The sequence below is a fragment of the Polypterus senegalus genome, chromosome 8 (genome assembly GCF_016835505.1).
Source record: "Polypterus senegalus isolate Bchr_013 chromosome 8, ASM1683550v1, whole genome shotgun sequence".
In the NCBI taxonomy this organism is placed as follows: Eukaryota; Metazoa; Chordata; class Cladistia; order Polypteriformes; family Polypteridae; genus Polypterus; species Polypterus senegalus.
In genome coordinates, this window is record NC_053161.1 from 97,671,727 (window position 1) to 97,815,905 (window position 144,179).

Sequence of the window (144,179 nt, forward strand, 5' to 3'; positions counted from 1 at the left end):
TATTTAAGCAGAGCCGCTCCCTGTTCATTGTTCTCAGTCAGACGTGCATGCTTTACCTGCACTTTCTTTTTGCTCTACAGTATTTCGTGTGCTTTTGCAGTTAACCATGGCTTCTAAGCAAGTGAAGAGTGGTAAGAAGAAAGTTTTGAAGAAAATTGAAATCGAAGTAAAGAAAGAAATTATTGAAAAGTTTGAGCATGGCGTTCGTGTTACTGATCTTGCCGCCGAGTACAAGAAGTCAAAATCAGCAGAAAGAATCTATTAAAGCACCTGATGTTGCAAAAGGAGTTACAGCGTTAACCAGTCAGAGGCTTCAAGTGCTGGAAGAGGTGGAAAAACTGTTGACCAGTTTACTCATTTACCAATTTGAGAACCCTCATGCTTTCAAGCAGCACAATGTAAACAAAGCCAGACTGCCAGTAATGTGGAGGGCAAACACGAAGGGTTGGGTCACAAGAACTTTGTTTTTGGAATGGCTGCATGAGGCTTTCGCTCCCACCAGCTAAACAGCTAAAAACACCAGAAGCCCAAGAAATCACAAGAGAGAAAACACCTGATGGAAAACATCCTTCCATCGCGGAGCCAGACTCTCCCTCAAAACTGTAACCTCCTCTCCACCCAGTTCCTCCTCACTTCATGCCAGAACTCGACTCATGCAAGGTTAGTTTTCTTAGTGGTTTATGGTTTTTGTATTACGGATTTTTCAAAAGTTAATTTTTCAGTTCGTAGCGTGAATTGTTGCAATGTTACTTTTCTCTTTTTTCAAATGTTCATTTTTTCCCCGTGCTTAAAACTCATTAAAAAAAAGTGTTTACATGGAGTGGTTCGTAGCGTGATTTGTTGCAATGTTACTTTTCTTGGTGGTTTATTAAATTACAGATTTTTCAAATGTTCCTTTTTTTCCCTGTGCTTAAAAGTCATTTTTAAAAAAATTGTTTACTGTACTGTACAGTACAGCGATCGGGCTGTAAGGCTAATACGTGATCTCCTGCAATGTTACTTTTTTGGTTGGTTGTAGTTGGTTTTTAAATAAATTTCGGATTTGTTCTAATGTTCCTTTTTTTCCTCTGTGCTTAAAACTCATTTTAAAAAAAGTGTTTACAGCGATGGAGCTGTAAGGCTATTAGCATGAACTCCTGCAATGTTACTTTTTGGTTGCTTGTGGTTGGTTTTTAAATTAATGTTCGGATTTGTTCAAATGTTCCTCTCTGTTCTGAGAGAGAGAGCAAGCTCATGCTGCTGAGAGAGAGGGGGAGGGTGCGTGCTGCTGAGAGAGAGAGAGAGATAGAGAGCGAGCGTGCTCGTGTAGCTGAGCAGGGAGCCTGGGTGTTTTGTGTCAGTGTTATTCAATGTTTTTACATTAGTTTACTATTACACTGTGCATACTATGGTGTAATCTATACTAATAAAAGGCAAAGCCCTCACTGACTCACTCACTCACTCACTCAATGACTGACTCACTGACTCATCACTAATTCTCCAACTTCCCGTGTAGGTAGAAGGCTGAAATTTGGCAGGTTTATTCCTTACAGCCTCCTTATAAAAGTTGGGCAAGTTTCATTTTGAAATTCTATGCGTAATGGTCATAACTGGAAGCTATTTTTCTCTATTTACTGTAATAGAGTTGAGCTCGAAAGCCATGGGGGGCGGAGTTTCGTGTGACATCATCACACCTCGCATGTAATCACGCAGTACGTAGAAAACCAGGAAGAGCTCCAAAAAGCGCTGAAGAAAACATGCATTATATAATTGAGAAGGCAGGGAAACAATAAGAAGCGAGAGAGTGACATATACAACCATATTCAAGAGTGCTGCTACTTCGGAAACAAAGCACCTAAAGTTTAAATTAAGTTCATAGACAGGCTGCCGCTGGCATTTGTAATTAGTGCCTGCCCATATAAGGCCGTCCATCAGCGGCAATCCAATAGAAACACTGCTGCTAAATATTCACGGTTGAAGGACTGTGCTTATGCAGAGGAAGATGAGATGGTCAGGGTGGTGTTTGGCACAAACTCAGCAAAACTGCGAGAGAAAGTTTTAAGTGCCGGGTCTTAGCAAACATTAAATACAGCCGTGGACATAGCACGACATGGCACCAGCACAGCTGGGAAACTTCGATGCATGTACACCGAGTGGCTCACGTGAACTGAGGCAGTGCTGAACAAAAAACGAATTACACAATTGAGAAGGCAGAAAAAAAAAATGAAGCATCTGTTACATACAAGCATATTCATAAGTGCAGCTACTGCGGAAACAAAGCACATTGTGGAAAAAGTCAATGTCCCGCTAAAGGAAGACAGTGTAAAAAAAAAACCCGTGCATGCAGTGTGTCACGTCTCAGATAAAGAAGAAGACGAGCTGTTTATTGATGCAGTAAGAAACGAATCGATGAATGAAACCTGTTATCTTTACAACAATTGCCAAACACGGAATGTAACTTGAACACAACACATCCTACAAATACGAACCTAATTGAAAGAAATAATGATAATCAAATCCTTGATGACAGCAACACTCAATAACACTCACAAAACAATTACTGTATATTGACAATCATGTTAAGTAATTTTTAAAATGTTCCCTTTTCTTTTTCATAACTTCTTTAACACACTACTTCTCAGCTGCGATACACGGGTATATATATATATATATATATATACAGTATATATATATATATATATATCTATACTAATAAAAGGCAAAGCTCACTCACTCACTCACTCACTCACTCACTCACTCACTCACTGACTCACTCACTCACTGACTCATCACTAATTCTCCAACTTCCGTGTGGGTGGAAGGCTGAAATTTGGCAGGTTCATTCCTTACAGCTTCCTTACAAAAGTTGGGCAGGTTTTATATCGAAATTCTACGCGTAATGGTCATAACTGGAAGCAGTTTTCTCCATTTACTGTAATGGAGATGAGCTTCAACGCCGGGCGGAGTTTCGTGTGACATCATCACGCCTCCCACGTAATCACGCAGTACATAGAAAACCAGGAAGACCTGAAAAAAGCGCTGAAGAAAACATGCATTATATAATTGAGAAGGCAGCGAAACAATAAGAAGCGGCGAGTGACATATACAACCATATTCATGAGTTCTGCTACTTGAAACAAAGCACGATGTAAACCTACACTTTAAATTAAGTTCATAGACAGGCTGCCGCTGGCGTTTGTAATTTAGTGCCTGCCCATATAAGGTCGTCCGTCCGTGGCAATCCAATAGCAAACTCCCACTAAATATTCACGGGTTAAGGACTGTGCTTATGCAGAGGAAGATGAGATGGTCAGGGTGGTGTTTGGTACAAACTCAGCGAAACTGCGAGAGAAAGTTTTAAGTGCCAGGACTAAGGTAACATTAAATACAGCCATGGACATAGCACGAGATGGCACCAGCACAGCTGGGAACTTCGATGCATGTACACCGAGCGGCTCACGTGAACTGGCGCAGTGCACAGATAAAAGCAACAGTTCCAAAGAGCTGAACAAAACCGAATTACACAATTGAAAAGGCAGCAAAAAATATGAAGCGTCTCATACATACAAGCATATTCATAAATCCAAAACAAAGCACACGTTGGAAAAAGTCAATGTCCCGCTAAAGGAAGACAGTGTAAAAAAAACCGTGCATGCAGTGTGTCAGGTCTCAGATAAAGAAGAAGACGAGCTGTTTATTGATGCAGTAAGAAACGAATCGATGAATGAAACCTGTCATCTTTACAGCGATTGACAAACACGGAATGTAACTTGAACACAACACATCCTACAAATACGAACCTGATTGAAAGAAATAATGATAATCAAATCCTTGATGACAGCAACACTCAGTAACACTCACAAAACAAATACTGTATATTGACAGTCATGTTACGTTATTTTTAAAATGTTCCCTTTTCTTTTTCTAGCTTTTTTAACACACTACTTCTCCGCTGCGATACGCGGGTATATATATATATATATATGTATATATATATAACCCGATCTACATACTCGAATAATGGATACTTTATTCGCCATCAATGATTGTTTTGGTAAAGCCATACTCAGTGTATTCATTAGATGAGCGGTAAAAAGTAAGAGCGAGGGAGGATGACTTATTGAGGCATGCAGGCTGTAGTCGCGTCAACTCTATCTGAATTGCGCGATCACATTTGAAAAAATATATCTTTTCAAGTTCTATTTAGTCCATATGTGTCAAACTCAAGGGCGCGGGCCACATCCGCCCGGTGTAATTATATCCGCCCGAGATCATTTTATATACTGTATTATTGTTATTAAAGCCGGGTATATGAAGCGCTGGTAACACAATAAACTACAGATCCCATAATGCAGCGCTTCAGCTGCCTTGCCGAACACTTACCGAGTTAATCAAGTTATTGCGAAGCTAGCTCACACGATGCTGAAGAGAAAAGTTGATTCTGAAAATAGAGCCTTTAAAAACCGATGGGAGGCTGAGTATATGTTTACTGAACCCGTGTGTCTCATTTGTGGAGCTAATGTGGCTGTAATTACAGAATTTAATCTAAGACGGCACTATGAGACAAAACATCAGGTTAACCTGAATGCAATGCAGAAGATACAGAAAGCAGCATAATTAAATAAGAATCTGACACTTCAGCGGACGTTTTAACCCGTGCACAATCACAAAGTGATTTCAAGTGAAGCTGCTTTTATGGGAGACACAAATGCACCAGTGCACTTGCCTCACTTTCCCTGTTGCCAAGTAATGTTAAACCAAGTCGTCACTACGGTGTTCCCAAATCGCACTTTGCTGATAAACTGAGCGCACTGAGTTTGCACGGCGCTTTGGTGACTTTGAAGAACAAAAAGTCCGTCTACATGCGGCTCGAACCTTGTGCATGTTTGGTAGCACATATCTGTGTGAGAAGCTCTTCTCAGTGATAAAGACTAACAAAACAGCACACAGGAGTCGCCTCACTGATGAGCACCTGCAATCCATCCTGAGAATCTCCACAACACAGAACCTCACACCAAACATAAACGAACCTGTGGCCAAAAAAAGATGCCAGGCGTCCAGCTCTAAAATGACATATGAGCAAAGACAACTGAATGATTTGATTTGTTATTGCTGAAAAGAACACATTTTATTTATATTTCTAGGTTTTGTTATGCAGCATGTTCATATTTGAATTTGTATCATTTTGACAGGATATATTTTTATGGAGAGCAAAATCTTTTGGGATATTTAAAATCTAAGTTTATTTTTATATAAAATTACATAAGAGTAAAGAAATGTGAATGTTTGTTCTTTTAACGTTTACTTTATTTCTAACTTGTATAATTTAGACAGGATAAATTTTTATGGAGAGCAAAATATTATAAGTTGTTTAAGGTTTGAGTTGATTTATTCACGAATAATATTCCTGTCTGTTTTTACCATTCCTACCAAAGATATTTCTGTCGACTAAATAAAAATTCCTTCTATTTAAAATTTAAATAGAACTTGAACAAATACGATAGTTCATAATATCCACGCAGACTTGCACGTAAGAGCGGGAGTTATCCGTTTTAACAAGCAGCGTATTGCACTGATATGAAATAGCTGTGTGTGTATATATGTAGATATGTATGTATATGTATATATATGTTTATATATGTGTGTGTGTATGTATGTATATATATATGTATTTGTGTGTGTATGTATGTATGTGTGTATGTATTTATGTGTGTGTGTATATGTATGTGTATATATGTAGATATATATATATATGTATGTGTATATGTATAGATATGTATATATATATATGTTTATGTATGTGTGTGTAAATATATATATATATATATATATATATATATGACAACAACACTCATCACTCACAACAGTGACAAAACAATTACATTGACAATCATGTTACGTTATTTTCAAAATGTTTCCTTAACACACTACTTCTCGCTGAAGCCTTGGTATTTTAGTATATATATATATATATATATACTGTATATATATATATATATATATACTGTATATCTATATATATATATACCCCGATCTACATACTCTCAAATAGACAAGCCACATGCTGTGGCGTAATTGTAGAGGCTTCGCCTCTAGTGCCGACATCCACGGTTTGATTCGAGGGGAGTATGTATGTGTGCTTCCCAATTCATTTTACCCTCGCATCCCCTTGGTTTGAGACGTATGAAAAAATATGCGGTTAATGCAGAATCATGTTACGTTATATTTAAAATGTTTCCTTTTCTTAGCACAAGCACAGCTGAGAAGCTTCGATGCATGTATAGTAATCCCTCACTATATCGCTTCGGCTTTCGCGGCTTCACTCTATTGCAGATTTTAAATGTAAGCACATCTAAATATATATCACGGATTTTTCGCTGGTTCGCCGCTTTCTGCAGACAATGGGTCTTTTAATTTAGGTTACATGCTTCCTCAGTTTGATTGCCCAGTTGATTTCATACAAGGGATGTTATTGCCAGTTGGCTTAGAAGCTAGCCAATCAGAGCATGTATTACATACAGTATTAACTAAAACTCCTCAATGCTATAAGATATGTTTCCCGCGCGGTGCTTGTTTGCTTCTCTCTATCTTTCTCACTCTCTCTGCCTGACGGAGGGGGTGTGAGCAGAGGGGCTGTTTGCACAGAGGACACGGACGCTCCTCTACAAAATGCCGCTTTATCGCCGTGCTTCTGTATACTTAAAAGCACGTATTGATTTTTTGATTGTTTGCTTTTCTTTGCGAGCGCTCTCTCTGACATTTTCTGCTCTGGCGCTCCTATATGACGGCACTCCTTTGAAGATGATATGTTTGCTTTCTTTTAATTGTGAGAAAGAACTGTCATCTCTGTCTTGTAATGGAGCACAGTTTAAACGTTTGACTAAAGGGTGTTATTTCATGTCTAGAGGGCTCTAATAATGTTAACAGTGTGGGAGAGTTTATAAGGGCTTAAAATATATAAAAATAACCATACAAACATATGGTTTCTACTTGTGATTTTCACCTATGCGGGGGTCTGGAACACAACCCCCGCGATCGAGGAGGGATTACTGTACTCCATAACGCATTAAAAAAAATAACTCATTTAATCACACTTTCAATTCCAAGCAAAGGGGAACTTTTGTCAATGCATGATTTCCTGGTACATCGATTACATTGATGCACACATCAGAGCTACAAAAATGTTAGAGTCGGAATAAAACGCGTTCCTACGACTGATCGGAGGAAAATTTCATTTCAAAACACCACCCGACGGAACCTTGATAAAAGCATGGTTTTGTGCACACTGAAAAGCAAGCAAAATTAGATGCTGTGACAGATTAAGGGTTTCCTCGCACCCTTGTACCCTCAGACCACACGTCAGACACCAGATAAAAGTCCAAATAATTATTTATTATAATAATTATGTGCACAAAGCACGCTCCTCTCCACAATTCTCCAATAATAATCACAAATAACCAATAAACCAATCCTCCACTCCCAGATGCTTAGCCACCCTGCCTCCCAACTCAGCTCGCCGTCTGGGAGCTCCCACAGTCCTTTTATATCCCCCGACCCGGAAGAATTCCCTATCCCCAGTCCATGTGATTCTCAATCACTTCCGGGTCAGGTAAAGTTCTTTTCTTCAACCGAAGTCCGTCGCTCTTCCTATGACGAACCTCCGGGTCACAGGGCACGAAGAAGCCCTCGGTCCTCCCTGCAGCTCCCTCCTGTGGCCCCCATGGCATCCAGCAGGGTTGTGCATAAAAACCACATTGTCCATGATACCCTGCTGGTCTTCTGGGGACCTCCATGCTGCAAGGAGGGCTCCACCTGGCGGCTTGGGGGTATTGGCTGGGATGAATGGCTGGGCATATCTTACAATGCATTACAGAAAGCGGACTTTGTGGCTCTTACTGGGGATCAATGGACTTCCGTGACCGTTAGCAATTCTAATTACATTTAATTACAAAATGTTCAATGATCACACTGTTTTAGCCTAATGTACAAAATAATTTTGGCTAAGGTTACTCAGAGTTTAAAGATTAAGATGGTCAAATTACCTTTTATGTTTCTGACTTATTTTTTTAAGAAGAAAAACTGCACTTTATGTTGAAATTTTGGTTATTATTATTTAAAGACAATACCATTCTGAAAATGTACTTAAAGTAATTAAAATACTGCTTTATTTTTAAGTCTGCCCAATTTTAGCCAGGGATGATATTTTTGTTTCTGTTTTGAATTGAAATGCAGTTTAAAATCTTTTTTTTTTCAGAAATTAAAAGAGCTTGAGTTTACAATATTCATGTCCATGTCTATAATTTGATTCTGTTGCCCACTAAAACCCTTTTAAATTAAAAAAAAAATTTGTGATTTGGGGCAAATTTTCATGTGTGATTACATACGATTAATCAGGATTAATTATTACACAGCCTCTGATTAATTAAGATACATTTTTTTAATCGAGTCCCACCCCTAATATATATGTAGATATATATATATGTAGATTTGTATATATATGTGTATATACAGTATATATGTAGATATGTATATATATGTGTGTGTGTATATATAAGTATGTGTGTGTGTATATATGTGTATATATGTTTATTTGTATATGTGTATATATATATGTATATGATGTGTATATATATATATGTTTATATATGTGTGTGTGTGTGTGTGTATATATATATATATATATATATATATATATATATATAAATATAAATATATATATATATATGCCAGCAACACTCATGACAATGACAAAACAATTACATTAACAATCATGTTACATTATTTTTAAAATTTTTCCTTTTCTTTTTCATAACTTCTTTAACACACTACTGCGATGCGAAGCACGGGTATTCTGCTAGTTAACTATATTTGTGCTTAATCTTTGCATATATTTACATATTTACATATATATTTGCATACAGTTCGTATGGTCTGGAACGGATTAATTGTATTTACATACAATCCTATGGGGGAAATTGCTTTGGTTCACGACCAGAGTTTTGGAACGAATTATGGTTGTGAACTGAGCTTCTACTGGACAGGATGCACAGGATTATACTGTAAATTACACAGGTAGTATGACAATTAAATGGTTAGCGCTGAAACATCACTGCTCTAGCGAGAGATGGTGCCCACCTTGTGCTTGAAGTTAACAAGTAAGATGTAGCTCTATGCAATCTTAAATTTAAATAAACAGGCAAAGAGAACCAGGCTATGTTTCTCAAACGCATCAAACTGCTAATAATATCATAAAATCCATCTGAAAATCAATTGTTAAAAGTCTAAAAAGTCTTTCTCAAACTAAGTAGCACTATATACTTACTCATGGGGGTTCGAGAAATGCATAAGAGGGGTTTTGAGAAACGCATGAAAAACAACTAGTATATAATGTATGTGAATGTTAAAGTTGCTTATTAATTACTAACATTCATTGTTTTTAGTAATTGCCACTCTGAATTATGATGGATGGACGATTAAGTTTAACTTAACAAGGTTTGTTTCTTTTTCTATTCCCAGATGCATACTGTTGCAGCCCTGCTTGAAGGCATCTTAAATTTAATAATGCTATTAGTTATTATTTCACCGACTAACTAATAATGCTACCAACTACCACAATAAAAAATGAAATGCAAATAAACATCATCATGGTTATTTAATGGGGTGTGAATCTCCACATATTGAGAATATCAAGCTAGATGAACTAAAGAACAACTCCATTTGTTTAACACTAGAATTACCAGAGCCTACGAAAAAACTCTTAGATCTGGTCCACCTTAAATCGCTTCTTAAATCCATTCGCACCTCTCCAGCATCTTTTGTCTTCTAAATTTGCTGATAAAGACAATTTGCAAGCAGCTGGCTATTCCATCCCCCCACCAACTCAGAACGTGCATGAACTTCTCCCAGCTCATGCCTTGATTGATTATCTGGGAGTGAAGTGGAGTTTTAGATTGGAAATGATAGATTGTTATTTGGAACACATGCATTTCATGTGTGTTCCGTTTCTACAGTAATCTGTGTAAACACATTTTTAAAATAGAAATGTTTTTCATATTCTAGTAGTAAATGACAAAATGTAGGTATAAACTATATAATGTGTGAATTCCAAATATCAAAGAAACACTTATACAAAAGGTTAATAATAAAGCAGAACAAATGCACTTTTATTCAAAAATATAACTGCAGAAAAACAACCCACGTTTACCTGCGACATTGACATGAATTTGTTATCACAGCTTCAGTGGTGCAATGGTATCAGCCCTTGACTGGCAATCAAAGCTTCACGGGTTTGATCCCAGGTGAGTCCGTTTTGAGAACTGAGCTGCTTGTATTCTTACTATTTTAGAATAAAAACTTATATTTGATTCCTGTCTGTTACAGCCGGTGTAATTTATGATACTTGTAAAAGTTAGCTTTGTTTTTTTTATTCTGTTATTTTCTCAGCCGCGTTCACGATCCCAACTCCCCCATAACCCCGCATTTGACACTGCTGTTTTCACATAGACTATAACAGAGGTAAGCTCAAATCATGACGACGGTTCTACATCGGATCAAAAATGCACTTTTGCCATCACTGTACTTTGTATATGTACATGGGAAGCTCTGCACTCGTGACTTTATGCTGTAGATCTGGCTCTTACATACAAAGGATCGTGCATGTGCCCAAAACATTAACATTTATATGTTACGTACATAAAAGCCAGATCTAATGTTATTTACCTATTTACCGCGTAAAGTCACGAGTGCAGAACTTCCCATGTACATATACAAAATACAACAATGGTAAAAGTACATTCTTGATCCGATGAAGAATCCTCGTCATGTAAGTAAACTCAAGGTATTAGAACACTTTGAAATGTACATTCAAGCACAGACCTATTCTCACCAAGGCCAGTTAGCCTAATGTGACAATCTTTTTTGCTATAAGAAGATAACTGTAGTACCCAGAAACAAGCCCTTGCAATGACAGAAAAATGCAGTCTTTGGGAATTCTAGACCTGTGAGCTCTAGAACTTTGAACCAGCACTGGTAAAGTGCCACGTGTCCAACAAACATACAAAAAGCAGATTCTACTAATTTGTTAATAATGGTGTTTTATCAGTTTTTCTCTGTAAGAGATGAGATTTGCACCTCTTTCAACAAGTACCCACTTTTCTAAGTCTCTGCAGTTATAGTCTATCAAACTGACCTATTCTTAAAGAGTAGAAACACTAAAGCAGTAGCAAACAGCTCTATTTAATAGGTAAAAAATGTAAAAAGTAAGAATCATATTATCTAACAAGGGCAAAAAGTATGATCAAATCATCTGATTTAAATGTTCTGTTAAGTTCCGAGTCCTTTCCAATATTTCAAACTGCCCATCCATTATCAAGCCCATTAACACTAGAATTACCAGAGCCTACGAAAAAACTCGTAATTCCGTCCCACCTTAAACTGCTTCTTAAATCCCTTCACACCTCTCCGCCAGCGCCCTTTGTCTTCTAAATGTGCTGATAAAGAGAAGTCGGCTATTCCATCCCCCCACCAATTTAGAACGTGCACGAACTTCTCTCAGCTCATGCCTTGATTGAGTATCTGGGAGTGAAGTGGAGTTTTAGAGTGGAAATAATAGATCGTTGTTTGGAACACACGCATTTCATGTCTGTTCCGTTTCTACAGTAATCTGTGTCAACACATTGTTAAAACAGAAACTTTTTTATATTCTAGTAGTAGATGACAAAATGTAGGCATAAACTATATAATGTATGAAGCCTGAAGTCCAAAGAGCAAAGAAACATTTTCACAAGAATAACACAATTGCACTTTTATTCAAACATATAACTGCAGAAACAAAAAGCCACCTTAACATGCGACATTGACACCAGTTTACCATAGCTGACACCGTGGCTCAATAGACTCAGCCCCTGCTTGGGAATCAAGGGGTCACGGGTTCGATCCTGTGCCCCTCAGTTTTGAGAAGTAAACTGCTCTTGTCTTACTGTTTTAGAATAAAAGCATACATTTGATTTCAGTCTGTAACAGCCGGTGCAGTTTATGATCCTTGTAAAGGTTAGCTTTTTTTATTCACTTTTCACTCTCTCAGTCGCGTTCAGAATCAATCCATACAACCCCATCTGACACGGCTGTTTTCACTAAAGGCGCTATACCTCTGCAGTGTACCACGATGCATACTAACGCCCCCCAAGCCCCCCACCCCGGGTTCTGACACACAAACGCTGGCGAAGCTGCCTTCTTCGTATCTCACCGTCACTTGCTTTTCTTTTATTCAGTTTTATTGAGTGTTCCTGCCAGTCCCGCATGTTGCTGTATGCTTTTTCTTTTGTACTACAGGACATGCAGAGGAAAGAATGGTAAAGACCAGTAACTTCGCGCTATATGCAATCATCAGACACTCCCCATCTGCCCGTGTCGTTCAAACACAGGAACATATGTTGGTGTAAAAGTATAACAAAAGTGCACTTTTATTCAAGTGCACTTTTTCCATCGCCTTTTCCTGTAAGAAGCAGTGTACACACTTCTCTCTATGCTGTGGTTTCTATTACACACCTGAAAGAAAGAGACAATATATGTGAAAATATAATCGCACTAATGCAATATTATTTGAAAATGAACAGCGTCAGATCGGGTGTGAATTTATGCAGGAACTGGAAATTCTCTGATGCGGGACCTTCCCCCAGGGAAGAAAGTACAGTGTCAGGTGCTCATTCAGTGTAATAGAAACCATAGCACAGAGAGGTGTGTACACTGCAACAAGTACACGTGTCGTAAATATAGGAAGTACGGTCCTTGGGTGTGTGGGAACTGTTAATATTTGAATGTGATGATTTTATATAGCACGGAATGAAAATCTGCACTTCTTAGCATTGCACCATGCAAGCTGTCGTGTCAATCACTTACTGTAACTTGCTTTCTTTTTCTTCGGTTATACAGGTAGTTTTGAATAAAAGTGCACTTGTTTTGTTTGCGAAATGAAGTGTCTGCGTGCACTTTTCGTGGCATTACACGTGTATTTTTTGAGCATGCCAGTTTGAGCAGTATAAAAAGTATTGAAAAGTATAACAAAACAACGGGCAGATGGGGAGTGTCTGATGATTGCATATAGCGCCAAACTTACTGCCCTTTACTATTCTCTCCTCTGCGTGCCCTGGAGTACAAAAGAAACAGAATACAGGCGCTATAGCTCTGCGTTGTACCACGATGCATACTAACGCCCCCACCGGTTCTGACACACAGGCGCTGGCGAAGCTGCCTTCTTCGTATCTCACCGTCACTTGATTTTCTTTTATTCAGTTTTATTGAGTGTTCCTGCCAGTCCCCGAATGTTGCTGTATGCTGGATAGAGAGAAGTGTGTACACTGCTTCTTACAGGAAAAGGCGATGGAAAAAGTGCACTTTTGTTATACTTTTACACCAATATATGTTCCTGTGTTTGAACGACACGGGCAGATGGGGAGTGTCTGATGATTGCATATAGCGCCGAAGTTACTGCTCTTTACCATTCTTTCCTTTGCATGTCCTGTAGTACAAAAGAAAAAGCATACAGCAACATGCGGGGACTGGCAGGAACACTCAATAAAACTGAATAAAAGAAAAGCAAGTGACGGTGAGATACGAAGAAGGCAGCTTCGCCAGCTTGTGTGTCAGAACCGGGGTCTTGGGGCGTTAGTATGCATCGTGGTACACTGCAGAGCTATAGCGAATCTTTAGTGAAAACAGCCGTGTCAGATGGGGTTGTATGGATTGATTCTGAACGCGACTGAGAGAGTGAAAAGTGAATTAAAAAAAAAAGCTAACCTTTACAAGGATCATAAACTGCACCGGCTGTTACAGACTGAAATCAAATGTATGCTTTTATTCTAAAACAGTAAGACAAGAGCAGTTTACTTCTCAAAACAGAGGGCGCAGGATCGAACCCGCAACCCCTTGATTCCCAAGTGGGGGCTGAGTCTATTGAGCCACGGTGTCAGTTATGGTAAACTGGTGTCAATGTCGCATGTTAAGGCGGCTTTTTGTTTCTGCAGTTATATGTTTGAATAAAAGTGCAATTGTGTTATTCTTGTGAAAATGTTTCTTTGCTCTTTGGACTTCAGGCTTCATACATTATATAGTTTATGCCTACATTTTGTCATCTACTACTAGAATATAAAAAAGTTTCTGTTTTAACAATGTGTTGACACAGATTACTGTAGAAACGGAACAGACATGAAATGCGTGTGTTCCAAACAACGATCTATTATTTCCACTCTAAAACTCCACTTCACTCCCAGATACTCAATCAAGGCATGAGCTGAGAGAAGTTCGTGCACGTTCTAAATTGGTGGGGGGATGGAATAGCCGACTTCTCTTTATTAGCACATTTAGAAGACAAAGGGCGCTGGCGGAGAGGTGTGAAGGGATTTAAGAAGCAGTTTAAGGTGGGACGGAATTACGAGTTTTTTCGTAGGCTCTGGTAATTCTAGTGTTAATTCTACTTCTGGGACACAAAACTATTGACCCCATCCATTTACAAAAGTGAGAACTCCAATTTCAGGGACTTGGGAAACCATGCAACCTGCAAGGCAGGAACCATCTTTGAATGGAATGCCAGTCCACTTCCACACACTCCTACACTGGGACCAGTTTGGATTCACACAACTGCATATCTTTCTGTCCTGTAAGGACATCAGTTAATTTATTCCTTATTTATTGGATTATGGATATGGCATATATTTGTCTGCTTTGTAGTGGTTTTACACATTAAGTGACTGCATTTGCAATTAATTTAAACTATATTATTATGGCTTGTAGTAATACTTTCATAATACATGAACACTCCTTTTAAAAAAACAAATTGTATAAACAAATGTAAAAATTTTGTAAAAATAGTATTTTCATAAAACAGTATAATACATTGATTTTCACAGTTTAACTAACATTCTTTATTGTCTTTAAGTTAGCTATAAAAGAATATGAACTGGTTATCAAAATCAGATTTGGGTCACAACCCAGGACTGCTAATGAAATCCTGAAAAACGTCAAACAGGGAGACATATGGTTCAAATTAATAACTGTGAAAAATTCTATTCAGGCTTTAGAAAGAGTTTTAAAATGCTGAAAAGACAATAACGTATATTCAGGCCGAAAAGACATCTATTCATTAGTGTTCATTTCAAAGATAATAAACTTTTTCTCTTTGCTGTCAGAATCAAATAGACTCAGTTTTGACTACATAGGGATAACTATGAAACGTTGAAGGGCTGGGAAGAGGTGTGATGATAATTAGTTGATTGTTATACAAGTGTGTGAAGTTTGACTTTATTTTATGTTACTTCACTCGTATGGATAAGGCTAACTCACTTGTATTGTATGGAAGGTTTAAATAATTGTAGTTTGACTGAATAAGAGATTTGTATAATGCCATCTAATATTTCTATTAGTGAGTCTTTGTATATTGCAGCAGGTTTTTTGAAGAGACGGTTTGGCGTAACTTTATGATTCAGCCCTTGAGACTTATTTCATTGTTTTGCTTGTAATTGAAACGTGGGGGAAACTTGATTCCTATTATTGCGATATAATAAGCTCTGATGGGGTATTTGCAGGATGTGGACATCTGGGGAGGTTTTCATGGTAGTTTCTTTTGACCTAATTTAATTAGACGATGTATATTACTTTAGTTGGTCTTAGGCTGTAAATTTACCAATATAACAAAAAAAAACAAAAAACCTTTAGGCTGGCTGAGACATTTATGTGCTGTAACAAACCCCTTTACCTCGTTAATGATGATCTTTGGACTGTGCTTTGTCTACTATGTAAGTACCCTGGATACGCATTCTGTATAATGGATTTGACAAAGCATTAGTTTAGTTTAAGCTATATTTTATTTTATAAGGTGATTTGACCATCAGACGTTCAGGCTCTAAAGAAGGAAATAGGTTTCCACAATGCGTTACCTCAAAAGATGGTATGTGAATATTTTTAAGATTGATATTTTTAACTTTGTTCTCTGGTTACATCCTGGTTCTTATGCTTTGAAATCTCCACAGTTGTTTGTGTCTTCAACAGGTATAGAAGTCTATGGGCTCAGGTTCAAAGCTAATTTAGCTCAAATGTATGGTACAGAAGGTTTAAATAACTTTGATTGATAAAGAGATCTGTATAAAGCACTCTGCTGTTTCTTTTAGTTTTAGTATGTTGCATCAGGTCTTTGCATGAGATGGTTTGGTGAAACTTTATAGATAAAGCTAGACCTTTCAGAGACGATAGAAAAATTGGTACATAATAATGTGTAGGTGAAGATTGTACTACAGGAAAAAGATGTTACCTCAGTAATATTCTGGATCTTAGAGAAACTGTCTGTCGCATCTTATACATTTAACAGCTATTCAGAAAACATGTAGACACAGCGGGTGCAACAACTGTAATAGTGTAACCTACTTACCATGTCAGAGCCAGCAGTACATATCTGTGAGACCTTTACAGGTCATGAATGTGTCCTAGGAATGTTTGAGTCTGGGATTTTTTTCATCTCTCCGTTCTGGAAAAGCTTCCTCTGGTACTTCAAAGAATTTCAACAGACCTTCTTGGACTTATTTGTGGAGGTATCTGTTAGGAGCTAGGACCACACATTAATAATAAAAATTAGTTGCATTTATATAGTGCTTTTGTCACTATTCAAAGATTTTAGACAGAGGGGAACCACTTCAATCACCATCAATGTGTAGCATCCAATGTGTAGCATCACCTGAATGATGCAACGGCAGCAATTATTGTACGCTCACCACACATTAGCTATTAGGTTGTGAAGGGGTGATTCAGATAGTTAGCCAATAAGGAACAGGGAATGGTTAATTCAGATAGTTAGCCAATAAGGAACAGGGAATGGTTAGGGACTAAAATGGACAAGGCTATAATGGTAAATTTAGCCTGGACATCGGGATAAACCCTACTCTTTGCATAAGATGCCCAAGGATCTTTAATGACAACAGAGAGTCAGGTTTACATATCATCTGAAGGATGGCACCGTATTTACAGCACAGTGTCCACATCACCGCAATGGGGCAATTGAGATCCACACCCAGACCACAGGGTAAGCAACCCCTACTGGTCTCACCAACACTTTTTCCAGCAACAAACCACATTTTTCCTAGATGGTCTTTATCCAAGTAATAGCCAGGCCCAAACATGCTTAGCTTCAGGTGGATGACCTGTTCTGAGGTGCATGTGGTATGGCTGCATACCAACAGGGAAGAAAGCCACCAAGGTAAAGAGGAAGTAATTCCATGCAATATAAGTTGTAAAATGTCTGAATTTAACTAAGAGGCAGACCAAGAATGTAGCAGCTGCAGTACTGTCTGAAACAGTGGCTCAGGGGCATAGAAGCTTTGTTAGGTCATAGAGAATGATTTTTGGATAGTGGCAAAAAGGTTCAGGCAAACTTTTTGACAGCTTTAGAATTATAGGTGGAATGTGACCCCAGTTTTTTTTCAAGCGTTAGCTAAATACTGATACACCTGGAGACAGTGTTGGGAAGTTCAAGGAGTGCTTTTAGGAATTTATTACCTCACTTGTTATGTTCCCCATTATGGAGTGAAAGAAACATTTGGTGGGTCTGGATTCATTTTTATTACTGATGTCACTGTATTGTTTGTGAAGTTTCAATATGACAGTACTACCTAAGACAACAAGTAGTGGACCTAAGTAAAAGAAATTAAAAATTTAGCATGACATGTATAAATAGGATTACACTGTGGTGTCACAACAGCAATTTATTCTTCATAGCTGTAATTAATGGCACTAGTTAAAATCTCAGTGATTCATGGTTAGCCCATACTCCATTTTAATGTCTATGGGTTTTCATCCTTCTTTAGATTTGAATCAGCTGTTATGTGTTACAACAGAGAAACTGAGAGAAACCATGATCAAGCTAGATAATAGTAAGATAATTAGATAAAGAAGCTGAACTGTCAGAGTAATTTTCAGTGAGAGATGAGGGAATGTTCTGTTTTCTGTTTGACTGAGACCACTTTGTGGAAAACACCAGCAAATACATAGGAGGTGGCATGTGTTTTCTCATCAACAGCTCCTTGTACTGTGACAGTTTTGTTTCAGAGTATCTTAAGAATAAACACAATATATTAAATACTACAATTTTATTTTCCAATCAAAAGTATCACATCATACCCCAATCAAAAGCAAAGATCTTTCAATGACATTAAAACCAAGCTGAAAGAGATCACAATCACTATTTACAAAGGACCTAAATAAAACAGCCGATGATTCACTGCCTGATCAGTTAAATAATTTTTATGTAAGGTTTGATGCTCACTCTATGATGGGCAAGGTTAATAATGCTGTAGCTTTCTGAACAGGAGTTGTGGAGAGCTTTAAAGAAGGTGAAGCTACATAAAGCTGCTATCCCTAATAGCATCCTTTCTTCTGCTTTATAATTATGTGGAACCCAACTGTCCCCTTATCTTTGTGCTTTTGCACATGACCTTTAAGCACCTGGTAAGATAATAATACCTATGCCAAGATGTCAGTTTTTGAATTCAACACAGCCTTTAACACAATTTTGTCATTTAGGCTGTTGCTTAAACTTATGCCTGTGTAACTGGGCCCTGAACCTCTGGCTGGCAGACCTTAGGCTGTCAACACTAAAAATAAATTATACAGTAACTGGGATTCTCAGCATAGGTGGCCCCTAAAGATGCTAACTGAACTGAAAGCTGTATTCTGCATTTACATATGATTGTGCAGCTAGATTATGTTTGTGGATGATACCACATTAATTTGTCTTACCAGCATCAATGAAGTAATCGCATTGCTGAAGTGAAGTAACAGAGCCACACCAACAACCTCATAGTTAATATTAGCAAAGGAGATTAGTGCAAACATTAGGTGACTCGGAGCACTCGGGTCACATACCCATCACTATTCTTGTGGCTCCAGGCAAATCTGTGGGCACCTTCAGCTTCTTGGTCTACCAAGAACACTGTTTCCACCCTCATTAAAGCTCAAAAAGATTGTTAACTTCCTGAGACAGTTAAGAATGTGGGGTATGAATAAGACAACACTAACAAACCTTTTCAAATAATAGCGTTGATAATGTCTGGTATTAAAGTTTAGTGTGGACGTTACAGGACAAGAAAGATATACATTGTTGTTTGTAAGTTCTTCATAGAAAATCGTTGGAACTGAGCTGGCTTCCAACAATTGGACATTTCCCAGCCACTACTGCAGCTGAGCTCAACCTATACTTTGGTAACCAAATTATCCTGGACATGACTCTATATGGAGAATGGAGATATCACAAAAGTTACCACCAGAATCAAAAACAGTTTCTTCCCCTATGCAGTCTACATCATGAACAGCTAAGCAGACTAATGCACAAATTAGCACCAGCGCTTAACTTCTGACATCTAACTGTATTGTGATATCCACTGTGTTTGACATTTGTGTCTGTTTTTATCTTTCTATTTTTCTACTATTACTGGATACAGATGAGCAAGTAAAAATTCAAATAATCTTGTTGCATATGACAAATAAAAATTTGAACTTGAAAAAATAGCAAGATGCACTTGCTCAATGGTTTTGTAGTTTTAACTCCAGCTCTGTAATTTCTTTATTTCTAGATCAAGCTAGGCAGAACGCAAAGTCTGTTGTTAAATCCATAGTAGGGAATCCATTCCCAGACATTTTCATTCCCGCATTCCCGGGATAATGTATAATGGCCAAGCTCGCATATATAGCATGTAAAAGTGTAAAAATCGATCAAGAAATAACAGAGTTATAGTTGAAAGTAATTAAGTGGCATGGTTTATTGGACCACGGTGTAGTTGTTGCAGATTAATTCAGTCAACCAGCAGCAGTCGTCAGTCGTACAGTGGACTGGGAAGAGTCTGCACTCTGCAGCTCACGAATGCTGGGACAGGGCAGACTTCAGTGACATCTGTCAGACAACAGCTTTGAACAGCAACTTGAAATTGCAATGCGTCAGTCTGTTCCAGCCGCATTATCTGTGCCAAGAAACTTGCCATCACAGAATGATGACAAGAAACTGGATGCATCAGTAAAAGCTGAAATGGCGGTATTTCAGAGCAATTGCAAGCGCGGGCGATGTTTAGAACAAGTGTATCAGTATCTGATCAGGTAGATTGCGTTGCATTCAAAAAAAAATTTTTAAACGTTAGTCTATCATATATCCTCCCTATGGCACTTGCCACTTGATTGACATACAGGACGGCCAGTCTGAGATCTCTTTTCTTCTGACACACTGGTCATCCCACATGCACCCATACAATCAGATTGGGATTCAGACTACGAATGCCATGAATGTAATTACCCTGATCTATATGCTGTCAAATAAACGAACCACACGCCGTGGCACAACGTAAAAGTGAAAACATGTATCGTGTACTCTTTGCATTATTTAACAGTAAAACTATGCAATATATTATTTATATAGCATTTTTAATGTAGGTAGATCATTTCGACCTGGTCATTTTAAAAGTAGTTCGCAAGCCGAAAAAGTGTGGGCACTCCTGAACTAGATACATGTACTTATATGACAGCATGAACTGCTTGTAGATAAGGTTAGTCATTTATTGGTGACAACATATTGCAGTAGTTTTATTAAAAATAAGTGTTGGTCATTCTAAAACCATTCAGTGCCCGGGCACTGTGTCGATAATCCCATCCGGAAATCGATTCCCTGATCCATAGTGATCTAAGGATTGAATATGAATGCAGGATCATCCATAAATTGCATGATGCTCACAGTAATGTGCATTATCCAGCATAGTAGTATTTATGCACCTGCCGCAGGGGCTCAACTTTAATAGGTAGTATTTATTATATAAAGTTAATGACAAAATAGAGCCTGTATATTTCATATATACAGAAAAGGCCATGTACAACTGACTGTGGCTGAAGACTGGTTGTTAGAATTATTGTGAAGAGTAAACAGCATGTGGGATGTCAGGTCTGTGCTCCGGTCTTTGGTCATCCGACAGTGCATGTAGAATTTCCGGCCAGGCAGGATTACATGTGAAAGTGATAAATAAATGAGGCTCTCTGAATTTACATACTATGGCCATGGCATCCTGCTAGTTTTGTTGCATGTATCTTGGACTTCCTGGAAAAGTGGACGGTAACATGATCATTTTGCCTACACGTACGTTTTTATTTTCAGCGTTTGCTTGCAGTGCGTCTGATAGTCCTTTGTATTGTTCCATGCGCAAATCTTGTTGATCTAATCTAAGATAGTTGAGATGCGCGCCCTCTGTTTTAACATACGCATCTACGACGTACTGTTGGAATAGTTCGCCGCTGAAGTGCAAAATACTAAATATATTCCTCATTGCTAATCTGTACGCATTGTGGTGGGTGGCTGGGGGTGGTAATAGATACATGTACTTATATGACAGCATGAACTGCTTGTAGATAAGGTTAGTCTTTTATTGGTGTCAACATATTGCAGTAGTTTTATTAAAAATAAGTGTTGGTCATTCTAAAATCATTCAGTGCCCGGGCACTGTGTCGATAATCCCATCCGGAAATGGATTCCCTAATCCATAGTGATCTGAGGATTGAATATGAATTTAGGATCATCCATAAATTGCATGATGCTCACAGTAATGTGCATTATCCAGCATAGTATTATTTATGCACCTGCTGCAGGGGCTCAACTTTAATAGGTAGTATTTATTATATAAAGTTGATGACAAAATAGAGCCTGTATATTTCATATAGGGGTTAAGTACATAAAACAAGAATATCATTGTATCGTAAATCGACACCTTCCATCAAATTTAAGTCGGTAAATATTTGCAAATTAGAAGGGCATGGGAAAGTAATTTAGGGAGATGTGGTTAACTAAATCCATAGCAGTGATTTTGTTTTCTACAACCCCAGGTTAAAATGCCACATGGCTGGGTACTCGAGTGAAATGAAACAATTTTATTATTGTCAATTTCTCATAACAAAATGCAGAATGAATTGAAGATTTTTCACATAAATCAAGGATTTTACTAATATCACAGTGTTATGTTTTTTCGATGCAGCTGAAATAAACCAACATAACATGATAAAAACTTGCATTGCACAATATCTGCAACTTTCAGGTGAGTTACTTGCAGTTTTTATGCCGGCTGTCATGTTATACCGTGGTTTGTAAATATTTTGGTGATCTCTGCTTAATTTTCCCTGTTTAAATTTTTTAGAAATTAAGTTCCTAATGTCGCAATTTATGGTTTATGATATTTTCTGCTGCATTAGCAGCTACATCATTCCTGTTAGCATTGTGTTTATTTCTGTTGACACTGTCCTGTTGTAGCCTTGCATGCTAATATTTTGTGAAGATCTCCATCTAAATTAAGGGTAATAAGTTTCAGATTATCCTCATCTAAAGTTTATGGCAAATGAAAAGACATCTCTTCAATTTCTAGAGTAAATTATACACATTTAAGAATTGAATCTTTTGATTTTGCTAGTGCCCAGCATTAAGTATTGTTTCACCTCTTGCAAGAAAGTTTGTCTAATCATTCATTCTATTTTTATTTAGTATTTCTGATTTCCATCTTAGCAAATATAAATCTCTGTCACACATATTTCAAGACAAGGAAACATTACTTTTGACTTTAAGATTTGCACGTTGATCAAAATATATCAAAAAAGAGTGACATGGAGGTCAGAAATTTTGCTGGACATTTGCTATATTATTAGCAAATATAAAAGTCTAAAACACAATTAAAAGAGTTAAGAACAATTGTGCAACATCCACTTATTAAACTAAGGGAAACACAGAAATCACAGGGACAGCTACTACAGCAAGTTCAAGAAGGCAATTTTTTTTAATCACTGAATCTTGTTTTTTTTTCACTTGCAACCTGGCTATTATGCTAAAGAAAAAATAAAAACATGTAGTATTGTTGTGCTCATAATGGACACATTTTTTGTTAAATAAAAAATATGTATGTTATAATAATGTATAAATGTTCTTAAGTTAATATATTACCGCTTTTAAAAACAGAGTCAGAATGGAGTAGCACAGCATTAATATCTATTTTATAAAATGGTTCTATTAATGGAGGAAATGGCAAGTTTTGTTGATGACTTATTAAGTACTAGCCGAAGCCTGCCGTAGCATACGGCGGTATAAGAATAGGAACGGAAAACGGTGAGCAGGGAATTCAGAAATCAAGAAAAAATAAATACTTCTTGAAAGACGCAGGTAATGAGTCGAAAGATCTAACCCTAGAAAAAGCCACATACAACTGACCGTGGCTGAAGACTGGTTGTTAGAATTATTGTGAAGAGTAAACAGCATGTGGGATCTCAGGTCTGTGCTCCGGTCTTTGGTTATCCGACAGTGCATGTAGAATTTCCGGCCAAGCAGGATTACATGTGAAAGTGATAAATAAATGAGGCTCTCTGAATTTATGTACTATGGCCATGGCATCCTGCTAGTTTTGTTGCATGTATCTTGGACTTCCTGGAAAAGTGGACGGTAACTTGATCATTTTGCCTACACGTACGTTTTTATTTTCGGCGTTTGCAGTGCGTCTGACAGTCCTTTGTATTGTCCATGCCCTCTGTTTTAACATACGCATCTACAACGTACTGTTGGAATAGTTCGCCGCTGGAGTGCAAAATACTAAATATATTCCTTATTGCTAATCTGTATGCTTTGTGGTGGGCGGCTTGGGGTGGTACCCAGCTGGGATGCCCAGGAGGACCGGAGGAGGGCTTGTGCCTCCTTCAGACCACGTGGGGGCAACCGCCCTGGTTGTGTTGGGGACCACGGGTAGAGGGCTTAGAAGCCCAACCCTGTAGGGGCCCGTGGCCACCGCCAGGGGGCGCCCTGGTGCCTGAAGAACCCTGGACCTCAGCACTTCCGCCACACCAGGAAGTGCTGGGGGTAAGAAGACTGGGGACACCCAGAGGGCTTCCGGGTACGCAGCCGGCACTTCCGCTACATGGGGGTGTGTCCGCGGATGGCTGCCGGGAAGCAGCTTGAGCCCACTTTCCAACGTCACTACTTTTCCAAATTCCCGTGTAGGTAGAAGGCTGACCCCATCTTCACGAAATTTGGTAGGTGGCTTCCCTGCGCTAACCAAAACCAATGTACGTACTTATTTCAGTGGTATGACGCCACTGTCAGCCATATTGAACTTTCCAACGTCACTAATTCTCCAACTTCCCGTGTAGGTAGAAGGCTGAAATTTGGCAGGCCCATTCCTTACAGCTTACATACAAAAGTTAAGCAGGTTTCATTTCAAAATTCTACGCATAACGGTCATAACGGTCAACAATGTCTGAAATGTTGAACTTTCTTATTCATGGCCACATCTTCACGAAATTTGGTAGGCGGCTTCCCTGTTTTAACCAACACCAATGTACGTACTTATTTCAGTGGTATGACGCCACTGTCAGCCATATTGAACTTTCCAACGTCACTAATTCTCCAACTTCCCGTGTAGGTAGAAGGCTGAAATTTGGCAGGCTCATTCCTTACAGCTTACATACAAAAGTTAAGCAGGTTTCATTTCAAAATTCTACGCGTAACGGTCATAACGGCTGACAATGTTTACCATGTTGAACTTTCTTATTTATGGCCTCATCTTCACGAAATTTGGTAGGTGGCTTCCTTGCGCTAACCAAAACCGATGTACATACTTATTTCAGTGGTATGATGGCACTGTCGGCCGCCATATTGAAGTTTCCAATGTCACTAATTCTCCAACTTCCCGTGTAGGTAGAAGGCTGAAATTTGGCAGGCTCATTGCTTACAGCTTACTTACAAAAGTTAAGCAGGTTTCATTTTGAAATTCTACGCGTAACGGTCATAACGGTCAACAATGTCCGCCATGTTGAACTTTCTTATTCTTGGCCCTATCTTCACGAAATTTGGTAGGCGGCTTCCCTGCGCTAACTGAAACCAATGTACATACTTATTGCGGTGGTATGACGCCACTGTCAGCCGCCATATTGAACTTTACAACATCACTAATTCTCCAACTTTCTGTGTAGGTAAAAGGCTGAAATTTGGTACTTATTTCGGTGGTATGATGCCACTGTCGGCCGCCATATTGAACTTTTCAACGGTCTTTGTTACTTATGGGCCCATCTTCAAGAAATTTGGTACGCGGGTTCCCAACGTTAACTGAATTCTACTTATGTACATATATACGTCCATAGCTTGCAGCTCGGTCACCGTGTGAGACGGCGTTGGGTCGCCCATCCCAATGCCTCCCACGTTATTGGCTGCCTGCCTATATAAGGCTGTCCGTCACTCCAGTCTCTACATTCCCTTCCTTGCTACGCCACGGGATTCACGTCTCCCTGCTGATAACTACAGCCTTTTAATTTAATCCACGGCTTCTCCGCTGTTTTATTGTTCATTTATTACGATTATAGTTATTGTGTAAGTATTTTAGACTTACTTTACATTGTTCAGATACCCATTTCCTTTATCATTCCAACCGTACCCCCATTAACATGTCTATCGAGGTGATCACCATCGATCAAAGAACTGTCACTTACCGAATGGCTTCCATGCCCGGAGATGGCACCTGCCTTTTCCATTCTCTTTATTACATATTACATGGCCGTATCAGGCTTACTCTTTAACTCTTACGCTTACTCTTTAGGAACATTGTGTCTTATGTATTGAATGACTGGGACAGGTTCAAGGTGTGGACTGATGATGGTACAGGAGATAATTATACTACACAGGAGCACTATAAGAGTGAAATGCTTAAGCACTTCACGTATGGATCTGCATGTGAGTTGATGGCTGCCGCTGAATTGTTCGGTTGTCGCTTTCAAGTGTACCGAAATGGCCAAATATTTTACACCTTTCGACAACCGCCAATGCCTCTTAAACATCTTAGATTCACAGGTGACGATTTCAGTAGTGGACACTTTGATGTTTATGAATGTTTAAACTCTCAAAAGCTGCATGTGAAGTTATCGATGAAACCGGTTGTATACTCACAACGCTTGACAGATGCCGAATGTCTCTTCAACACAAGTCCTACAAATACTGATTGAAACAAACCATGAAACTCAAACCGATTATGACAGCAGCAATCCAAGCTGTGAGATTTGAAACAAGATTACTTTTCACATGGCCAACTGTACATTGCATACTCAAGGGTAAGCTCAGCGCACAGCTTGGTCATGTTACAATCGGAGGGCCGAACTCACAATGTGGTATACAAAGAGATCCATAACAAATAATAATTTGTATATTTTCCCTCAGTTTAAAAAGGTTTAATTTTCTTCTTAATAAAAATTTTAAGGCAGTACTTCGCCACTGCGAAGCGTGGGTATTTTGCTAGTTTGTAAATAATCTGTTAAAAAATATGAGTGTGTTGGGTGCAAAACCGTTGTCCGTCTGTCTGTGTCCGGGTCACATTCCACAGTGTAAAATTGGCATTGAGTAAGCCTTCTTTGCTTGGCGGTTCTTTTATCTGGAACACGTTGTAAATCTTTATGCCAGCCAATATCTCCATAAAGGAATAAAAGTGGGTAAACCATAGGATTGCAATTCATATTGAGCGTGGAAATCTGTCTAAAGGAGTTTCCTATGGGACAGATGCAAATGTCTCTTTCAGGAGGCGGTTCGCCATCTTCTCCGACGAAAATCGCTGCAACATTGGTGTGACATGTCGGGGCACTGTAGTGTCGTAAATTCTGCTTAAGCTTTCATACAGCTGCTGTTGGATTGGACTGAGAGATTTAAGCGTACGGCAGATGCTTGGCAAGAAATGCCGTGTCGGCTGCGTGGGCGGGACTGGACAGGGTGGACGCGGTAGGAGAGTTAGAGTTGGTGGGCGGGGTTCTGTCGTGCGTATCCCATGACGTGGTAGGAGGGTTAGAGTTGCCGGGCGGGGTGGGTGTGGCTCTGTCTTACTTGCGCTCATGTGCGTGCCCTTAGTGAATTACATATATAGATTGCACCCAAGTTCGAAACCCTATTAGTTCAAAAGAAACTGACATGTCTCCAAAGAAATGGGAACATTTGCTGTAAACTTAAATGTAGGAGTAAAATGAGTTTAAAATAATTTATTTTTTTATTGAAGCAATTCTGGTCAAATGATGTAAATTTTCATGCTCTGTATTTGATGGGAAACTAAACAAGTCTCTAATTTGAGAATTTCAATTGATTACTATTTGGTGGTGCGGTGGACTGTAACTACTTCACTATTTTGTTCATAAATTGGAAGAGGAAACGTGATCTAATGCTACTAATCCAGTAAGAATGTCTATAGAAATACTTTATGTTTGGTACAGAAAACAGAGTATTAAATTTGTAGTGAAAGAAACCTCCAATTTTTTGTTTTAGTGATATGCAGTTGGTGCTGTAAAGTTTGCCACATAATAAGAACAGTACATTTGACAAATGAGAAGAGACCATTTAGTCCATCAAGCTTGTTTGTGTAGGTAATAGCTAAGATGTTAAAACATCTTCTCGAAAATTGTGAAGGCTTCTGCTTCAACAATATATCTCTGCAGTTTGTTAGACTTGAAAAATTACATTTTTTAAAATATTCAATTTAGTTTCACTGCTATGCTAGCACTAGTAAACTAGTTAGGGATAGAGTGTGAACCAAGTTATGTTTAAGACCATTTAAGGCTGACAAATCTGGACAAATATGAATCATCCAGTTTGTGGATTATGACAGAATTTTGTTTTTGAATGTGAGTACTACTGTTACTCCCAAAACCTTTCAAAAAAATAATAAAAGATATCCAATGCTCAATTTATTTGAAGTTCAAAAACAGAAGAAACATTTGACCAATTAAAAACTCTTTTCACTAGGAGTCCACAATTTTGCAATATACAGTTTATTGCAATTTACATTACAGGTAGACACATCAAATATCAGTTTACCTGTAGTTTTGTTTTACAGATATATGCATACACTAGGAAAGTTTAATTCTTGTGTGTACTATTCAAGAAAATTTCTTTTAATTGAACAAAATTGTGATGTTGGAAATCAAAAAATTATAGGAGTTAATAACAGTGCCGAAATGTAGAAACTGACTATATAGAATGTAAATACAGGAGATACTTTAATCTGTTCAGATTAGAGGTCTTTTGCTTCTTGTCTGTATTCTTGTCAAGCTGGACACAAGTGCACAGTGCATATTGGGGAAGCTGTAACAAAAAGCTGTAAACTTTTTTATACTTTTGCATACCATATATACTCGTGGATAAGTCGGGGCTTGTTTTTACTGCGTAATTTCTGGTATTTTATGTCGGCCGTATAAGTCGAATGTGGAAAACTCACCCTATTGGTCCAAGAGATTATGATATGCTAACGACTACCTGAGAGAGAGTAACCACAGAGAACACTGCCTTTTATCTTTACTATTCCGAAGCAACGTTTGTACGCTTTTGTGTTTTTTGTATCTCACACCCTCATACATCTTTATTGTAAGAGCATCTCTTATCTGCGATGGTGTGTTCGATCAGAAGAAAATATGAAGCTGGTTTTAAATTAAAAGTCATTGAAGTGGCAAAAGAAATTGGTAACTGTGCTGCTGCAACAAAATTTGATGTATCTGAGAAACTGATGCGAGATTGGAGGAGGCAAGCAGATATAAAAAAAATGTGTCACATTTTTGAACGCGTATAAGTCAGGGTCTGATTTTATGATCGATTTTTCGGGGTTCAAGACCTGACTTGTACGCAAGTATATACGGTATTTAGTTCTGATTCTAAGATAACTAATCCTGAGAATTCTGATAACAATGTCTGAATCACCTTATTCTGCTGTGAGAAACCGCAAGAATTAATGTCAACATGATTTAGCATGGGTATGTGTTTGTACATTTTTGAAATGGATAGCTAATGCTAGAGGAGATCACTCTTCACCCCTCTCCCAGCTGTTTTTGCAACTGCCAAATATTTAGCTATTTCTCTCTTTCTATATCTTCATTTTGTGTTGAAAACACATAACCTACAAAAAAGATTGGATATGAGGAAGTTGAATGATCATCAGCATTACTTAGGCTAAACACGGAGTTAAGACAGCCAGGTTGTATGACAGTTTGCATCACTATTTTTGGTGTCAATGATATTAATGCAAATACATATGATTTTCAGTTTAAAGCTTAAAAGTCAATGTCTTTACCGAATGTTACTAGCTAGTCAAGAGCTAGATTGGCCATTCCTTGCCATGGTCCCTTAAGGGCACAAACGAATGCTTTTGTGAAGTCCTGTATTGGTAGTAAAAGTGGGTTGAAGTCAAGGCTTGTAAATAAAAGACAGTTCCAGTCAGCAAGCAGCCGGCCATTGGAGGTCTCTACAGTTAAATGCAATAGGTACAAGATGGACAGTGAGGCAGGTAAGAGAAGAAAGGTAATGGTAGTATACCTGATTTTGACATTTGTTCCTATTCCCCCTGCCCCAAGAAAAGAACTTAAGATATTAGTTGGAAGCTTTTCATGCAGATAACATAATAAAACACCATCATTATTCATATGAACCCAAAAATGTAACATATTTAAGTTCTTTATAACAAAGGTGTTAATTTCTTCAATGTTTGAAATTCAAATTAAATATAAGGAATTTCAAATACCTCCTGAACCAGTTTGGCCAAGACAGAAAGTGTTAAATTATTAAAATAAATTTAGAAATAGAAAACAGTTATTAATTATTAATACTATTATTATTAGTAGTGGGCTCCGCCCCCTGCTCACTTTGCTCGCCCAACCCCGGGTTTAGTTTACCATATAAACAATTTAAAGAGATTGTTATTTTCATGGGAATTGTTACGTATGCATTATTTTCATTTTTACTTTAAAACTTTTGTAAAAACAATATTTGGCCTTTATTTCCTGCCCCAGGCGTGGTTAAATCTCTTTCTCACGGCACTTATAACGCTGCTCACGTTGTGAAGGGGGGTCTGAACGCACGCTAAAGAGATGCTATCGGTTCAGCTGGTGTCTTGCTGCTGCTGCTGGCCAGCTGTGTGTTGTGCTTTGCATAAAAGCCTGTACAGCAGCTGTCCTTTTGCCAGTTGGCGTCTCTGCTGCTCGCTTTGTGAAGGGGGGAGCTGAATGCACGCTAAGCAGAAGTGGACGGATCAGCTTGTGCTGCTTCTGCCAAGATGCATGTTCTGCTAGAAGAAGCGGGGGTTGGGGATTGGGGGTGAGCGCTGAACGCATGCTAAGGATAAGTGCTCGGATCATATGCTGGCTTTCCGCAGCTGCTGCTGGCAAGCTGCATGTTCTGCTTGCCGTTGTTTTAAGAGCTGGGAGCACCCGAAATTTGTCTGCCAAAAGCATTCCAACAACTGCTATGTTAGATGTCAGTGAAGTTGTTTTAAATTGTTTGTAAGTAGGGCGTGTCATCAAAGTGTCTGCACTCAAACACTAGAGGCGCACTACGCTCCTGCCACTTCGCATTGTGAAGGGGGGGAGCTGAATGCACGCTAAAGAGAAGTGGATTTTGTGCTGCTTCTGCCAAGATGCTGGTTCTGCTTGTCGCTGTGCGCGTCAATCATTTAAAAGCCTGTACAGCAGCTGTTCTTCTGTCTAACTGCCTTGTCTTGCGTGATGTGAAAATTTTTCTAATAGACAGATGTTACTCATATCCTTAGCCCGACATACACATATCATATGTGTTTACAAACTGTTTTAATAAGTTTACATGTGTTTAAAGTGTGTGGGATGGGTATTTTATGGCTTAAACTGTAAAAAAATGTTTATTTATATGGTCTTTCTATATTGCGGATTTTCACCTGTTGCTGATGTGTCTGGAACGTAACTTTCACGATATGCGGGAGATCACTGTATAGAGGATTATTTAAAAAAGAGCTAGTCCTTAACAAGCCAAAGTACCAATAAATGTATTGTTTGTGCCCAACAAAATGTGATCAAATGATGCTTTTCTTTGAATGCAGAGTTAGAATGAAACAAGCTTACAGCTATACCACAAAATTACATGATGCATATAGCACACAGTATAACCTGTCTGACATCATCAAGTTGAAGGGGGGATACAGCCTTAGAAAGGACCCTAATTCATTACATTGAAACCCTTTATTTTATAATAGTTATGTACATTATACTTTAAGATTTATGCACTGTACAGTACTTCATGCAAAGAAAAACACTTGATATGAAAAAAATTATATGGGAAGTTTATAGGAGCCACCAGTTCTTCCTTCAAACTACATGTAACTTCACTTTGAAACAACATGAAAGCAATTTAAAAATATGATACATTATTTTCATTTTGATATGATCACAAACTACAGGAAACCAAAAATTTGAAACCATCTGAACTTTATATTATGTTTTCTGTGTTTTGTTTCTTTTCCATATAGTTAATTCTTCAATAACAAAATACATTAGTTCCTCAATTAAAGGTTCACCTATTTAGCACTTTCCATCATTTAATGTTTTATCATGCTGGTCAGGGAATTATATTGTATATTTTCAGAAGTAACAGCTAGAGGGTAGTGCTGTACAGTTTACATATCAGCCTACTGTGTAGCCATCTCAAGTAATGCCAGTTGTCTCCCTCATTAGCTTAATGGCGAATATGGTATACATGTATTCTTAGGAGAAATCTGTGACAATCACAAATGAAAGTAGTGAGGAAAATGAAGAAGAACAAGAAAAAGAAAAAGTAAAACAGTGTTCTTCCCCTGGTTAAATTGAAGCCATGAGTGCATTAAAAAGTCAAAAAACAAATTATTTTTTTAAACAATGAAATGTTTGTGTGTTGTAGTTAAATTTTATTTCATAATTATTTTAACGTCAGTAATTTATTAAAAAAGCATGTACACCATTAGAAATATTAAGTTCTCCATATTTCACATATGAAAGAAGTATTCTTTTCATTAAAAAAACTTAGTATCTAACAGAGAAATATGATTTGATATTACTAGAACATGTTTTGTAAATGTATGTTCCATGTGTCTTTGGTAAAAATTTTTCGACATAACTCGAGCACAGATGGAACGATTCTTATACAATTGTGTGGATAATTTGTTAATCTTAAGAACCTATTCATTTCATAAAGTCCCAAATTAGGCAAATTACCAGAATTATGAATTACAGCACTACGACCCTGTGGCACGATTCCCAGAGAGTGATCTGGCTCGCAGGATTCTCATTGTTGAGGACCTGAGTGGCTTGACCAGGCCAAGGGGATCCCCACGTTACACCTGGCTGTGGCAGATAGATTCTTATTTCCAGAAGGTGGGACTGTACCACATGCCTGCCTGGGGGGTTGCCGACTGGGATCCTGAGGTGTTTTGTCGTGTGGTGGGTGCGGCAACACACTGTACCAGTGCATGCTCCCCAACCTCACCTGACCAGACCTAGATAAAACTAAATGAGGTTTTCAATGTATTACTCTGTAATCCCATTTTATAGTTTCACTAGCTGATTACCCAGTGGCTTCACTCACTGAGTGCAAGGGATGAAAATAAAATGTAGTATATAAATTATTAAACAGTAAAATATTAACATGTAAGAAGTAAAGATACATTGAGCAGTACTGGAGTGCTTTCGGATAAAGTACATTTTAAAGGCGCTATAACACAAAAGGTAAGTAGTACTAATAGCAGCTTAAATGTATTTGGATCATCTCCCCGTAGCAGATCCCTTGTGAAAGGCACTACACGACCGCTGGGGTATAGAAATTACATTTTCTATGCGATCCTGCAAATTTCTACCAGACAACCTTGCACTAAGTGCCTGTGATTTCAGAGAAAAATTATTCTGAGAAATGTGGACGCTTCCCTTCTGTGCTTAATGGGCAGAAGATCCAAACAATTCCCAAGTCCAAAATTTAACATGAAGAGGTCGGTACATCTTCTTAGATGTAAACCTGTGGTGTAGTGGGTCCACAGCGCACGACAAAAGGTCCACTTTGAAATAAATAATCACCGCGCTAGTGGCTTAGCGAGGGGGCGTGGTAGTGTGGCTGAAGTGGTTCTCGGGGCAATTCGCGGTGTGGGCATTTCTCACCTAAGTGCACAGGTGAGAAACTGTCAACATCCATGATTGTTCCTGGGGCCGCTGATTTGGTACAGCTGCCATGCCCTCTTAATAAATAGAAGCGTGAGTCGGATAAAGAAAGAAAGAACGGATGGGAGGTTGCAGGAGGAAAAAGCAGGAAGCAGTGGGGAGAGAGTGAAAGCTGGTGCGGGAGAGCAAGCGAGTGAAGGCTCGCATGTAGCTGTGCAGGCAGCCTGGGTGTTTGGCCTACACCCAGGGCATAGTAGTTGTGGTCGCTCCTGCAGAGTTTGTTTTTATGAAGGACGGGAGTGACCGGAAGGCAGATGACTCTCCGCGGAAGGCAATGGGAGTCGGGACTTGGGATGTGGTGTCTCCAGTGTGAGAGCCTTGGGGAATCCCAAGTTGCTGGTCGCAGAGCCTACTGGAGCCAGGGATTGGTAAGGCGACCAACCAGCAGGAGAGTGGACAGAGGGCCAGCAGCAGGTAGGCGACTCCCCTGTTGAGAAGTCCAGATGGGAGGAGTAGGGGAGTTGCCGCAGGAAAGAAGACACCGGACTTTGTTGTTTTAAAGGATTGCTTCCTGCATTATTTTAACCTTGTTGTTTTTAGAAGATTTGTTCTATTCAATTTTACACAATAACACTCGTTTTAATGGATTATTTAATGATTTTTGAATGCACTGCACTTATTTTGAACACATTGTTTTTGTTGTTTTTAAATAAAAGCACTTGACACTTTTTCACCATCCCCTTGCTTTGTTGTGCCTCACTGCTAAGCTCATTGGTAACATTACTGAAGGTTCAAAGGGAGTTCAAAGGCTCCCATGAAGATGGTTGGGAGAATGGAACCAACCCGCATAGTCACAAAACCCTCTGTCTTCTTAAAAGAATTCATCACAAAAGCAACCTTGAATGTTGCAGGGTTTTAGTGACCTGAACTCACCTTAAGAGAAAGTAAGTAGTGGTGCAGCGCAATTTACAAAGAGAGTCTTGCTTCGATGGCGCCAATCACACTCATTCAGAATGATTTCCATTCTCCCAGGAGCCGACGGGGCACTCCAAGTGTCACAAGCAGTGCGAGAAGAGAGGATGCTGCACGAAACTGCGAAGCTCTCGACCCAGCGGAGCAGCCCGACATTCCGAACGTCTGAGCGTCCACTTTGTTCTCACGACCCCTCGCCGCTGAAGGCGGTGTCGTCTTCACATTGTTTACAGCTCAGCTCAGTTAAAAAGTAGAAAGACGCAAATCTGTTTTCCTCACCTCTTCTACTATCAAGTACTGGCAATTAAAAAATAGTTATAATGTGTCAGTTTCCGCGACAGTCACGTGGACGAATAAATAAATCTTCTCTGTCAGAACGCGCATGGCTCAGCGGGGACGGCTCAGTGCTGGAGTCCAGACAGTAGGGTTGGGAGAGGGCAACGTGGGGTGCACTTCTATGGGATAGATCAGCGTCTTTGTGTTTACTTCTTTTCAATATCAGTAAAGTAACTCTCACACAAATAATAACAATGCATAAAGACAATATAAAAATGTTGTCCACAAACAAAGTGATTAGTTCCTGTATTATAATATCTTCTCTGGTCATACATAATTTCTGTTTTGCATGGTCATACGTAATTTCCGTTTCAAACGCAAAAAGAATTTTATATATATAGATTATAAGGTAACATGGTGTAATCACTGTATGGACCCTACTTTGATTCATGGATGTCATACTTTTGATGTGAAATATTTACAGTCTACCCAAAGACAGGCACATTATTTTGCTTTGAAAACCTAATTTGGCACTATATGTATTTCAGTGATGCAGTTTTCTGTGATTCAGTTAAGGATTTACTGTTGTACTGTACTGTATACTATACAAGTAAAAAATGTATGGATAATAAGTTACATAAGTACAACTAATAAATTCAATCATTTTAACAAATATTAATAAACAAGTGTTCTGTAAAGAATCTAAGAAATAAATAGTCAAAATGTTTTTAGATTGAATAAAAAAAATAATTTGCTGTAGTTGCTGCATGAAGTCATATAAGTTAATAAGTGAAAAAAAAGACCTACAGTATGCCATAGTCCACTTTAGAATACGTGCTGCCGATATAAAGACATTTTTGTGGGGGAACCCTTAAACCTCATGATCAAGTGTCCTATAGCAAAATCTATTCAGGGACATGACGTCTGTCAATTTCACACACTGAAAGTATGTCCGGTTTTAATGCAATAATCATTTCTAAGCATTGTCCATGAGGAAATGCTGAGCTTACAATGAGCTGAAGTGTTGCTGATTTCAGCACTCCTGAAATGCACTATTGTCTCTATCAGGTCTTTTAAACTGTGTAACAAATGCTGCTTACTGCTCTCAGTTGCACTGAATAAAAATTAAACCATCACCCATGGAAACCACAACACAGTGTTTGCATATCTATGTATGATAGCTTGTTTCATGTTATTCAACAATTGGGTTAAAGCCTACACAGTTTGTTTATATTATATATACAGTATATTTTTTCTTCCTATAATTTTTTAATATAGTTAGCTAGAGTAATTCTATTCAGAAAACCATATATCTCACTGTCAGTAAGGACTGCAAATATGTCTGTTGAGGGAGTACTGTATATTGCATATATACAGAGCCTGCCATCTAAAATGATTTGTAAATTACAAAGAATGTGTCAGACTGATGTGTATGTCAGCCATACTGTACTATTGCTGATTATATACACACTCAGTGGTGCGGCTAAATGATGACTGTGATATATTTATTTAATTAAACAATAAACAATTATAGTTTATGCTGTTTTTATTAGCTTGTAAAATAACAATTATAGCAGTGATATAAGGGTGATTACTTTTGAAAACTGGGGATCTTCAGCTGTTTCTGGAGAAAAGCAATGAAAGCTATGTCTAGAATTAATGGTGGCTAGAGTCACTGGGAATGCTTTGATACTATGAGAATTTGTCATGCCTTTAACTGCCAAACTGTTGAAATGTTTTCAGATACTTGACAGGTTTTCATTTTACATAGACACCTCTTTTTTCATTTTTTCTTTTTTCTAATATGTGGCATGATCTTTACATATACACATGGGTTTTCTCTGAGTACTCTGGTCTTTACCCCAAACCAGCCACAGGAGATGCACAAACCAGTGTGTTTCTTTGTGCTGGTCCCAAGCCTAGATAAATGGGGAGGGTTATGTCAGGAAGGGCATCAGGTGTAAAATTTTGCCAAATTAATATGCGGACAACAATTCAAATTTCCATACCGGATCGGTTAAGCCTCAGGTTAACAACAAACGCCACCAGTACTGTTAGTCAACAGGGTGCTGGTGGAAATCAGGCTACTGTTGACCGAAAAGAAGAAGGAGAAGAAGAGGGGGAGACGTGTCTGGAGGCAGGAGGAAAGGAGGAAGGAAAAGAGCGTTGAACTGAATGTTGGCAATATGACTGGTAAGGGGAGAGAGTTATCCGATATGATGGACAGAAGGAAGGTTTATATATTGTGTGTGCAAGAGACTAAATAGAAGGGGAGTAAGGCCAGGTGAATCGGAGGTGGATTCAAATTGTTCTATCATGGTGTGGATGGGAGGAGAAATGGAGTAGGGGTTATTCTAAAGGAACAGTATGTCAAGAGTGTTTTGGAGGTGAAAAGAGTTTCACACAGAGTAATGAGTATGAAGCTGGAAATTGGAGGTGTGATGGTGAATGTTGTTAGTGATTATGCCCTGCAAGTTAAGTGTGCAATGGGTGAGAAAGAAGATTTTTGGAGTGAATTGGATGAAGTGATGAACAGTGTACCCAAGGGACAGAAAGTGGTGATTGAAGCGGATTTAAATGGACATGTTGGTGAAGGGAACCGAGGAGACGAGGAGGTGATGGGTAGGTATGGTGTCAAGGAGAGGAATGAAAAAGGTCAAAGGATAATGGATTTTGCCAAAAGGATGGACATGGCTGTGGTGAATACGTATTTTAAGAAGAGGGAGGAACATAGGGTGACATACAAGAGTGGAGGAAAATGCACACAGGTAGATTACATTCTATGCAGAACAGTCTATCTGAAGGAGATTGAAGACTGCAAAGTGGTGGCAGGGGAAAGTGTAGTTAAGCAGCATAGGATGGTGGTCTGTAGGATGATGTTGGAGATCAAGAAGAGGAAGAGAGTGAGGGCAGAGCCAAGGATCAAATGGTGGAATTCGAAAAAGGAAGACTGCAAAGTTGAGTTTAGGGAGAAGGTGAGACAAGATTGAAGAATTACCAGACAGTTGGGAAACTACAGCAGATGTAGTAAGGGTGACAGCAATAAGGGTGCTTGGCGTGACATCTGGACAGAGGAAAGAGGAAAAGGAAACCTGGTGGTGGAATGGGGAAGTACAGGAGAGTATACAGAGGAAGAGGATGGCAAAGAAGAAGTGGGATAGTCAGAGAGATGCAGAAAGTAGACAAGAGTACAAGGAGATAAGGCAAAAGGTGAAGAGAGAGGTGGCGAAGGATAAAGAAAAGGCGTATGATGAGTTGTATGAGAGGTTGGACACTAAGGATAGAGAAAAGGACCTGTACCGATTGACTAGACAAAGGGACAAAGCTGGGAAAGATGTGCAGCAGGTTAGGATGATAAAGGATAAAGATGGAAATGTACTCACAAGCGAGGAGAATATGTTGAGCAGATGGAAAGAGTACTTTGAGAGGCTTATGAATGAAGAGAACGAGAGAGAGAAGAGGTTGGATGATGTGGAGATAGTGAATCAGGAAGTGCAACGGATTACCAAGGAGGAAGTAAGGACAGCTATGAAGAGGATGAAGAATGTAAAAGCTGTTGGTCCAGATGACATACCTGTGGAAGCATGGAAGTGTTTAGGAGAGATGGCAGTGGAGTTTTAACCAGATTGTTTAATGGAATCTTGCAAAGTGAAAGGATGCCTGAGGAGTGGAGAAGAAGTGTACTGGTGCTGATATTTAAGAATAAGGGGGGCGTGCAGCACTGTAGTAACTACAGGGGGATAAAATTGATGAGCCACAGCATGAAGTTATGGGGAAGAGTAGTAGAAGCTAGGTTAAGAAGTGAGGTAATGATTAGTAAGCAGCAGTATAGTTTCATGCCAAGAAACAGCACCACAGATGCAATGTTTGCTCTGAGGATGTTGAAGGAGAAGTTTAGAGAAGGCCAGAAGGAGTTGCATTGTGTCTGTCTGGACCTGGAGATAGCATATGACAGGGTGTCTCGAGAGGAGTTGTGGTATTGTATGAGGAATTCGGGTGTGGAAGAGAAGTATGTAAGAGTTGTACAGGATATGTACAAAGGAAGTGTGACTGTGGCGAGGTCTGTGGTAGGAGTGATGGATGCATTTAAGGTGGAGGTGGGATTACATCAGGGATCAGCTCTGAGCCCTTTTTTATTTGCAATGGTGATGGACAGGTTGACAGACGAGATTAGACAGGAGTCCCTGTGGACTGTGATGTTTGCTGATGACACTGTGATCTGTAGTGATAGTAGGGAGCAGGAGACCCTGGAGAGGTGAAGATATGCTCTAGAGAGGAGAGGAATGAAGGTCAGTAGGAACAAAAGAGAATACGTGTGTAAATGAGAGGTCAGTGGAAAGGTGAGGATGCAGGGAGTAGATTTGGGGAAGGTGAATGAGTTTAAACACTTGGGATCAACAGTACAGAGTAATCGGGATTGTGGAAGAGAGGTGAAAAAGAGAGTGCAGACAGGGTGGAATGGGTGGAGAAGAGTGTCAGGAGTGATTTGTGACAGACAGATATCAGCAAGAGTGAAAGGGAAGGTCTACAGGACGGTAGTGAGACCAACTATGTTGTATGGGTTGGAGATGGTGGTACTAATCAGAAAGCAGGAGACAGAGCTGGAGATAGCAGAGTTAAAGATGGTAAGATATGCATTAGGTGTGACAAGGATGGACATGATTAGAAATGAGTACATTAGAGGGTCAGCTCAAGTTGGATGGTTGGGAGACAAAGTCAGAGAGGCGAGATTGCGTTGGTTTGGACATGTGCAGAGGAGAGATGCTGAGTATATTGGGAGAAGGATGCTAAGGATAGAACTGCCAGGGAAGAGAAAAAGAGGAAGGCCTAAAAGAAGGTTTATGGATGTGGTGAGAGAGGACATGCAGGTGATGGATGTAACAGAATAAGATGCGGCGGACAGAAAGATATGGAAGAAGATGATCCACTGTGGTGACCCCTAATGGGAACAGCCGAAAGAAGAAGAAGACCCTGGTCTTTCCCCAAGTCTACAACCAGTACATGTTAATTTAATTAGTGACTTTCAAATGGCCCAGTGTAAATGAGTAATTGTGTGTGTGTATACGTGAGCATTCATAATTATGACTTTGCATTCCATTCAAGGTTGTTTCCTGCATTGTGCTATACGTTACTAGAAAGGCTGCTTGTGAATGTATAATGAGGGCTGCTTTGAGAATGACATAGTTAATAAAGAGTATGTACAGTGACAGCTAGAGTCCCACAAGTCACTTTTGTTCAGCTGGTACTGGTCCTGTTGAACAAAGTATTTTTGACTAAAATATCAAAACTCATAAACCATAAATGTTTTGGTGCAGTTTAACTTCCTAAATCACAAAAGCATTCATCCATCTGATTCAATGAAATGTTCTGAATTTTGATACTTTCTTGTTTATCATAGGACTGGACAGTGATAATGTGTTGTATATGCACGTAACAATTTGCTGTATTCTGTATACTGTATATATAATAATACTGCTACTATTAGCTACTCAGAATTGGCCTTGTATGAATGTGTGCTTGTGTGTGTGCATATGACTGTGACTTGGGTCACTTGGTAACGCATGGTTCTCAGTAGTATGGTTGTAAGATGTCACTATATAGAACGTAAAAAACATGGCAATTCTGTCTTCTTCATGTCCCAGTTTCTGAGATATTTAAAAATAAACTTTTATGTGTAAACTTTGAACTTCTTAGGTAGCCAGGACTCTTACAGTGGCTTTCAACTTTTTCTGTTTGTGCTTTTCTGGTTTTGACAGCCCATTTGACTACAATTTTTACAGCACTCTTACTGTATATTCTGGACATTATTTGCAAATACTTTTTCTTTTTCATTTATTTCAAAATGGTGCCCAAACATGAATTATGTAATGTCCTCCAAATGTGAAATACATAACCCTTATGGGTGCCTTTGTAAATGACTGTTCAGTACAGTATTTTGGTCTAAGCAATGTTGCATGTTTGCCTTTGCCTGTATACAAACATTTTTTTAACTTACCTAGACAAAAGCACTGTATCAACAGCTAGCAGCCTTTGTAGATATGTGTTCTTCCACAAGCAAACACAAAAACATTTTAATACAAAGTCCAGGAGAGGAGGGACATATAACTCAGACAGTAAAAAACACAAATACCCTGAAACCATTTTCCAATAGCTAAGGGCAGTGCGAACATTTTTTTGATATCCTGAAACTTAGACACCAGCAATAATGCAATGCTAAATACTGTTAGTGTGATGTAATCACACATTACATTTTTGGGAAACAAAGATGAGAAACTGGATTGCCACTGCTAACAATAACATGGACACAGCCATTAGGAAATACACAAAATGGCACTGCCCAAAGTCCAAATAAATAAAGAAAATGCTAGTTCAATAATGTAGTAAAATGATGGTAAAAAATAAAGTTGTCAAATTGAGGTTATTCAAGAAAATTAAGTACAGAATCAAATTCTACATGGTCAAACACCCCTAAATGTTCGAAGATGTTGCAGATGAATCTCCACCTTACCAGATCCAGCAAAGTTACATTCAAAAAAATTACAGATACCTAGAAATGTAGGGACATGTGCCATGCCAAACAGCAATAGCACACAGCAATTAAAATATACATACACACACACACAAATGGCATTGTGTAATAACTCCTGATTGTCACCTCTTGATGATGTGTGTCATTCAGCTGCTATCTACTGTCATACTCTTCAGTATCACTGAGACCAAGGCAAAAAGTAATGGCAGTGCAGGCCTACTATTAACACTCTTTCTCTTAAAGTCTCTACCCAGGACCCACTCATAAACACACTTAGCCAATTAGTCTTGGGAGATGTGGAAGGAAAACCTACACACACATACGTAGATCTTGAAAGCTGTACATGAACAAAATCAAAATAAGTCACAAAGTTAAAATTATTTGGTACAAATGAGGTGTAAATCTAACAGAACCATATAAATTACATTTTATAATAGTGATTAGAAGTGGTAAGATAAAATATTTCAAGAAAACAGTAAAATTCAATTTGTTATTCAAACTTAATGTCAATAACATAACATAAACATTTGAGTCTTGAACAAATATTTATGTGTTACAGTGAGCCCACTTCACAATGTTTGTGCTGCACCTCTTCAGAACGTAAGCAACCAGCTTACTGTATGTAACTCCCATAGTAAATCAAGTTAGTACTCTACACTGTCCTGGCCAAAGCTTAATATTGAGTAACATTTCATAGCATACTGGGCATCCCTATGCCTAAGGATTTTCAGTTCACTTGAATCTTTTGGATTTTCTGATTGTACACCTTTTATAATTTGTAATATTTTCAGCTTGTGGAACTCAATGGTAAACATTCTCAAAAATACACTAATCAGTGTTGCTAAAATCACTTCATCGTTTTATGACCCAGTCATAGGTTTTATTTGCCCCTAGTTGAACTAATAAAAATGATACAAAGAGAAAACAGGAGGCCACACATTTTATTATACATCCCTCTTTATGTGTCATTGGCCAGTGATGTCGACAGATGTCTACTCGGAGCTAGTTAACCATCCAACTATTCTGTTAATTGTCACAATGACTTCTAATGACTCCAGCAGTAGCCCAATGTGTCTCCTCTTGGAATGTTATAAGCAATGATTAGAGCAATAGAAAACTCTCTATGGGAATGCAGCAGATATGAAAAAACAATACCAATACGTTTTTTAATATCAGGATCAAAAATAGCTTTAAATACAAAAAAAACAGTAAATAATATACATTAATGTTAGTAAATTGTATCGTATGTAACTTATCACTTTCTCTGCTTAAATATAATACAACTCCCCCAGTTACTTAACAAAATGAATCAACCAAATGAGAAATTAGTACAGCTTGATCACATTAAACATCTTGAAACTGCAAATATGGAGCAGAAGGCAGTAGGTGAACTGCCAAATATTTGTAATTGTAGAGAAGTCTTACTGCCTCACTTGTCTGTTTACTGTTTTTGCAGTCGTTCAATATTTTTTTCCATCTAAGCAAGCGCATATTACTGTAATCCTAGTATGCTTTTCAGCAGGAATCCCTCAAGCACCATTTGCTGAGGAGATGTACTGAGCCATGACAGAATTTGGGTTGTAGCCACAGTTTCTGGCACTCCTTCACACAGCACATTAGTTTAGTAAGCTAAATAAACAATACCCTAGCCTGGGTGTCTATTAGCAATGCCATTTGTCTAGCAGAGTACTCAGACGTTTGTTTCTACATCTCCATATTTATTTTTCACTTTATTTTTCACGTGCCTGTATCCTGTAATCTGACATACATTACTTTGTTTTCTTAAAATTTTTCTTAGCACTAAACGTCAGAAGCATGTCATGTATGTGTTCCTATATCACGGATAGTAAACAGCACCTACTGTAGCTAAATTTAAATTCTGTAACAACTATGTATATCTAAATAACAACTGATTCTTCAGTTTCTGATTTTTTGGAGTTTGGACGCACAGAGACATGCTGAAATTTGTAAATGCAATTAATAAAGTCTGTGGTGCCAACACAAGTAACGTACATAGCTCATACTATAGATGGTGTGCAGTACAATACCTTCATAATTTACTTTGGTTTATGAATTTGTAATTAACTATCACTAAGATCAGTAAAATAATATTTTGTCCATAAATGGATTTTGATTTAATGCAGGAATTACTTCTACTAGTTTTGTTTTTTTCAAAATAGTGCTAAGATATAAATATCACTTACTCGTATGTAAAAGGTACTAAAGGTTTGTTCAGTAAAGTAGTGTTTTGGCTTTCAGAAACAAAGAACTGAAAAAGACTGAATAGTAGTATTTGCTAAACTGGGATGCCATCTGGAAGAGCTTAAACATCCCACCATGAGTTGTGCGATGTTCATGAACTGAATGGTAGCCAGGCATATGAGTAAAGAGAAAGAATGTGAAAGTGAGAGAAGAAATAAGTTATTTCTGTAACATTTGAAAGAAAAAAAATCCTACATCTGTTTTAATTCAATGCTACTGTACAGAAAATAAAACCTCACAAATGAAAGGCAATGCAGCAGTAGAAAACACAGAGTAATATTTTCTTTTATAAGGAATGAAAAGTTGGGTAACACTTTACACTATGTCCATATTTACTCTGTAAGTACTATGTAATTACCTGTATAAGTAAAGTTTAACTATGAGTTATTACTCTGTACTTACTGTGTAATACAAAAATAACTCTATAGTTAATTACTCAGTTGTCATTGTTATTCCACAGTGTATATAATTACATTGTAGCAATTTATCACTGATCCAAAAACAAGTGTACTTACATAGTTACGATGTATCTGTACTTTCAAAATGTAATAAAAACATCAGGGTATGTAATTACAACTATGTAACAGATGTAGCACGGTCTGGGCAATTTTAATGGAGAATTGCAGTGACAACTGCATAGGTTTTCAATGTTATAGTAATTAACTATAACGTTACTTTGTATTATACAGTAAGTACAGAGTAATAACTCATAGTCACACTGTACTTATACAGGTAATTACATAGTAGTTACTTCTCATTGCTTTCAGTAAGATCATGAGTGTAATTTCTTATTTACCAGATGGTTCACTTGCTCAGATGAGAATATCCTGATCTTTAGTTTCATAAGTCCATAATTAAAACCCCTTATCAAGCGGGGTCATTTTTGCTAAATCGCTTGTAATTCGACCTCTCCAAATTAGAATCATTGCTGTTATTGAACTATCTGGAGTATAAACACGTTTGGTCTCTTTGTAAAGGTAACATTCTCTAGTTTCACCCTTAGTAGTCAGAATCACTGTAGGTGTGACTGATCAAAAGTTATGCACATTAGAACTCACAAAAAAAACGAATTTTTTGTTCTCGCCTAAGTTTTTTTGTGAAAATAAAGGAAAATAAAGCTGCAGTAGGTAGGTGGGGACAGAAACACACTATGTACCAACAGAATAACTTGTTGACTACTCACATTTCAAATTTGAAAAGAATACCTTAATTCATTTTAATACCGGTACGTGTGTGCGTTAATTAAAGAATATGTAGGTTTATTTGAAACATTCAATGCAGAAAACAGTGACTAGATATTATTGATGGTATAAAGTGAATTTAATCAGCTTACATTTTCCTTCTGAAAACCTGTACTAAACGTGTACAAATTCAAATATCTATTGGGTACTTTTTTTTTTTTTTTTTATTAATTTTATTACAATCCATACATAGCAATCAAGTTTTTACAAAAAAAAGAATTATATTAAGAACAGATCGATCCCCACCCCTGTATTGGGTACTTCAAACAAAGGGAGTATTATCACTGATTTGTAGTTGAATTGCACATGGATCCCCAAATTGTACCTTTTGGGCCGGGGTCCTAGGGCCCAAAGATCAGGAAGGAACTCTTGAAAAGGAACTGGCTTGGAATCTGAACCCAGGAGTTGTGCAAAGTGAATCAGGCTTACTGAAAGATCAGCTTTTGAGTAAGTCTCTGTAGCTAGGGACAACGGATTTATAAACTAGTATTCTACACTTCTTTTCTATTTGCTTCATTCTACTGTGTTTGTACCTTGTGACAGGTGTTGGCCTATATTGGTTGGTTTAGTTAGGGTATAAACCACATTATTTTATGCTAATAACTTTATTTTTAAAATGACATTTATTTTTTACAAGGAATTTTATAAAGCTTTGCATTAACATACAAACAAAAATAGGAAATACAATTAAATGAAACATTTATGTAAACAAGTTATACTTTTTTTATGTTTTTTTTTTTTTTATCTAGTGTTTTTAAAAGTTTTACAGACTTTAAGTAATATCTGAAATCTAAGACAGCGTTCCTGAAAGAGGGAGTATTCTGGGACAATTTTGATTTATAACACAAATTACACAAATCATCCTGCTCATGTTTAAACTTAAAAAATACTAATTTAAATAGATTATACCTATGAACTTATGAATATTTTTTTAACCTTATTTGTAATACAATACTAATCAATAATTGTCCAAATTAATTTCCAATATATATTTTCAAACATTACATTCCAAAAATGAATGTAGTGTTTAAATGTAGTTTACCAGTATGCCTGATCTTAGTAGTACTACATTTATTATCCTTGATTTACACATTTTTCAAGACATTATTGTTTAAAGCCCTACAGAATCATTCAGGTACTCCTCACTATTGGCAACAAAGCTGAATTTTTAGTATCAGCAGCTGCATCGCTATATGTTGCATGTCAGTAAAATTTAGAACCGCACCGTTTGTGCGGCTCTATCAAGGACAGCCTTGGTTCAAGAGATCATTTGTTGAAAAGGAAGGCAGCCTAATTTGGAAATGTCTGCATGTTGGTTCTGGCAGATGGCAGGCTTTGGAGAAGGGTTTCTAATATCATTCCAGGCCCTGTGGCCCTTTGACTTGGGGTCCATCCCTGAGCAGAGTTCATGTTTTAGCAATAATCAGAAAATGTCAATTTTTGAAGATTTTTTTTAAATCAAACTAAGTCTGATCTCATTCCATTATCTTCTTATATAATATGGTTCCGTGGCCGTTTGTATGTCCAGGATTTTAAATCACCTGTAGCTCGCAAACCGTTTTACCTATTGATCTGAAATTTGGTACACATATACTACGTGACGTCTGCTATCCGCTTTTGGGGTGATGATTGACCATCAAGGTTATTCCTCTTTTTATTTTTATTTTATTGTAGAATCAACTCTCAGCAGCAGCCAGCAGGGCGACCGTGTGGTGCGTGCATACGGGCGCTGATCTCATTCCTACCACCTTTGCTGTCACTTACCCTACCTCTTCATATCTTAAATCATTCTTGGGGCAGATTGAAGACTTAAGTGCCAGGTTAAGTGTAAAATGAAAGAAAACATACTAAGTAATTGCAACACAAACACTGACTTAATTGGTTTTAACGCAAAAAGATGCTGATGAACGAAGAGAAGAAGCAGGCCGCTAGGGTGGAGAAAAGGAGAGCTGCTCAGGAAGCAGCAAGCACATCAACCTCTGAGCAAACAAATGCTAAATGTACAGAGATAAAGGATGAAAACTATGAATGCTCAAGTCAAGTGTATTCACAGCACGTTATCGTGCAGTGTGCCGTTACTGGTATTCTATAATGTTAGTCATTCTTTATAAATATAAGTCACACTTTTTTAATGGCGATTGCAGCATTACACAGTTGGTTAAGGGTTCCACAACAGCACTGCATAATTTTTACAACAGGAAATATTTGACTGTACACGTTTTATATTTTATACTGATAAAAATATTATTATTGTTATCCAACAGTGTTTTCAGTAAATAACTAATGTTGAATTACCTTTTGAACACAGAATGACAGACCACATGTTTTTTCTAGTAAATGGCTAAGACAGTATTCTGTGGTTGCACGTGTGAAAGTCAAGAAAAAAGAAAAAACATCAAAAGCCCAAATTTGCCTTGTTGCCACTCTGAAGATCTGCTGACGCTGGCAATGTACCCTGCTCATTTTGTTGCATATGTGCTGATGAGAAAAGATTTCCAAGGACTCTGAACTATATATAACAAGATTTTATTACGCATTAAAATGAATTAATTTTCCTTTAGGTAATTAATCTAATGTTGTGGTTTGGCAGACGTACTCAAGGTAATGCAAGAGATCTTATTTTAGGACCACACAGATGCTATGTCTCAGCCAGCTGGGATTCAGTCACGTTATTTAATTCCATGTCTATACCAGATATCTCTCCTTTAATTTCACTTTTTACTCATTAATTCCAAACCTAATCTAGGACAATGTTGTGGGTATGAATCAGGAACCAACTCTGTAAGGTACATCAGGACATCATAGTACGCACTTGTTCAAACATTCTCACTTATTCATGCCAGGCCAATTTGGGATGCAAATGATGGAAAACTGATTAATGGTGGAAAATGGGATATAGTGTAAACTGATCATTATAACTTTTTGGATTTCTTTACTGTTTCTTAGCTACATATTCGATTCATCATATTATATTGTAAATACTAAATTTCAATGCTTAACTCATATAACAAGTAAAAAATGACTGAAAACTGTCAATTTGTTTATTTTAAAAGAGTAATCTGTGTCCATAATTAATGCTGAAGACTTCAACTTAAAATAATAATAGCATTGTGCATAAAGGGTTTAACTGGGAACCATGTATTTTATACAGAGAACCCAGGGTGGTGAAAAGATGTCAGCAGATGAATAATAACCTAGTGAAAAAGAAGGATAAAAGCTGAAGACTGCATAAAAGGTGCCAGATAAGATGCAAGCATATTTATAGTTTCCTCTTGTAAGAGAGGGATCAAAACAGACTTTACAGTGAACATTATTTGAAACAAGAGCCACAAAGATTTAACAGTGACACGGGGACATCCCAGAGAGAGGCAGATATTTAGCTGATATGTGTTTGTTTAAGTTGTATTTTTGAAGGCAGAGAAATACAGTAAAACAAGCAATATATTCAGAATCATTATACATCATGTTGATGAATAGAACATAAACTTTCAGTGTATACAGTATATATTAGCACTTGACCATCCAACTGTCAATTTTCTAAAAATGCATAATCCAATTCATGGCTGTATTGAGCCTTACTCTACATTTTAATGTTCTGGAATTACAGCATTATAGAATCACAGCTCTGGGATTAAAATGATTAATTTATTAAATTAAACAATGTATTACTTTTTAAACTGACATAAATACTCATTGCATTTGGTTATTGAAAAATGCATATATATGAAAGACAATATAATAATATAAATCACAGATGTACAAAATCAAATTATGATATTCAAATATATTATAAATAAATTATGTGCCCGTACTTATCAGTCATGAAGTAATTACTTGAAGAACACACAACAAGTTTGATGGATACACTAATACTTTCCTGTCTACAGATGGAGTTAAAAGTTCTTCATATGACCGCCAACCACATATTTGTCTTTATATTGACCCTTCCAGGTTAATTTTCTGTTCATTCTAAGTATCCTGTCCCTGGTGACCCTAGCACAACCTATCATAAAATGTACTTATTTATTGTTGTTTCAATTATGTACAGTAAATTTTCATTTAAAACATTTAAAATGTCCAAATTAGTAAGACTGGTTCAACCTGAATGCTTTCTTACATGGTGTCCCTCTTATTTGTATAAAGGAAGAGTGACTGTGGTGTACCTTCCCAAGATCATAATATACTCCCCTTAACATGAATATTCTTTCCAAATACAATAGTGTTCTTCTCCCTAATGACTAAAATCAGACTTTTATCAACTATCTTAGACCTTAATGTCAAAATCTGTCAAGTGCCCATTCTTTTCCACATTCTGCACTATCTGTTTTCACCCAGCACCTATTGAAACATTAACTCTAGCACTAGCCAAACATTTCTATTTTCATCCAGCTCCATCTATCTTAAAGATTAGTCTTTTAAAATGTTTATTCTCTAAGATCTTTATCTTCATTTCAAAATAGTAATTATCATAAAATAGTGAGATGCATGACCTTGATGTTTTAACCTTAAAGTGTTCACTACTTTAACAGGATAATTATGGCTAGATGGAGTTTTGAAATGTTGGTTGCTCTGATGTTTCATTCAAGTGTACATGACATTCACCAAATCCAATTTTAATGCACCTGATCTTGTTATGGCAATAAAGCATAACAATTTAATAAAAAATTGCCTAAGTATTCAATAATATTAATAATAATCACTGTATAGTATATAGAAATGTATATTATATATGCTTTTGATGGAATTGGGGTTATATTAGCTACCATAGTTTCTCGTTTAATGCTGCTAATTGTAACAAGCATTTTGTTTGTAATTTTAGGTTTCAGGTTACTAAACTCAAAACTCTACAATGTATATTTAATTTTTCTATATATTTTCCTCAGAAAAATGCTACCTCCGAAAACTGAAAATTCTGATAAAATTGATGGCCAGAGGCATTTAGGATTCAAAATTTTGGATATAAAATATTTTGCCAATTTATATGGTAGAGTATCAGTATCAATCCTCTTATCATACCCTAATGAATTTAATGCTCCTCGATTCTCTTTTCTTTTGCCTCAGCATCAAAATGTTGGCAGGTGTAGTGTCTTCCTGCTGTTCAATATACAAGTGCTGTTTCGCATGGCATTTAGACTGTTTGAGAAATCTTGTGTGTATTTTATGTGCAGTCCTCATCATTGTATAAACACAAAAATCCTAAGTAAACAAAACAGTTATGCATGTATACGTATTCAACGCTGTTGACACACTGACAATAGCCAAGGTGTGAAGTTGGGGAGGGGTGAGTGAGCCACGCCCACATTCCTACAGTCACCAGGTCCTTAACCGCTTGATTGGTACAGTCGAGGTTAAAAGTTTAGTATTTACATATTTCATACAGTATTCACAGCAAAGCTTTCATGACTTATAAGAAAAATAGTGTATTACTCTTACAGGTTTATCTCGGATAATCTTAAACCTCGGTTAGTTAGGACACGGATAATCGAGGTGTAATGTGTGTATACACTCACCTAAAGGATTATCGGGAACACCTGTTTAATTTCTCATTAATGCAATTATCTAATCAACTAATCACATGGCAGTTGCTTCAATGCATTTAGGGGTGTGGTCCTGGTCAAGACAATCTCCTGAACTCCAAACTGAATGTCAGAATGGGAAAGAAAGGCGATTTAAGCAATTTTGAGTGTGGCATGGTTGTTGGTGCCAGACGGGCCGGTCTGAGTATTTCACAATCTGCTCAGTTACTGGGATTTTCACACACAACCATTTCTAGGGTTTACAAAGAATGGTGTGAAAAGGGAAAAACATCCAGTATGCGGCAGTCCTGTGGGCGAAAATGCCTTGTTGATGCTAGAGGTCAGAGGAGAATGGGCCGACTGATTCAAGCTGATAGAAGAGCAACTTTGACTGAAATAACCACTCGTTACAACCAAGGTATGCAGCAAAGCATTTGTGAAGCCACAACACGCACAACCTTGAGGCGGATGGGCTTCAACAGCAGAAGACCCCACTGGGTACCACTCATCTCCACTACAAATAGGAAAAAGAGGCTACAATTTGCACGAGCTCACCAAAATTGGACAGTTGAAGACTGGAAAAATGTTGCCTGGTCTGATGAGTCTCGATTTTTGTTGAGACATTTAAATGGTAGAGTTAGAATTTGGCGTAAACAGAATGAAAACATGGATCCATCATGCCTTGTTACCACTGTGCAGGCTGGTGGTGATGGTGTAATGGTGTGGGGGATGTTTTCTTGGCACACTTTAGGCCCCTTAGTGCCAATTGGGCATCGTTTAAATGCCACGGGCTACCTGAGCATTGTTTCTGACCATGTCCATCCCTTCATGACCACCATGTACCCATCCTCTGATGGCTACTTCCAGCAGGATAATGCACCATGTCACAAAGCTCGAATCATTTCAAATTGGTTTCTTGAACATGACAATGAGTTCACTGTACTAAAATGGCCCCCCCAGTCACCAGATCTCAACCCAATAGAGCATCTTTGGGATGTGGTGGAACGGGAGCTTCGTGCCCTGGATGTGCATCCCACAAATCTCCATCAACTGCAAGATGCTATCCTATCAATATGGGCCAACATTTCTAAAGAATGCTTTCAGCACCTTGTTGAATCAATGCCACGTAGAATTAAGGCAGTTCTAAAGGCGAAAGGGGGTCAAACACCGTATTAGTATGGTGTTCCTAATAATCCTTTAGGTGAGTGTATATATGTGGCAACATGGGATTCAAAAGTAGGTCTTAATCCAGTGATTGAAAAACACTGTCTTAGGGTATGTCTTGGGACTATGGTTAAACATGTTTCATTTACAAAACATACTTTTCCTCTATTTATTCTAATTAGAACCATTTCTGCGAAATGTATTGCTAAAACCAATATATGTAGTGTTGCCAAACCCTTAAAAGAGTAATGCTCCATCCTTTTTTTCTACACCCCCACCCCCCAAAAAACAACTTAAAAGCTCCCAAACCCAAATACCTTTTTAGTAAGTTTCACAAACAAAATGTAATGTATTCAAATTGAAACTCAGCTGACTTGCTTATCATTACCTGTTATATTTGACCATCTATGAAGCGAGAATCGGGAAGGTGGACAGTGGTAGTATGATACACTTGGCCAAGCATGCACTTCATTACATTACATTTTCTTTTCATTACATAACCCCTGTGTTTTTCAGAAAGCCAACAATGTTATTCACCTGCATACTGTCATAAAGCGATTTTTGAAGTAAAAAAAAAAAGGAAGAAAAATTAACTGATGGTGCCAAGCCACAACTGAACAGAATGAAGTGCTGATGGAGATGCTGCATTTCAGAATGTGATAAAGATAAAAAAAGGACAGTGCTTTTGAGTGAGTCATAGTAATTAGTAACTTTTGTTTTTTTGTTTTCCTTTTTTGGTAGAACTTTACTTAAATCCTCTGTGCACTGAGGCAGTACACATTTTAGGCTTTGATGCTAATGGAGAGTCAACATTTTTAGCAATTTTTAGCTTTGAATGAATCAACTGTATGTCACCTTTGTAACATTACCGAATACCGCTTTAATATGGAGTTATGCTACAGTCTCTTTCACACCTACACCACCAAGGACTATAAGTAGCATATTCAAAAGTATGCAGCTCAAGTAAATTAATAATATTAGACCCTGGTAAATAAAAAACAAACAGATATTGTATACCAAAAAGTTCTTAGTTACAAAACACTTCTGATACATCCAACTAACCAATGGCACATTAACTAAGGCCGACTAGCTTAGAAAATTTCCCTGGTGAAGCCGTGTTCTACCTTTATTTTTTACAAATACGATTTTACTTCTGAAGTCTGGTATTCTGTTCTTTGGCAAAATTAAGAGACAACAAAGGCATCTGGAAAAGGGTTTTTTTTGGCTTTGTCCAAGAAAAAAACACATCCAGCTCTCCTATACTTACATTTACCTCATTGGTATTCACAGAATCATCACAGTTAAATGCAGTATCTAAAATGTGTGTTTATATTGTCATTTAAAAAAGTCGAGAAAACCAGATAATTTACTCATGCTATTTTGCCTTTAATAATTATGGTCCAATGAATTAAGTTCTTTGCCTTTTTTCCTTTCTTTAACAAAGATGATGTATGTAGTATTTATACACTATTTTCAACCACCATTACAGTTTGAAATTTCCTTGGAGAAAATATACAGTGTGATTCGTAAGTGTGTGTAAAATACTGAAAATTGATGACATGAATCTACATTTCTAATATTTTCTTTCTTTTAAAGTTACAAGATTTATTTGGATATGCTAGGCTATTATTTACATGCAGATGTGTTAAAAAGAAAAATGTGCTGGGTCTTGCCCTTCTTCTGGTTACCAGTCTAAACAATATTTGACAATCGAATAATAACCATGTTATATGTTAGAATTGCCCACCTATAGAGATAATGTATAGAGAGTGAAGAAAAAGATTGTGTTTTCTTGAATTTATAGTTTAAGTCAGACAGTATTTCATTCTGCCAATTTTTTATTTATTTTTTTTTTGTTCAGTGACCTTATTTTGGAGTGGCCTAGTATTCTTTATAGAGATCAAAATAAAATACAACATGTAGAAAATATAAAATCCATCCATCCATTTTCTTAAATCTCTTATCTAGGGCAGGGTCACAGGGAAGAATTGGGCAAAATGCAAGACCAATCCCTGGACATGGCTTTAGTCTATTGCAGGGTAAAGTATAAAATTAGAATCAAAACTAATTAAAACAAAATAAATGTATTAGTTGTATTGACTCATATTGGGTCATGTATCTTTGGCAGAGACCAAGTTACCTTAGTATTTTTTATCCTTTAATTATTGATGTTTAGAGTCACAACAAGGCAGCACCAGCACAGTTGTTAGTACTACTACATCTGTTCCAGAAGCTTGGATTCAACTTTTGTATGAATTTTGCAAGTTCCTGTTATGCCTGCCTTTTCTGTGGGTATACATGTCTTTCTACATCCCAATGGCTGGCAATATTTTTGACCCATGATGAGCTTGTGGGATTGTGCTCTGTGATGGACTGAACTTGTACTTCCCTTGTGCCCAACACCATGCTCACCGTGAAAAGGCAATGAATTAGCACAGTCAGATCACAGTGAGAAATTAATGACACCCTCATGAAATTGCTAGGCATGGCAGATTTGACTACAGGACTCAAGTCACCAACTGGTTGTCGGGAGGGACTTCTTTTATACTTCTGCCAGGGTTGATTGGCCAGGAGTGATATTCATTCAGACTGACGAGTCCCACTTCTCTCTCAAGGTTTATGACCACCAGAGTTACACAGGTATACAATGCAGATAATAATGAGATCTACATAAACATTCTTAGCCCACATCCTTTATAGCAGGTGTCATGGTATGGGATGGCATCACCTATGATAGGTGATCACCCCACTTACTTGCAGTGGGATGTGTAACTGTTTGAGCATGCATCAAGATGAGCATTTCACCCATTGTACAACCATTTATTGCGTGGTTGTTCACTTCCAGGAATTCCAGTGTGATATAGGCTTACTTCCTTGAACCTATCTACAATACAACATGCACATGAAATCTTTTGATGTTCTCAAAGAAACATTGCATACCTAGACAAGCAATTAAACAGTGCCTGATTGAATATGCCATAAGACACAGGACAATGATCTGATGCCAGTTATTATTGTTGCCAATAATTATTTGTATTATCAATTTAGCACTTTGTATAGTATATTAAAATAATTGTACCTTCCAGATAAGTTTTACTATAGAGCTTTATGTTCATAATATATTGCTGAGGAATTTAAATATTAAATGAAATTTACAAGTTTGGGGTTTATGCTTCATTTATGTCAATCTCGTTAGATTAGGAAATTGATTTAGCAGCTATGATTTAGCGGTATTGCAGCTATGGATTTTATTAACATTTTACCTACAGTATATTTAGAATACACAATTTATAAAGATTTTACAAGGAAAAAGTCATAGCTGTAATACTGTGACTTTCTGTCATACTATGCTATAAAGAAGAAGGCAATTTAAAAGACTCTCATTGATACAATGTACTTTACATATTACACATTTCTTGTTTTTCTTTGTTGGTGGCAGATATGTGCCAGATATATTCCAATGTTGCATTGTTAATCTTGTTAGTCAATAAATGCATTTACTGCCTAAAAAGCTAAATATTACTTAGCTTACAACACTTGTATCTTAAGAAAAGACTGGTCATGAAAAATCTTTTGCTGGTCCACTGACTCACAGTTAAGATGGAATTTCTTCTTCTTCTTCATGGTCACCGGTTCAGTTATCAGAGTGTCTCTATTCCAGAACCCCAGCATAAGTTTTCAAAGAGAAGATTATTGCATGCACAGTCAGGAGAACACACTCTCTTGTTCCCTTAAAAATGGGTACATCCACCTGAATCTGCTAGTCTCAAGCAAATGGCTCTTTGTTATATGCAATATTGAAAAAGTGTGTAAGCCCTCAAAATCTCTGAGATCGCTAAAAGGTTAATTCAGTCTCCATGCCTGTGATTTCTCCCAAGATGCCAGATTAAGTATTCTAAGTGTCAGAGTTAAACTCACTCCAGGCAGATGTATCTGCTAGTCTCTCCCATCAATCTCTTTCTATCCACTCTTACAACTATTTTAAGTTTGTTTAGCAGGCGCTCCAGCCATTTTGGTTTGCTCATCATCAAGCGGTGAGCAGATGACAGCTCAGTTCTACTGAAATAATAAGAATATGTTGCAGGGAGAACCAAACACCATATTTAATTATTTATGAAAAGCTCCTATTAAATAATTAAATTAATATGCAGTTTTCAATATAGTTCACTAATTTTTAAAATGTCAAATATTTAGTACAAAGTATTAAGTGTACTGAAACATTTTTTGATAGTATTCAGGTTCTCCATTCTTAGTCTGGATCCTGGGTCTGTTTTCACAACTAGCCATCCAGCTTGACATTTTTTGATGAATTTCACCAATTTCTGCTTATAGTATGAAAGTTGTATTTTATAAAAGATTTCTTCTACACATCAAAACACAATAATGCATTTAATTTAATATGAAGTATGGTTACATGTACGCTGAAAACAGCTTCCTTATATATAGTTAAAAAGTTTTTTTTACTGTGAGAGTTTAAGATTCTTAAGATTTTGGTAAAGAAAGGCAGAGAACAAAGCAGTTTAGGGTGTCTTTATGGCTATAATACATTAACTCTCATCAACCGGACCCAAAATGAGTCTTAAAAATAAAATATATAAACAAACTGAAAATGCAAGTTTCTTTTCCAGAAAGTTAGATGCCACAAACAGCATGTTGCCATCTTAAATAATAGAAACGTGTTGTCACGTTTCCTAGTGCCAGCAACCATGTGGTGGCAGTGAGTATTCCATCTATAAATAACATCACAACAGCCATAAAAAAGCATGCACTAGTAAAGCACCCGTGATAACTATTCATTCCAAATGGTATGGCAGTAACATCACACAGATAACAATAAAAATCAACACCAATACAAAAATTGATTTTAAATAAAACAATAATAGATGGATATGGATTGCAGGCCACCAAAATTTAGAATCATCACACATTTCACCAACAGAAGTATTATTGTTAAGGTGTTATTCAAGATGGGTAGAAAGATAGAAATTTATTTTTCCCCAAGGGAAATTTGGCTTTTTACAGAAACTCTTTAAGTAAACAAATATATAAGTTGGCACAGTATATAGATAAATAAATAAATAAATAAACAAACACACACACTATGGTCTCAATACACACCACAATGACTTAAAAACAAGAAAATTAAGAAGAAAGAAAACTTCTTACTTGGCTGTCAAAGGCAGATTGAGGCATTCTGTACAAATATTGTTGTTGGTATAAATGAGCCCCAGTAGCGTTTCTTGACACACTTCTAAATAATTTGTTGGCTGAAAGTCCTCAGTGTTAGTGTGTCAGAGGGAAATTGTGTAGCATTGTTCATAATGTCACTCAGTTTTGTTTTAGTTTTCTCCTTTGCTACTACCTCCAAGGGGTCCAGAGTATGTCCCATAACTGAGATTGTCCTTTTAATCAGCCTGTTGCTTCAGTGTTCTTTTCTTAAAGTGTTGTTACCAGCCCAGCACACCACAGTGTAGAAAATCACACTGGTCATCACAGAGTTGCTGAAGATGTGAAGGATGTCACTTTCCACATTAAAGGAATGCAGCGTCCTAAGGAAATAAAGCCTGTTCTGCCCTTTCTTATATAGCTCCTGTGTGTTCCGAATCCAGTCCAGCTTGTCATTAATATGGACGCCCAAGTGCTTGGAGGAGTGGACCACCTCTCCATCCATGCCTTGAATAGTGACCAGACATTGAAGCTCTTTGGTGTGGTGAAAATCAATATCCAGTTTCTTGGTTTTGTTCATGTTAAGATGCAGACAATTCTCTTTGCACCAAGAAACAAAGTTCTCTACCAAGGAATATTACTCATAAACATGGGAAGATCCAAAGCCTTATCCTGGTAGACAGCTTATTATAGCATGTGGATCTCCTAAATTAAGTATGTGTTTTAATTGTGCTACTTCCAGTTGACACAATCTTTGTACCCATATGATAAAAGGTGTGAACTTGTATACTTCTGGTCATGTGGGTGCAGAAATAAAGTCAAAGTTAACATATGTGCTAGTCAGTAGAAATATACTGTATATCAACATGCAGTAATAGGAAAATAGTAATTGCAAAATACTAGCAACAGAAACATCATTAGGGAGGAGGCCCATCAGAATTCTTCAGCATCTGTGTAATTGGTAAATGTTATTTTACATTTCCCTTTTCCTAAATAATCAAAGATTTATCTAAATGTATGACTGCTGTGTCTGTGTATAGGGGAGTAGTAGCTCCCGCTGCAATAAATAACCGTGCTGTTCCTGTTTCAAGTTGAATAAAGCTGGTTTTGCTAAAGTACTGAGACTCAGCCTCGTGTTTTAGGGTTCAAGACAGTGATTCACGCTTCACAATGGGAGATCCTAAAAGAGCTCAGAAACCACAAAATTAAGGGAAATTTGCTGGTGTAAAAGAAAATGTATGTAACAGCACAAAGGGGTCGGACTTACGGAGCAAGGTGTGCTTAACCATGTTTTTAAAAAATATTTACTAATAATATTTTCAAGATAAAACAATGATTTTATTTTTCCTTTGATTTTGATTCTGGATCTTTCTTTTTTTTTAAAGATATACTGAGATTAGACTATATTTTTTTTATCTGTCTAGTTAGGTCATGAAAAAATTAGCAGCATATTCAGTTTCTCCCTAAAGCATAAGATCTCTTTGTAAACACTAGAATGGTCTGCATTGTCAATTTGCTTATAGCTTAGTCTTGCAGAGCCAGATGTATGATGCTGTATTTATGTCTGGAGACAACCAAGGCTGAATTCTGCTTAAACATGGATGACAAAAATCAGATGGTTCAAATTTCTAAACCAATCCAACAAGTCACAAAAGCAAAGCTCAGTAGTGTTCTATCACACCAAGTAAAAAGGGGATGAAAAGAGTTCCTCACAAAGAGTGAGATTTTTTGCTATTGGCAATGAAGAGCCAGAGGAGAAGCAAATTTTGGTACAGAATACACTGGAAAATGTGTAATATGCCATACAAGACCCAAGCAATACCACCTACTATGGACGAGGCCACATAGTGAACACAAATAACTAAAGTAAGTTAACATTACTGTGTAATGATAAATGATAAACATGCTGTACCATGTGTGTTAGTTTGCACCCTAGCCATTTAAAGTGTACGGACTGGAGGAAATTGGTGGTGAGTTTATAGACCTTCCCGGTGCCTTTTTTAGCATTAGAAATTCACTATAAACTTTTTAAAAAGTTCACCCCAGACATGTATTCTCATTTAAGAATGTGTAGTCCAGCCCCACAAAACTGCTTACAGGTAAGCAGAGGTCCACAGATAAATTATGTATTTTTTTTATGTTGTCTGCATCCAGAAAATGTGGCAGGGATCATTTTCACTTAAACTCTAATTTACTGTAGCTACTCTAATTAAATCTCTGGTGCACTCTCTAAATAAGAAAATACAAATTTTGCATGCTGACTATTTAAAGCTTTCTGAAATTTGTCTTTCCTAAAATGTTTCAAACTTTTGTCACAGTGATTCATAAGCATTTTCAAATAACATAGTGGGTGCATCTGTAAGTGCAAAGATTCTTGATTTAATATTTTAAAGCAAATATTTATTTTGAAATGCTTCACACATAATGGTTCTGTCAGAAACCAAATTGATTAAATTGTGTTTGTTTATTTTGTGTTTAGTATTTTTGAATGTTCTTTAAAATGTAGGTGATGCACCATTTTCTGTCAGCCACCAGGAGCAAATCAACATATGTTAAAGATAAAATAATATTGTTTCAGTTTTTACTGTGCTATTTTGTTTTGTGTGGAGTAATGTGCAACTAAAAATAATAGATTTTTTTTTCTAGTAAGATAAATTCTGAGTCCAAGACAAATACATCACAAAATAAATGGTAAGTATTCACTGCTCTATGTAACTCTGCTCTTTGTGAACATTTGTTAGGAGGGTACATGCAGCTTAACCCTCTTTGCCCCCAAACGCTATTAAAAATGTTCTTGAAAGAATCCAAGTGAAACAATAATCTTTAAACACACTTAAGTAGCACATTATCTTTAGTTTAGCTTTATGTTAATCTTTAGTCTTCAAGAAACTTTAATGTGTCGGGTGGGGCCATGACCTCCAAGATTTTAACAAATACGGTTGAAAAATGATTGCTTTTATCTATCTTACAACTTCAGGCATTCATCTTATTCTCTGACATTCATTAACGACTTCCCTTCTATAATGAAAATGAATTGCAAGTCCGTCTAAACAATTTATTTGGAATTGATCACTTTAGTTAGAATAATGGTGCTAGTGGTTGGCCAAAGTGTCCACATTCTCTAATTGTGATGCAGTCTTTGTCACTGATAACCTTTAACTGAGCTGTGCACCTTGGCAAATTAATAACATGCTTAGGTTTGATTGGTTATAAAGGAGGCTTATATATCATGCTATCTTTATCTTTTTAAAGTATAGATTGTCTGTTTGTGTAATTTATTTCAGACGACAATAACCATGGAGAGACATATTACCTATTATTTTATTCAGATTTCATTGAATAAATAGGCACAACAGCAAGCTGGTCGGTACCTGGTGAAATAACAAATGCTGTGCCATAAGAAGAAGAACAATGCTTAAAAAAGTTTTCATTTACACGTAAAGTAGGGTCAGACATTCAGTATTAAACTATACAGTCGGAGTTTAAACTAATATCTCCTTTGTCAAATTTGCCTTATATATGTCACAAAATGGGTGGTACGGTGCTACGGTGGTTGGTAATCTAGGAGACTTTCTTTGAATTCTTGCCCACTGAATATCTATATGGAGTTTACACATTCTATTCTATTTTATTACTCATATCTTAAAGATGTGCATGTTAGATTAATTGTTGGCTTTTTAATTGGAGTTTTTGAAATGAATGTGGGTTTATAAGCAAGTGTGTTCTTGTGCCCCCGTGCTGGAAGGATAAGTTCTGGCATATGCAAACCTGAACTACTGCATATCAAGTGGATTCAGTTATAAAACAGATGGATAAACTACAAAATTCTAGACTTTTTTTTTGTTTTACAGTTTGGTTATATGCAATAATATTGTTGTTTCTATAGTAGGGCTAATACTAGTTTTAAAATCCTAAATATTAGGAGTCACTCAGTTTTTCACATAATTTGATTTCTTATAAAAGAAAAAAGAAAATAAGATGTGCCTTATATATGGTGGATATTAGTGTTTAGTGATAGAAATAAATCAGTAAATGCTTAGAGCTGCAAACACAAATTGTATAGGCTTGAATGTAGAATGTTATTAATGAAGACTCCTGATCAGAGGTGGGTATATGAAGAAGCTGACCTATAAAGACAAATAATTACTGTTAATCTCCTGGGAATAGCACTGTGTATTGAATGATCTCAGTACTTCTGGGTCAGCATCTTTTATTACTTCTGGTTGGTCACAGCATGTAAACTCTGGATAAATGCACCAAAATGCATGGCATAATCACCCTTTCAAAGGGTTTCTAAATACCCAACAATTTAAATAGAAATTCAAGTTAAGTGCGCACAATAATCACAAGCTTTTCTAGGTCTACCTGGACCCTGGTTATGTGTTCCATGTCAATATGAAATAAACAAAACTACCCTGCAGCATAGCTGCACATTTCAATTTATAATCTTAATATCTATTTCAGTAAACTTGCACTACTGCTATTATAAGACAACAGTCAGCAGGTCAGACTGGAGGCAAAATTGATAGAGAAAGCCGCTGGCATATGCAAATATTGACATCCAAAATCTGTAAGGGGTGGAAACCTTTACGGAAGACTACAAAAAAGGGGAGAGCAGCACAAAGTGTCATGTTGTGTAGTACGATTCTTAAGTGGAACTTACCATAGGAAGCAAGCATGCTCTGAGCCCAGAACATCTGAGTGGACTTGAGGGATTTACATTGTGCTCTGTGGACAGGACAGCTGAGTGTGGTGCAGAGATGTTTGTGGCATGCTTCGGGGCCAGACATTGAAGCAGGTTACAGCAAAACTTGTTCCGCATACCAAGTATGGAAGAACAGAGACAGAATGGTGCAGAGACATTTTAGGCATGCTCAAGGGCCAGAACACCAGAGTGCATTACAGAGACATTTGCAGTATCCTCCAAGGCCAAAACATCAGAGCTTTTAAGTGTGCAACCTCCACAACCTCATATGGTAGGTAATAACTTGATGTGGACAGTTCTCAGCCTGTTATAATTTTTCAGTGTGTTGATTTGCAGTACACAGGCCACTGGCTCAAATTTCCTTTCATTTACCCCACGATGGAAGCTCAAGCTGGTATTAATTTATTTTTGTGAACAGTTCTTGAACTTCATTAAGTACACAAACCACTATCCATTTTACAAGCCTTTATTTATCTAACCATTTTGAATATTAATAATGGAAATATAGAAGTATTTAATGTTGTGTGTTTGTGGAATTTTGAAAGAGTTCTTCTGTCTAATTAATTAAAACTAAAATAATTGTATTATCTTAGAAGGCGAAAGCAACTTTGGCTGAGCTAATAAAAGTAATAATTCATCTTTCAGGCCCATTAGATAATTTTATATTTTGATGCCAATTCTTTAACTTGTTACCAAGTTGTCATACAATCTGTTGTTATTTGCAAAGGTTCTGCAGGCTATACAATCAAAGAAATGCCACCAATGACAGTTACTAGACAAACAACAAAAAAGAAACCACACAGCTACAGCTATGGCAGGTTTGAGTTGTTGCGCAGATAACATATGTAATTCAGATTAGATGAAATAAAATAGCTGTCACTTGAATGCAAGGCATGAACCTGTACAGAAAAGACAAAAACAAAGCAGCTTTCACTTAAGTGGAAGAGCCAAAGGTACAGACTCAAAACCAGTAAAACATAAACTTAAACTGAAATTTAAAGCAAAGGTTGGGAAATGCACAGATACAAAGGGAGCTGGGGCTGGCAAGATGGACAGATAAGCAGGGCCAACATGAACGAACAACTGAACAGAAAAAAACAAACAAAAAAAATTGCTTACTGGATAGTTGGCTTAAGAAGAGCAAAATACAAAAATCCTTTTTTTTTTCCCTTGTGCTCTAACTCAGTTCAGAGAACCAGGTTCCTAAAATCAAAAACAAAACAGAACAAAACACTTTAAAACAGATGAATCTTGAAAACAAATATTCTGTACCCTATAACAAAATTAAGTCATTTTTTTCTTTAAAACACAAAAAATGTTTTTTTTTTCTTTTGTTTTCCTAATCTTCTATTTTTATGGTAAAGCTTGGGATGTTGCCTTGAGTTTAGTTCATTTTTTCCCTATCATTTAGAGATAATTCAGTTTTTAGATTTGTTCTTTCTGTGTGTTATTTATTTTAATTTTTGTTGTGTATAAATGAATGTGTAATTTTTATTATGTTTACATTGTATGTGTTTGGTTATTTTTAATTTGTCATTTGCTTGTATGTAGAGAAGAAGTGGAGCCACCTAATTATACAGCTAGGAGATAACCACCGCAGAAGGAATAGAGAATCAGCTGATTACCATTGTTGGGTTTCAGTTCCTGTTTTGTTTTTATTAACATTTCGTATTTGGATGTGATGTTTTTTGAGCAGTATACTGCTTTAAAAGTATGATATCTTGATTATGATTTTGGGTTTCTTTGTTCTTAGGTTTGCATTTTCAGCCAAACCTATTTGCTTCCTTTTTTCTGCCTGCATTAAGTGTTGTTTTTTTTTATATAAATGTTTAAACATTAAGAACTTTATTTAGTTTTTGAGTTAACTTTCTCCCAGGTCATTCAAACATCTCTGGGGTCATATGGTCTGAGGAGGCAAAGAAAATTATCTTGATTGAACTGACATTCCCATTGGAAGATGGTTTCCAAGAGGCCCAGAAAGGAAAGCCACCAAGTACCAAGACCTGCTACAACAACATAAGAACAAAGGGTGGCAAATACGACAAGTCTTCTGGGTCAAGGCTGGTGGCAGGAGATTCTGGTATTGGGAGTTAAAACTAAAAACAATGTGAAGAGTATAATTATAATTTACAGATAAAATATAATTTATAATTTAAAGAATCTCCAGAAATATAGCTAAATAGTAGTGATGTTGCATTACAAAAATAATGTTAAACTTAAACAATAAATATCAAAAAATAAATATGGAAAATAATCACAATAAGTAGTATATTAAAAAAGGTTTACTGCAAAAAGTAAGTAAAAGCATACATTTTACAGTAGCTGTCATATACATCTATGGATTGGTATGTCCCACCTACTTTTTTTTAGTTCCTTTATCCTAGTGATAGTTTATTCAGAATTTGTTAAGCTAAGCTTGTAAATTGTAATTTAACTATTCAAGCAATGTCATACATAATGAAGCAAGCAATAACCTTGAATATGTTTAGTTCTTTCTTTAGCCATGTTATAAAACATTTCAATTTCAAACAGAAGCACTCTATATATTGAAAACGGTGGGAGGATGGCTAAAATTGTTCAGAGCATATTACCATAGTGTATAGTCTATCTGTTAAAACACTGCTTTCATTTAAAGGTCACAGAAAGCCGGAGATATAAGTGACATTATGGGATGTATGACAGGCACCAGCCCTTGATAGGGTGACAGCCACCATAGGGTGTGCTTACACATGCAGTCACACTGCACCAATTTCGAATCATTAATCTAACATGCAGTGGGTTAAACAGATACTGTATATAGATATATAGATACTGTAAGTAGTACTTTATTTGTATCAAGGAAAATACGGTGTTACAAAAGCTCAAGAAATATAGAAATTTTATATCAAATAATAAAAGTAAAAGAAACAATGTGTGACTTGTTTATTGAAAATCTAAATGTGTCCAGTGCATAAAAAGCCAATTGAAATTACACTAGTGCTTTAACATTTTATTGAAAGTCGGATCAAATGTTTCCTGCCAGTATGCCTTGAGAGTATGCTTCTGGCACATTGATAAATAAGTTATATTAAAATGACAGCACTAGTTTTTCCCACTCTCAAAGGCATCTTTAAGGGTGTATGCATTTGCATTTTGAATGTTATCAGTGGAAAGATAAAGCACTTTGAGAGTTAAACAGCTGCTTATACTTGATGAAAGGATTAATGGCTGAATGGGGCAGTAAAGGGATCCTTTTGATTTTAAACCTCTTTCCTATTTTGACGCAGTCAATTAGAATCTTTTAACTAACATGGTATGGCACCTGTAACATTTACTGTTATCTGCGGAAATGAAAAATGGAGTCTACACCAATTCATTTTAAAGGAGAATAGTGTTAAGAGGTATAAAAAGAATGAAGGCATTTATCTTCATCCATTTCAAATGAAACATAAATCAAAAACAGTAACCTAATAATGTTTTCAGCAAAACATGTTTGTATACTTTGTCAGGAATAATTTTTGCAATTAAAGCAATACTTTGGGTCTCTTTATATTTTAGAACTTAAATCCTTCTTTTAAGTTACTAGACTGATACAGTAAAACTTTGTACTGTTGTATTTAATATAATAACATAAAGTATCAGATAAGTCTGATTATTTTATTTACAAGTTACATGTGTGTGTCAGCTGAATTTATTACCCGGTTAAAGCATTTTAAAGAAAGGGCAAAGCATTATTACCCTTTTAATCCTGCTTGCAAAAAAACACACTCCTATTTGATATAATGAAACTTTTTTTATATATAATAAAGGAAAGTTATACAGAAGACAAATGAAAACATTTCTAAACATGCAACAAAGGATGAAGGGTGTATATGTAACCATGAGAACTTTTGATGACAGAAATTGCACACATGCAAAAGGAGTTTAAAACGGAGTGATAATGACTGTTGCAGAGTGAAGATAGGTAGCCTGAAAGAATATCGGAAAGAAGAGAGTAATGAGCCCCATAGAAACTGGGAGGAAGGAAGATAAGGGAGAAATAAATCATGCTTAGAAAAAGTTATTGCACTTGTGACAGGCTAGACAGGAGGTGTATACATTTTATTGTCATTGCTGTGTGGTAATTGCTCCAAGTATGGTTCCCTTGGTTGCAGAAATGCTAAATAAATAAGCAAGCATCTGATTTATGATTGAATGATTTTTTTTTTATTTATATTATGTTTCTCCAGCATTTTCTTCAGAACAAATAGCTTGATGAACTAAAGAATGTGGGGGAAATTAAGGGTTAAATGTGTTCTATGCATGGAGAAAAGTCTTTACTGAAGAAAATGCAGGTAGAATTTAAAATGAGGACTTCTAATAGCGGTGCACAGGTGGTGTTTGGCGCCTAGAGAAATTGGATACTGAGTTCAAGTAATGCAGTCCTAGCATAAAACAGAGTGGTCCACCACAGATCAAGAAGGGTCCTGACAGACAAAGTGGGCTCATCCTGACAGCACCATGGTGGTTTCTAAGCATGTAGGAGTATCAAGAAATGCATGATAAGCTTCATTAGAGACCAGCACCCTTTCAAATGTCATGGCACTGTCATAATTCTTGTAATATAGTAAGGATAACTTGTTGAAGTAAAGGTTGATGCAAAAAGCAAACAGTAGTGTTTCAATCTTACCCTAAGCATTTTGTTCCTTTATTAGTCTAATAAAATCCCAAGTATTTACATATTTTCTAATCCTGCATTTTGCTGACCTGGGTAACAGGTTTACAGCAATGTGTTTAAGGCGCAGAATACATGCTTACATGCTTGATGAATTGGAATTGCTAGTTAAACTAATATTGTGTTTAGACTATAGAAGGAAACCAAAGACATCAGGGCACAGGCAGACAAACAAACTATTCATTGTTAGGTGCTGTGCCATTCTTGGCTTATCAAAAATGAATTTTAAAAATCTTTTGTAACTATTAAGCATAGTAGATGTATTTCATGTATTTTTTCATAATATAAAAACCATTTAATTGGTCCTAGAAGCAGTATGTAAAACACAAGCTCTCAGTTGAAACCATTATAACTCTTTCAGCTTGATGATTTGTTGTAGCAATGTCAGGGATGCAGTTTCAAATTTTGGGGCAAACAAGACCGGTCATTTAATATAAGGTGCTTTAAAGCCTTTTTATCACATTTTAATTATAAGGCTTAACAGATAAGGAGCCAGAGCATTTCTTTGGCTCCATAATTAACTCATAACAAAATCTTTGATGAAAAATAGACATGCAGGTAAGGTGCAATGGCGATTCTAAATTGTCCCTAGTGTGTGCTTGGTGTGTGGGTGTGTGTGTGTGTGTCCTGCAGTGGGCTGGCACCCTGCCTGGGGTTTGTTTCCTGCCTTGTGCCCTGTGTCGGCTGGGATTGGCTTCAGCAGACCCCCGTGACCCTGTAGTTAGGATATAGCGGGTTGGATAATGAATGGATGGATGGAACACATAAGCACAAACTGCAAGGAGACAACAGGCTAAAGAAGACATTAAAATGTAAAACACTTTTTTTGTAAGAAATAGTGTAGAGTACAAGTTAAACAGTGGTGAAGCAGTTATCCATTCATTAAATGAAAATACTGTCAAAATCAGATTCACGAAGCCAGTTCAGGGTGGGAAGAATACCTTTATTGACATGTACATAGAGCCACTTGTACGTGGAAAAGAGATGACTTACTGATGTTGGTAACACTTCTTAAATGCACTTGTCAATTATAAAAATATGTGGTTTGTTTCATTTCTAATGTCTTTACTAGTACTGATAAACAGGACCCTTGGAGTAAGGATTCTGCTACACTAAATTATACTGGTACTCTTATCAATACTTGCCCTGGAGCTAAAGGCAAAAGCTAATAGTTAACAAGGACAGAAATAATTCAGTATAATCAATATATAAATTAAATAGCAAAAATACTTAATCATACTTATCATATTTATTAGTAGAAATCAGCTAATCATAACTAATATCAGGAAGTGGAGCAGAAGTATTTACCACAATGTTGGTGACAGGTGGCCTAAAGACTCACACAGTACATTTAAAAATACAATCTCATAATAGAATGATTATGAAAACAGTTATTAGAGCAACATATACTGCTTTTAACAAAGCAAAGTAAAAAGAAGGAAATTTATTAAGCCATTCAATTTTCAGTTCTAATGTCCACTCAGGAGCAAAAATGGGATCAGCTGCATGAAGAACTTTGTATGCCAGGTCAGATATATTGTAAGTGTCCAGAATGAATTGGGCAGTGTCTCTGCCCTATAACATTCCGGATGCCTTCCTGGGTTGCCAAAAGCATATCCAGGGCCATTTGATTTTCCAGAGTCACAGTTCTTGTAGCATGAGCCTCAGCCAAATGTTCTTTAAGAAGGTTCATAAGGAAAAATGATATGTTTATATCAATCTGTTACCAATCACAATATCAACATGCAGAATGATTAAATAGTTTCAAATCATTGATAACATTTCTTATCATTGTCTTTGTGTGTATTTATATGTATAATAGCAAACAACAGATAAGTAAAATATATGATGAGTAGATGAGTAGAAACATCCAGTCACTAATTGTCATTTGCTTGAAAAGACAGTTGCACAAAAGGGAGGTATTGACTCTTTTAGATTGAGTAAAAGCTAATTCTGATGATTATGACATCAAATGAACCCTTAAAATGTAGAAAAGGTCACAGCTGGAGGAATATGACAGCCCAAGGACTGGTATTTCATGCTCAAAACGCGTACACATCATGGCTGCTACATGTTCTCATCATTCATTTGACGCATCCTCTGAGCACGTACTCAGAAATTAACAGAACGAGTTGCAGTACCAGCAAAACGTCAGGGAGCGCAGTTTGATAGAGTTGGAAAGTGACATCAGAGTCTCAGTTTACTATCTACATGTGACAGAAAACCACTTTACAAATCGTACAGGATTGATGTGAGTGCTTCGAAGTTTGATGAATGGTTCAATGTGGTGAAGCAAAATGCCAACATACAAATGCGTTCATGGTGCTTTTATATTCAAGTGTCGCATTTTCCCCATTATAATGACACGATACATTTTAAAGGTGAAAAGGTGTATTTTGTGATTGAAGTGGAAATTTCGTCTTAAATCTTGAAATGTCCACTTTAATCTCGTAGTTTATTTTATCATTGAAGTAGACTATCGTAAACATTATTTTAAAACTGACCCAGTTTTTAATCGCTACATGCTTCTGGGGCTTCTGCCTACATTGACAGCAGCAATAAGCAGCAATTGCCACACAGAACACATTAAATGTATGATATTCTAGTTCTCAGCACATTTAAAAATCCTTAGATTTATACTCGTCATCACTTTCATGATGAAATGCATTAAGCTATGTATATTACATTTTACAGATAAATTGTTAACTTCATTTAAATAATGAATACTGTTAATAATTACACATGTGGTGGCGACACGGTTGCGGAGCGGTGTGCTGCTGTCTCGCAGGAAGTCACGTCCCTGGTGTTCCCTGCCTGGAGTTTACATGTTTTCCTGGTGTGTTTTCACAGTGTGCTCCGGTTTCCTTCCAAAGACATGCAGGTTTGTGAATCTGGTGATGCTAAAATGACGCTAGTGTATGTGTGTGCTTGTATTCACCTTGAGATGAGACGATGCCCCGTCCTGGGATTGTTTCTGCCTTGTGCCCAATGCTAGCTTGGATTGATAATCATTAAATATCCATCCTTTTCAGAGATATTGTGGCAAGGTGGTCTTCAGAATTTAATGGGTGTTTCAGGCAATTCATAATACAGCGAAGCCGAACCTGTTCTCACCGTGATGATATCTCGCACTGCTATCTTCCAGATTTACGTAAAGTATGCACATAAGTATAAACAGTACAACGCTTGTGTAGCCGTAGCATCTGCTGGAGCGTGTGTCTCATTGCATGAAGTATAAACCCCGCCTAACAGTGACAAGATTTAAACTGCCTTACCAACCTCAAGGTGAGGTTTTTTGCTGAATAAAGTTCTCTATGAAAGCTGTCAATAGTGACTTTCATAGTTGGAAGTAATGATGCTAAGAAAGTGAAAATAGTATGTTTAAGTAAGAACTGTAGGTTTGTCTAACCTGAATGTGTTAGGATTGTATTTGGCAAATAGGATGGTTTGATTCAATGGGTCGAAATCTTTCATAAACCTTTGATTAACAAAACAAGAACTGACCTAATTGTCAATCACACTTTTTAAAAGAAAACAGTACATTGGTTTATTATAAAATATCTGCTAACATTAAAGCAAAACTGAAAAGTGTAATTAAAGAAACAGAATTTATTTCCCAGAATGAATCTGTTTTAAATTCTTGCATTAGTTAGGGTCTGAACCCAGAACAGTTTCATTATAATTGTTCAGTTTCTAAGACAAATATTAATTTCAGCATCAGTGAGTCTGTTCAAATAATTTTTCTTAGATCACCTAAATAAAATTTTATCAGTAGAGATCTAAGAGACTTCAATTAATAAAAAGTACATGTTTCAGCTGTTCATTACTCTTGGTATTTGCAGACAGGATATCAGATTGCTCAACACCAAATAATGATTTTAACTGTACTTAGGGAGGATTACTGAAATGGGTACGAAACCTGAATTTGTGCCATTTTCCCACCAGCTGTACATGTAAAAGACAACTGGAATCATTTAGACAAAACTTTCCTTTTCTAAGCATGTCAGCTTTGGCTACTTCCCAGGCACAGGTTTAAGTTTGCAGCAAAAGTTAAATGTATAAAACATGCAAATGTGTAGCTATTTGTGAGAACTTACCAATTTTAGATAAAAAAATACATCTACAGTATTTTATAGAAGAGTAATGTAATCACCTGTTATTAATTGGGTCAGGTAGATGACCAACACTGAACCATTTAAAAAAATGATAATGTGGCAAGTGTGTAGATAGTTTTATTTCATATTTATATACTTTTATTCTTGCAGTTCTCAGAAAAATATTTTATACAAAATAAATTTTGTACTTTATTTTCAAAAAGCAGTACATTACATTGGCATACTATTCAATCTAACAAACGATAAAAACAACAGGTACAGCCAAAATAATTTGACTTCAAACTCGGTCCAGATAAAACAAATGACAAATAGAAACAGAAAGGAAATAAAAAATAACAATATCAGCCTCCTCCGAAGTAAAATTCTTCAAGTAGAGAAATGCGGAAAGCAAGGCATTCATTTTACGTACTGTACAAAAATCGCTAACCCTAACCCTAACCCTGATGTTCACTGCCAGCTATATCATAAGTACAGTATACCTTAATAGTGTCAATAATTAAGTTCCTGTAAAACGTTTTTGTGCATGGATTCATTACATTATAAATTTTAAATAGATATGAATAAGAATATCAACTACATAAATAAATCTAAGTAATATTTGACTGGGGAAAAAAATACATCTGTTTGCGAATTATTGTAAGATCAGTGAAATACTTACTGTGTCACAAAAATGTATTTTTAAGTTGCTTTTTAAAAATGCTTTAAATAAATAAAGCTGCATCGATGAGCTTTCATGTATGTGTTTTATTTTCATATTCTTGTTTTCATTTTTTTTTGTTTGTTTTATTAATTTTAAGCACATTACAAGTTTGGTTTTGTCTTCTCAGGATTCAGATAACAAGTTGCTAAGATGCACATCGAGGTTTCTAAGGACTGCCTTAATGACTTACATCACAAATAATAAATGCTTCAAGAAAATCAACAAGAATCGTTTCTTCTGGGATTTTTGATTCTTCAGCACACGCCCTGAGGGGTGAACACTTTCAAATTAAAGTGGTGAAAGTTTACCTTCTAGTCTCAGAAAATTTCCAATTTTTGGTTGTTGTAGTAACATTTTGCCTTCCAGACACAGTGATTTTTCAAGTGGTAAAAACTCACCTTACAGTCACAGGGAGTGCCATAGTTTTGATTTTTGTGGCAACAGCTCATCTTTCAGTCACTGTGTGTTTTTCTGAGCGTTAAAAGATTATCCTCCAGTCAAAGAGAATTTTTGATTTTTTGATGACTGATCACATAAACATCAGCTCTTTAAAGTGTTGTTTTTAATAGCTTGTCTCATAATTGCAGTGCATTTTTGTCTTGTGGCAGTTTGCCTTCTGTTTCTTGTATAAATTCAGTTTATGAAAAAGTGTTATAAAAAAGTTTCATTTTTAGTATTAACTTTCTAATTATTAGTGTTTGTTTCTACTTGATTTGCGTGTAGTGTTTTGGCGCTAGCTGTTTAATAAGATTTTGATTAACGGCTCTTTGCAGTTCTTGGTGATTACTGTTGAGCTCATTGGTTTAGTTCTGAAGAAAAAATGTGTTATTTCTGAAGGAAACATACGTCTCCTGGGTAACTGTTTTAAAATCAGAGCAGTTCTCTTTAACACATAGTTCCAGTTTCAACTCAGGGTAGTTGAGTTGGGAAAAGGACGGAAAGTGGGCGTCCCAGCTGTGGATCTTTCAGGACATTTCATGTTTCTGCTAGTGGCATAACAAAACCATTCTAAAGATCTAAAGGAGTTTACTGTTATCTTATTCATTTTCACATCTTCAGAAATGTTAAGAACTGAGAATGTTGTCGGTTCAAAAGGTGCATATTCTCCAGTTTCATGAAAAAGACAAACATATTGTATTACAGTTCTAATATTGGTCCAATATGCAAGCCTGAGTGTGCCCTTTCATGATTGTGCAACTCTGTTGAGTGTTGCAAACTGCTGCCAAGGCATCGACTTCCCAACAAAATGATGAAGAAGAGGCAGAAGAATGAACAGATGACTGGGTCAGAAAGTAACATTGATGCTTCAGTTCAGATTGACGCTATTCCTATTTTTCGGTTAATAAGCCCTAGTCATTAGAGTTCTGAATGTAACCCACAAATAGAAAGCACCTTCGGTTAAAAGTAAATGCACTTGTTATTTTAAAGGTATGAGTACCTATTTGACAGGTCAAATATTTTATTGAATAAAAAAACGCTCCATTTTGGAATGGATATTTTGTACTATATTCTTCAATCCCAATTTTTTTCAGCAGCTGTATTCTAAACACTAGAATAGTGGTGTATGTGAGTAATATAAATAGTATGCTGATGAAAAGAAGATATTCTGCCAAAAATGAAATCATTAACCAGCTTCTGTTCTTTTAAAAGATCCAAAATAATGTAAAGCTAAGGTGGTTTTATGTTTGTTTACTCATAGGAAAACTAGACATTTCCTTAATGAAGAATGTATTTTCTTTGAAAGTTCCCATTTAGAAACAGTTGCAGTATCACTGTTCAAAATGCAAAACAAAAAAAGAAGAAATCATCACTCCTGAATAAGTGAGAATTGCACTTACTTCATTACAGTAATTTTTACTGCCAGCATATCGTATTTTAAATGCTGTGAAGAAGACTTGTAGCCATCCAATAATGTGGTATGTATAGTAAAACTTCCAGAAAGAAGCCAAGACTGTTCGTACTTGCAGACATCAAGTGAATGTGCCCAGCAATCTATCGTGCTGTTTATTAATCTGTTAATTAACATTCTTCATTGTAATTGGATGACTAAGTGAAATGATTAAAGTTAAAGAACAGAGTAATTGTTTAATGATTGCTAATTTTGTGGTCTAGTGCTAGGTTATATTGATGTCTGGAGGCTGCCTTTTTTACAAGCTACTGACTGTGAAAAACACTTGACTCTTAATTATGCAATTGCGTTTTTTTTTTAATTAAAGAGTCATAATTTAAAAGATCTTTAGTTGTAGTCAGAAGGTCAGACAAGGACTCCAAAAAGTTCTGCATGTAAACACGGTAAAAATTCTTAGTTTGCAATATGATGTACTGTACTTTTAACATTTCAATTTTTTTTTTCCTTTTGTCTTGTTGACTTGATTAATCAGAAATTCCCAGTAACTACCCTGCACTTTCAGAACATTTACATTTTCCAAATCTTTTCTCAATCTGTGCTTTTAATTTGTTCCTCATGCCTGTCTATGCAATATGCATGTGGGTCTGAAAGATGCCAGACCAGTTGCAGGAAGGCTTTTGAATCCCCAGCCACACTGGGCTTTGGGCATTACCACACGCCCCCAACCGGCGTATTAAACATCTGACCGTCTCATTTAGGTTGTTGTTACACACATAGTCATTCGGTTTATTTTTTATCTTTTGTTCGTCGTTGCATATAACTTTATTATATATGCCCTGCTACACACATAAGTAATAGTCATATGAAGAGGCTACTATTTTAGATGATACACAGAGATTATTGTAAGTCTGCATACAATTCAGTAACAAAGAGTATGGCAGCAATAGAAATATCAATGTCAGTATGTTTTGTATACCGCTCATTGCCCTCCCTTTATTAATTCTTTGTATATTTCTACTCGCATATTTTTCTGGGTCAGGAGAGAAATAACTATGTCATTGGATTGGAAGAATGATTTAGAGACTCATTCAAAAAAGGAGTACAGAGTTCATGAAACCTATGTGAAATTAAACAGACTTCAGCCACACGTTCCTCTTAAAATTTTCCTCAGTAGTAATTTTCATTTGAGAAGAACAGTTTTAAACAAAGTGACCTCCACATATATAGAAAAAATAACCTCATCTATGAATTTTGTCACTGATACACTGTAGCTTTATTTAGATAAATGGTGTCATCAAGTTTACACATTCAGAAAATTAATTATGTTACAAGAAACATTGAATCAAATTAAATTTTTTGAAGGAATAAATAAGTAAAACACACATATAAATAATAAATGTCACAAACACAATTTTGCTTTTACACATATAATTGTTTTACTGAATTAATGTATTTCAAAAAAGACTGAGCACAAAATTAATATTTTTTAAGTTTTGCAGAATAAGTACACAACAGAAATCAGTAGAATGCTGATTTATTTTCTGTATTTCACAAACATTAAAGTTAATAAAACTTTAACAAATTACCTTGATTTGTTTTCTGTTAGTAAACCACCCAGTATTTGTTTAGCAGACACCTTTACACAAAGCTGCATACAAAACAAATAATTTTTACTTGCAAAAATGACAAACTTAACAAGTAAAAGAATATAATTTAAAGTACAGTACAACAACTGGTGAATTAGGAAGATGCCAGAGGTGGAAATAAATTGCAGAACAAAAATCAGTCTTATGAGAATGAAGTACTATGTTTTCTGTATTTTGCAATTTCAAAGAAAATCACCACATAATTATTTTCAATTGCAAGAAACTAGAGACAATAACCAAAAGAACAGAGCTGCAAGAATTACTCAACTAATGTGCTTAACAAGGGAAGAGTTTCAAATGCTGCAATGCCGTCAAATATGTTCAGTTTAACAGGTAGCAATAACCTAAACAACACTGTTCGTGACAAATCAATAGCTTTTAACAGATTGCAGTTTTTGCGTCTGTGGCTAGTAGTGAATACAGTGATCTGAAGGTAAAGCTCATTACTTTATTATTATTATTATTATTATTATTATTATTATCATTGCATATTTGGCCGATGCTTTTTCCCCAGGTGAATTAAACTGTTTACATTTTTTTTTTAATTTTGTGCAGTTGATGTACAGGCAGATTAAGTGAAGGGGTTGCACAGACGGGAATTGACCTAGCAACCTTGAGGTTTAAGATCCAGTGCCTTAGTCACTAGTACAGATGTACACTTGCTCCATAATGCTGTAAGGGCAGTGATTAGTTGGATTTATTAAATTAAGTAGGATTTGTTCAACAGCTGGACATAAGCAAATTGGTTAAAACATGCAAACTAAATGTTAGAGAAAAGATACTTTCAATTGTTTATTTTTGTAAGAAAATGAACTGTATATATTTAATGAGCTGATATATTTTAAAGATATAAAATAGTGATCTTTACTTCATGTGAAAAACATATTTACATTTTGTTAAGTGGAATATCATCGGGTTAAGTATGACAAAGTAAGGGAAGGAGAATAATTTGAATCTGTGGTTTGAGATCCTGATTCCTGGTGATTTAATATTTTTAATTAAGAGATCAAGACACTGAGCCAGTCAGTACATGGCAATTATCTATTTAACAAGTGAACATAACAGTGAATTAAGTGCATATTTTAAGGGACATGATTTCAGGTTCTGCTATAAGATTTTTTTGCATAAAATACAAAACATTTTAGGAAAATGTATAATGAATCTATTTTCTGCCATTCATCCTGATCACACGATGCTTGTAGACTTGAAGAACGATTCTTTATTTTTCAAGGTGTTATTATCTTGGCAATAGAATTTATCTGAGCAGTACTGAATATAAATAGGTATTATATTCTGTACCATCAATGCTTTTAACTTACTTTAAGGTTAACTGAAATATTTAACCAGTTGAAAATCCAGTGAACAGACTCATATAAAGTCATATATTCATTAAAAACAACATTAATGAATTTAATAACAGTATTATTTTTATAAAAAAAAATGTTTTACCTTTATAAAAAAATAGACTAATGCATAATCATAGTAAATACTAGATTACCGCCTTAAATGGGTGCTGTTGTGCTTATGTTTTCAGAAATATAATCGCAGGTATTCAGCAGACAGGAAAAGCTATGTAGTCAAAATAAGTTCCCTGTCTGTAAGGTCTGGTTATCCCCCCTATTAAATATCCAGAGAAGGTTAGATTTGATGAAGTGGTTGTCACAGTTTCAGCTGTTCTGCTCTTAGCATCACCTGGGACTTTCCTTAATATCAATTTAAGCCAAAGTGGAGCCCTATTTTTCTTCAAATGTTGTCCCTCTGTTAAAGCTTTTTTGTTTGTTTCACTTTTAGGAAGAAAAATAAAATAGAATACAGTGAAAAGCATATGCACTTTCAGCTTTTTTCTTTTTCTTTTATTTCTGTCCAAGTTCATAAAACACTCTCCTAAGGTTTGTTTTGTTTATTATTGGAATTGATAATTTGAAACAGTGTTATGTAATAATTGCTATGTTTACAGATACAGGAAACATTTTAAAGATTGATAGGATCAAAAACACCCGTGTAACACATGCCTTTAATAAAAAGCAATCTTGATGTCAGCAGCCTTTTCAGATGGCAAATGAAGTCATTTTAATTGGAATCAGAAAAAAAAGGTTTTGAACTGTGTACTTCTCATGATTTATTCATATCAATTAATACATATTATGTCATTTTAGAGTTGTATACAGTTCACTAAAATAGAAAAATATAAGATGATGTTTCAAGTAAAATGTACATTAACATTGCTGAAACAGAAATCAATGTACAACACTTTAAATAAAGTTATTTTTAAGTATCTTTGTACATATTCTATGTATATGTGAACAAATAAGCACATTATAAATGCCACATGTGTTGGCTTATCAAAACTGTTAGAATTACAAGGTATATTTTCCTAAGCCATCAAAAAGTAAGGAAAAATACAAGAAATATTTTTACGAAAAAGTGGCACAAGAAGGTCGCCCCAAACGAATCAATGAACTATCACTGATTACAGCATTTAGATAAAAACACATTCTTACCTGATGAAGAATTTGAAGTTAGTGTAAGCTGTTAGAGGAATTTCCTTCAAGTACTGTGAAATTCCTTGAAGTTTTAATACCACTCTCTAGGCCAAGAAGAAGGTGACAGCATGAATAAATAATTGTACATTCCAGGGTTTGCATGACCCTTTAGAATCCAGCTCTCTTGCCAAAATGTAACTGCAGCTCCAGAACTACAGAGGAAATGCACATTCAAAGCACGGCTCCTCTGTGAGATATGTAAGAGTTCTAACTTTTACAGTACAATTAGCAGTGTAAGTGTATTAAAATCACACACATCTGACAAGTCCATGGTGCTACCAGTTTTTTAAGTAGTAGTTTCTGATACAAGTCCTAAACTATGGGCAGAAACAGTCCAGCAAGCAACACTAAGATACTAATCCTATGAAGCAAATTCGATACTGCTTGCCAAGCCCTTGCTGGCTAGCTGTGTGGAAATGTATCTTTTTCACCAGTAATATTGCTTTCATTCAGTTACAATTATTTTTAAACACATTGCATTTCTGCCCAACTATTTGTTTTAGGGTGACTGTTTGAATATAAATAGTTACTACTTATTTGAATGTGTCCACCAGATTTCGGAGGCAAAAATAAAAACAGATACAGTGACAATAATCAAGTCACTTTAAATAAGTTTTCTTTCTAATTGTTATGGATGCATGTGACAGCACAAATACAATTATGTTGTCATTCTAAATGTTCTGCATTTGCTAGCAGTCAGTTTGCATTTCACGACTAATAAGTCCACTAAAGTGTAACTTGTTCTAGGAAAAACATGGTAGTTGCAGACAGCAAAATTTCCAGTGTTAAATTATATCTTATAGTGTTTAAATGACCTTTTATAATTATTTATTGTGTTCACACATTTAATTGTGGGTAATTTAATTTTGACAATTCTGCTGAGCAGGTTTTCACCTGCTGTTATTTGAGCTTCTCCTTTAATTAGATGGCTTGTCCCTTTTCTCAGTATGCATCCCAGAAGTTTCCAGTAGTAACACAATATGACATAATATTCATCTGCCTGCTTAATCCAATTCAGGGGTGTGAGGGCTGGAGCCTATCCCAACAGCACTGGGTGAAAGACAGGAAACAACAGAGCTCCAGCTTTAATTACATGGGCTTCAAGTCAAACTCTGCATTATATGTTAAAGATTTTTGATTATTTATTTGTTTATAATTATCTCTTTTTTATAGCTAACAGTAATTTGAAAATAGCAAGTATTTAGAATGAAATAAAAGAAAAATGTTTTACAGCATCAGATATCTGTTGTTGAATCCTGGCCCAGTCACTGTCCATATAGAGTGTCATTGTGTCTACATAGATTTCCTGACATTATTTCACTTTCCTTCCATATTTTGTTTATGGACTAAATTTGCCTGAATCCTGTGAATGTTGGAGTGCACATGTGTTTGCTCTGCATTTGATCATGAGGAAGTTTTCCACAGATCGATCGGGGTAAAAGAAACTAGGAACATGGCCATCAGTTCACTTCCAGCTCTAAGAGAGAGAAGAACTGTGCCTCCGTGAGGGTGAACTAGCTTTACTAAGCCTGTCAGACTAGGGAATCTGAAGGAGGAGGACATTGCTGGTGATTAAGCAGGGCTTCATCTTTCAAAAATGAAAGGTACTGTGATTACAACAGTAAGAGATTAACACAGATTCAGTGTTTTTATCCTGTGGAATCATTTTGACATAAATCTTTATTATATTAGGCTATCTCATAAGTTAAATAAGAGGCTGGCTACATTTTGATTCTAAATAGCAGGAAAAACATGCTAAAAGTCTGTTTGGGACATGTTTTATTACTATGCTATTACAAATTAAATGCATAATTATTTTTCCTTGTTTGCCGATAGTGCAGTGCAGCAAAATCCATTACCAGCAATTGATGGGACAAAATGTTTGATGACATGATGCTTAAGACCAGTGTATCAGATACAATTTCTGAAAAAAATCTTAAAGTATAGCAAAAGAGCTTGGCATAAAGTGTCATGTATTTCCTGCATTCTGATTTGTGACTCTGACTGTAATTGAGCATTAAGCTCCCTGAAGTTTCTATTTTCAAATAAAAACTCCTTCCTGTTTACAAAAGCAAACATAAAGCAAACAAGCACTGTTACAGTCATGCTCTGTTTGTATTCAAAAAATCATGTTTTTCTATTTAATTTAGATGTTATTTCGAACAAAAATATTGGATTATATTTCACAGGCAATTTTGCATTACAAAACTAAAGCCTAGCATTGGTTTACATCTTGGGAATGCTGGAATGTTGGCATATGTTGGAAATGTTAAAGTTATGCATTTTTCCAAGATTATATGTGTATGCTTAATTAATGTATTCTTTTCCACACTGTTTAGCACACTGTTAAAGAAATGTATTTGCACAATTTCAATGCTTGCTTGTGTGAGTAGGTATTTATGTCACCATTCCTCAGCTTATCACAATATTCATTTCATTCATGTTAAATCTAATTTAGAGTCGGCAGCTCACGAAAAAACTGAATTAATCCACAGGCAAGCAACAACATCTTTCACTTTGACAGAAAATTTCTGGAAATATTGTATTTTGATAGGATTCATCGACTTCAACACAGACCAAGTGCCAGTACATATGCCAAGATAGAAAAAAATTTGAAAAAATTTGCCATGCTCAATCAAAACACTTTGTGCAATCAATTACAGCATGATATGAACAACACCTATGCCTTAATAATACATCTTGAGGGCTTCTTTAATATTGTCTTGTAGATCATATCAGAGTTTGAGTGCCCTGTAGCTATATGCACAGCCTACTACCATTCTATTTGTGTTCTTTAAATTAATTACAAGCAGACCTGCATCTTGATATTGCAGTGTATGCCTTAGAGTATTGGCCCTAATAAATTTCTGTAACGGTGAGCTAACCATTTAATATCTTATCCGAGAAGAAAGATTTTTAAAGTGATATTAAACGTAATTGGAAGCCAGTGAAGTGATTTAAGAATTGGAGTTATATGATTTCATGCTTTAGTCCTAGCAACAGTGCTTACTTTATAATAGTAAGTCAAGGGATCTTTAAGCCCCAACCATAAATACCTTAAAAACAACTTTAAAATTCTCTTGCTTTTTACTTTGAGAGTACCAGATTTCATATAGAAGCTCTGAAGGTAGTTCATGACTTAAAACCCCTTTCCGGTCATAGTCATTGAATTTGGGAGGTGAGTATTTGGCAAAGGCTCCCTTGTGGGAAGACGTAAAGGTGAGGTTGAAGAGAAACAGTTGGTGAAATACAAAGGAGGGAGGAATGGGTAGTGTTTTGTGCAATATTTATGAAAAAATGGACCAGCCTTGTGGCCAGAGGTTTTCTTATGTATACTTAGTCCCTGTGTTGCATTAGGTTGTATGTTGCTTTTTGCTGATTTTGTTGTGCTTTGTGCTCTTGCTGCTATATTTAAACTTCCTCTCCTCTGAAAAAAACCTTTGTTTTTATATTTTCTTTGATTCTTTGTGTTTTGTTTGGGCTCATGGATCACTTTTGAGTGCCCCCAACAGTCCACATTTGTTTGAAATCAAGGAACTCTCTTTTAAAGATTCTAAAGAAACCTCCAAAAATGTTTAAATTCTTTAGGCTGAAGAAAGCAACTCTTAAAAAGTACAGATTCACACTTTGAAGGTATAACCTTTGTAAAAGTAAATGACTCAGTTTCAAACAATGATGAGTCCATATACTGTATAGACAAGAGGTGGAGAATCTGACATTGTGGTGCAATAATTTGGTCCTTAACCTTCATAGATTTAAAGAAACAGTCACATGCTCACCTATCACTTGCTATAAATGGCTCAACTGTTGGAATGACAGGATCATTTAGGTTTCTGGGCACTGTGCTGTCATAAAACCTTAAATGGGACAATTACATCACACCCATTATTAAGACAGCCCATCAGACAATGTTTTTTTTCTGTTAATTGAGAAAATCCAAAATCTCTCACACAATATTAGTCCACTTCTACACAGCCATCATCGAGTCCATTCTGACCTCATCTATAACTTTATGATTTGGTGCTGCCTCTGTTCAGGCTAATGCCAATCTGCAGCACATCATTAAAGCCTGTGAAAAGATCATTGGCTGTAACTTACCTCACACTGAAGTCCTTTAAGACGCCAGGGAAAGAAAGAGGCCTGCAAAGATCATTGCTGAACCGACTCACCCAGGTAATCACCTATGCCAAAGACTTCCTTTGGCAAATGAAAGCTAAAACAACTCATCACCTAAACAGTTTTTTTCCACATGTAGTTATTATTATTATTACTAATCAGCTCTGAGCTTCTATTCAGCATCTATGTATTCCTGCACACTTGACCGCCTGGACATTTTAATCCTGCTATCTCCTTATTTTTATGTAATGCCCTTGTATACCACATTATATTTTAGCATTTTTAAATTTTATCTTCTTATATTTATTTTTTGTATTATGTGTTGTCCTTCTATGCTGCACTAATACTATCAAGACAAATTCATAGTACACATTAGTGTACCTGGCCAATAAAGCAAATTCTGATTCAGTGATGTTGTCTGTTTGTTTGTTTTTTTTCATTCCATCTCCTGATCTAGATCCATATCAAATCAACTAAGGATGGATTTCGCCAGTTAGCTAAGTCATAAGTCCCCTGAAGTTTGTAGTGCATCTAATGGGTGGTATTGAGAGTCTTGGGGTGGTCAGTAGCACGAGGATAGGAATATGTTGCAGAATCTTGGCTACATCTAAGATATTGTATAAGAATAAAATGGCATAAGAAATTAAAATCTATGTTATAAATGAAGTCAATGAATAATTAAATATTACTCAGATATTGTACAATAATTAATCATGAAAAACGGATACATTTTAAAGTACCACCTATTGTCTTACATAATTATTTGATTTTTTTTTTCAACATAATTACATTGGAGTAATGTAAAGGAAGGAATTACTCTTTATTGTGTAATTTCATAATTATTGTGTCAAAACAGCAATTTCTTAGTTATTTACAATTTAAATATGGTAGCTAGACAGTGAGAAAACATTGTATGAGTAATTGGTGATATTATGTATCATAAATGTTGAAACAATACACCAACTCAAATAATTTTTTATTGCGCTATTCACAGTAGGTTTGGTTAGAAACGCTACACAGACTGTCAGATATAAAGAAGCATGAAAAATATCAGTTTACATTTCAGTTTTAAAATGCAAGACTAGTATCTAATAAGACAGATCCTGCTTAGCACATGTAATACCATAGTTCAATAATAAATTAAAATTATAAAATTCCAAGTGACTTTGATCAGGGCTATGCGGCTTAAAATATGCAGTGCAGTGGTTGGGCTGCTGCCTCACTTATCCAACATTTTAAGTTCGAAATAAACATCCAGCTACTGTTTGAGCTGATTCTTTTGTGTCCACTCAGACAGTCTAGATAATTTTGTTTTCTTCCTGCATCCTAAAACCATTCAATATATTCTTAAATATCACAGAGCAGATCTTAATAAAAAAGTAATGTAATAAACCATAATAATATACAGTACATTATTAATTTATAAGATGCAACTTTGTTAGGTACTAATGCAGTGTCTTTTTTTCTGCACTAGCACATTTTATGAAAGTTACAGGCAAAACAAAATAAAATATAAACTGAGTTTAATGTGCTTTGTTGACACAGTGGTAGTGCTGCTGCCTTGCAGTAAGGAGACCCAAGTACGCATCCCAGGTCCATCCAGTTTGGAGCTGGCGTGCTCTCCTTTTGTCTTCATTGATTTCCTGCTAATGTTGTATTGAAAAGCTGAAAATATCTGTCTGTAGTTGTGTATTACCTCATTATGCCATGTGACCACACATAACAAAGATATGTTGAACAGAAACCAAACACCCCATCTCCATCCAGTTGGAGAATACAGAGGAAAGATAGTGGAAAAGTACTGGGACCCAGTTAGTATGCTCAAAAAAGGTGTGGTAACTGGTGTTAAATGCAGTAGTAAGGATAAGGAGGTCTACCACACAGAGTAATCCAGTATTAACATTTAGAATGAGATCATTGATATTGTGAGAGGGAGCAATTTTAGTCCTGTGGTGGTGCCGGAAACTAGACTGGAAAACTCAAACAGATGGTTATCATTTAGATGTTGGATTAGCTGAAAAGAAACAATGTGCTCAAGGGTTTTGTCTATTCCTTTCTTGAGCTGCATGTTCTTCCATGTCATATGCCATGTATTTAAATTCCTATATGCAGAATCCTGCAGGACAGTGCTATTTAGTGAAATTTCCCTCCAATTTCCTTTTTCCAAGCCAACACTTGGGAGGTAGCAAGGCAATCCTTTTGTTCTTGTATTTTTTGCCTGTGGAATCATTTTCCATTCATAACGTATTTAGGACTTGCGTAGTGAAAAGGCACCAAATGTAATGAAAGTGAAGCATAACTAATTGTGAGATAATAAGCCACAATAAAATACACAGTTGTAGTTCAAATTGTTTGATCGATTGCATACATTTTCCATAATATATACTGCCAAAGCTGTTAAACCTATCAAATTATTATTAAATACGTAGCAGCCCATTAAGAAGCAAACTCAACTTATGATTTAAAATCATACTGAATTTCACAAAGACTACTAATGCAATAACTCACAAACAGATTAACCTATTTGCCTCATTATTTGAGCAGGATAAAACTCATAACATGCTTTATGAACCTCAAAGCTATGCTGATATTATGAGCATTATGTAAATAGATGTAAATAGGCCAATGTAAATTCTCTTCTGTAAATGCTGGGTGTATTCATCCGGCCAGATCAGAAAGATGAGCAAAAATTATGATACAGCAATAGCCTCCAAACAGCTGTATTTCTCTGGAACTCAAAGATAAGACTCAGCATCCTTGAACTTTTTTGTACTTAACAGAGCCAATCGAATCAAAATAGATATGATGCTACATGTCCAGTATTTTATTTATTTATTTGTTTGTTTTTGTGTCATTTAATATGCTTGCTTAGTCATCTGTACCAATAGTCCAGATAAGTTAACTTGTCAAAAAATGCTTATTTGGTGGAAATTGTATGCACTTTGGAGGATTATGTATTGACTTAGTTTATTTAGATTGTTCTGCCACTTATGATTTGTTTTTTGTTGCTTGCTTCAGTCATTTAGCACAAGTTTGGCAATGTGCTGTTTGTGTAACAGTGAGGTGGGGCTCTGCAAAGTCCAAATGTGGTTCCCCAGTGCCCATGTCACCATTTCAGACACCTAGCAGCTTTGACGCTGATAATAACAAAGTGTTAGTTATTTGTAATTCTGTGGCATGGAATGCTAGAATTCCAGTCTATGGAAATTCATCAGTTCAAGTATGATGCCTCCCTAGGTATCTGATATTGAGGCTAAATTAGGCTCTGTGGCCAATGATAAACTATCCACTTTGTTATTTCATGACACCAAAAATGCTGGTTTACAGCAATCTGTGGTATTAAAGATGAACTTTATATGTATATGCACTGAAGCTGAAAGTGAATGTTGCAACTTGTATTTGGCTCTTACCAAGATTATATAGAAGGTTTGTAGTATATAGGAAGCTCAATTACTTTTACTACAAATAAAAGCCTGGGCTTTGTAAATATTTGAGATGATTTTTCAAGATAGATGGTCTGCGTTCTAAGTTTAAAGTATCTTACATTTTATCCCAAAATGTGGTTAACTCTTAGATTCTGAAATTGCAACTGCAACACAAAATTCATGTACTTGGGCATTATAAAAACTGAATTATTACTGAATTATTTAACAGAGTTCAAATCAACAAACAATCAAATAAACTAAGAGGATAATAAGACATAGAGTTAAAATAAAATATTCCAAAAATTGTGCTTGCTTTGGTAATGTAGCTTATATTAAAACTCAAAGTATAAAACAAGTAGATAAATGTCATTTACTTTGTAGTTTGCTAAACATTCCCTTGCTTGGAAATAAAGCCATTCTGAAACAGTAAGAAAATAAAACCAAGTACACAATGTTCAGGCTTATAGAATGCTTTTACCATCTCGATGATGTAATTTTCGGTTCCGAGCCTGAGGACGTCATTTCCGGTTCTGGGGCCGATGACGTCACTTCTGGTTCCAAGCTCGAAGGCATCACTTCTGGTTCCGGCCCAGATGACATGACTTCCCTTGCCAGGCTTTAACACTAGAATTCCTGAAGTCTACGAAAAAACTCCTAATCCCGGTCCACCTTAAATCCCTTCGCACCTCTTCATCAACGTCTTTTGTTTTATAAATGTGTCAATCAGTACAAGCAGCAAGCAGCCTGCTGTCCCATCCTCTGCCTTGACAGAGCTCAACTCTACCAGTGCAAGCCTCTTTATCTGCATGTGAGGTTCCTGGAGTTGTATAGGGTAAATAATACAGTATATCGTTTTTTGGAATAAATGCATTTCATGTGTGCGGTGGGCTGGCGCCCTGTCTGGGGTTTGTTTCCTGCCTAGCGCCCTGTGTTGGCTGGGATTGGCTCCAGCAGACCCCAAAACCCTGTAGTTAGGATATAGCGGGTTGATGGATGGATGGGATGCATTTCATGTGTGTTCCATGTCTACAAAGATCTGGGTAAGTGTAGGATGAAAAAAATGCAAGAAATGCAGGAAATGCTGAACACATACCTAAAGCAGAAACCTTTTCCATGTTATACTAATAATGACATGAAGTGTGTAATGTGTGAAGACTTTAGTCCAAATATCAAATACACATGTGCACTTTTATTCAAGAATAAAACCAAAGAAAAAAAAAGCATTCCATTTACATGTGGCTGTCAATGAGTTAAAAACTCAAGCTCAAATGTCAATCGACAGGGAGTTTACACATATTCTTGAATGGTGCAGAGGTAAGACCTGCTGCCTTATAACCCAAAGGTTCCGGGTTCCAGACCAGGTGCTCTGCATTTTGAGTAGTGAGCTGCTATTATTATTATTTCTACAATATAATAAAAACATACATTTGATTTGAGTCTGTAACAACAGGTGTAAATCTTCGCTACTTGTAAAACTTAGCGCTTGTTTTTTTATTATTCAGTTTTATTCTCTCAGTGACGTTCACATGGTACAAAAATGCTATGTCAGGCCAAGCCTTTAGCTACTGTGGAGCAATCTGTCTGCTTGTGTAAAGGTTACCCTATTAGTATCAGCTTTTAAATACAGATTGAATACTCATTACATTAATGGAAAGTAGTTTACCTGATTAGATTTGGGGCCTTATATATAAATGGTGCATATACATAAAAATGTTGTGTATGCCCATTTCCATACTCACTTCTGCCAAACAAAGTTGAATACAGAAAGCTTGTGGCATGACCCAGATTCTTTGGAATTTGTGTGATGTAACCTTACTGGACCTGAAGATCCATGATACACATTAAGTGTCACTTAGATATTTAAAAGACCATATTTCTACACATTGTTGGTTTAACTCTTTTAGGGATGTCAAGTTATGTTGACAGGAGGGGTTGAGGGTGCCCGTCGACAAAAGTCATCATCCAGGGGTAGAGGGTGATAATCAACTATAAACGGCGACAAAACTCACAGTTACATTAAAGGTATTCCCTCTTTGCTTAGACTCATTGACTCTAATCCCTGCATGTGACGTGAGTTACGAAACATAAACAAAGGCAAGATAGCATCGACATCTCGCAAGGAACCTAAGCGAGTGCAGAAAACAAAATACTCAGCAGTTTCGCGTATTATCGCTTTTTAGAATCTAATTTTGTTTGGAGTAATCAGGACATCAAGCAAGAGAGTGAGGAACTGGCATCAGCTGATCGGACCCCAGCCAATGCCATCCCAGCTGATCGACTGCCAACTGAGCGCATTTGCATGTTCTTTCCTGAGACTGCCTTTCAGCTACTGTCAGATGAGACAAACAAGTATGCCAAGAAATTTTTTGAATAGTGGGCTATGCTTGCACCGCATTCTCGTTTTTCAAAGTGGAAACCCACAACAAAAAACGAGATAAATTGCTTTGTGCCATTTGAAATAGAGATGGGACTGGACTGACAATATAACTTCAGGAAACATTGGTCCAAACATGCTTTGCTCCCTGGTGGCTTTGGACAGGTTAGGCCACGTGATAGGTACGTGCTTCTACAAAGTTTTATTTATTTCTGTGATAACCAGAAGTAAATCCCAAGGGGTGAGCAAGGGTAGATAGATAGATAGATAGATAGATAGATAGATAGATAGATAGATAGATAGATAGATAGATAGATAGATAGATACTTTATTAATCCCCAAGGGGAAATTCACATGCTCCAGCAGCAGCATACTGATAAAAACAATATTAATTAAAGAGTGATAAAAATGCTATGCGAGGTAAAAAATGCATGGTGAAGAGTGCGAGGCAGGCGTAACAGTCTATAATCTTGTATAATGTTAATGTTTACCCCCCTGGGTGGAATTGAAGAGTCGCATAGTGTGGGGGAGGAATGATCTCCTCAGTCTGTCAGTGGAGCAGGACAGTGACAATAGTGTGTCGTTGAAGCTGCTCCTCTGTCTGGAGATGATACTGCTCAGTGGATGCAGTGGATTCTTCATAATTGACAGGAGCCTGCTCAGCGCCCGTCGCTTTTACACGGATGTTAAACTGTCCAGCTTTGTGCCTACAATAGAGCCTGCCTTCCTCACCAGTTTGTCCAGGGGTGAGGCGTCCCTCTTCTTTATGCTGCATTCCCAGCACACCACCGCATAGAAGAGTGCATGCGCCACAACCGTCTAATAGAACATCTGCAGTATCTTATTGCAAATGTTAAAGGACACCAGCTTTCTAAGGAAGTATAGTCGGCTCTGTCCTCTCTTGCACAGTCACCTCTGATGATCACGGGGTCCGTGAGGGGCCTGGGCCTCCTAAAATCCACCACCAGGTCCTTGGTTTTGCTGGTGTTCAGTTGTAGGTGGTTTGAGTCACATCATTTAACAAAGTCCTTGATTAGGTTCCTATACTACTCCTCCTGCCCTCTCCTGATGCAGCCCACGATAGCAGTGTTGTCAGTGAACTTTTGCACATGGCAGGACTCCGAGTTGTATTGGAAGTTTGATGTATATAGGCTGAACAGGACCGGAGAAAGCACAGTCCCCTGCAGAGCTCCTGTGCTGCCGATTACAATGTCAGACCTGCAGTTCCCGAGACGCAAATACTGAGGTCTGTTTGTAAGATAGTCCATGATCCATGCCACCAGGTATGAATCTACTCCCATCTCTGTCATCTTGTCACTAAGGCTCTATAGAAGTCCAGAAACATAATTTTTACAGCACCACTGCCTCTGTCCAAGTGGGAGAGGGATCGGTGTAGCACATAGATGACGACATCCTCCGCTCCCACCTTCTCCTGGTATGCGAACTGCAGAGGGTCCAAATGTATAAAATTCAGCCCTGCTTGACATTGTGGAACCCACATATAACAAATTTTTATCAGCCTGCCCATGATTTGTCAGTGGATGAATCAATCTATACTAATAAAAGGCAAAGCCCTCACTCACTCACTCACTCACTCACTCACTGACTCACTCACTCACTCACTCACTCACTCACTGACTCATCACTAATTCTCCAACTTCCCGTGTGGGTGGAAGGCTGAAATTTGGCAGGTTGATTCCTTACAGCTTCCTTACAAAAGTTGGACAGGTTTTATATCGAAATTCTACGCGTAATGGTCATAACTGGAAGCAGTTTTTCTCCATTTACTGTAATGGAGATGAGCTTCAACGCCGTGGGGAGTTTAGTGTGACATCATCATGCCTCCCACGTAATCACGCAGTACATAGAAAACCAGGAAGACCTCAAAAAAGCGCTCAAGAAAACATGCATTATATAACTGAGAAGGCAGCGAAACAATAAGAAGCGAGTTCTGCTACTTCGGAAACAAAGCACGATGTAAACCTACACTTTAAATTAAGTTCATAGACAGGCTGCGCTGGCGTTTGTAATTTAGTGCCTGCCCATATAAGGCCATCCGTCAGCGGCAATCCAATAGCAAACTGCCACGGGTAAATATTCACGGGTGAAGGACTGTGCTTATGGAGAGGAAGATGAGATGGTCAGGGTGGTGTTTGACACAAACTCAGCGAAACTGCCAGAGAAAGTTTTAAGTGCCAGGACTAAGGTAACATTAAATAAAGCTATGGACATAGCACGAGATGGCACCAGCACAGCTGGGAACCTTCGATGCAAGTACACCGAGTGGCTCACGTGAACTGATGCAGTGCACAGATAAAAACAACAGTTCCAAAAGCGCTGAACAAAACCGAATTACACAATTGAAAAGGCAGCAAAAATATGAAGCGTCTGATAAGCATATTCATAAATGCAGCTACTGTGGAAACAAAGCACACGGTGGAAAAAGTCAATGTCCCGCTAAAGGAAGACAGCGTAAAAAAAACCCGTGCATGCAGTTTGTCACATCACAGATAAAAAGGAAGACGAGCTGTTTATTGATGCAGTAAGGAACTAATCGATGAATGAAACCTCTTATCTTTACAACGATTGACAAACACGGAATGTAACTTGAACACATCGTACAAATACGAGCCTGATTGAAAGAAATAATGATAATCAAATCCTTGATGACAGCAACATTCAATAACACTCACAAAACAATTACTGTATATTGACAATCATGTTACGTTATTTTTAAAATGTTCCCTTTTCTTTTCATAACTTCTACTTCTCCACTGCGATACGGGTATATATATAAATGTATATCTATAGCCCGATCTACAATACATACTTTAGCATAGACAAGCGGTGGCGCAATTGTAGAGTCTTAAGCCTCTAACGCCGACATTCGAGGTTCGATTCGAGAGGGATATACTGACTATGTACACGCGCTACCGATTCATTTTACCTTCCCATCTCCTTGGTTTGGGACGTATGAAAAATATTAGGTTAACGCAGAATCATGTTACGTTATTTTTAAAATTTTCCCTTTCTTAGCACAAGCACAGTTGAGAAGCTTCGATGCATGTACTCCATAGCGCGTTAAAAATAACGCATTTAATCACACTTTCAATTCCAAGCAAGCGGAACTTTTGTCAATGCATGATTTCCTGGTACATCCATTACACTGATGCACACATCACAGCTACAAAAATGTTAGAGTCGGAATAAAGCGCGTTCCTACGACTGATCATTTCGACTACCCGAAGCCTTGATAAAAGCATGGTTTTGTGCACACTGAAAAGCAAGCAAAATTAGATGCATTACAGAAAGCGGACTTTGTGGCTCTTACTGGGGATCATTGGACTTCCGTGACCGTTAGTAATTCTAAATACATCTAATTACAAAATGTTCAATGATCACACTGTTTTAGCCTAATGTACAAAATAATTTTGGCTAATGTTACTCAGAGTTTAAAGAGTAAGCTGGTCAAATTACCTTTTATGTTTCTGACTTATTTTTTAAGAAGAAAAACTGCACTTTATGGTGAAATTTTGGTTATTATTATTTAAAGACAATACTATTCTGAAAATGTACTTAAAGTACTTAAACTACCACTTTATTTTTAAGTCTGCCCAATTTTAACCAGGGATGATATTTTTGTTTCTGTTTTGAATTCAAATGCAGTTTAAAAGCTTTTTTCAGAAATTAAAACAGCTTCAGTTTACAATATTCATGTCCATGTCTATTATTTGATTCTGTAAGCCCACTAAAACCTTTTTAAATAAAAAAAAACATTTGCGATTTGGGGCAAATTCGTGTCGATTACATACGATTAATCAAGATTAATTCTTACACAGCCTCTAATTAATTGGATTAATTTTTTTAATCGAGTCCCACCCCTAATATATATATGTAGATTTGTATATATGTGTATATACAGTATATATGTAGATATGTATATGTTGTATATACAGTATGTATATATGTGTATAGATGTGTATATATATATATATGTTTATATGTATATATATGTTTATATATGTGTCTGTGTGTGTGTGTATATATATATATATATATATATATATATGCCAGCAACACTCATGACAATTACAAAACAATTACATTGTCAATCATGTTACGTTATTATTAAAATGTTTCCTTTTCTTTTTACTTCTCGCTGCCAATGCAGCTATTTTGCTATATATATATATATATATATATATATATATATATAAATAGATAGATATGACAACAACACTCATATCAATGACAAAACAATTACATTAACAATCATCTTACGTTATTTTTAAAATGTTTGCTTTTCTTTTCATAACTTCTTTAACACACTACTTCTCCGCTGCGAAGCGCGGGTATTCTGCTAGTCTATTCTAATAAAAGGCAAAGCCCTCACTGACTCACTGACTCATCACTAATTCTCCAACTTGCCGTGTAAGTAGAAGGCTGAAATTTGGCAGGCTCATTCCTTACAGCTTCCTTACAAAAGTTGGGCAGGTTTCATTCCGAAATTCTACTCGTAATGGTCATAACTAGAAGCTATTTTTCTCCATTTACTGTAATGGAGTTGAGCTCGAAAGCCGTGGCGGAGTTTAGTGTGACATCATCACGCCTCCCGTAATTACGCATTACGTAGAAAACCAGGAAGAGCTCCAAAAAGCGCTTAAGAAAACATGCATTATATAATTAAGAAGGCAGCGAAACAAATAGAAGCGAGCGAGTGACATATAAAAACACATTCAGCGGCTCACATGAACTGGCGCAGTGCGCAGACAAAAAGCAACAGTTCCAAAGAGTGCTGAACAAAAACCGAATTACACTGCTACGCTCAAATAGATAAACCACATGCTGTGGCGCAATAGTAGAACTTGCCTCTAGCGCCAGCGTCCGAGTTCGATTCGAGAGGGATGCACTGAGTATATCGCATGCATTTTATTCATTTTACCTCGCATCCCCTTGGTTTGAGGCGTATGAAAAAATATGCGGTTAATACAGAAAGACAAATCACAAATTGAAGCTTTATGAATAATGGATACTTTATTCGCGATCAATGATTGTTTTGGTAAAGCCATAGTGTATTCATTAGATGAACGGTAAAAAAGTAAGAGCGAGGGGAGGGTAAATTATTGAGGCACGCAGGCAAAACCACAATAGCACGCTGGCTCGATGTACTGTAGTCTGCGTCAACTCGATCTGAATTGCGATCACATTGAAAAATATATCTTTTCAAGTTCTATTTAGTCCATATGTGTCAAACTCAAGGCCCACGGGCCACATCCGGCCCGGCGTGTAATTATATCCGCCCGAGATCATTTTATATACTGTATTATTGTTATTAATGGCCGGGGATATGAAGCGCTGGTAACACAATAAACTACAGATCCCATAATGCAGCGCTTCAGCTGCCTTGCGAACACTTACGCGTTAATCAAGTCTAGCTTATGATGCTGCAAGTTATTGCGAAGCTAGCCCACACGATGCCGAGAGAAAAGGTGATTCTGAACATAGAGCCTTTAAAACCGATGGGAGGCTGAGTATATGTTTACTGACATTGCCGGTAAACCCGTGTGTCTCATTTGTGGAGCTAATGTGGCTGTAATTACAGAATTTAATCTAAGACGGCACTATGAGACAAAACATCAAGATAACCTGAAAGACCTGAATGCAATGCACAAGATACAGAAAGCAGAAGAGTTAAAGAAGAATCTGACACTTCAGCAGACGTTTTTACCTGTGCAAAATCACAAAGTGATTTCAAGTGAAGCTACTTTTATGGGAGACACAAATGCACCAGTGCAACTTGCCCCACTTTCCCTGTTGCCAAGTAATGTTGAACCAAATCAGCACAACAGTTTCCCAAATACGCATTTTGCTGATAAACTGGCGCACTGCGCACTGAGTTCACGGCGCTTTGGTGACTTTGAAGAACAAAAAAAAAATTTTGAGTTGTTTCGCAACCCATTTGCCGTCGATGTGGAAACTGCACCTGTGCAGATTCAGATGGAGGTGATTGAGCTGCAGTGTAATGGCACACTGAAGGCAAAGTACGATACTGCAGGGCCCGCACAGTTTATTCACTCCATTCCGCACAAATGCTCCAGCTCCGTCTACATGCGGCTCGAACCTTGTGCATGTTTGGTAGCACATATCTGTGTGAGAAGCTCTTCTCAGTGATGAAGACTAACAAAACAGCACACAGGAGTCGCCTCACTGATGAGCACCTGCAGTCCATCCTGAGAATCTCCACAACACAGAACCTCACACCAAACATAAACGAACTTGTTGCCAAAAAAAGATGCCAGGCGTCCAGCTCTGATAAAATGACATAAGAGCAAAGACAACTGAATGATTTGATTTGTTATTGCTGAAAAGAACAAATTTTATTTATATTTCCAGGTTTTGTTATGCACCATGTTCATATTTGAATTTGTATAATTTTGACAGGATATATTTTTATGGAGAGCAAAATCTTTTGGGATATTTAAAATTTAAGTTTATTTTTATATAAAATTACATAAGAGTAAAGAAATTTGAATGTTTGTTCTTTTAACATTTACTTTATTTCTAACTTGTATAATTTAGACAGGATATATTTTTATGGAGAGCAAAATATTATAAGTTATTTAAGGTTTGAGTTGATTTATTCCGGAATAATATTCTGTTGACTAAATAAAAATTCCTTCTATTTAAAATTTAAATAGAACTTGAACAGAAACGATAGTTCATAATATCCACGCAGACTTGCACGTAAGAGCGGAGTCATCCATTTTAACAAGCAGCGTATTGCACTGATACGAAATAGCCTGCCCATTTAATTATTTAGGAATGGATAAATAAATTAAGATTTTGTACAAATAATGTTTTTCATTTTTCTTCCTTCATGGATTCTGGCACCCCCAGCAACAGTTGCTCGCACCCCAAAGACTGTATATATGTGTGTGTATATATGTGTATATATATATATATATATATGTAGATATGTATGTTTATGTTTATATGTGTGTGTGTGTATATGTATATATGTAGATATGTATGTATATATATATGTATATATATGTGGATGTATGTGTATATATGTATGTATATATATATATGTATGTATATATGTGTGTGTATATATGTGTATATGTATATATGTATATATATATATGCCAGCAACACTCATGGCAATGACAAAACAATTACATTGTCAATCATGTTACGTTATTATTAAAATGTTTCCTTTTCTTTTTCATTACTTCTTTAACACACTACTTCTCCGCTGCGAAGCGTGGGTATTTTGCTAGTGATAAAATATAAGGGAGGCCTTTTTTCCATAAGTATATGCCAGACAAGCCCATAAAGTATGGCATAAAGGATTTTGCATTGGCAGAAGCAAACACTGGTTTCTGCCTGAAAATAATCACATATTGTGGAGACTGGCCCAGACACAGACAGCCAGACACATTCAACTCACCCAACACACTTTTATTAATCATATTTACAAAGTCCAGTGCACCACAACCCCACAAGTCCCCAAACTCCTGGCCACAACTACAATGCCTCGTTTCAGACCGCCTCCTTCTCTCTTCTCCAGCTCTAGTCCACTCCTCACCCGACTCCAGCCCTGAATGAAGGGAGGCGGCCCCTTTTATAATCACCCAGATGTGCTCCAGGTGTTTCCTGGCAATCATCCATCGACACGTCCCAGTGTGCGGAAGTGCCGGCTGCATCCCCGGGTGTCCTCGCTCTCCTTCCCCCCAGCACTTCCGGGTGTGGCGGAAGTGCTGAGGTCCAGGGCTCCAAAGGCATATGGGCGCCCCCTGGCGGTGACCACGGACCCCTACAGGGTGGAGCTTCAAAGCTCTGTACCTCTGGCCCCCAAAGGTACCAGGGTGGTTGCCCCCACATGGTCTGGGCCCCAGACTGGGGAAGGCGTAAGCCCTCCTCCGGTCCTCCTGCTCGGCTACATTGGTTATAGTCACGGTGGGAAGAAACTCCACCCTGTGTTGCATTCTCATATTGAGTCGTGCTTCTTTTCAGGAACCTTGGGATATGTAGCAGATGGACCAGAGTGGAGGGAATAAAGAGGATAAGGATATTGTCAGTGCCCCCTCTTGACCTGGGGTGGTAGTACATACTTCAAAAGAGCCCGGAGGATGGTCCACTGATGCGAATGTGTGATAATGCTCCCACTATGGTCCTGTTCATTTTCATCATAATTAAATGAAAATTATTAAAAAAAATTAATAACCATATACATGTATATATATATATATATATATATATATATATATATATATATATATATATATATATGGCATTATTTCAAAGTATATGTATAGGAAAAGGAGGAATACATCTCTACTAAGAAAAATTAAATAGGAAGAAACAGACACTGTTAAAATAGCAGTTCTTCACTATGTACAAGGGTTAAGAAGAATACAGATTTTAAAAAATTAAAATAATTTGAAGCTACTTTTATGTATAACTGAATTTATTTAAGAATAGAAAAATCCAAGTTCCAATAAAAGACAGTACATTTTTATATCTACATAAAGTATTATGTGTACATTGCTTGTGTTACCTGTATAAAATGGGTTAAAATCTAAGTAATCATTGTAGACCTCAGTGTTAACATTTTCATGTGTCCCTGTTTTATATGCCACTTGGTATGGGATTTGTCAAAGTAGTGTTAATGTTTGTGATGCACCATCTATTGGAATGTTAAAAGCAATGCATTTTGTTACTGAAAATGTTTGTGATGCACCATTGTTTGGAATGACAGAGATACAGAACTCAGACGGACACGGAGACAGACACCCAGACACTTTTGCTTTTATTAAGTTGGATGGTGTATACCAAAGAGGGACAGGGGTTGTTTGAGTGAGTCTCTCCTATTTAAAGTAAGCAGCTAAGATCATTTTCCACATTATGTCCAAATGGACTGACGTTTTTTTAATGTGAAAATCAGGAATAATTCCCTACGTAACAGATCAGAATTTCTGTCTAATATGAGCAGTTTTATGGTTTCCAGTACAGTACATTTTAGTTGAAAAGAAATTAGTTTGTCAAAAAATTATGGATATGACATGTTTAAGCAAATATTGCTCTTGTGTTCTGCTACATGGTGTCTAAACATGTTTTATGGTTTTTCCAGTATATAATAATGGGCACAAACACATAATAGATCAAACCTTCAGTACCACAGCTGAGCCTGTGTGTAAGTACAATCTATCAAAGGGAAATATCTATTGTATTTCCTTTAGGAACATTAACACAACAGTAAAAACATAAATATGGATAATAATAAATTTTAATTGCGGAGGATGAAGTGACTTTCAGCAAATGAAGTGTGGTGTATAGGTAGTTACTTATGTAGTCTTTATTATTCGGACTACTTGAAAAAAAACTAAAGAAAAAGAGGTTCTTTGAAAAATGAGCTAAAACTGAAAACAAGCCAATGTTTTAAAAGTCAAAGAAGAAAAGAATTACACAACTCAAGTTACATTTGAATAATTTGGAATTTATACATATATCCTTACATATTACAGCCAGAACTTGACATCTATATTACCAGACCAAGGGCAATCTCAATGGGCTTCTTTTACATACGGCTGAATTTCAAGAATATCATACCAGGACACAATGTTATACTTATAAAGCAAAGCCAAGTAAACTGTTAGCTCACAGGATACATAAATGTGAATATTTCACCTCTGTTTAAGCTGTTAAATCAAAACACAAATATTGCAAAAAAAACCTGGAAATGAATGATCATTTTGTGGATTTCTCTTCTGATATTTTTTCATCTGATTCCCCCCTTCTCTGGATGCACTTGGCTCCTTAATTTCTTCATTGACTTCACCTAAACCTTCATGGGCTGACGCTTCTCTTTTAGAAGCTCCTTTACTATTAGTGAGCTCCCTGACGCTCTCAAAGTCTTTTTAAAAAGAATGTCTTTGGGAAACGAACAAGAAATCTCAGCAGAGATTCAGGTTGCCTTTTGGTCTCTACTGACTCAGTTTTTTTACAGATGCTATGTCTCACTCTAACCTTTTCACAGCTTCATTTCTCATTTAGAGTTGGCAGTTAACTTAATACAAACATTGAAGAAAATAAAAGGAAACTCCAAAGTATTCATATTAAACATTTGCTAAAAGAAGTGAACATGATGTTCAACACAGATAGTGACCAGGGGCCTTATGTATAAACGGTGCATATGCACAGAAATGTTGTGTAAGAACGTTTCCACCTTCAGATCGCGATGTATAAAACCTAAACTTGGCGTAAAGCCACGCACATTTCCACGGTACTTCATACCCTGTCGTACGCAAGTTCTCCGCTTGGTTTTGCAGACTGGAGGCACCAGGCATCAAAGCAGTGCTACTGTTCCAGTGTGGTTATCCTTTCTTTTTCCTGACGCAGTTTTATAAATACACTGAAATTAACCACATATTGTTTATTGGTTTAATGCATCTGATTGTAATTAACTTGTAACAATATAATGGCCCACGGAATGGTCAAACTATTCTAAATACCATAGCTGCTTTAGCGTTGTTACTCTCACTGCACTTTCTTTTTCTTCTTTCAGCTGCTCTCGTTAGGGGTTGCCACAGCGGATCATCTTTTTCCATATTACTCTCACTGCACCACTTGGATCAGCTGATCAGAAACAGAATTATCGGTATACAGCATCAAGCAAACGCTGCCTCAGCCATGCTTCACATTTGAACTGCTTCTCATATGACAAACACTTCAAACCTTTCCTGTACGGACCTCACGTTTCAGAAACAGTTTCATCCCAAGAACTCTAAATGCACTCAATCAGTCCATCAGCTGCTCCTTGTAGAACTGTTAGTACTTATTAGTACAGTTACCTCACTGTTAACTTGCAGTACAGTTATAATATTGCACAACCTGAGCCACTTTATAAAGAGTGTATTTATATACGATGACAATATCATTTTTAAGATGAAATGCAGCAAAATATGTTTATTATATTATACGGATAAAACTTCATTTAAATAATCTATATTTTAATAATTAAAGGACACAGTGTTGCTACGCTAGCAAGGATCTGGCGGTCCGCTCACGATTGTTCCTGGAACGCACTGTATGCTTCACTTGGACTGGTGTGAAAGATAGAATAATTAAACATGTACTATGAAGATATTTCAATGATCCTTAAAAGATTTGAAGAATCGGCGTTATAAGCTCACAGATGGCTTAACATCCATTACAGAACTGATTGTGTGGCGATCGGTTACTTGGAGAAAGAAAGAGACAGTACTGCAGGGGCGGCCTTAGGCATGTGCAAACTGTGCACCTGCACAGGGCTGCCAAATCCCAGGGGCCGCCACACCAATATATATTGAATTTAAAACAGAAACAGAAAATAACAACACAGCTAAAAACACAGCGGTAAATTTTGAGAAAAGTTAAACACTTGTGTCATGAGCATGAGGTGGCTATGCAGTGTCCACAACGGACGTGGCCATCCGCCATGCATATAATACCATATTGACATTGGCGGGCGAAGGAGCCATCGATTCTTCCTCTGCCCAGGGCCGCCATGAGCCTAGAGCCTGGCCCTGAGTACTGCTGCAATAAATTATTTCATCGAAGGTCATGCACAATCACTGGGCCATCGTGTTCCCATGTTTAATAACGTGCTTTAACTCCCATCATTATGAAAATGATATCATGTATACATCTCAGTATTTTAGTTAATCAGAGAGCTGTAATATCACGGATGTAATGGATTCTGTGTCTGAGGTAGAAAAAGCTGGTTTAAGAAGCACTAGTGATTCACACACATAGAGCACATAGAAGAACACATACAAAACAAAGCATTTAACGTGCTACTTTACTTACGATGTGATTTGAGAAACAGTTTAATTAAACGATTTTAAGATGAAGTTTACGATGCTCTACTTTAATGACAAAATAAACTACATGATTAAAGTGGAAATTTCGAGACTTAAGTTGACATTGCGTGCTTTTTCCCCTCTGTGTGCCTTTTTTTTTTCCTCTGTACCCTAATAAGCTTTCACATGACACTTAGACAGTGGGCTGCGACTCGCCTTTTCACGGCGACTTTGATATCTGACAACTTCTTTTTTATTTCGGGCACTGTGCGACTTTGTGAACTTGAGCTTTCGAGTTTCTCCGACACGCTATGTCACTCGATCAGCTTCCTTTTGTTGTTTATACCAATGTTTAAACCAATAAATAGTATGTTTTCCATGCCTCCACTTGGTATTCGCTGAAATTCTTCCATTTTCCCTCTTGCTTTTGTCATTGTCTTTTCACAGAATGCTGAGCTTAAGGGCTATTTATATTGATCTGCATATTCAAAGAGGCGTAATTCTGGGAGGAGTTGGGGCAGGGCAACAAGTGTGTGCACGAGGGTTACTTTTCACGCTGACCGGGATTTATGTAGTGCAAGAACTCGGAAGTTGGTGAATGCACAATTCCTGCATCTGGATTTTTCTGTGCATAAGCACATTTCGGCTTTTGTGCTCATGTCATTTTATAGTGTGAGTTCTACACACGCCGTTATGCATGAGGCCCCAGGTCAGGAATCAAACTCAGGTAGCTGGAGTTGTGAGGCAGTTTATTTACTTCATGCAGTAGTTTATGGTTTTCGACAAGGCTATTTCCTATAAAGGCTCAAAAATTGTATCTATACCATTGTCAAGAAAACAGTTCACCAAGGACCACCAGCAAAAGCTCAGACTAAGAACCAGATCTGGTCAGAAATGGACAGAAGGAACTCAGATATCAAATGACTGAGACTGTCAATGACATGGCTGTTCAAATGGCTGGCATTTGAAAATTAAGCAATGAGCTGTACATAAGGTTAAGGGTATCATTTAAAACCAGAAAAGCCAATTCTTTAGTTAAGATCAGCAAGAAAACTTGAACTTTTGAGTTGGTTTTATTATCCTAGAATTATGGTCTGAAATAATTAACTGACTGTTTAATCATAGCAACTTTGAATAGTGTGAAGCTTATGATAAATGGCAGTGAAAACAGATTTAGAAATTAGGAAAATTACTTATGCAAAGTAATGTATATTTTAATCTTATGTATTAGGGTTATTAGATTTAAAAAGAAACTGTCTATACAAAAAGAAGTAGTATACCTTCTCATTAGGAAGTGTCCTGGGCGTGATGAAAGTAAGTTGGAAGCTCTGGATACTTTTGAAAAGGAATTCTAAATAAAAACCCAAAAAGATTTGAAATAAATACGTATCATCTTGAAGCCCCCTGCTCGCTTCGCTACTTCCTGTCTCTGCCACTCGCGTTGTGAAGGAGATGCTGGCTGATCAGCTGCTGGCTTGCTGCTGCCTCTGCCAAGCTCCGTGTTCTGTTTGTTGCGCTGCGCATCGATCATTTAAAAGCCTGTACAGCAGCTGTCCTTTTATCTCACTGCCTTGTCTCGTGGGACATTAAAGTGTCTCCGAGAAAATCACGTATTGTCTCCTTCCAAGCCTTCCAAGATTTTTTTTTATAATAGAGAGATATTTGTATTATAGACGTTAACAGTTAAAGCAGCAACAGACTAAATGTATTACTGTATATTACAGTATATTTGGCATCATTTGCATTTTACTTTATTTTTGTGTTTTAATAAATGTGATAATCTCTTTTAACATTACTTTGGCTTAGATACACTTTTCCAGAAGGTCAGGTGGGTATATTCCAACCTAGGGGCTTCACTGAAGGGTTAAGCAAGGTTAAGGATGTTAACTAGAAGTATGTAAGGCAATGGCCTACAATAGGTAACCAGATCTGTTAAACTCTTAACACCAAGTGCTAGAAGAAGAGATCTGGAACTGCAGGGTGAACCTTAAGGATCCCGAGGTAACAATTGCCTCCATTTTTCTCACCCCTTAGCCAGGGTAAGAGAAACAGATAACCTGGAGAGCCCTCTAGGTCTGGCTCTAGACATTGTCTCTATTAATATTTTGTTTTAGTTTATATGTTTCAATATTAAACCATAAGGAATGAAGTTTTATCTTCCAATTTAAAAAAAATGAGAACCTTGTTACATTTCTTCTTCAAAGCTATAGTGATAATGAGTTCCAATATGCTTTTCCCTAGTCCTGAGATAAATGTAATTATAATTCATTGTATATTGTGGTAAATAATACCAAAAGGAAAGACGGGAGACTTTGTATCTAGTTCCCAGCAACTGACAAGGATAGTTTTTTTATGACAAGTGTTTCTCAAATAGAGTATGAATGAGGCTGAATGTAACAGTTGCAAAAAATGACTTAATTTATAGAGATCTTATATGAAATATGGTTAGCAATCTGAGCCTTTTAAGTAAAATTAATATACTGAGATCCAACAATAATGTGTTGTCATGTAATTCATAAACAAGATAGAACAGAAAAACCACAATGCACTGTATTGCATAATGCCCTCACACTTAAGGAAATGACTGACATTATATTGAATTGCACTGTAATGACAGTAGTTTTTAACATACTACAAATTACATGTTTTTGTAAAGATTAACAGATATGTGAAAAATAAAAATTTAAACAGTAAAAAATGGGATTAGAAGCACAATGGATAAAGTCAGGTCTGTAATTTATAAAAAGATGCATAGTTAAAGAAGATAGCTTATTTGCCATTGGTCATGCTGTTGTAGATTCAATGGAATTATGCCTACTGTTTATCAATTAACAAGGTAAATGCACCTCAACAAAATCATAGACCTGACTTCTTGGATAAATATCTAGTTCAACTTAAAGCAATGGCTTTGGTCTCCTTGTAACACTATGGGCCTCTTAGAAGATCTAAATATCCAGGAATTTTAATCTTCTGAATGCAACTAATCTTTTAACTCTTCATAAGCCTGTATTATATACCATGTTGTAATAAAATTAGACAAGCACTTTTTTGTGGAAGGCACTGTAGTCACTTAAGCTGTTACTTTTTCCATGGACATTGTTTGGTCTACTTACCTTTAATGTGTTTCATATGTGGTAGCTGGAAATCCTTAAAGAAATAGTTTCTGGAATTGTGCATCAAGAAATCTTTTAAAGAAGGGAAAACAAGCACTGTAACAGCAAAGCCACTGACCAAATGTACTTTTATGTTTTCAAATAATATACTGTCCACTGGCAAAATATTTTTAAAGTGTTTAGTTTTTCTGTTAGACCAGTTCTTTGTTTTAACAAAAACTCTTTCTATGCTAAAGCTGAAATAACAAAAAGCAGATTGTTCTTTCTAAGAAAAAGTCCTGCTATTAGAATATAAATAATACTAGGAGTAATAGATAAAGACAGAAAAATATCGCAGGAAAAAAAATATAACAGTATAAAACAGAATCAGCAACACACTTTTACTAATTGTATGTTCATTCTTTATACAGTATGCTTGCAAAGGCAGTTATAGCTCATGGTGTCTCACTGTGTTTACCCCATTCAGAATTGAATCAGGAATGCAAGGGAGGGGTACCTAGCTACCTAGACCACCAGGTTTAAGTCTCACAGATGAATCTCATGTGAGACAGCCATAATCCCAGCACAGGATCTGCTAGGCAGCGGTATGTCGTGTATATAACATATATTTCAAGGGCAACAATATAAAGATAAAATAGTGAGAGAGAAGTATGTAGTGCTCCAAATGACATTGGAGAGCAGTGGACCATGGACAGTAGTGCTCATAGCTGCTAATGGATACATAATCCCAGAAGCAAATATATGGGGACTGTGTTCTCTCATATAGTGCAGGCATCTGTGGAATTGCCTTGGAGACCTGGTGCTAAAAAACCAACTGAATGGTATATGGACTTCAGGTGTAGTTCTGCCTGCTGTCCTTGGAGAAGTTGTGTTGGCATCCCAATCCCATAAGCAACACAAAGGCTTTGCTGGAAGTACCCCTTTTGGAGGCGTTAAATTTGATTCCAAGTCAATGGCTGACTGAAAGTTGAGATGGGAGAATTATGGAAAATGTCTTAACTAGCAGGAATATAAGAAGTCAAGGCTGAAGGAAAACAGACAGAAGGAGAGTCAGGGTGTGCTTTGGCATGATATTGTGGTAGGCTAGTAGGAAAGCCATCCAACCAGATAGCAAGATAGACTTTAACACATATTAGTTAGGTGCAGAAGGTTTCAACTATTTTGTTCAGGTTTATTTAGGCTTCTGAATTCTCTGTTTTGTGTATCATTTTTTTAAAATTATGTGTGTAAAAGCAGCCACAAGCGGCATGTCCTATCACAGGTAATATATAGCTAGTAATTAAAACACTTGGCCAAGTGGCAATTCATATATTGTGAAAGCTTTGGAATTTAAGAGTATTGTAGATGCTTTCCATGTTATTATGTTAAACTTCTTACTGGATGCAGTTAGCACTGGTGCATCACAGCCATAAATGACCTGCCTGGCCCCTGTGTTTACACATACTGTATATTCTGTGTCTATGTGGATCTTTCAAAGAATACTTTGATTTTCCTTTCTACATCTTGTTTGCCTGTTACTTTACTTTAAAATTAGCACAATATCTGTAGTTGGGTTTATGTATGAGTAAGAATCATAGAGAACCATTCACGGTTCAATCCTGCTGCAAGTTATGCAGCTAGAATAGGCTCTTGCCAACTGAGTTCCTGAAATGGATGAAGCAGGAATGAGAATTTTATATACAGTAAAACCTTGAATTGCGAGTAACTTGGTCTACGAGTGTTTTGCAAGACAAGCTAAAATTTTTAGTAAATTTTAACTTGATAAATGAGACAGGTCTTGCAATGTGTGTAGCACTTATACACTTTGTCTGCTGAGCGTCACGTGATCACAACTGAGCCGATGGTGGTTCTTGGTATCTCTTTCTGAGGGATTGTGGGTAATCGTCTTCCACTCTCGGCCTTAGTCGGCATGCCTCACTCGTATAGTCAACATCCGTACAAGCGTATACTGTTTACTATAGCATTGTGACTATGTGTGTGCATGTAAAGCATTTTTTTATTTTGTGTCCAAGTGTAGTGACTGTTCTTTAGTAACTGTACTGCAGCAAAAAAAATTGTACCATGCGAATAAGACTGTAGCGGTGCGAGCGATTATGTCACATTTCCGCGAAGGAGGCAACTGTCATTGGATAGGTTCCTTGTTAAAGTCGCAAAAACAAGAAAAAGATTCCAGTGAGTCAACAAATAGCAGTGATTCCGTTAGTTATACTGAAAGTCGCCCTACACAATAATCCTCCTCCTCCTCTCCTCTCCCTCACAGCAGCCACGATTTTTTTTCAAAGGTAAAGTGCGGGTTGATTTGTTTTATGTATTTTTACTTTATATTTTGTATTAATCATTTTTATATGAATATTTTTCGGTTGTTGAACAAATCATGATTTTCCATTATTTCTTATAGTGAAATTCGTTTTGATGGACGAGTGCTTTGGATTACAAGCATGTTTCCGAAACAAATTATGCTCGCAAATCAAGGCACCACTGTATATAAATATTATTCCTTTATGTTATGTTTGTAAATTACTTGGTGGGTTCTTTTTATATTATTTATTGTCATCATCAAACTGCACCTCTTTATGATTGAACAGTGCTGTCTTATGAAGATTTTGCTAGACATATTTTTATCAAATATCCTTTTGTTAAAAGCCAGACTTAATTGTGACACTTCAGATCCTACTGTAATCCTTGAGAAACAATGGCAGTGTTGTTTTGAATTTAAATTATTTTATTCATTGCTGAGTGTAATACTCTGGGTCATGATTTTAAAGCTTCCATCCTGATTTTGGACTTAATCAAATGCTTTGCTCATTAGGTAGTGCCAGATGCTTTCACATAGAATTGGACATATTTTAAAGACCAAAAAGAGTAAGCTATGGTGCGCATATCATACCATGTACTAAGACAGCAATGCTCTGTTCTTCAAACACAGGCAAATCATAAATCTTTGGAAGCCACAAATTCAACTTCCTTCAGGCTTGGCTTTTATTACCAGTAAAAATTAAAAAGCAATTTTAAATTCAGTCAAGGTTTGGTTCAGGGTGCAATTGCATTATTGTTTTATTTCTCTTTAAAGAACTCATACTCAAAACTTTACAAGTCATAATTTGCAGACCTTCCACACAAATACAGGTGCTGAGGACTTCCTTTAGATATTATTTATAGTTTATAAATGTCATGTTTGGTTCCCTATATTGCATACTTTCTTACTCATTCCAATTTCATTTTGAAGCAAGACAGGAATCTAAGTAGTTCCAAGCCACTTCATTGTCTCTCCCATTTAAATTAATATGTACAGTTCTGTCTACAGCCCATAACTGTTCACTTGGACAATAGATGGTCTGCATCACACCCACCTTTCTTCTACATTCTGCTGTATTTGTATTTACAAGGTTGAAGAACAGAGCACAAGACTACACATTAGGCAGGAAACAGAGTGTCATTAGGAAAGCTGTTGGAATGAAAAGCTGCAACCAATGGACTGATTTTACGAGCAAGTTTTCATTGCTTTAAAAACAATGTTTGTTTTTATTATCCAAGTGCACTAAAAGGACAATTTCTCATTATATATTTGGGTTCCTAAAGCAAACTACTTTGCCATAATTAAGTCATGTAAAAAAGTTAATGTAAGAGATAATAATGAAGTGCAGTTGTAAAGTAGTCAGTTGGGGAAGAGGGGAATGATAGTCTTGAGATTACTCAATTATGTTCAAAATAACATTTATAACTATTATAGTTTCAACAGTCCACTCTTTCAGCATTGTACCCTTCTGAAAGGTGCGTATTTGGGGAGAATAGAGAATGCTCTTGAAATCCATCCATCCATCCATCCACTATCCAACCCACTATATCCTAACACAGAGTCACGGGGGTCTGCTGGAGCCAATCCCAGCCAACACAGGGTGCAAGGCAGGAACAAATCTCGGGCAGGGTGCCAGCCCACTGCAGTGCTCTTGTAATATCTAGATGCAAAAATGGTGCTTAGAAGATACCTGAAGAGATTGCAGAAGGTCACACACTCCTAATTTGTTAACTTGTCTCTGTATGCTTTGCTCTGTGCTATAGTAAATAACTATTATTTTTCTAAGCTATCAGGTAGTACATTATTTCCACAAAATATATTACAAACATAGATACTTTAAGGCTGAGATACTTTCCTCATATTCTACCATGCACGAAAATCAAATAATCCTGCCCTAATCTACATAATCTACACAATTAAAAGTAAGAATAACACATTAAATGAGAAATTTGTTGGGATGAAAACATGCAGCTGTAGGGGTTCCCCAGGGCTTAACTTGAAAACCACTGATCTACACCGTGTTTAATTAATGGAAGTCTCTCGAACTCCCTTAGAGAACTATGTACAGACAACATTTATACATATTCTGAACAACTATGATTCAAACACAATCTTTCAGTAACACACCTCTATTTCAATGTACATGTTAGAAACTGTCAAAAGAAATCTGCCAATTTTCCATCAATATCTATGCTAGAAGCTGTACTAGTTAGTAAGGATGAAGAAGAGCAGCATCACCTTTATTTTATATTTCTTCAGTACCAGTCTTTCAGCATAAAGGAATGCACTGTGGAATGATTTTAAGTAACAATGAAAATGGGATCTTTCAATTAGAATTTAAAATTAGAAATGTAATTCTCCCCTGGACCCAATACATTGTTGATCAATCTGTCCAAAGCATGTTGTAATTCATTTAAAAATTACAACGTGTGCCCCTATCTCCGATCAAATTATTTTAAATCAGAGTCAATATCCATTTGTTTTTGGAATGCCCCAATCTCACACTATTCTGGGGAAAAATATTTGCTTATCTGTCAGATAGTTTTGAATTTACAGCCCCCCTCCCCAATTCCTTTAATAGCATTATCTGAAATAAGACCTAATGGAACAATGTGTAACAGAAATTCTATCATGACATCCTACACTACATTGCTTGCATGTTGACTTATCGTACTCATTTGGAAGAATTGTAACCCTCCCTTCATAACAGAGCAGGTAGGCGATGCCCTATACAATATAAAACTAGATAAAGAGTTCATCAAGGAATGGTCCAAAGCTTTCACCAGAATTTGTCAAGAATTCATGCGTACCATTTTAAAATAAACATGTCAGGTATCTGTTTGGCATATTTTATGTCTCAATATACGTGAGCAACTACTTCATAGTGGGCACTGTGCTTACATAGATTATTTAGGAGAGGGGTGAAAAGTTTGACTTTAATTCAATTTTAAACATATATGAAATATGACCTTAATTGTATTTTTGACTGAACTGTTTTTCTTATTGACATGATGATTATTTTCTTATTCGGAGCATCATTTTATGTTTTGTTATTATAATTAACACATTATTATTTATTGATTTGTGTTCTCCTGTAATACCATTTTTTTTCTTCACAAGAAGCTGTGTCTGATGGTTATTATGCAGTTATTAAAAGCAACGTCAGAGGTCACGAAGCAAGTAATTTTAGGGGTCATGGGGTATAAAGGTCACTCTCTGGGATCACTTCCTCATCTGATTTTGTGGATTCCTTAAAGTTTATTTGTGATTCTTGTTTGTTTAAGCTTAAAAATATCTGTTTCTGATATTTTCAACTATGAGTTTCACTTTATGTTTCGGTTTTGTTGCTAGATTCCTTTTTTAATTTCCTGGTTTTCAGACTACGGCTTTGGTGTTTACCTCTAGTTTAGCTTCTGGTTCTTTAATTCTCTCTGGCGTGACACTTATTGCAATGTGATTTAAATGCTCAATAAAGTAAAATCTTATTGTACATAGTGCATTCATGAGTATGACTGAAGTATACACTGTTTTCTTTTTAACGGTCTATTATATTTCCCTTTTATTTCAACAGATAGCATTAACTATATTTCACCAGAAAAAAGCAGTTACTTGGAGGAGCAGTGACAAATCTTAAAGGAATGAAGGATGAAGCAAGATTATTGCGCCAAACCAGTAAAAGGAATTGTCAGTCACAGTGATTGCAATACAATGGCATTCCATAGTGTATTAACATGTTTGTGTTCATTGAATGGACCACAATTCAGCGTACAGTAACTTGAAAGATGATGGTGACTAGAAAACCTTTTGAATTATTTTTTTAGAAATAAAACAAAACAAGTGCTAAAGTAGAAACATTCCACTAGACAGTTTCCAAAAATGTATCGAAATTAGTACATTCTTGCAACAGATGTACTGTCCATGTGCTGACAGATACAGTAACTAACATAAGACCCTTTGTCACAAATATTTGCCAAAATGTTTTACAGGTAAATAATTACATGGTTTGTAGTAGTTATGGGACAGAGATTGTTTCAGTTCAGGAAAATGTGATATTAACAAAAACAGCATTTACGAATAAACCAAATGAGCTCATAAAACTATTGAAAGCCAACCAATTCATTTTCAATCATTTCAAAAATATGTACATATAAATAAAAAAGACCCATATTGCTTGGTAAAATAAATCATGTTCACAATAATACACACTTTTGGTGGTTGTGTAATACATGTACAATGTCCTACATCACAGCTTCAGCAAGCTAGTAATCTTAACGAAAAATATTATCAAATGCTGATTATTCAGAATATTGTTTTTTTAATGTAAATTTTGTTTATACCAAGTAACTGTACAATATTACAATATTTTTACAGGTATTTTATTTCCCAGCCCAGGTTTTGTCATAACTGTGCAGTCTGTTTTTGTGTTGTTCTTTATGTACTGTGATGATAAAACCAGTAACACGTAGTCTTTATGTCTAATTTCTTTTGCAGTATAATCTTAGACATGTCATAATTTTGAAAACTATACATGGGAAAAAGCTGAAGAAAATCAATGCAACATTTTTAGAGACTTTTTGTTCTTCTTTTGAACTTTGTGATATGCAAGTCCTGGGTAAGACTTTGTGGGCTTTGTCCAAATAAAAAACATGAGTAGTGATAAAGGGGTGGCAACCTTAGAATGGAGGTGGGCATTTTTGGAGGAATTCTGACATCATGTCTGCCCTAGCTATAATGGTTCTGCCCCTTCCATTGATTCTGCTACTTAAGACGTTCCCAAACTGGAAGTCACTACTGCTACATGGATCTGCTACTGAAGAAGATGGATCCTCCAACAGGGAAGAATTAGAATCTGCTGTAGGTACTTAGAAATTTCCTACACCAAATTCTTTTGTTTTGTTTGTGCCAAGTTAAACTACTTTTATTACAGAGCCCCAAAACTTTAACTGTTTACATTTCTATTTGTTGCAATACATATTTGAAATCACCTGGAACAAATCTTAATAAACATGAAGAACATTCTATGAAGAACAAACACCACTGAGCAACGACCTGCTGTTAATACTGCTAATGCCATTGCAAAACAGCTATTATTTTGAATCCTATTATGTTATTTTTGAGCACACTACCATCCAATATTACTGGGACCAAGCAGTATTTTGAATGGTGACGGGCAGCAGACTTACTACATCTTCGATGAGCATTGTCTTGGTCACTAAGCCAGAAAGAAGTTGGAGGTTTTACGATGACTTCCATCGGCTTAATCAATTCTCCCAATTTCATGCTTATCCAATGTCACAAGTGGACAACCACCTGGAGCGACTCGGTAAAGCAGAATATCTGACCACTTTTGACATGACAAAAGGGTGTTGGCAGGTTCCTTCAATGGACTCCACAAAGGTAAAGCCTACTTTTAGCACCACTAGCAGATACTGGCAGTATTGCGTCGTTCCATTTGGGTTGCTTGGGGCACAAGTGACTTTTTAGCATCTGGTGGATAGAGTGCTGTGCCCCCACAACACATACAGTGCAGCCTGTATGATGTTGTCATCTATTCCAGCACCTGTAAGCAGTATCTACAGCAGGTTTGAGCTATGCTCCATACATTAGATGAAGCCGGCCTCCTGATAAACCCCCAAGAAATGCTATTTTGGGCTAATGGAGGTCATATATTTTGGCTACCTGGTGGGCAGGGGTATTGCAAGACCACATTGTTCCAAAATAGATGCCATTCTCAATTGGACCCATCCAAAAACCAAGAGGCAAGTCCAGGCCTTCGTAGGGTTAGCAGGTTACTACCGCCAGTTTGTGCCTCACTTCTCTGAGAGGGCGGCACCCTTGACTGACCTAACAAAGAAGCGGGCTCCAGATGCAGTGATATGGTATTCAAAGTCAGACATTGCTTTTCGTGATCTTAACACTAAAATCCCTGAATCCCTGAAAACTACGAAATACGTTGTAATGCTCAGCCAACTTAAATTCCCTCACATGTCCTCATCAGCATCTTTGTTTTGCAAATGTGTCAAGCAGCAAGCAGCCTGTTATCCCATCCCCCCACTGCCGCAGCTGAAGTTCTCCCCACTCAAGTCTGTTTATCTGGGTGTGAGGAGTCTGTAATTGTAGAGGGTAAATAATATATTGTCATTTGGAATACAGTGAACCCTCATTTATCACGGTTAATCCGTTCCAGACTCTACTGAGATAAATGAATTTTCACGAAGTAGGATTCTTTATTTATAAATCAAATATTTTCGCAGGTAGTTATAGAAAACCTGTCCACAACCTTCTGAATACGTTTTTTAACATTATTAGAGCCCTCTAGACATGAAATAACACCCTTTAGTCACCATTACACTCGTATTACCCAATATATTAGACAAAATAAGAGAACATAAGACATATTAGACGTTACAAATATCATATTATTACTAGGCTCACCCGCCTTTTAAGGCAACCGACTTTTATCCTCAATTTGTGCACGCTCCATGTGTATATCAGGCATGTAAGTGTAGGGAATGAGAACATCAAAGTGCCCATTCATAACATGTCCCGAAAACCTACGTTTTTTTATCCCCTCGAGTGCCTGTACAAAGTCATACAATGTCAGCCCGAATCTGTACCGCTAAAGACGGAGTTTCGTGCACTAAATAAGCTATAGATGAGAATAAGCAAGCACAATCTCCCCTGATATTTACTATGTGATGAGGCATTTGTACTCCATCAACATTAATTATTTCCAGAGACATAATTTTGTCTATTTTTCCAGCGCATCACGCACAAAAGCAAGGGAATGATGGGAGCACCAGAACTCTGCTCACATCGCATCACTTCGTACCGCAAACCACAAGAAGTAAGTCTTTGATAAGCTTTGCACTCATAGGACGGAAGAACAATCCTGACCGATTTTATATAGTAGATTATTGTACTGTACATTTAATTACACACACACACAGTTCTTACACACAACCACTAACCTGTGAAGGCACGACCTCAGTAGGAGAGTCTTCAGGTGGGGCAGTATCTTCAGCAGGTCAGTCGTTGTCTTCTTCAGCTGAAGGAGTACTAGGAGTAGGCAGTAGGTGTCTGGGTGCATGGCTGAAGAACATCTTGATAGGCAGTTGTTGGCGCTGTCTTTTCATATGTGTGAGGAGGTTTTTGTAGGGTATTGCCATCTTTGATCATATCCAAGAGTTTCACCTTCTCCTGGATAGTAAGCATCTTCCTCCGGCGCTTAGTTTTATTGTCAGAAGGCTTAGAAAAAGCAGCACGTTTAGGAGCAATCGTGAGGCTTAGATAAAAGTTCTCAGAAAGCGCATGCGTAGTGACGTAAGCGTGTATGAGAAAAAATCGCGATAGAGTGAAGCCCCAAAAGTCGAAGCGTGATATAGCGAGGGATCACTGTACATACATTTCATGTGTGTTATGTTTGCAAAACAAAGATGCTGATGAAGAGGTGTCAAGGAATTTAAGGTGACTCAGCATTACAACTTTTTTCATAGGCTTCAGGGATTCTAGTAGCCCTTATGTCAGCACTTATGTTAATGGCTCTGGACTTTTCTTTGCCTTTTATTCTCAGGACTGACACTTTGGATACAGGTCTTGGTGCCATGCTGAGCTGAGCATCGGTGCTGTTGAACTCCCCATCATATTTCTGAGCCAGAAACGGCTGGAACGGGAAACCAGGTAAGCGACTTTGGAACGAAGGGCTCTGGCGATCAAATGGGTGGCTACCCAACTGAGGTGTTACATCTTAGGCCATGCGATTACCCTCATTACTGACCATACTTTTCTCCAATGGTTGGCGGTGCACAAGGAATTGAATCTGCAAGTTACAAGGTGTTTTTTAGATCTCCTGCCTTAAAAGTTTACTGTCTTCCATCACCAGGGCACTTTCCATGCCAATGGTAATGCTCTTTCACAGGTTCACAACCTGTTGGTTTGGGCTGTCCAAACTGATGGGTCTGGGCTTGGAGGTTAGCGTGTTACTCATGTGCCCAGGTGAGACAGCTTAAGGGTTTGAAAAACTGTGATTACAAGCTGAGCCAGGGGTTGTTGCTCTAATTGTTTCTCTCTTTCTCCTTCTGCAGACCAGCTGACTGGCCCTTCCACTGCTGACATCACTTCTGGTTCCCGCTCTTCTGGACCCACCCCTTCTGGTCTACCTACCATATAAATCCTCCATTTGCCATATTATGTCAGTTCTGTTATGAGCTCCTGTCTATAAAAGCTGTTTATTAACTGGCCTAAGCCAAGTATATGAGGTCACCACATTGGTACCCCAACTCTTTATCTGTGTCTCTTGTGTTTCATTCACAGAAGTTAAATGTAATAGTAAAAGTAAAAAATAAAATAGTGAAAGTTAATTGCACTAACCACTAAACTACTACTACAGACTCTGTGGTGCTGTCTCTATGTTGATTGATCACACTAGTGTGTCTTGTACTGACCCTGAATTACCTTGCTGCCCCCAAAGAAGCGAGCCCAAAATTATATAACAAAAAATTGACTGGAGAAGTACTGTACTGCTATGCCAGATTTCTGTGGCTTGAAAAACAAAATGGTGCATAAAGAACAAAGAAACAAATTTGTGCTTTAAATATATACAGAGGATATCACTATCAAAAATAGCTTTTATAATGTATACACTATAAATTCAGTATTATTGTGGATTCATTATTACTAGTCTAAAACAAAATATGGCATTTAATTTTCAGCCTACCAATAAATCTAAATCGACCTTAGCCCAACTGCATCAGATCAATCATCTGTATACAGGGTGTACATTAATAATTACTGGCCATGCTTGAATTCCTGATGTAGAATGTATGAATAGACAAGAACCATTTTGCCTGAAGAAGTTAAGAACCATTAGAAGCATGTGGGTTCAGTTACTATACATACTAAATTACTGTCACATTATAGGTCTCCACAGGTTTGACATCATTTTTAGATTAATGTGGTTCATAGATCTCTGTGAAAAACAACTAGCCAATAACACAAGGGGATGGCTTTCATGTCTGGCATGGTTCACTTATACTCATATTTAGTGTGCTTGCTCTATTTCAAAGCATTTGTTCACGCTGTCCGCATTTCTAAAGTTAAAAGTAGATGAAAAAAAATAACTTTGGATATCTCCTCTATATCTAAGTTTCTTTAATATAGCAGTACTCATAAACACATACAGTAAATGGCCAATATAAAAAATTAATGTACATTTCCGAAGGAGAATGGTAACTACTTTAAACAAATATATCATGAACAGTCTCACCACATAATGTACAAACCCTTCTTGATGAATATTGGCAGTCCGCACATTCATTCCTAGTTTAACATAAGTAACAATCTGTGGTCAAGACCTTAACTGTATATAAAATGCCAAAAAATACATACATTATTGTATCAAATTTGTCAACAGTTCAGTTTTACTTTTGCCTAGCTTCAGAAAAATATCAAACCATTCCATGAATTAAACCAAAATGATTTTCATAAAATTAAACAAATATTGATGCCTTCTAAATTTTCCTTAAACATAGCAATGAATCTTTTAAAGAAAATGAAAACATAGAGGAGGCTGGTTATGTTTTGGGGTTGCTTTAAGTGCATTGAAGGGAACAATGTGAAGGGAACAATGAAATCTGAAGCATTAATTCTTAACCTTTTTTGAGCCACAGACCCCTTTAAGAGTCTGATGAAAGCTATGGACCCCCTTCCCCAGAAATATTCACATAAACTCAACTTTGCATGCAATTAACACAATGTTCTTTATTTATTGAGATGTGATTGTCTCATATGCAAAGTATTATTAAACTTTATGCAAAAAGTAATGGACAATCATTAAAATTCTGAAATACAATCCTCTTGTGGAAACTAAAACAGATCTACTACTACCATATTTTCTACTACCATTACTACCACTACTACTACATCTACTCTAAATCAACAGTACCCGATGTATAGTGAATATAAATGTTAATTTTTATCAGACTCTCTTGGACCCATTGAAATCCATCTAGGGATGCCCTAGGGGTCCACAGACCTCAGGTTAAGAACCCTTGATCTAAAGACTACAAAGTCATTCTGGAGCGAAACATAATTATCAGAATCTGTATCAGAAAGCTCTGTCTCAATCACAAGTCAAGTATCTTCCAGCAGGATAATGAACTAAAATAACAGCTAAAAACACCCAAAAATGGCTAAGACCAAAACATTGGATTATTCTGAAGCACGCAGTCTACAGGAGGCACCCTTCAAACTGACACAGCTGGAATATTATGCTCACTACCTGCTGACAGTAGCAGACATCTCATTGAGAGCTACAGGAATTGTTCGTTTGCGATGACTGCCTCTAAAGGTTGTGCAACAAAATATTAGGTTAAGTATCCCATCATTTTGCCCATGCCATTTTCATTTGTATCATTATAATAAATATTCAGGTTATTGTTAAATACAAAATAAACAATGATGGGTGTCAATTACTTTTGTCAGTTTCAAGTTATTTCAGAGACAATTGTTGTTCTTTTTTCATGGAGGTGTACCAATAAATCTGTTCACTTCCAGTGGAATGCAAATGTATTAATACAATAAAGCCTGGTGAATTATGAAGACCTTGTTAATCATACAATAGCAATCCCTTCTTTGCTCCAATTATGTCTTCACACTTGTAATGGGTACCCAAAGTACAATATCAAAGAACTTCAATTGTCATTCAACTATCATTTAAACTCATTCGTGCAATTTTGTGTATTTTAGGGGTTTTGTACATGAACATTTGATTAAAGCTTTTATTAAATGTTTATTTAATGTTAAAACATGAAATTACAAAGTTTATAACCATTGGACCCAAAATGCTGAAAGCGGGCTGATCGCTACCACGCACCTTGTTTTTGTTGTTCTTTATTTTGCCTTATACAATTTCTTATAGTAGGAATTTGTTAATTTTTGCATACCCCTTGGGGTTAGAGCGAAGGGTTAGCCATTGTACAGCACTTATGGAGCAATTGCAGGTTAAGAGCCTTGCTCAAGGGTTCACCAACAAAAGCGCAATAGACATATGCGCCCCGACAAAACCGCAACGGACAAATGAGTGACGACAAACCCGCTAACTGGTTTTCGACAAATGCGCGCCGACAAAATCGCCACGATAAAATCGCGAGAGAGGCCAAGAGAGTAGGACGCGTACGTGCGCATTATGTACACATTATGTGCTAGGTTATAACTGTTATAACTGCTGACGGCATGCTGCAAACAAATAACTCAGTCAAGGGTTGGCATGAAGCGTCGTATACAAAGCGGAATTACCAGCAGTCAGACAGCCAGCAAGTCTAACTATCAAGACGTCTTGCTGCAATTCTTCCTACATATGCAGGGCGTGATCTTAAAGACTATCTGCGTGCTGTGCTGATGGCATGCCGCGTCTCATAATATTGACTTCTAAAATAAACATTATTATATATGCTTCAAACTAGTAATTCATATTTAATGAAACTTTCACGATTTTGTCGGCGCGATTTTGACGCCGCGTTTTAATCGGCGCTATTCTGTCGGCGCTCATATGTCTATCGCGCAAATGTTGGGTCACATGCTCAAGTGCTCAGGAACCTATATATGGTATATGGTAACCTCCCATATACCAGCACAGATCCTTAGCCTAGATCTTGAGCCACCACTCACCTTCGTAAACTGTAAAGCAACTAATAAAAGGATAGGCCAATATCATTCCCTGAAGCACCCCACTGTACCTCCCTCTTTCCATATAATCAACTTTAAACAATCAAATGAATATACAGATAATATTCCGTTACAACAAATATCTTAACGACAACATTTTTATTACAACGAAGTATTTTTATGGTCCCGACAGTTTCCCCATATGACATGAGTCTATAAAAATCTTGTTACTACGAAGTACATTCAGAAGATACTTTCATTACAACGAAGTGCCCAAAGACCTTAAAATCATCCACAGAGCAGTTAGTTCTGTGGCTACAGCTTAGTTGTGCACAACAATCCCCCAAACAGAAACATTGTCATTTTTTTTTCTTTCTTCAAACTTTCCTCGTTTTTTTTTTTTTTGCCTTTTTTGTTTTCTGAGGTTTTTAGTGATACCTTTTGCGTATTTCTCGTCAACATTTGAAAAACATCCATTGGAATTTAACTCATTGTCACCCTCCTATAGAAATGGCAGACATAAAAAAACGATAACAGTTCATATTATAAAAAAAAAAACTGTACATTTTTGCAGCTCTCGATTGCGGCAAAAAGAAAAAAGACATTGCCAGTGAATTCAGAATTTTGCCATCGACACTGTCAACTTTCTTGAAAGAACGAGCAAAAAAAGAAGAAAAATCTCGGGTTGCAAACATATGTGAACTGCTGCATTTGAAGACATCGAAAAAGCAGTTTTTATGTGGTTCAGTGATGCTCATTCAAGAAACATTCCTATTAATGTGGCACTTATTCAAGAAAATTTGAGGTTTGTAAACTCTCTTGGGACCGCCCCCATCTAGACAGCAAGCCGAAGAGCATCCCGAAGTCCAAATTTCCGCATCTATGGAAGACTGTTTATCTGTTGCTGGGGCAACAGCAGGCACAAAGCTATGCTGCGTCTCTCCATCAAAGCAAACAGAAAAGATCTCGATGATCTCGATGGGTGGTGCAAGGTACATTGCAAACGCAGATAGCCACAAATAGCAGGATTATTTGATTACTGATCTGGCCAAGACCCTGCCTGACTGCTGTGTCTGTGTATATAGCAGAGTGCTAGATCACACTACAATAAATAAGTGTTCCGTTCCTGTTTCAAGCTGAATAAAGCTGGTTTTGCTAAAGTCCTGAGACTAATCCTCGTGTTTTGTGGTGCAAGACAGGAACTTATAGCACAACCCTGATCTTTTAGGATTCGCTTCTGTGGTGCCTCACTGCACCGCTTTGAGCCTGCTATTGCCCTGCACCAGCAACGGACAAACAATCTTCCACAGACGCTGCAATCGCGTTTCAGGACGCACTTTAGCGTGTCATTCCCATTGGGTGAGGAGTGGTGGGGATCCCAGAAGTGTTCAGAAACCTCACAGTATGAAGAAGAAGAAAAGGATGATTCGGATTCTGATTGATAACTGTGCTGCACACAACATGCTTCCACATTTAGATAATGTTCACATTGAATTCCTCCCACCTAATTGCACAGCAGTGCTTCAGCCATTGGATTTGGGCATTATTCGCACACTGAAAGTGTATTATGGCAAGGAAATGCTGAGAAAAATTCTCGTCAGCATAACTTGTAGGCAGGAGGAGATTAAAATTAATACGAAAGAAGCTATTGAAATGATTGCAAATGCCTGGACGCAAGTTAAAGAAAGCACTATAGCAACAAATACAGAATCTCATTACAACAAAATTTTTGTTACAACAAAATATTTTTAGGTCCCTGGGAGTTCATTGTAACAAAATTTTAGCTGTATACAGTATATGCAAAAAAGACAGTTACAAGGCAATTTATCAAAGACAGAAAAAAAAAAGAAAAAGAAAAAGATAAAAACTGCAATGTCTTTTTTCCACCCCAAAACACAATATCCCCTATAAGTGTGAATAATATTATATACAGTGAAATAAACACCCCAGTCCCTCCTGAAGTTCACACAATACTCCAAAGTTTCAGTTATCTAATGTAAAATGTTTCCACAGTCAGTACTGTGCCATTATAAAAAAAAAAGAACTTCAACAAGCTCACCGAGGTTCATTGTTTATAACTAAGTACAATGCAGGATTCACAACCCTGGAGAAGATTGCTGGTCTTTGCCTATCTAGGTAGGTCTTCGTATCCATAGTTCCTTTTACATTGCCAATGCAGATGTTGATCCGTTTTGATAGTTTGCCAGCTGTTTCCTCTGAATGGTGCCTCCCCTTTTGAAAAATGGCACAATTTATGCATATTACTTCTGAAACTGGACTTCCAGCCTTCAGGGGTGCTGCTGTCAGTCACCTGTCTATTTTTCAAAACCAAACATATGGGCTATCTTCTTTGTTCACACAAGCAGACCAGACAGACAAGCAGCAAACACATAACATATTCAATGTGACAGTGCAATAAGTTGATTTAGGATACTGTTTTATTTTTCTGTATTTATATAATGTCTTTGAACTTGGTCACATGACAATAATCGTCATTGTCTTGACATTACGGGAAATTATAGTATAACTGTGGTGATGATCACACATTAATTTACTCCTCAGTGAATATAAAAACCTTTTGATATTATTAGCAGTATTCAGTGTTCAGAAAAGTAGGCCCCTAGTGATAGGATTTGTGTTCTTACTATAATCTAATATCTGCATTTGATTTTCGATTTTCCATTACCCTTTGAATTTTGCTGCTTTATCATCTCTTGTACTTTTAATATAGTAATCGGCAAGTTTTGCTTGTCCATAACATCTTTAATATCAGCTAAAACATAAAAGACAGTGATGTCTGTGAATTCAGAGATCATGTACATTCAGAAGTGGTTTTAAACCTTTCCCTTTATGCACCAATTTTTGACCGCATTCTTTTAAATTATATTTTGCACTAAAGAGAATGTTGTTCCCAAAATCCTACCTATTTGTAAGAACAATGGTTTCAAAGTGCTGGATTATGTGCTGATGTATCTCTTGGCTAATAAGTGAGCCTCAGCTCTTGCATGCTCTGGACTAGGCCTTTTTTGGAGGGTTCCCATATACTATAACATTAATACCTTACCTGTTTATCATCACGGGTTTCACATCACCTTGTTATTTCAATGTATCACATTGCGATTAAGCTAAATTACCTCATTCTAACCTTTTTGGAATGTGTAATAGGCATCAATTTCAGAATAAACACTGCCATTTATTTGGTAAAACATCAAATACCTTGTCTTCATACCATTTCTGTTTGAACAGAAAGTAAATTTACGAATCACCACTTTTCACTTTCATTATTGTTTTGCATACTGTTCCACATTTATTTGGAATTGGGGTTGTATATTCTACCAAAGGCCCACATTGACTCACATATTTACTGTCATTAAAGCTATTTCTATCACAGGCAAATTTAAAATACTTCATTCTTCACAATGTTCCACACTCCATTGACTCTGTAGAAATGACACTTTTATTTGCCTCCTTCACTCATGCATGCTATCCCAAGAATTCATTAGTAAATTGCCAAGTCAGGGACATTTGTGAACAAAGCTGAGTCTAGAATCCCAGGAAAGTACATCTGGAAAAGTATAATAGTACCAGGTAATTAATGCATACAAAATGTTTTGATGTTAACACCAATGAACCAAACAAATGACATTCACTCAATGAAAAATTTATTGGCAACTGGTGCAAATATGAGCCTTCAACATTCTCATGCATTTTTTTTTGAAAGAGACCTTCAGCCAAGAAAGAAACTGACATCATAATACAACTTACATCTTGCTTTTTCTCCCTTTCTATTACTTTAGTCTTCTTTTTAAATACAATTTTCATATTTCATTATATTATTCAATACCTAGCTGTGATTTTCTATTAACCTGTACAAAAATCTTCCCCACAGTTCACAGAAGTCACTAAATTAAGACAACAGCACCAACATGTGTTTACTATTGTCACACACATGTGAATAGGAGGCAGCTGAAAGGCTTGGAGATGAATGGTAATACATCTGCCCAGGGGGTGGCGGGGTGCACTAACGCTCTTTCTAAGTACCCTGCAGACCTTTCCTGGGAAATCCCATCAGGAGCCACCGCCTCGACTCGGGACACCCCACTTCCGGCCCCGAGGACGATATCACTTCTGGCCCCAAAGACGACATCACTTCCGGTCCCGGCCCTGACATCACTTCCCCCAGACTTCCTATAAAGCCTCACACATTTTCACTGGAATTCAGTTCTGTTTTGGACTCGGTCTTGTGAACTTGACTAAGACTAAAAAGCATTTACTTTTGCAGCCAGGATACTGAATTATATGGGTGGCAGCCCCAAACCTTGCCATGTCTCTTGACCCTTCTTATTACACTGTACATAAGACATTTTCACATATAAGTGCAACAATGTGCTTTATAAAAAGGAACATTTGATAATATATGCTATGCAATCTGATGTCATGATCTTGGCTAGTGTTTTCACTTACTCTCCATTGCATTCAGAGACAACCTTAGGGGTGTGTGGGGCCTAGGGCTGGCCAACCCTACGCGGGGCCAGTTACGTCAAACGCTGTTACCGGTATGTGTGGACTGTATAAACTTGTGCGCGAATTTAATAAAAATGATCTTAACATACACTAGATATTCTCATTACAGTATTCAGCTAAATTTAGCAAGATAACACGCAGACTTTATCAAAATATAACTGGAGAATATAGCTTGACAAATCCTCTTGAATGGGACACAGGGACCTCAAAAGCCGGGCCCCCATAGGCGCCGGACCTGCCACCCCCAAATGCCGCTCTTGACTGCATTTACTATGCAAAACACTTGAACAACTTTTATTCATTTCATGCACAGATTCATTAATTAAGAACATGTATCACTCATCGACTGAACTTGAACAACAATCATTAATTTTATGTACAGATCCATTCATTCAGAGTATGTATCACTCAGCGACTGATAGCTGTTTTAAATTCACCTCTCAGCAGTCTTTCAGTTCACCCTTCATTTTATCAGATGGCCACCTTTTGCATCCATTTTATAGCCTTATACTCTCTTCATCTCTGCACGTACAAGTTCCTATCTCTATCTTTTGAATTTTTGTAAATGTAAATTAACATATAATTTTTTTTATCTAAAATGCTTTCATATATTTCCTAAGTTTTTAATCTCTCTACATTGCTGTCAGGAGTTAAGCATTATTTTTAGGGTTTAGTTGTATTTTTATATAATTCTTTATTTGTGTGTATGCTTTGTCATTTTGTCATCCCAATTAACAAGTTTACTGGCATAGCTGTTCATAGCAGGGCTATGGTCCTGGATTGTTTAGGTGCAAATGCTTGCTTCACCTTGCATGGCATGTGTTGTTATAGACAACATCTTATTTAAAGTTACAAGATGCTTTGTGAAGACAGTCTGAACCATGTTTACATAATTGAAAGACTTTTTAGAGCTGAAAAAACTAGATTGGTAAGCAAATTAATTTAAAGAATAATTTAAACATCATTTTTTATGATTTGGTTAAATTTCTGATCGTCTGTCATTTAGTGCAGAGGTTGTTAAAATTTTTTGATCTGTGCTACCAAATAAAATAATTTTATTATTGCTGTAATAACACATCAACCATAGATAGGCAAATAACAATGATTATAAGTTTTTGTTCCCATTCAAGACTTTTGTCACTGTCCTGCTCCACTGACAGACTGAGGAGATCGTTCCTCCCCCACACTATGCGACTCTTCAATTCCACCCGGGGGAGTAAATGCTAACATTACTCAAAGTTATTGTCTGCTTTTACATGCAATTTTTATTATTCTTTAATTTAATATTGTTTTTTGTATCAGTAGACTGCTGCTGGATTATGTGAATATTTCCTTGGGATTAATAAGGTATCTATCTATCTATCTATCTATCTATCTAAGGATATTTCTCACATGAATATTGCTAAAAGACAAAAGTGAAAAGCAAAAGTACTGTCAATAAAACAAGTAATAGATTCCAAAGGTATATCCCTGCCAGTATAATTGTTTACTGTAGTGTAACCTTTAGTAAAGCTGAGAGAAATAACTTCTTCTTTACAGTGCATCTGGAAAGTATTCACAGCGCATCACTTTTTCCACATTTTGTTATGTTAGCGCCTTATTCCAAAATGGATTAAATTAATTTTTTTCCTCAGAATTCTACACGCAACACCCCATAATCACAACGTGAAAAATGTTTACTTGAGGTTTTTGTAAATTTATTAAAAATAAAAAAACTGAGAAATCACATGTACATAAGTATTCATAGCCTTTGCTCAATAGTTTGTCGATGCACCTTTGGCAGCAATTACAGCCTCAAGTCTTTTTGAATATGATACCACAAGCTTGGCACACCTATCCTTGGCCAGTTTCGCCCATTCCTCTTTGCAGCACCTCTCAAGCTCCATCAGGTTGGATGGGAGCGTCAGTGCACAGCCATTTTAAGATCTCTCCAGAGATGTTCAATCGGATTCAAGTCTGGGCTCTGGCTGGGCCACTCAAGGACATTCACAGAGTTGTCCTGAAGCCACTCCTTTGATATCTTGGCTGTGTACTTAGGGTCGTTGTCCTGCTGAAAGATGAACCGTCGCCCCAGTCTGAGGTCAAGAGCGCTCTGGAGCAGGTTTTCATCCAGGATGTCTCTGTACATTGCTGCAGTCATCTTTCCCTTTATCCTGAATAGTCTCCCAGTTCCTGCCACTGAAAAACATCCCCACAGCATGATTCTGCCACCACCATGCTTCACTGTAGGGATGGTATTGGCATGGTGATGAGCGGTGCCTGGTTTCCTCCAAACGTGACGCCTGGCATTCACACCAAAGAGTTCAATCTTTGTCTCATCAGACCAGAGAATTTTGTTCCTGATGGTCTGAGAGTCCTTCAGGTGCCTTTTGGCAAACTCCAGGCGGGCTACCATGTGCCTTTTACTAAGGAGTGGCTTCCATCTGGCCACTCCACCATACAGGCCTGATTGGTGGATTGCTGCAGAGATGGTTATCTATCTGGAAGGTTCTCCTCTCTCCACAGAGGACCTCTGGAGCTCTGACAGAGTGACCATCGGGTTCTTGGACACATCCCTGACTAAGGAACTTCTCCCCCGATCGCTCAGTTTAGATGGCCGGCCAGCTCTAGGGAGAGTCCTGGTGGTTTCGACCTTCTTCCACTTACGGATGATGGAGGCCACTGTGCTCATTGGGACCGTCAAAGCAGCAGAAATTTTTCTGTAACCTTCCCCAGATTTGTGCCTCGAGACAATCCTGTTTTAGAGGTCTACAGACAATTCCTTTGACTTCATGTTTGGTTTGTGCTTTGACATGAACTGTCAATTGTGGGACCTTATATAGACAGGTGTGTGCCTTTCCAAATCATGTCCAATCAACTTAATTTACCACAGGTGGACTCCAATTAAGCTGCAGAAACATCTCAAAGATGATCAGGGGAAACAGGATGCACCTGAGCTCAATTTTGAGCTTCATGGCAAATGCTGTGAATACTTATGTACATGTGCTTTCTCAGTTTTTTTTATTTTTAATAAATTTGCAAACATCTCAAGTAAACTTTTTTCAAGTTGTCATTATGGGGTGTTGTGTGTTGAATTCTGAGAAAAAAATTAATTTAATCAATTTTGGAATAAGGCTGTAATATAACAAAATGTGGAAAAAGTGATGCGCTGTGAATACTTTCCGGATGCACTGTATATCAGGTGGGCTGTGAGACATGATGATTTTTGAAAGGACAGTATGAATGGTCACTTAACTTCATCACTTGACTCATGGTGGGGGAGTGTGCCGATGTGTTGTGTGTTCCACCTCTCAGACATCTACACTGTAAGTTAGAAATAAAGCAGACAAAAAAAATGATGCTGCTTAGTTACCTTGTCTCACATATTATTTTTAAAAAATACTTTCCAACTACATTTACAGTCCTATATATGAGTTTGCTAATTATTTAGCATACCCCAGTCTTTAATTAACAGTTTAACAACCTGAGTGAAAAAGCTGAGTTGCTTAGCTAAAATATTTGGTAAAATTGTATGCGCTATTTGCATTTTATAAGGGTGATACCATAAATCCTGATGAAAACTTCCGAGAACAGTGCAGTCTAGAGTGTTTAATACTACCAGCTATAGCTGTGCTGATATCTCAAGGGATCCACCCTAAAGTCTGTCTCACACTTTCATTATTTTCTGCTGTACTTATAGTTTTCAATCCTTAACACTGTCAGCAGACCGAAATTTATCAAACCACTTTAAAATAGTATTAAGATTGGGAATTCTTCCTCAGTAAGCCATCCATTACACCTCTGCATTCAATACTGTAAATGTGAACACATGACAAAGCACCAGCATACAAAACTGCCAAATCACTATATAAATATCCCCAACCTATTGTCTCACTCCCCCACAACTCCCAAAAAATCATCACACTCAGTATTTTTGATTCAACATTTCAGATTAGCACCACAGACACTTCACCTTACAAGTTTGTCTATGACATTCTCTCTATCATTTCTTATATGTGTGTTTGGTTGTGAGTTACTTCAGTTTGATTGTTTTGCAGATTATGAGAGAGGTGGTGGTGTGGAAAATATTTATAGGATAGCTCTCTGTGATGTTATTTACAGACAGTGTCTCTACTACTGCAATGAATAGTATGCCAAAAAGAGGGCAATATATCACACTCCACAGAATCTGCACTTGGAGGAACTCAGCTAATTTTACTACACCATCATGTTAGCAGCAAGTCCAGGTCGTGACCCAAACAACTACTTTACTGTAATGATCCCACTGAACTTTTGACATATTTGCCATTCTTCCTTAAAAGATTTTGTCACTCACCACCAAAAGGTATGCTCATTGTTTTCTTTTGTATCGAAAGATTCAAAGAAGTATAAAATAATTTATTCACAGATTCAAAGATTAAGAAAGCTGCAGACTACAATGAATAGTCAGCTCTTAAATTTTTACCAATATGCAACCTCTAGAACTATGATCCCTGGAATAGAACATAAATACTGGAGCTACTGTAGGATCACATCTTATTGTGATAGAAGCTTAGATACCGTATGCACAGTGATATTCAGGGGACACTAATAAGTGTAGGGGCTTCTTAATTCAGTGTGTCACACTGACACATATGTTTTGTTTTGTATTGCCTGTTTATTGTATGACTCTTTGTCAGTGCAGTTTTTTTGTTGCTTAAAATACAAGCCCTTTTATCAGGGCTATGGCAATAGAGGTAACTTGTTTATGAAGGATGATGATTTCTATTTTTCAGTTGTAAAAGACAAGAGAAGGCAGAAAAAGAGTTGGGGAATCCACCCCGTTTATTAACACTAGAATTACCAGAGCCTACGAAAAAACTCGTAATTCCGTCTCACCTTAAATCGCTTCTTAAAATCGTTCACAGCTCTCCACCAGCGTCTTTTGTCATCTAAATGTGCTGATAAAAATCAGGCTGCAAGCAGCCGGCTATTCCATCCCCCCACCGACTTAGAACGTGCACAAACTTCTCCCAGCTCATGCCTTGATTGATTATCTGGGAGTAAAGTGGAGTTTTAGAGTGGAAAGAATAGATCATTATTTGGAATACATGCATTTCACGTGTGTTCCGTTTCTACAGTAATCCGTGTAAACACATTTTTAAAACAGAAACGTTTTTCATATTGTAGTAGTAAATGACAAAATGTAAGCATAAACTATATAATGTATGAAGCCTAAAGTCCAAATATCAAACACTTTCACAAAAGGTACACATATAACAGAACAAGTATGCTTTTATTCAAAAATATAACTGCAGAAAAAAGCCACATTAGCATGCCATATTGACACGTACGTACTGCAGCTGACACAGTAGCATAATGGTATCAGGCGCTTACTGGTATCCAAAAGCTTATGAGTTCGATCCCACATGGCTCAGTTTTGAGAAGTAAACTGCTCTTATTCTTACTATTTTAGAATAAAAACATACATTTGATTTCAGTGTGTAACAGCCAGTAATTTATGATACTTGTAAAGGTTAGTTTTTTTTATTTTTATTCACTTTTCATTCTCAGTCTCAGTCGTGTTCAGGATCCTTCCTATCCCCCATCTGAGAATGCTGTTTTCACATAAAGATGCGCGTGGCTCTGCAGCGTACTTGTGACTGCATTCTCGTACCAATGCTTGTGAACTGAAGTGCCTGCGTGCACTTTTCGTGGCATTACACGTCTATTTTTTTTAGCATGCCCGTGTCGCTCAAACACAGGAACATATGTTGGTGTACAAGAATAAAAAACAAGTGCACTTTTATTCTAGACTATAAGTGAAGAAAAAATAAAGCAAGTTACAGTAGGCGGTTGATACGACAGCTTGCGTGGTGCAATGCTAAGAACTGCTGATTTCGATCCGTGCTATATAAAATCATCACATTCAAATATTAACAATTTCCACACACCCTTCCTACATTCACGACATGTGTACTTGTTGCAGTGTACACATCTCTCTGTGCTATGGTTCCTATTACACTGAATGAGCACCTGACATTGTACTTTCTTCCCTATATAAATCACATTCGTATATAGCGTCTCCAAATAAATCACATTTGAGTTATAGCGCGTCTTTATGTGAAAACAGCATTGTCAGATGGTGGGGGGGGTGGGGGGATCGTGAACACGACTGAGAGAATGGAACTGAATAAAAAAAAGACTGAAATCAAATGTATGTTTTATTCTAAAATAGTTAAGTACATGCAATATTATTTGAAAACGAACAGCGTCAGATCGGGCGCATATTCAAACCCGATCTGACGCTGTTCGTTTTCAAATAATATTGCATTAGTGCGATGATGTTTTTACATATATTGTCTCTTTCATTAATCTTGCGGTTTGTAATCAGTGACCGCGTGTTTTTTCCGCGATCTTGCCAGTTCTCACTTGTTGCTGTATGGTGCTGTTTCTTTTGTACTCCAGGAAATGCAGAGCACAGAAAAGTACAGAGCAGTAAGTTCAGCGCTATATGCAATCAGACAGACAAACAGGCAGAGAAGGCACTAGATATATAAATAAACAGGGAAGGCACTGTATAATAGATTGTAAGATATGGCCGGCCATGTACCCCGGCCAATACCCCCAAGCCGCCAGGTGGAGCCCTCCTTGCAGCATGGAGGTCCCCAGAAGACCAGCAGGGCATTATGGACCATGTAGTTTTGTGCACCGCCCTGCTGGATGCCATGGGGCCACGAGAGGGAGCTGCAGGAGGACCAAGAATTCTTCATGCCCTATGACCCGGAAGTTCGTCATAGGAAGAGCGACGGGCTTCCGGGGTGAGAAACATTATTTACCCTGACCCGAAGGAATAAGGACTTGTGGACTGTTGGGAAGGAACACCTCCGGGTCAGGGAATATAAAAGGACTGTGGGGGCTCCCAGACGATGAGCTGAGTTGGGAGGCAGGGTGGCTAAGCGTCTGGGAGTGGAGGATTTGTTATTGTATATTGTTTATTGGAATATTTGGGAGTAGAGGGTGCTTTGTGCACTTTATTATAAAATAAATATCATCTTTGGACTTTTACCTGGTGTCTGACGTGGTGTCTGAAGGTGCAAGGGTGCGAGAAGCATCTTATTCTGTTACAGTTGGCGAGCTCGGCAGGATTCTCTGGCCGCCAGTTTGGCAGAGGACCTGTATTTAAAAATTTTACTGTGGACAGAATACCCGGAAGACAGCGCCACAACACACACAGGAAAATCGCCAGAAACCTCACCTTTTTCAAGTCTATAATGGGAAAAAAGAAGACAAAACAGGGCAACAGCACCAGCGGAAGTTCCATGTTCGTCATGGCCGACACTCGGGATGAGCGACAGGGCTTACTACACGGATCGGGAGAGGACTCGGACGAAGAAACCTACAACGAGGTATGTGCTGCAAACGTAGATAATTTATTTAAAATTCGCATTTTGTACCATGCACATACCTCGAAAAGATCATCCGGAGGTTCTGCGGGATGCAGGAGAATCTCCAAGATAGTGTGGCGCTTTGTACGGGCAGACGGACAACGAAAAGGACTTCCGCATTACGGGTGCCGGCGAGGACACGGGAAGTACCACGGGATTCCAGAAAGGTGACGCCCGTGTCCAGCTGTTTATGACTTCGCCAAGAAAAGACGGACTTGATTTTTCCGAAGGAGAAAGGGGTGGTGAGCGGCACTGCTCAACCCAAAAGAAGGTAAGGAGGGCGGAAATGGCTGGTCGATCTGCCGACAAATTAATAAAGGCAGGTCGCAGTCGACCAAAGATGGCGGCCCGGTCCTCGCCTGTAGAGAACTCCAATTCCCAGAAACCCGCGGGAACCCGTCAGAACACGTGCCGACAGCGGCGAAGTTCATTGGCTCCGGCCGGACGGTATGGCAAACCAGGAAGTAAGCCAAACCCGCCGAATTAACTAATTATTTTGACGCGGGAACTCGAAAAATTAATCGAGCCCGCGCGGAGTATTTTGCAGACTTTAGAGGCGATTAAGAAGATCGTTGGAGATCTGGGAGCGGCGGCGCGCTTTAAGAAGAGTACGTGAGTACCTGCGGCGATTGGACCGAGAGCCTCCCGTGTTATGTGATTTGGCGGTACAGACAGGTAATGTCGGTACCGTATATAATGTAATAGGGACGCAGTGTGATCCGGGCCCGCTTTTAATCCATAGCGGTGCCAAATGGATGTGCCCTACAAGAGAGGTCGAACGCTTACGGAGCGGCCGGGGAAGGACCGACGAGCCAGAGCAGCTGGTTGGTGCTGTCTCTTGGAGCGATTCGATCCTAAAGACCCCACCCATGTTGTTTATAAATCAAAGGGCGTGCAGACAGTAAAAGGGCTCTCTTTCATTAATAGAGAGACCCAAACTGTGGACAAGCCCCAGAGTAAACTGGAGATCCTTAGAATAAAGAAGGGGTCTCCTGACAAGGTGGGAAAAAGGGCGGAGAGCAGCGAGGCGGCCAGAAAACCCTCCTTGGCGGGGGAAAGGGTGGAGCTGACCGAGTTCCCGAGATGTTTCAGGTATCGGGAAAAGAGCCAACCAGGAGGACTGCGTCGGTGCTACAATTGCCAGCGACGGGTCACGAGTGCGCCAATGTCCCCGGGAGACAGGAGGTACACCGCCCCCAAGGTTTGCTCGAGGACAGGGGCAACGCAGTCAGATCCCGGATGACGCGCCCTCTTGGAGGAAGACTTCCTCTCGGGGCAGGCCGCCGAATCTTTATAATTCGCCGCTGGGGAGTACTGTAAGATATGGCCGGCCATGTACCCCGGCCAATACCCCCAAGCCGCCAGGTGGAGCCCTCCTTGCAGCATGGAGGTCCCCAGAAGACCAGCAGGGCATTATGGACCATGTAGTTTTGTGCACCGCCCTGCTGGATGCCATGGGGCCACGAGAGGGAGCTGCAGGGAGGACCGAAGAATTCTTCATGCCCTATGACCCGGAAGTTCGTCATAGGAAGAGCGACGGGCTTCCGGGGTGAGAAACATTATTTACCCTGACCCGGAAGGAATAAGGACTTGTGGACTGTTGGGAAGGAACACCTCCGGGTCAGGGAATATAAAAGGACTGTGGGGCTCCCAGACGATGAGCTGAGTTGGGAGGCAGGGTGGCTAAGCGTCTGGGAGTGGAGGATTTGTTATTGTATATTGTTTATTGGAATATTTGGGAGTAGAGGGTGCTTTGTGCACTTTATTATAAAATAAATATCATCTTTGGACTTTTACCTGGTGTCTGACGTGGTGTCTGAAGGTGCAAGGGTGCGAGAAGCATCTTATTCTGTTACAAGATATATAAAAAACAGCTAAGGGGATAGATATATAGATAGGTAGGAAGGAAAGGCACTATATGATAGGCAGACAGGGAAGCTCCTATATAATAATAAAATTACTGTTATTACTATGTAGATAGACAGGGAGTTCAGCGTCAGCGTGTATTCAAACCCGATCTGACGCTGTTCGCTTTCAAATAATATTGCATGTACTTAACTATTTTAGAATAAAACATACATTTGATTTCAGTCTTTTTTATTCAGTTCCATTCTCTCAGTCGCGTTCACGATTCCCCCCCACCCCCCCAATCTGACAATGCTGTTTTCACATAAAGACGCGCTATAACTCAAATGTGATTTATTTGGAGACGCGCTATACTCGAATGTGATTTATATAGGGAAGAAAGTACAATGTCAGGTGCTCATTCAGTGTAATAGGAACCATAGCCCAGAGAGATGTGTACACTGCAACAAGTACACATGTCGTGAATGTAGGAAGGGTGTGTGGAAATTGTTAATATTTGAATGTGATGATTTTATATAGCACGGATCGGAAATCAGCAGTTCTTAGCATTGCACCACGCAAGCTGTCGATCAACCGCCTACTGTAACTTGCTTTATTTTTTCTTCACTTATAGTCTAGAATAAAAGTGCACTTGTTTTTTATTCTTGTACACCAACATATGTTCCTATGTTTGAGCGACACAGGCATGCTAAAAAAAATAGACGTGTAATGCCACGAAAAGTGCACGCAGGCACTTCAGTTCGCAAGCATTGGTACGAGAATGCAGTCACAAGTACGCTGCAGAGCTACAGCGCATCTTTATGTGAAAACAGCATTCTCAGATGGGGGATAGGGAAGGGTCCTGAACACGACTGAGACTGAGAATGAAAAGTGAATAAAAAAAAAAACTATCCTTTACAAGTATCATAAATTACTGGCTGTTACACACTGAAATCAAATGCATGTTTTATTCTAAAATAGTAAGAATAAGAGCAGTTTACTTCTCAAAACTGAACCATGTGGGATCGAACTCATGAGCTTTTGGATACCAGTAAGCCCTGATACCATTATGCTACTGTGTCAGCTGCAGTACGTACGTGTCAATATGGCATGCTAAGGTGGCTTTTTTCTGCAGTTATATTTTTGAATAACAGCATACTTGTTCTGTTATATGTGTACCTTTTGTGAAAGTGTTTGATATTTGGACTTCAGGCTTCATACATTATATAGTTTATGCTTACATTTTGTCATTTACTACTACAATATGAAAAACGTTTCTGTTTTAAAAATGTGTTTACACGGATTACTGTAGAAATGGAACACACGTGAAATGCGTGTATTCCAAATAATGATCTATTCTTTCCACTCTAAAACTCCACTTCACTCCTAGATAATCAATCAAGGCATGAGCTGGGAGAAGTTTGTGCACGTTCTAAGTCGTTGGGGGGATGGAATAGCCGGCTGGTTGCAGCCTGATTTTTATCAGCACATTTAGATGACAAAAGACGCTGGTGGAGAGCTGTGAACGATTTTAAGAAGCGATTTAAGGTGGGACGGAATTACGAGTTTTTCGTAGGCTCTGGTAATTCTAGTGTTAAACACATTGCCAGGCAAACAAAATAATAGCACCAGAGAACTGTCTGATTCAACGTCCAATTAGGGCAGGTGTTAGGCTATTATAGTCACTGGGGAGGAAGAGGCGGGTCCATGGGTGTTCAAGGCAGAAGTGAGGTCAGTAGGAGGCATGGCTAGGAGGGAATGCAGGAAGTTGGAGGCATTTTAGGCAGGTTTCTGTTCAGGTGATCTGCAGAAGACAAAGAAGACAGGTTGATGCAATTCGACAATCCCTTTCCTTGCTTTCCGCCCTTGATTAAGCCCTTAGCTGTATGCGTGTGACACAGTTTAAACTGAAGGAAGTGGAAAAGAGGGATTTTCATATGGAACATAATTCAGAAAAATGTTGCGTAAAATAAAAGTCTGGATAGCGAAACATCTGAGTGCCAAAGGATTGTATAAGCCTCAAGAATTGGACTGAAAAATTACAAAATGTATAAGAACGCTAAAGAAAGGGAAGAACGTTTTTTGGAAACCCTGACCTTGCTGTTGCTATGAGCCTATGATAATTGGTAGTTATTCATTCTTTTATATAGATGTTGTTGGAGTGAATTGAATTGGTGATAATGTTTTTAGGACACCTGAACATCTGTAATACTGTTAGCAGTAGTACATGTAATGGTGATTCCCAACACCCTAAAAACTAAATTAGTTTTGCACCTGTAAATTAGTTACAGGTACAAAAAGTTTGAATATACAACCAACTCCATACACTCTGGATTAAGGAATGATAATATATATTATTTTCCTCTTTGGTAGTAATCCCCTAGAATGGGTAACTGCTCTATCAGAAATGTGAAATCTATAGTGATTTTGTCATTTTTTTCCCATGTACTCTATGTTTTATTTTGGTTTATTCTGTCAAGCATATAAGTATGGGGAGTGTGTCATATGTTCTAGTGAAGGAAAACACAAGGGAAGACTGTGGGTGTGATACATCATATAACCTTTTTTATGTTTCCACCCTAAGAGCAGAGGAGAACTCCTCAGAGAATGCAGGACATACATTCTATATAGCCTTCATTGGGCCCAACCTTTCTGGCTCCCAACAATATTTAAATTTAATATACTGGAAATTGGTGTTCATTCTATGAGCAGCTTCCAAGGAGAATGGACCTGCTCAAAATGCATTGTTAGCATGACAAATGACAGTATGGTAATGACTGCCATTTTTCTGTCTTTTTCCTGTGCATTTCTTGTTATTTACTGTACAGTCTGGGCTTTAAACAAGGGTATCCCCTGGAGACCCCAACCTTTCATTTGTTTCTCTCTAATCCATTTACAATATATATATGTTATTTTTATGATGGTCACATCATCATGCTGTGATTTTAATATAAAGTTTTCATCGTGAGAACTTCTATTTTGTGTGAGATTATTCTGGTTGTGATTATGCTGTGTACAATAGCTTCTGTTGCTACCACATAATTGTCAGCTTTGCGATACTTGATTTAATCACATGCTCAGTATTAGAGATGGTGGGGCTGTCTGCCTGATGTCCAAGTTTATGAATAAATTCAGGTCAAATCTCCTGGTTACAGTATGTCCACCAACCTCAATTCCAAGACATCTCCTTATGATTTCCTTAACAATTTTTTGCAATCAGCAGTAATGTATTTTTTTTCATGTTACTTACCGTGTGTTGTTTGTAGTAATAGGCAAGAAATTTTTTAACAGATCAGAGAACAAAATTCCTGACACAACAGGCTTTTAAGCGAACAATGCAGAACAAACAGAAAAGTTACTCATATTGAATAATCCACATGTCAGACGTCTTATCATATGGTCACAATGTTCCAAATACATGTTTTGGCTTAAATATTATTAAATAAACCACTTGTGTAAGTGGCTGAGGATTGAGTTCAAATGGGACTGAGCTTTTGAATTGAAGACCTGCTTCTCACCTCATATGCTGGTTGCTAAGCCACAATGCTGTAATTCTGTGTTTTACAATGCAGAAAATAAAACTGCAATTTTGATTTTATCCTTTGCCTTTTGAAGCACCTCAGATATGTACTTATACAAATATGAGGCATACCTCCCACCTGACAATGTCTTTACTCACTATTCTTTTGGAGTTATTCACTTCTCTATAATGTTGATTTTACGTGAGGTGCTCTAATAGCCAAAGAATGAACACCTCACGGAAGGACTCTTGACCAATGAAAGATTCCATTCTTCATTTCAAAAGGTTGTTCTTGCTTGATTTTCCCAAAGTAATTTATTAACTAATATCCATTCATCTTCTCAATCTGCTTTTACAGCCAATGTATCATGTCAGGGTAGTTGGAATCTATCCCAGCAAGCATCTGGAACAAGGCAGTAACAATTTCTGGACAGAGCACCATTCTTTCACAGGGCAAACACACACACATACCCCTACACACTAGGGCTGATTTAGCAATGCCAGGTCACCTACTGTAACTTGCATATATTCAGTCAGTAGAAGGAAACCAGAACACCTGGAGGAAACAAACACAAACACAGGGAGAACATGAAAACTTCTTGCCAGGAGCAACGAGGATGTGAACCCTGGTCTGTTTGTTATGAAGCAGCCGCATTACCATTCTGCCACTTTATTAACCAATATTTATGCCAAAATTTGAGAAATTCTGAGCATACGACTGGATATCTGACTTGTGGATTATGAAACACAAGTAAATTATTTTTTTTATGGAAGTTTCCTCTGCCACTCGATTCCGGTTCCCCAAATGGAGTGAGGCGGGCTCTTTTATGTTGCACCCGGATGTGCTGCAGGTGCGCCCTGAGGAACCTCCTGGGCACCTGGAAGCACTCTACGTGCATTTGGTTCCTCCTCTGGTAGCACTTCCTGGTGTGGCAGAAGTGCTGCCATCCAGGCCTCCAGGATCGTCCAGGTGCCCCCTGATTGTGGCCACGGACCCTACAGGGTTGACCTCCCAAACTCCCAATCCGTGGCCCTGATGTAATCTAGGCGGGCTACCCTCTTGTGGCCTGAGAAAGATATTGCCCATCTCCCGGTATTTCACTTATTCAGGCGTCCCGGTAGGGCAAGTTTCCCGGTCATCTGCCGCAGTGAGTATTCCTTTAGATTAAAAGAAATGTTATTATTAAAATGTATTTTTATGTCAAAATCAGCAGTAAGCAGGAAAATATAAATATACATAAATTAACTTTAAAGCATTCAACCAATCCTGAATAAATATTTATTTATTGCCAGAAGATGTAGTAGTATTTTTGGCAGAGGCTGCAAATTAGATCTACTTACAATTTAGTCATGCAATTAATTCACAAAAGATTATAAGCCTCAAAAATGTTTTAGTGCATGTTATAGTAATAAATAGGAGTGTGTATGTGTGTTTTTAGGGGAAAGAGTGACAGTTGTGATATCTAAAATGCTGATCATTAAAACTGGGATCTGGGTACTAAAAGCATATATTTTTCAAAATATGGGTTAATTTTAATTGCAACATAACATGTTTAAAAATTCTTGTACTCAAATACTTTATCTGACATTATTATTATATCCCTTTGAGAACCAAAGTATTGAATAAATAATAGTAGAGCATTTTATTGGACACAGTTGCAATAATCCTTATGCTTACATTTTCACTCAGGCATCTGATCTTCTCTTTCAACCACATATCTTTTGTTGTCACCATCCTTTAGTTGAATATTAGCTGAAGCTGAAAATCATTAAGTAATGTACACACTGAATTTGTTGTCTCTTGATTCTCCTTTAGAGAGAAATAATAAGTAATAATGGGCTCCTATGGACTAGACAATGCATACAAAGCACCAAAAAATAAAAAAACAAAAATTGCCTCTCGCTAAAATATTCAAACAAGACTAAGGTATATTTTAAGATTTCTTATCTACACCACTACCTTTAAATTACATTTCACCTGCATTTTCTTTAACAACTAGTTAATCACGCCTTCCACACACTCAGAAAGTCCTCTTAATATCATGCAGTAGTGATTCCTGGTAACAACAGTCATTCATTAACCCTCACGGGACCAACAGGTGCCTCAACACTGTTTACCTAGGTGTGGCTGCTGAGTCTATAGGGAACAATGAAGACTGAAACAACAATATGATGTACACAAAACCGTTTCTTTTCAGTGAATTTTTACAAGTGCTCACACATTAGGGACTAAGACAAATGATGCGTACAAAAACAAAAGCAGAATAAGTGGGCTGGGCTGGCAGCAAGACTAAACAGACTATTGCTGGCCTAACAGGCCTCCTGCTACATAGTTTAGTCTTCACTAATATGCAAACCTGTTTTTCAATAAAAAGCTTCAATACTTTTATATTTAAGGAAATCTGGCTTCATTGAGGAATATAAATTAAATTACTTCAATATCTTTATTTAAACAGAACTGCTGCAACAGGCAGTGTATAAATGCAATTATTGCAAAAATATGCTGATCACTCAATATGGGTGATAACATGCCTAGAAAAATCACTTTAACTGTAGGTGATTTTAAAACACCAGCCAACCTGAAGATGATGATGATGTTTAATCCGCATTTGTACATATACCCATGACATTTACAAGGATAAGGCCTTTTTTTTGAGTCAGGCCATATTTGCTTTCTTTGACTCTTCCACATACACAGATGCTAAAACAAGATAAAACTAAAGAACAAACAGCAAAAATGTGCCAAGATGGAAGTGAATCTGAAACAAGACAAGGCATTTTACTGTCTGTTTACCTCATTTGCTCATGCTGTGAATATCGCTGTGAATATGTATAGATGGTATATGCTTATATGAACAAGACCACTGTGCATGAATAAACTGAATTGAATTGAAACTGAATCAGCTGACAGGAATTTGTTTAAAACTGAAGCCAATTATGGAACACAAACTAACTTTGCAAGAATATACAACATGTGTAACATCAAGAAATATGTGGAACTGCGGGAGAATAAGGACATCACCTAAACAGAAACCACGGATAAACAATGAATGGTGGTGCCTGCTAAAATCCTGTTGTATAAAATTTATACCTGGTACCAAGAAGGTGCTTATAACAGCAAGAGCAACATCAGAACAGCAAAGAACCACCAAAAACATAGGTAGGAAACAGTTTTAGTACCAACTCAAAACAACAGAAACACATGGCAAAATGTACAAGCAGTAACAGACAGTAACAGCAAGGTTAGCTGTGCAGTAAACACTAATATCACCTTTTCTATGCTCGCTTGGAATTCAAAAATATGCAAACAGACAACAAAAGCAAAGCTTCATCAGGTGAAGAGATTCATTACTTTGACTAGACAAGGAAAGGGGATTTCTGATGATCGAGGACAAGCATTAAGTTGCCCATGCAACTGCTTATAAGGAACATGTTTCCCTGTATAAGCAGGCACTGCAGAGAGCCAAGACTGAATTTTATACTAATAGCAGTCTGTTTAGTCAGTATACGGTAACACACAAACGCTTTTTGCTACTGTTGATAAGCTACTTAAAACTGCAAATAACTTTCCTTTGACTGCCTCCTCTGACCTTTGTCAGAAACCTCTGTCTTTTTTTTAATAATAAGATTGATCTGATTTATTCTCTGCGGTGGGCTGGCGCCCTACCCGCGGTTTGTTTCCTACCTTGCGCTCTGTGTTGGCTGGGATTGGCTCCAGCAGACCCCCGTGACCCTGTAGTTGGGATGTAGTGGGTTGGATAATGGATGGATGGATGGATGATTTATTCTGAATTTCAAAAAAGTCAATTTGTTCAGTCAAAACTGTATCTAACTCCTATCTTAACTATAAGCTGTTTACCTAGTTTCCCATTTTTGGACAATACTGCATTCCATAATCTGGACTGTATTCTAGACCCCAGGCTCTCTTCTTTGGTTAAGGCTGCTTTGCCTTTTCTTCTTAATTGTATCACCAGTATTGTCAATACATCTCTTTTTACTGGCTTGGTCCCTTCCAGCCTAAAGATGGCCGTTGTTACACCTGTCATCAAAAAACCTGGACTAGACCCTGAGGATTTTAAAAACTGTCAACTTATTTCAAATCTTCCCTTTCTTAGTAAAATCTGTTGTGGGCCATCTTGCATCTAATGACTTGTTGGAGGAATTTCAATCTGGTTTTAGGGCCAATCACAGTACGAAGACAGGGTGACTAATGATCTCCTAATTGCAAACGATCATGGCCTTTTAATACTAATGATCTTTTAAGTAATTACTTATGCTTATGATACAGTACATCATGACATCCTTTAATTCAGATGTGAGAATGAGTTAAATATTGCTGGAAATATTCTTGCATGGTTTAAATTGTGCCTTACGGACCGACAGCAATTTGTTGCCTTTGGTAGGTGTAGGTCTGACCCATCCTATTTTTATGTCTCCTCTTGGTATCATTATTAGATTGTTTCATTGTTATTCTGATGATACACTGATTTATCTACACACAGGGCTTTTGCAAACATTAGCTTCTCCTACATTGGTTACCTGTTTGGCTGACATAAAACACTGGTTGTTTTAAAATTTTCTCAGACTGAATAGTAATAAAAATGAAGCCTTAATTATTGCATCTCCAAGCAATAGATAATGTGTCAGTAAAAATCCTGGGTTTTATTACATCTTTGTCTGCACAGGTTAAAAATCTTGGTGTTTTTCTTGATCCCATGCCCTCCTTTTATCCACATATCAATAATATTACCAAGGCTGCCTTTTTCCACCTTAAGCAGATTTGAAGGCTGCATCCATTGCTCTCTGATACTGCAGCTGAAATGCTTATTCATGCTTAAGTCACCTCATGACACAACTAATGCATTGCAGTGTTGTTTGGTATCCATACTCGGAGCCTAAACATGCAACAATATGCCCAGAATTCAGTGGCAAGGGTGGTTACACCTTTAAAACCTTGGTAACATATTACTCCTACATTTTTAAAATTACATTGGCTTCCTGTCCCTTTCCACATTCAATATAAACTTCTCCTTTTAGTTTTTAAGACTCTTCATGGTCTAGCCCTACCTTACTTGTCTTCTGTGTTATGTCCAAATACTCCATCACATTCACTTTGTTCTTCTGACTCCTTGCTGTTAACCATTCTACTGTGCAGACTGTGCACTATGGGTGTTTAGTGTATCAGGGTAACAGTTATGGTATATCTTGCCTTTGGAACTCTGTACATGTACCTCTCTTACTATTTTTAAATCTAAACTTAATACCTATTGTTTAAATATTGCTTTTTATTGTTCTGGTTAATTATTTTTAATACTGGACTGTTTGATGTTATGTATATTGATGTACAGTGTCCTTGAGTACTTTGAAAGGTGCTTTTAAATAAAATGTATTACTATTATTATTAAAGGTGCAACTTCAAGATCATTCACCATCTAATCACACCATCCATCGCTTTTTGAGTTACAGTGGGCCAAACAGAAGAAAACCCAGGAAGACTCCACTGTTAAAAAAAAGTTTTAAAAAGCCACAATAATTCAGGGAGAATGGCCATTTCATAGATGAGACAAAAGTGAAGCTTTTTGGCAAATCACATCAGCTATATGTCCACAGACGAAAAATCTCTAAGAAAAGAACATGAGTCCTACTGTGAAAGATGGAGGAGGTTTGATTATGTTTTGGAGCTGCTTTGCTGTATTTGGAATGAGTGCCTTCAGTCTGTGCAGGATTCAGTGAAATCTCTAGACTTTCTACAGTGAAACATACTATCCATTATCTCACACACAAGTCATGGATCCTCCAACAGGATAATAAGCCAAAACACAATGTAAAAGCACCTAAGAATGGCTAGGAACAAACATTGGTCTATTCTGAAGTGCCCTTCTATAAGCCCTAATTTGAATCCTATCAAACAGCTATGGAAAGAACTGAAATTTGCAGTCTGGAGAAGGTACCATTCAGACCTGACACAGCTGGAGCAGTTTGCTCAGGAAAAGTGGGCCAAACTACCTGTTGACAGGTGCATATATTATAGAAACACTTACTTCATGTTCCTCTCTATTCTGTAGCTCAGTAGCTTGTGTTGTCTAGTTACTCCTTATACAGTCTGGTACTTAACATATATGCTCATGTATAAGTCGGGTCTTGAAACCAGAAAAATCGATCATAAAATCAGACCCAGACTTATACGTCCTTTCAAAAATGCGACACTTAAATGTTTTTTTTTACATTTTCTTGCCTCCTCCAATCTCATATCAGTTTCTCAGACGCATCGAATTTTGTTGCAGCAGCGCAGTTACCAATTTCTTTTACTACTTCAACGAAGTTTAATTTAAAACCAGCTTCATATTTTCTTCTGATCGAACGCTCTATTGTAGATAATGGATGCTCTTACGATAAAGGTGTATGAGGGTGTGAAATACAAAAAACACAAATCAGTGCAAACGTTGCTTTGGTATAGTTTAGGTATTACCGTGTGGTCATGTATGCACAATAGTGAGTGAGAGCGCCAGCTAGAGAGTGAGTGAGAGAGAGAGAGTTTAGGAGCATGTGCTGATACAGTGCATTGCTGTACCTACATAGAAACAGAGGCAGTGTGCTCCGTGGTTACTCTCTCAGGTGGGAGTTAGCATATCATAATCCCCTGTACCAATAGCGTGAATTTTCCACATTTGACTTATACGACCAGCATTATAAAATACCAGAAATTATACTGTAAAATCAAGTCCCGACTTATCCGTGGGAGAACTTATCCGCGAGTATATACGGTACTTTAATTCTCATGTTTAGCAATTGAGTCCACTCTTTTGACTCATTGAGTGATCCCTGGACAAGTCGATTTACCTGCATATAATAATTTATCAACTCGTATAATATGTAAATAATTATATTGCAAAATAGTAAAGTGCCTTGGGATAGTGTTTCACTATAAAGAGCCTCTGCTGTTTATACAATAAATAAAGGTTGTTTGCTTGCTGTAAACTTATATGCAGTATATATATAAGGTCTAGGAATGATTTTTTAAAAAGAGAAGCCTTTGATACCAATTACATTACTGTTTTGAGAAAATGTAGAATCTATCTATATTTTAGGTAACACTGCAGAGATAGTTGTTAGACAGCCATACATAATCAAATGTTAATTCAAATGTAGTTTTGAGAGTAGGTGATATTAGACTAGGACTGGATATCACAGAAAAGCTGACTTTTCTTTTCTTTTTTTTCTTGTTTTTACAATACAATGAGTGATTTCTGAGGACATTTTCCTGTTTGCTTATCATCTATACTTTGGTTGGAAATCACCACTCGCCCATATTGCTTTGATATGGTGTGGTGACATTTTGAAAGAATGTCATAACAATTCAATACAATATACCACCTGCTATTTTCAAAAGGCATCTTTGGAAACCATCTTCATAGCAAAATAAACATTCATGCAAAATTATGCTGTTGCCATGTGTCAATGTACGACTGCATGTGTTTTCTAACACAAATTGTTTTAAATAAACATTTTATTCTAAGAATACAAAAAAAAAACTTTTCAAAATACACTTTGCAAAAGTCTCTGATGGAAATAATAAAACACATCATATTTATAACATTTCCTGTACATTTAAAAGATATAACATTTTTACAGGTTCCTTTATCTGTCTTTTTAATCACTTATAAAACATTTTTTTGTACTGAACCTCTATAAATCATCATAATTTTAGTTTAATCATCCTAAAGGATGGGTCCTGTAGAAGAAGACAAATATATAATTATATAAATATAATCATATTTAAAAGATCAAACTGTCATTCGAGGATGTCATTCAAACATGAACTGCTTGTGAAATAATCAGATTCTTAAGGTTTCAATTCTTTAACATTTTTGTCTGACTGTGAAATTCTTTGTTACGACTTTCACCTCGCTCCCAGCACCCACAACATTACAAAATGACAGTTTATGTTATATGCTGAAAACAGTTAGATACCTTTGAGCTATGCACTAAAGTGGTGGATTTCAGACCAAACAAATCTTTGTAATACATGGGGAGATACCACCTCATGACCTTTGTGCTTCTTAGTTTGGCGTGAGTGAAAAAGATTTAGTTACAAAAAATCCCACTGTGCAAACTGAGGTTTTAATGTACCACAGGGAATCCACTGTAGCCCATGATCATTTTACACATCAATAATACATTTCACACTTATTTGCTTTTTTACTCATCCCAAGAATATAATTACCGCCACTTTTGAATACACATTAGACAAGTGAAACCATTTTAAAAATATAACTACCTGCTTTTGATTTGCTTGAAGGTTAATGATATTGTCAGATGTAATCATGTAGCTAATATGACTTTGTTCCCATCTTATATGCTCAGTAGGAAATGCACTCATACTGTGGCAACACAGCTTCCTTTAGGACTGGAGTGACCAAAATTGATGGTTGAGTGGGCCAAAATATAATTCACAAGAAGGAAAAGACACCCAGTGGGGTGGGTGTTGTCTGTTATACGGGTTCAGACTATTCATGTGATCTACAGTAAATATTCTTATGAAATTTTATAACATTGTTAGGAGAATAATTAATCTAATCTAATTTAATCTAAATTAGCAAATACCATGTGTATCAGTAATAATGCAGTAAGTCTCTGTCATTTAAAAACAAACAAAGAAACAAAAAAACACATAAGAAGTTTGAATAAACAATAATTCGTACAACTGAAAAGCATGACAAAACACTGGAAGCTCTCATTTTCACTCACCAACTTGCACAGCTCTGCTTTTCTTACTCTACAATGTCCTGTGACAATCACTTCAATGCATTGCGTTACGGAATTGTACAAAAGACAAATATGTTTGAACAAGTTAGTTTTATCAGGGCAAATACACTCAGTAGCCACTGAAAGACATTCTTAAATAAAATTTCCCATTGCAAAAGCTCTTTCACTTTCCACAATCACTGTTTCTTGTTGTGCTGTCCTCTCCATCTATATGTTTAACATAAGTGTTTTGTTAAATTCTTAGCTTTTAATTTAAGAGGGAGTGTATGGTAATTTTTGCTGTGATATAATGTAATTATAATTCTTTCCAGTATTTTAAATTCTCTGCTACAGTTTTTATAATTCCAGTATTAGAATGCACATTTTTATCTTTTATCCACAGTTCCAAAGAAAGAGAACAGGTTTCTACACACCTGTCAGATCCTATTGTTATGTTATTAGTGCACTGTAGACAATGCATTAACACACATCACAGCAATAATATCAACAAGAAAAAGAAAAGATGCAAACCACCAACCTCAAATTCTAAAAAAATATATACATTACAATTTAGCAGTGTAACTGATTGTGTAACTGCCCTGTGCTTTACAATAACAGAAATTAAAATGTTCTTTCTTAGCATGTTTGTTTCTGACAGATGAATACTACTTTCATTATGAGGCTAAGTGTTTAGCATGTATATTACCATAGGCATGAATATTATAATCACAGGACATTGTTTAGATCTTGTGTGTTTTTAAAACAGTTGATCAGATTGGTAGTTAAATAAAGTGCATCATCTCTTTAAGTCATTGCACTGACAAATTAGTTATATCTAAAATACAGGGAAAATAAATATTTTTTAAGACTAAATCAGGCCACATACACTGAGCTTAACATATGAGAATGTCCTAGGATATGTGTGATGGTTGATCACACCACTTTTAATTCGTTAGACTTGATCATACCTCAACCACTAGCTCTAAAATATCATGAGCATATTTTGTTGTACTCTTTAAAAGGCATCACATTTTTTGTAAGGGTACACTCTTTTACCTTTCACCTCTGAAATAATGTGTTTACTTCAGCTGTTTTCTTTAAGGGTCTTTTTGCTCTATTTTTTTGTATGAATGAGTTAGTGACAGCTCAGATACTCAAAGAAGCTTGTCATGAATTTCATTTTGAAGTCCTAGTATTACAGATAATATGGCTTACTTTTATATTAGGTCTACAACATGCAAATGTTATTCCTAGGTCGCCTGCATCTGGCATTCTCCTCTTGAACCCATGTCATCGATGGTCATGAACCGAGGATGGATTATTGCAATGAGGACACATAACGAGCAAACAGTGCTCAGTACCTTTTTATTCAAACAATAAAGTGTCCAACAATAAAGTGTGGTGCTGTTCAAAAAATAATACAAGAATAATCCCCGATAAAAACAGTGTCCCTGTGAAGGTTAAAATCCATCAATAAATAAGCTGCATAAATCGGTTAAAATGAAGAACAAAATCACAGTCAGGATCCATCTCCTCCGCTCAACCATTGGGTCTGTTTAGCTAATAGAAATAAGACACCAGCAAACCCTGCTCCCTTGTCCCAACACCATCCCTCAGCATCTATGGGACCTCTTGGTGTAAATGATACTTGATACTGTAGCAAGGCCTAAATCACAGGGTTTAACTGACTTTTATTTTGACATTGTTATTTTTTTTTGTTCCCATAATTACTTGTGCACTTTTTGCCATGTAAAGGAAAAGAATATGGCAACATAACAGAGTTATCAAAAAAGCACCACACTCAAAAATGAAAAAAGTTTTAATTTCTGTGAAGGAAAATTACAAAGGTTTTATTGATTTACATGCTTTATATTTGCATTTTCTTATTCTCATTGCATTGTTCTCTCTAGAGTAACCATCTGTTATGTAAAGAATTCCTATATATTTAAATGTGTACCACTCCACAAGCAGCAGCAAAAACAGAGAGAAAAAATTTTTAAATGATCTAGGGCATGAGCAACCAACAGTATTTCCCTACTAAACCACCACAAGTATAAAAGCACACCAGTGGAAGCAAAGTTAGGCTTACAAGCGAATTATTATTATCAGGTAAAATAAGGAATTGTACACAACAAATCCCTTGAACTCTTAATAAAGTGCTGCAGCGTTTCCAACCCTCACACAAATCACGAAACAAAACACTCAATAACATACACCACTAATACACTAATGTGAGAATGTAAAAAAAAAATAATGAAACCAGAGTCCTTTAAATGTTTACTGTTAGGCATGATCATCTACAGTCTGTTATGGCGAAGGATGCGCCAAACTGTACCTCTTGTTCTGGGAAACGTAATACTACATAGTCCCTTATGCTGGCCCGTCAGGTCCTCTCCCAAATGACTTCACTTCATTCATAAGAAAAGGAAAATGATTCTTGCAGAAATTAACCTGGGTTCACCTGACTTTTTCCAGCAAGTTGGATAGTTTTCCCTCTTACCTTTTTTGTGGTGTCTGCTTCTGCTTTGGTTCCGAACGCTTTCTTCTCCTCCTTCACCTTTCTCCTGCCACCAATTTATGTATGGTCGGCTCCTCGCCTTACAGTTTGAGCCAAGGGCTCCCTTCCCCATGAACCATTGGCCAGCCTTGCACATTCAGCCATTCCACCATTATCATTACTAGGGAAAGGTGCAAACTGCCAGTGACACCCACACATATCCAAGACAACCATTATAAATGTATACTGCTTTCTATATATTTACATCTGGTTTATTTTGTAATTTGCCTTTATAGTTCCTACATTGTGTTTATGAATAGGTCACAGAAACAGTAATAAATATTCATAAACCATTCAGTGAGTTGATCCTCATTCAGCTGGGGTTGCTATACTCGAAGCAATAGGCCACTCCTGCTCCAAAACACTGCTAAGCAGGAGTGACCCTACCCCAGAGCACTCCACTCCTTACTGCCACA

The 144,179-nt window shown here is 37.2% G+C and overlaps 2 long non-coding RNA genes across 3 annotated transcripts; one reads left to right on the forward strand and one right to left on the reverse strand.

Annotated features, from left to right (window-relative positions):
• Positions 1 to 61,263: 61,263 nt before the first annotated feature.
• On the reverse strand, positions 61,264 to 76,679 carry LOC120534143. The gene is made up of 3 exons (XR_005634687.1): positions 76,291 to 76,679; positions 61,906 to 61,989; positions 61,264 to 61,685 (listed from the first exon to the last, which is right to left on the reverse strand). It is a non-coding gene; the product is annotated as an uncharacterized LOC120534143 (long non-coding RNA).
• Positions 76,680 to 77,824: 1,145 nt separating this feature from the next.
• On the forward strand, positions 77,825 to 111,786 carry LOC120534145. 2 transcript variants are annotated; one of them, XR_005634688.1, is made up of 5 exons: positions 77,825 to 77,936; positions 107,074 to 107,290; positions 107,994 to 108,899; positions 111,076 to 111,182; positions 111,587 to 111,786. It is a non-coding gene; the product is annotated as an uncharacterized LOC120534145 (long non-coding RNA). The 2 variants fall into 2 exon arrangements; XR_005634689.1 differs by having other exon boundaries at positions 107,074 to 107,186.
• The last annotated feature ends 32,393 nt before the right edge of the window (positions 111,787 to 144,179 follow it).